The sequence below is a fragment of the Selaginella moellendorffii genome, unplaced genomic scaffold (assembly GCF_000143415.4).
Source record: "Selaginella moellendorffii unplaced genomic scaffold, v1.0 SELMOscaffold_34, whole genome shotgun sequence".
Classification (NCBI taxonomy): Eukaryota; Viridiplantae; Streptophyta; class Lycopodiopsida; order Selaginellales; family Selaginellaceae; genus Selaginella; species Selaginella moellendorffii.
This window is the reverse complement of record NW_003314295.1, coordinates 141,336-276,386: the sequence shown is the minus strand read 5'-3', so window position 1 is coordinate 276,386 and position 135,051 is coordinate 141,336. Positions and strand designations below refer to the sequence as shown.

Sequence of the window (135,051 nt, the reverse complement as noted above, 5' to 3'; positions counted from 1 at the left end):
AATTCCAAGAGGTGTGAAAATGTTAAGGTATCTCTAAAAGAAACAAGTGTTGTGCTTTTCTATTAAAAACTCTTGGAATCACCTGGAAAGTGGCTTAATGTCACCCTAAAAAGCTAGATCATCCTCACACAAAGATTTGCAAAAGCAAAGTGCAAGATGGGAAAAAAAATCTTAAGAATAATAATCACACTCAAACAAGGATGAAAGTTAGTGAAGAACAATAAGATTTCATGAAATTAGACATCAAATTAGATGATACAACACAAAAATAAGATATCACAAAGGGATTTACTATCCTGATGTAAGAAATTGCAAGAAAGGTAAGAACTTTATGTGTTAGAGAGGTATGCAACTTCGTTTATCATACGATACTAGAGAAAATGACTTGAATTTGGCTCAAAACTCCATGAAAATATTGAAGTGATGACTCAAAAGGAAGAGCAAAGCAAAGCACACACGATACAACAAACGACAGTGAAAATAAGATTTAGACACTCAAGAAATTGGCACTCAAAAATTGTTATAGTGTGGGGAAGAAAGAAACTAAAGTGTGATTAAAAAAAAATGATGGAAATGCACAAATTTGGATAATGGATAGCTCTATCCATGTCTTAAGACCACTTAGAAACAAGATTTTACAAAGATGGAGAATTCTCACTTTGCAAAGCTTCCATAGTGAATTGTGTTCGCACGCTAAAAGAAAAATGCATATATGTTATAGCTCTCAACGAATTGGCCTCCAACAAACCACTCTTTGGATAGCTATTAGAAAGATTTAGGAGCCCATCAAACAAATTGGTACAATCTCTTCCTAGGATTCAAGCTTAGATTGAAAAAATATAGATGTAGGAAGAGGAATAAAAACTGAAAGAAAAATCACTAAAACTCCATTTCTTCATTAGATCACAAGTGCTTATACTCGATGGAAGGAAAAGCCTGAGATCTACATACCCAAAAAAAGAGCCCCTCAAATGGGTCAAAGACGAAGGAGAAAACCCCACTAAAAACTGGCATTGCATGCCACAACTTCAAGAAGATGAAATCTCACTCCAACACTCAGAAATCTCTCTATAGGGGTAGTCCTACCACTCCTAGCCTACCCTCTCCAAGATTGCCACTCCAAATCCCATAGATCCTTTCCATCAATCAAGAAATGCTCCAGAAAGAAAGAAGATATGTGTTATACTGGGTTTACCATGTTAAGGTATGACATCTTGATCCTCCTCCTCTCTATGGCTCTGTTCATGTCCTAAGCTCTCTCTCTCTTCATACTTTAGCTTAAGACACAAAATGCAAAACCTTTGATATTTGTGGTTTTTATATGAATATTTTGAGAATTAAAATATTCCCTCTCCCTCTCTCAAGATGCCCATAGCTGCAATAAGGGAGTAGGAGTGGGAGTAGGAAGAGGAGTAGGAGTATGAATAAAAGTGGGAGTGGGAATTTTCTCTAGTTGCAATAAGGCAATTTAGTGGCAAAAGATAAAAAGAGTACTAGGTGGTGGTGTAGTTATAAGAACACGCATGGGGTTAGCAAGTGCCCTAAGTTAGGATGAGGATTTATGGAGGTTATACATGAGACTAGTTAAAGGCATAATTAAGTGATTAAAGTAGAATGAAAAATTTAATTGCTTATAGTGTTAAGTGAACCCCTTGATGGTACTCAAGAAAGAAGGATGAAAGGATCATTGATTTATTTATATAAAGACCCTCCATTATTCACCTAATTCCTCATTTTTTAGAAGAATCTTAATATTCAGATTGTAAGCTCCTAAATTTGGACTTTTCGAGAGGTCATCCAACCTAGTACTACTCAAACTCAAAAATGCTTAATCCTAAATATCTCAAAACCTTTGCACTCTTTTTTATAGGCCTTTTCCCTTTATATTTAAATCATTATGGATTATCTCTTTAATCATTCTTTTTGGTTGCTTATAATCCATCACGCTTTCCTACAAGTTCATGCTCTCGTGAACAGAAGATAAAAGTTGTAGGTCTCTTGAGAACCTTGCTCTTTTAACACCCTACCCCTCGGGTCGACCCCAGTCGAAGGCAAATTGAACCTACCAGATATCAATCTCAACATGTGGTATAATTCCCTTAGCCAACCAATAAAGTTGGACTCAAGACCTCTCTAATACTAAATATAAAATTTTGAATTTGGACTTTTCGAGAGGTCACCCAACCTAATACTACTCAAATGCAAAGATGCTTAACCTTAAATATCCCAAAACCCTTAACCAATGGGAAAAACGGGTGTACTCTTTTTTATAGGCCCTTTCCTTGTATATTTGAACCCTATGGATAGTATCTCAAGTCGTTCTCTTTAGTTACTTACATAAACCTTTTATTGCAACAACACTAATATTGATGCCAAAGCCTCCAGTTAGGAAATGGAGGATGTTAATCTAGAAAATGCTAACAATGTTGATATGTGTGACCAACCTCATCATATGCCCAATAGTGGACATCATAGCTATAATCAATAGAAAGTGGAGCTAAAGAACATGTAATGAGAAGTGGAAGAGATGATATTTCACAATATTGTACCAAATAAAGAGTATTATCAACACAACACTTTGTCAAAATCTTGTGGGACTTTTGCATGCACTTGCTCCAGCCACAACATTCTTAACTTGCTCCCTCCTAACATATTTGGCTCCACACAAAACAAGAAACTTTAGAAGCGAATGCTAAATTGTATTATTAATTTAGGCGGCCATTGATAAAGACAATATAATTGTTGGAAGGTATCATCATAATCATTAGCATACATAAATGCACATTTGAAAAAATTCAAGAGAAAGCTCCAATTTGCATGAGTGGTTACACTTAAACTATTGTCCCATTGCAATGCTATCCCTTAAAAACACATGGGAAACTCACATAAATGGCAAGCATCATTTTAAGAATGATAAGTGGTAATCACTATATAGTGATTAAACCAATGGTATATATCATCCCTAAGATTCCCATGAAAAAACTCTATTCAATATGAAGATTTGTAACAAAAACAAGAGGAGCTATATCACAAGCTATGAATACTACCATCAACTGAGTTTGATTATTCAACTGTGTGTCCATCTTGTATCCCTTTCTAGAGACTCACTTATTGATTACTTTATACTCGTTCTTTAAGCAATTAGTTAGGAGTTCCACTCCTGCTCTTAACTTTTTGAGTTAGAGCTTTTAGTCCAAACATGTTACACTCGTTGAAATTCCACTTTGGCCACTATCATGTGGCATTCTTTCGGCCCCACTTTAGAGCTTAGGGATTTATGTCTTACAAGCACTAATTCATCCAATGTTTACTTTCTGAACTCATTTTTATAACAAAAGGTTTTTTATTATTCTCTTCATATTGATTATTATAGGCTTAAGTTTATCTTCTATTGCTCAACCTATTGCCACACACTGTCAACTATAGTTCAATTTTGCTATAGAGCCAATTTTTATTTTTATGACAACAACTATACACATGCATATACATAGCATGAGGCTGACTTAACTGTAGGTGTAGGAGATCTCAAGCTTGAAATTCAAATTGGTGCTAAGTCAAGCTTTTGACTTCATCCTTGGTATAAATTAGTTGCAATGCAATAATACCAAGTGTGATTTTAAAGCTTCTCCCTTTTATCTCATACTTCTTTATATTTCTTTCATTCTAATGGTCCAACCCGACCATAGCCACAAAATTCATTCGATTTTGTGGTAGCTTTCCCAAGCATTAACACTTTTTTTGCCCACTAGACTTCTACAAACACTTAGTGTGAGTTTCTCCTCTTCAACAGCATCAACATTCTCCATCCAGGAGCAGCCAGCACAACTAGACACCATACTCCAAGTCTTATATCAATATCTCTTGTGGTCTCGAATTCTCTCGACACCACAAGCTTTAGATCATCATGCCTAACTTCAGCTTAACTTTCTATGGAATCCAAGGCCTTCTCTAGGATTTCTTTTGCCCTCCAAAGGGGAGCTCCTTCACAACAACACTTAAGAAAAGCTTGACTTACCTTCTTCACTAGCAGTGAATTTTCTCCTCTCTTTGAGCTTTTAACTTTCTTTTTATTTCTTCTTTGTTTTCACTTGTTTCTCATGTCCTTCTAGGCCATATCCTCTTGCCAACACAAGCTCAAGCTTAGATTCTAGCCTCAAGGTGGCCTTAACTCCACTTGTCTAGGAGCTTGTTCATCTTCCGGCCTTTCCTCTTGGTTCCCAGGTTCTTGTCTCTATCACTTTTGGGAACACATTCTCCTCTTCATTCCCATTCATTTATATTCACAAATCATTACTCTATTCACTTTTATAATTATTGCATTCCATCATCACAAATACCGACTCTCTGTTTTTCATTATTTCCACACCATATATACATGGTACTTAGGATCTTCCAACATCACTCTATTGAGAAGACTTTCAACAATATAATGCAACAAAAATCAAATTTTTTGGACGTTAGAGACAAAATATACAATTTAAACCATCACAGTATGAGACTTGCAGTAAATCTAGAGACATTCTAGCTCTTTTCTTCAATCAATTGGGCCTACATAGAACAAGCATCCAGCCACTCATCAGTGGAGCAAACAAATTTTCTCACTCCACATGCTTCCAGCAGCATTTGGCCATTTCATCTTACACTCTACATCAAATCCCAATATTAGCTACTACTTCCAATTGCGACATCAGATCACACATAGTCCTCTTCTGTATCATCCACCATAATATGGCCTCCATTCCATCCATTCCATCATTTCTTGGGCCACAATTTTTATCTTTTTCCGCACATACCCTCACTATGCAAGGCATTCACTCTATAGCTTTCTCAAGAGAGGCACAAAGAATGTTTATCACACATTATGGAATGAGGCCATAGCTTTGGCCAAGAGGCTCTTCATCATTGGGGATCTAGAGGATAGAGCCTTTGAACTTATCAATACAAGAAATTATCAAAAGGGCAAAATTGTGCAGCAATATTGGGCTGTTCTATGACGGGCTGCCACATATATCTCTAATGACATTGAAAAGGTAGAAAGGATGGCGAAGCAAGCTTTTTATTGAGGCTTTCGTGAGGATTTGCAGCCTTATCTGATCACTGCAAAAACGAGATCTATGGACAAATTGCTTTCTGCGGCAGCAAAAGCATTAAAAAAGTGGAAACCCAAAGCAATTACAACACGTGTTGCTCAGCCATAGATACAAGAGAGTGATGACTCAGGAGAGCCAGAGGACTACTACTATGATGCCAAAAGAGGTGAGATTTTCTCGAGAGGTAGCTGGTCTCAAAAAAACAGATATACCAATGGTTCCATGGTAGGTAGTGGTGTCAAGCAGTTGGCACCTACTGATGGGGAAAGGGACAAGGGACCTAGCAAAAGGATTGGTTGTTACACTTCTGGGAAAGAGGGCCACATTCAACATGATTGTACCTACATTGCTGACCTAGAGAAGTGATACAATGACCTGAACTGGTAAGTTGAGGCCCTTAAAGCAAAGTCTTCGGAAGAGAATTTAAATTAGAGCTTGCGCTTGTGCAAGGGTCAGACGCAAATAATGGATACTTTACCCTTCTTTCTACATATAAGCTTTTGAATTTGGACTTTTTGGGACCCAGTATTATTTAAACCTAAGGACATTTAATTAACTAATTGGAAAAGGGGTTGCACTTTTATTCATGGGCTCTTTCCCTTTATATTTAAACCCTATAGACCGTCTCTCAAGCCGTTCTCTTTAGTTATTTACAATCCATCATGCTTCTTTGCAAATTCACGCCTTCGTGAATGGAAGTTGAGAGCTGCATCTCTCCCGAGAGCCTTGCTCTCTTAACACCCTACCCCTCGAGTCTAGCCCAGCCAGAAGCAAACTAAACTTGCCAAATGTTAATCTCAAATGTGATTCCCCTAAACTAACCAACAGAATCAGACTCGAGACTTCTCTGATACCAAATGTAAGCTCTTGAATTTGGATTTCCCGGGAGGTCACCCAACCCAGTACTATTCAAACCCTAGAACGCTTAACCCAAATATCCTAAGACCCATTGAAAAAGGGGATGCACTTTTATTCATGAGCCCTTTCCCTCTATATTTGAACCCTATGGACTGTCTCTTAAGTTGTTCTCTTTGATTGCTTACACTACAATCACAAAATTTTGTTGTGGTCATGATATGGTGGACCAAAAGAAAATCAATTTGTTATCTCTATGGTTGAACTCAGATTTCTCTGAGAGAGTGGTGGCCATGGTGGACACAAGCTATGATGAGACAATAGTGCTAGAAAAGTGGGTAACAGAGGCCTCCAAGGTGGTATGCCCTTGTCATCACATACTTATACACATGATCAATGATGAGCTATATACACCTTGAGGTCTAGTCAACCTTGATTTGAAGGTTGGGAACACAACAGTGAGGATGACATGTATAGTCACGTGTGCAAATGCAGCACTATTGGGACTTGATTGGATGGATGCTATAGGTGCAAAGATTGAAATAAGGGAGAGGCAACTCACTTTCTCCAATGGTCACAGACCTGTGAAGTTGGGGGGTCTGCTTAAACCTGAATCTTCACACAAAGCCTTTTGTTGCACTTCCGAGTTTAAAACATTTGCTCCAATCAAGCAAGGGATGTATCTGTGGAAGGAGCCATGCAAAGGTAACATGGCATCCAGATTGATGTTGCCTCACAAGCTGTGGTTGCTCTTTGCAGAGGCAATTGCAAACAAAGTATTTTTGGTTGATCGAAAGGTGGTGCTACTAAAAGCGGACGCAGACATTACGATTCCTCCTATGTCACAGGTTGTGATTTAATTTGTTTTGTTCCATGCTGCATGTATTCATGCCCAGTACATGTAGGCATTTGTCCCAACACAATTCTTTATTTGTTGCTGCAAGGGAACGTTCATCACTTGTGGTCCTCATATCAGGCACTCTAGAGAGGCATGTCAGTAGCTAATGGAATAATTAGTTCTGCATATAAGGACAAGCCTGACATCCTTATGGCAAACTTGACAACCTCCACGGTGAACGTCAAGTCGGGTGATCCTATAGCCGAGGCAGCATGCGAAGATATCTCAGACATTGTGTGCTATACAGCTGTTTATGGTCTGGATGCTCTTGGATTGCGAGAACCATTCAAAAATTATGTTGGGGGAGTGAGCTGTATGTCTTCAGAAAAGCTGCCACTAGATGAGGAGGCTCTAAAATTCCTTGGGAGGATAAAAGGAGAACTAAAAGTTGGAGATATGCTCTCAGGTACGGATCTCGTTTCTGAATTTGATGAGTTGCTGTGGCAGTATCAGGAGATTTTTAGTACTGGAACTCTTGACCAAAACTGATATGCTTCATCATGAGATCCATACTTCCTCAAGCAAGCCTATCAAGCAGCATGCATACCGTGAAACTCCCAAACAGTGGAAGATTGTTTCCGAGGAGATTAAGAAAATGTTAGATGCTGACGTAATTGAGCCTTCATCATCACCCTGGGCATCGCCAGTGGTTCTCGTCGAGAAGAAGGATGGCACAACCAGATTCTGCATTGATTATCGCAAGTTGAACTCCATTTCTAAGCGTGATGTTTATCCACTACCACAAATAGATGATACACTCGACCAGCTTGCTGGTGCACAGGTAGATGTCTGAGAGAGAGGTATGCTGGTACTTATGTGTTGTAACGCAGGTGTTTTCCTCAATTGATCTAGCCTCTGGATTCTGGCAAGTGCCTATGAGAGAAGAGGATAAGGAAAAGACAGCTTTTACATGCCGGGATGGTTTGTACCAGTTCAAAAGCATGCCTTTTGGGCTATGTAACACGAGTGCTACTTTTCAAAGACTTATTGACCGTGTCCTCGGTACGCTCAGATGGGAATCGTCACTTGTCTATATAGACGACGTTAATGTCTATTCTCGGGGAGTATGTAGCCACATCACAGACCTCAGAAAGGTATTTTATAGATTGAAAGCAGCAGGTCTGAAGATTAAGCCAAAAAAATGTCACTTCTTCATGCGCGAAATTAAGTTTCTTGGACATGTGGTATCTGGCAAAGGAATTGCTCCGGATCCTGAGAAAATATCAGCAGTGAAGGAGTTTCCTATTCCTGAGGGAAAGAAGTAGGTACACGAGTTCTCCTTCGTGTGTTTGGAACTCTAATGTCTCGATGCAGATTAAAGCCTTTCTTGGTCTGGCTGGCTATTATCGAAGATTTATCAACAAATCGCAGAAAGGGCCTTGCCACTGACAAAGCTTCTAAAGCAGTCGGAGCGGATGGCTTGGGGTGCCAAGCAGCAGAACGCCTTTGAAGAACTAAAGCGGGAGCTGTGCAAGTAGCCTATATTATCTTATCCTGATTGCAGGTATTGTGGTTGCCTGGTAATGTATTGATCCATCTTGTGCAGCTTTTGCAGTGCGATGCGTCAAGACTTGCCATATCAGCAATATTGGCACAGATTGGCAATGCGGAACATCCCATTGCTTATTATAGCAGAAAGCTGAGCAAAATTACTCCATTTCGGAAAAGGAATGTCTTGCTGTAGTACAGGGACTCAAACACTTCCGTGCTTATGTCCATGGCACCCGAGTCAAAATCGAAACTGATCACCAAGCGCTCAAGGCTCTTCAAGGCTCAGGATCACTCTCAGGTCGTCTCCAGCGATGGTCGATTTACTTAATGGGATATGACTATGAAATTGTTTACAAAAGAGGCTCACGGGTTATCCAGAGCCTTTCACAGCTAGACTGTCTCACAAACTTGTTGAATTTCCTTGCTATAGTGGCAATATTTATCATTCCTGTTCTGGGTTGTAGTTCCATCCGCGTGAGCATCCCCATTTGGACTTGATTATTTAAGTGTGTGGGTTGGTTGAGGTAGTTATCCCTGCTTTGGACTTCAGATGGATCGCGAAGAATACAAACTGCGCTTGGCCTTTGCTGACTCAGGAGAGATTGTTCCTGGCATTGACAAGTCAGTGAGGAGAAAACTCAATCGAGGAAGAGATAAGTTTGGTGTGCTAGATGGCAAGCTAATGTACATCGCTTCAAGAGAGCTGAATCAATACCTGTTGGTAGTTCAGCGGGATGAGGTCGATGAGCTCGTGCTAGATACCATGCTTCCTCTTTATCGGGACATTTATCACGGAACAGGATCCTAGATGATTTACAGCAGCATTACTGGTGGATTGGTATGAGGAATGATGTTGATCGGGTGATAGCCTCATGTACGGCTTGCAAGATCTCTAATGCTCCTATGCGGTCATCTATAACCTCAGAATTACAGCCGTTGCCAATTGGAGGGCCTTTGCAAGGGTGGGACTTGATTTTGTTGGACCTTTCAACTTCCCCTCCAGACATGGCAACAAATATATTGTTGTTTGCATGGACTACTTCTCTAAGTAGGTTGAGGCACGAGCAGTAAAAGACAAATCTACTCAGACTGCCGTGGAGTTTATCTACGAGGATGTTATCTTAAGACATGGAGTCCCAGAGGAGATCCTTACTGACAGGGGAAAAGAGTTTTGCAGTGAGGCATTCTCCCTACTGTGCTGCAGAATGGGTGCGAAGCACACCCTGACAGGACGATTCAAACCTTCAACTAATGGCATGGTAGAGCGCTTAAACAAGACACTAGAAAAGATGGTCTCAGTAAATATTTTGCTCAAGAAAGGGGAGTGGGACAATGTTTTGCCGGAAGTACTCTTTGCTTACAGAACAACAAGACACGAGTCCACAGGTTTTTCACCTTTTGAGCGAGATCTCACCGCAACCAATGATGGTATTGAATCCCAGAACTACATTGGAGAAAGCTCGAATCACAGGCCGATCTTGGAAGAAAGAGCAAGAGCAAACATTGAACAGGCACAAGCTCGTTATTCAAGGAACTACAAGAAAAAGAATCAATGATCATCCCTTTGGTGTTGGAGATTCTGTCATGGCCAAAGTTGTGGTGCAAGGCATCCTAGGAAGGAAGTGTTCTTCACGGTACGATGGGCCCTATTGGTAATAGATCAGCCAACTCAAGCTAAGATGACAATTTTGGCTCAGCAAACAGAGAGTGCAATGCCATGGACAGTGTTAGCCACAGAATTACGATTCTCTAATTTGATATTCGACAGCAATGTTAGAAGTCCTAGAGAGCGCTCAATCAGACCCATGTTTTTTCAAGTCTCTCCTTCGAAAAAGAGGAAATGACTACACAATGTTATGCATGTGACATTAGTCTAGGAGTTGAGGACACACAAGTAAACGCCGTTCGAATCGTTAGCAAAGCCTTACTGTCGAACCCTAACCCTAACTTTTTCTATTTTTTGGTTGTATCGCGAATAGTTCACGTGGCAAACAGGCTGACGTGGTGGGACATCTTGAGGGAGGGGTTTTGCGAGGTTGGGGAGAAAGGAGATTGATACCTCAGAGGTGGGGAGCAGACTCTGAGCGTGTGGCGTGTTTGGTAGACATTACGACTAGAAAGGTGTGTTTTCTTTGAGGCTTTGTTGAATGAAAATGGGTCCCACTATAACGTTTACTTAAGCAAACCAAAAATTTAAATAGCAATGGACTTGTTAAAACTGATTAAAAAAAATTTCAAAATAACTTAATTTTTAAAGGAAAAAAAAAGACAGGTTTGAATTTAGGGCTAGAATGGAGCGATGGCTGGTCAAAAATATATTTCAACTTTTTCTTTTAGGGTTCTTGGGTTAGGGTTTTAGCAGCAAATGGCAGTGGAGAGATTGACGAGTTGTTCAGGTGGATAGTTCTTGTACCTGTATCAATCAGGATGCACATCAGTTTTGTCTCGGAGAAAAGACCAGCAAATACACTAACCTTCCAGTCTTCCATAGCTCGTACAAACCTGTCCCTTGAATAACCAGCGTTCGATAGATTTTGAGGCCGTCCGCTCGAAAGGAATGATTTTCAAAAAACTCGCGGAAGCTTTCCATGTCCCGTTCCATATCAACGTTTCGAAGGTTAGGCATCATATGAGCAACCACCTGAAATACATAATCAGCGAAAGAAGTTCGTGTAGGAAATGCCATCGGACCTTAAAGCCAGCGTCCTTGGCAAGGCAAAAGCAGTCGGCAACAGCAGCAACAGTATGGCCCCGGTTAGTATCTCGAGCGACATCTTCGTACGTGCTCTGCACCCCAATCTCAAGCCGCGTACAGCCATAAGACAACATCTGGCGCAAGTGAGGAGACAGACAGTAGTCGGGACGCCTGCAACAGCGAGAAAAACGAAATTAAGAAACCAGGTGATTGAAAGAAACCACGCAAGGCTTACGTCTCAATGGTCAGTCCAATGCACTTGATGGCAGCATGCTCTGAGTATCTCACGGCTTCCTCCACATCTCGAGAGGTGTGACCAGACAGAGCGTCATGGAGATTTTGGATAAAATAGTCGCGGTATTCTGCTGGCAAAGACATGAAAGTACCTCCCATAAGGATACATTCAACCTGTGGCGATCACCTTTGCTCAGTGACAGAGAAGAGAATCCATAAACTTGATCACCTTATCCACGCTATGGCTGTATATAAGGATTGTACCTGAATTTTTTTTTGCTAGCAAAAAAAGAAATGAAAAAGACTATAGAATTTACCTTGCTCGAATTGCTCTCATGCTCGTTGGTTCATACCAGGACTGTGTGCTATATTCGAAGTCCGAATCTGGGCCTCCCGGGCAGCAGACACAGATAGGCGATGTGTGGGTTCCGATGCGGCTTGGACATGACGGCAACCACGGCAATCCCAGAGGCAGTGCGCACAGGCTTGGCCTTGAGCCTGGGCAGGACGAGATCGCGCTCATTCTCTGGCAACGCCGCGATCGTCTCCACGAGCTTTGGCGCTCGGGCAAGGCCGTAGCGGCGGCAAGCAGCGGATTTAAGCGCATTGAGATCGACGTCCTCACCGCTGCGGCGTCCTTCCACCATAGCCCCTACAATCTCCGCAATTGCCCGTACCCTGGCCTCGTCCTCGCTCAGCCGCTGCTGGACAACGCCTCCCCGTCCCGGTGTCAATTTCCTCGAGTGTTGTCTCTGGTACCTCCCTGGACTCGGGTCTATCGCATACAACGTGATATCCCCATGCCTCTTGTAACGTCGGGCGTCGAGAAGGGAAACCTGCGAGAGCTGGCGTTGATGAGGATGGAGGACTTGGGCTTGAAATGTAGAGATGTCAGGACAAGAGAAGCTGGGATTCAGGTTTGCTCACATGCTTACGAGTAAGTAACATTCAACTAATAATTCTGATTCTTTTGCAGGATATACACAATCAAATCAAGCCTGAAGAAGTAGAGCTAGTAAGGCGTGACTACTGTGCTAACAAAGGCTGGGAGACGTTTCTGGCCTATGAAGACACTAGACAGGTATTTTGCCTAAAGCTTTCTCAAAGTCTTTCTCATGCATATCATGCTTATCTTGCTTGAGAGTGATCATCTAGGATATACTGGTGGGTTTACTGCGCATGAGAAAATGCGGTCCCAACGCTACATGCCCCGATCTGCTGGACAGATGTTCGATAGTTCGCGAGCTGCACGTTTATGGAACTGTGGTGCCGGTTCATGGCCGTGACGCCGACAAGCTACAACACCATGTCTATTTGTTTTCATCTTTATCCTATTGTCTCAAGCTACTTCCAATTTGTACAGGGTATGGAACTCTTTTGATGGAAGAAGCCGAGAGGATAGCTCGCAAGGAGCATCGATCCGTGAAACTGGCAGTGATATCCGGAGTGGGAACTAGACACTACTACAGGAAACTAGGCTATGAGCTAGAAGGTCCCTACATGACGAAAAGATTGTAAGTTTACAAGATGAGAATCTCAATCGCTTTTTGATTTGCAAACGCGAATGTTTAGCATATAGCGCAGCGAGATCTTATGACAGCACATATTGTATTTAAAAGCTGCTAGTAATGAGATCAAACTCTACCACAAGTTGTACTTAAAAAACTGCTAGTAAACCGAAGTGTTTTACATTATTAGCACGGGACCTCCTTCCACCGAGCAAAACTATCTTGAATGCTGCTCAAAGATCGCAAATCAAAGTTGACTCCAAACTAGTTGAATTATATTGAATAAAATAACTCCAGTAAACATAAAATTTCTTCAGTAATCAAAAGTTACTACAATTTGTAAAGACCTTTGATCAGGTCACATTGAATAGCCGAACGATTCCAGTCGAATTCGAGGAAACAACCACCATTTTTTTTTCCAATCCTATTGGTGGTGTTCAAACACCATTGTTGAAACAACTAGTGTACGCAGCATATTCACCCCTGTCAACGCTTCTATTTCGAAATTTCGCTCAAAAACCCGGGAAGAAAACTTTGCATCCACGCCAAAGCGTGTGCGGCGGCGTCGAGAAGAGCACTCCTACTTTGTCTAGAACAGGTTTTTATTGGCGAGGACTCTCCATAGAAGAGGGTCACGAAATCACAGCATCACGTGCGCTTTCTAGTTAAGCGTCTGGACCGTCGGATCAAATCCCAGAAGCGTCTAAATGAGAAGCTTGTTGGTAGAAGTTTCCGGCCATGGTCCAAAGAGGCCAAGTGTCCAAGTTATATAAAGCCCTAGCTCCCAAACTATTTTCCATTCTCCTCATTTCTTCCGGCTCGATCGATCCAGGGATGTAGCGCCAGGATCTGGGATCTGGATCTCGATCGAATCGACTTCTAGTGGTAGCTCGTCGAATCGGGGGTGGAATTTTGTAGGTCGCCTCGCCCCGGAATTCCAGATATTGCCGAAAACATTGCATTGGATCGTCGCGAAAGAGGGGACAAGGGGGGAGCGATGGCGCTTCCGACCGACGTGGAGCTGATGAGAGCGGCGAGCTCGCGATCGTGGACGGAAAATGTCTTCTCGCGCAGCTCGGTCAGGGAGGTGGACGATGAGGAGGCCCTGAAGTGGGCCGCGCTGGAGAAGCTTCCCACATACGATCGCCTCCGGACGGCCATAATCAAGAACGTGGGCGAGCATGGGAGCACTCGCCACGAGCACATTGATGTCAAGTCCTTGGGCCTCACGGAGAGGAGGAATCTTGTGGAGAAGCTCTTGGCAACAACGGACACGGAGAACGAGATGTTCATCCGCAAGCTCCGGGAAAGGATCGACAGGTAGTAGAAATGTTTTGATTCGAGTTTCTTCTCACTCTTGGAACAATTGTCTCAGAGTCGGGATAGACCTTCCCAAAATCGAGGTGAGGTACGAAGGACTTCAAATCGAAGCTGCTGTACGTGTCGGCAAGCGAGCTCTACCGACGCTGTTTAACTTTGTCATCAACATGTCCTAGGTTCGTATTATTAACGAAAAAATCTTTTCATCGCTCTCTGGCTCTTACTTTTATGTTGTGATTTGTTTTTCCAGCAAATCTTGGGAAAGCTACACTTGCTCCCTTCTAAGAAACACGTCCTCACGATTTTGCACAACGTTAGTGGTACCGTGAAGCCTTCCAGGTAATGAAATTGCTGCAGCTTTCGGCAAAAATCTTGTACTCATACTTCTCTACAGGATGACACTTCTGCTGGGCCCTCCTAACGCAGGGAAAACTACGCTGCTTCTGGCGCTTTCTGGAAAGTTGGACCAAAGCCTTAAGGCAAGGAAGTCCTCTAGCTTTTAGGAGATGGTTCTCATCTTAGATTTTACTTTACAGGTTTCTGGGAGAGTCACCTACAATGGCCACACATTGACTGAATTTGTGCCTCAAAGGACTTCTGCTTACATAAGCCAACACGACTTGCATAGCGGGGAGTTGACAGTGAGGGAGACGTTTGATTTTGCTTCTAGGTGTCAAGGAGTGGGAAGCAGATATGGTAAGCAACGTCCTGGGTTGGCGTGCAAGTGGAATTGACTTTCCTATAACTTGTGTCAGAGATGATAACGGAGCTTTCAAGACGGGAGAAAAACGCCAAGATCAAACCGGATCCCGATGTTGATGCGTTCATGAAGGTAATAAGCACTTTTTGGTTGGCAGCGCTCTTACGAGCTTCTTACAGGCGTCGGCTATAGAGGGTCAGGAGACCTCCATTGTAACGGACTATGTGCTGAAGGTAAGCGTGTTTTGGATCGTGATCAAAGAGGATTCGCGGTTCTCATGCATTTTTTCGCTTCCAGATTTTGGGTTTGGACGTTTGTTCTGATATACTTGTCGGAGACGCCATGCGCAGGGGTATTTCTGGAGGACAAAAGAAGCGTGTCACTACAGGTAAGACTTGCAAGCCTGGAAGCTTTTTGGTCACGATTTGTTTATGACAAATGTTTATTTTGCAGGAGAGATGCTCGTTGGGCCTGCAAAGTCTCTTTTCATGGACGAGATTTCAACCGGTCTTGACAGCTCGACCACATTTCAGATAGTGAAGAGCTTAAGGCAGTTTGTCCATGTGCTCGATGCTACCATGGTCATCTCCTTGCTCCAGCCTGCTCCCGAGACGTTTGAGCTTTTCGACGACTTGATTCTTCTATCGGAGGGGCAGATTGTGTATCAGGGGCCCCGGGAACTCGTGTTGGATTTCTTCGAGACGCAGGGATTTAAATGTCCTCCGAGGAAAGGTGTCGCGGACTTTTTGCAAGAAGTCACGTCAAGGAAAGACCAGGAACAGTATTGGGCTGACAAGAGGATGCCATACAGATTTATACCTGTCCAGGAGTTCGCGGATGCCTTTCAAAAGTTCCATGTCGGTCAGAACATTGCTGAAGAATTGGCGCGGCCTTTCGACAAGAGTAAAAGCCATCCGGCAGCTCTTGTCACTCAGAAGTACGCTCTTAGTAACTGGGAGCTTTTCAAGGCTCTCTTGGCGCGGGAGATACTTTTGATGAAGAGGAACTCATTCGTCTATGTGTTCAAAAGTTGTCAGGTATGCTATCAAAGACTAAAATCTATACATCTGATACTAAAATTTCCAATGCAGCTGATTGTTATAGCCGTAATCACGATGACTGTGTTTCTCCGGACCGAAATGCATCACAGAACTGTTGGCGATGGCAGTCTCTACATGGGAGCCTTATTCTTCGGCCTGATCATCGTCATGTTTAATGGATTTGCGGAGTTGTCAATGACCATTGCGCGACTTCCAGTATTTTACAAGCAGCGGGACCAGATGCTATTTCCTGCGTGGGCATTTTCTCTTCCTAACTTGATCACTCGAATTCCAGTGTCCCTGCTCGAATCAGCACTTTGGGTGTGCATGACGTACTACGTGGTTGGATTTGCTCCTAGTGCCGCCAGGTCTGTTACATTGATGTTAAGTGAGAAAAGTGTTGATATTTTATGTTTGTGTTTCAGGTTCTTCCAGCAGTTCCTCCTCATGTTCTTAATTCATCAAATGTCGGGAGGTCTTTTCCGATTCATTGCTTCACTTTCTCGGACTATGGTTGTAGCAAACACCTTCGGCTCTTTCACGCTGCTGATAGTTCTTGTCCTCGGTGGTTTTCTTCTTTCTAGAGGTAATCCATTGACTATACTCAGGTAGCACAACTTATAATGGTCTTTAATTTCCAGAGGACGTTGAACCTTGGTGGATTTGGGGATATTGGTCGTCGCCCATGATGTACGCACAGAATGCGCTTGCCGTGAACGAGTTCAGTGCATCAAGATGGCAGATTCTCGAAAATGCCAATCAGACCACCACCATTGGCAACCAAGTTCTAGAGTCTCGAGGCCTGTTCCCCAATAAAAACTGGTATTGGCTTGGAACTGGTGCTCAGTTGGCTTATGCCATTTTCTTCAACGTTGTTTTCACTTTGGCACTCGCTTACTTCAGCGGTACGTAGAAATCTATTTCTTTTCTCCATGTAGGTACTCATTTTTTCTATTTAAACAGCTCCTGGAAACCCGCAGGCCGTAGTGTCTGAGGAAATACTAGAAGAGCAAAACGTGAACCGCACCGGCGAAGTCTCAGAAAGATCAGTGCGTGCAAAATCAAAGCGATCGGGCAGATCTTCTAATGCAGGTAATGGCGCCATCACAAATTTCATTATATGGTCTAACATCGAATGCCAGGAGATTTGGAGCTTACGTCTGGTCGAATGGGTGCCGATTCTAAAAGGGGAATGATACTCCCGTTTCAACCTTTAGCAATGTCATTCAATCATGTTAACTACTACGTTGACATGCCCGCGGTATGCTTTTACGCATTTCCTTTGTAGGATATTGAGTTCTAATGCACTTGGAACAGGAAATGAAGCAACAAGGCGTGACAGAAAATAGATTACAGTTGCTGCACGACGTAAGCAGTAGCTTCAGGCCTGGAGTTCTCACGGCTCTTGTCGGTGTAAGCGGTGCTGGAAAGACAACTCTCATGGATGTTTTAGCCGGGCGTAAAACTGGTGGCTACATTGAAGGCGACATTCGCATCTCCGGCTATCCCAAAAACCAGGCTACTTTTGCTAGGATTTCGGGTTATTGCGAACAAACTGACATTCATTCACCCAACGTTACAGTGTACGAGTCACTTGTTTATTCTGCTTGGCTCCGACTATCGGATGACATTGATAAGGGGACGAAAAAGGTAAGGAGAGAGATGTTTTTCGTAGTCAAGTTTGCTAAGATGAGTTTTGGAACAGATGTTTGTGGAAGAAGTTATGGAGCTTGTAGAGCTTAACCCTCTCCGGGATGCGATGGTTGGTCTCCCTGGAGTTGATGGACTTTCGACCGAGCAGCGGAAACGACTGACAATTGCCGTGGAGCTCGTTGCAAATCCTTCAATTATTTTCATGGACGAGCCAACTTCCGGACTGGATGCACGAGCGGCAGCAATTGTCATGAGAACGGTCCGGAACACTGTCGACACCGGTCGCACTGTCGTCTGCACCATTCATCAGCCTAGCATTGACATTTTTGAGGCCTTCGATGAGGTACGCGATTATTACCTTGCAAACTCTCTTGAAAACCTGCCTGCTTTCTCCAGCTTCTGTTGATGAAACGCGGAGGGCGCGTTATCTACGCAGGTTCCTTGGGAAAGAACTCGCACAAACTTGTTGAATACTTCCAGGTAAGTCGCTTGCTTTGTTCTTGCAGACTTGAGATGATTTATATGGATTAATTTCCCCAGGGTATTAGCGGTGTTCCTAACATAAGAGAAGGATACAATCCAGCTACATGGATGTTAGAGGTTACCGCTGCAGACGTGGAGAATCGTCTGGGAGTAGATTTTGCGGACATCTATAAAACTTCTTCAGTCTACCAGTAAGCACACTTGACCATTATCTCTTTCTTGGCTAAACCACTGGTGTGTCTAGGCACAATGAAGCTATTATTACTCAGCTGAGCACTCCGGTTCCCGGCACGGAGGACATATGGTTTCCAACGCAATACCCTCTGTCGTTCCTCGGACAGGTCATGGGATGCTTGTGGAAACAACATCAGTCATACTGGAAAAATCCATACTACGTTCTGGTTCGCATGTTCTTCACCTTGGTTGTCGCGATAATATTTGGCACAATGTTTTGGGACATCGGCTCCAAAAGGTAAACGCTGTGTAGTTCAATCGAGCGTTGGTTCTGACTCCTGCCTTTCTCTCGTGAGCAGATCACGAGAACAAGACCTCTTTAATCTGATGGGATCTATATACGCTGCTGTGCTCTTCATTGGGTTCAGCAATTCATCAGGAGTGCAGCCAGTCGTTGCTATCGAGCGAACGGTCTACTATCGAGAAAGAGCCGCTGGAATGTACTCTCCCCTTCCATATGCTTTTGCTCAGGTAAAGCATACATCCGACTCTTCAGATTTCGTTTGACTCATCAAGGAAAACTCCGTGCGTCCAGGTCCTGATCGAGATTCCCTACGTGTTCGTGCAAGCCTTCGCGTATGGACTCATTGTGTACGCGACGATGCAGCTGGAATGGACAGCAGCCAAGTTCTTGTGGTTCCTCTTCTTCTTGTACATGACGTTCCTCTACTACACGCTCTACGGCATGGTGACGGTGGCGCTGACACCCAACGACCAGATTGCAACCATCGTATCCTCGGCATTCTACGGAATCTGGAACCTGTTCTCTGGCTTCATCATCCCTCGACCCGTAAGTTCATGAATTCCACACATTTCTTTTGCGATTCCCTAACACTTTGGTTTGTCTCTCAGGCGATTCCAGTGTGGTGGAGGTGGTACTACTGGGCCTCGCCACCGGCGTGGTCTCTCTACGGCCTCCTCACGTCTCAGCTCGGAGATGTCACCACGCCGTTGTTCCGGGCCGACGGCGAAGAGACGACCGTGGAGCGCTTCTTGAGGTCCTACTTTGGGTTCAGGCACGACTTCTTGGGCGTCGTGGCCGGAGTTCACGTCGGCCTCGTCGTCGTCTTCGCGGTGTGCTTCGCCATCTGCATCAAAGTTTTCAACTTCCAGAACCGATGATCGATCGACTGGTTTTCATGGAAGAAATTCTAAAGAACGAAGAAACTCGGTGCTGCCCCCATAACGATAGCTCCAGGGGCATCACAACATTTTTTACAATGAAGAGAATGTACAGTTTTCTTTGTATTATATTACCAGCCAAAAGGCTGGGGTTTTTTTTTTTTCGAATGTGTACTTTTAGAATATTCCGCCTCACGCGGGAGAATATGCCACGAAATTAGGGCTGGCAGGGGGAATCGAAACGAGAAGGGGTTGATGGTTTGGGGTCTCGCGGTTTTGGGAGCTCGGGCAGCATGCAGTTGCTCCTCTTGCTTCAAGCTCAATATAATCACATAATTAGTATATTTTAATTAATAAACTTTTTATCTACTATATATAGTTTCATACTTTTTTAAAAGAAAAAATAAATAGATAAACAGATATTAATAATTAATTAATTATATTATTATAATTATTAGCTGACTTAAAATATTTTAACTCCACTTTTTAACCCAATTTTGGAATAAATAAAACACTTAATCTAAACAACCTTGTTCAAAGATAATTATTTATCTGCAAGTGGTATGAAAAGTAAAAATAATGTTTGTTTTCAATATATATAAATTGCTACACATTACATATAGTAACGTTTTGTTTACTTAATAGTAGTGTTATTCTTACTTATTAATCTAATTGATCAAATAAAGTTTATAGTTATAAGCATATTTGTAGTTTACAAACACAAGATTAATCTTGTTGCATCTCAACCATTAGATAATAGAATAAAAAAGAATATATTAGAAAGGGTTTAAGAAAGTTTATAAATTATAAATACAAGATTAATCTAAATGAATAGCAAGTGTTAGATAGTAGAATATCTTAGAATATTTAAATATATTCTAGATATATTCACTATTATCTCAGTCCCCTTACAAGTTTGCTTAAGAAAAAATGTTTGTTCTTAATATATATTATCACAAGATAACTTTAGTTAAGTAAAATCATCCTTTTATATTCCTGTTACTTCTTGGTGCAGTTTTTGAACTGGCTCCATTACCTTTAGAAGCCAGTATTGATCAAGATCCTCAGAATTCTCTAGCTCAAGTCTATATCACCAGCTTGTAACTTGGGAGCTCGAAGGAAGTTGCTGACAGTTTTGTTGTTCCATAGTTGACGACATCGTAAGCATCTTTGAATTCCTACAATGGTTTCACATAGCATGGTTTCAGCCAGCAAAAATTACTGATGCTAACCTTGATATTGTCATTGTCTATTAGTATAAAATTCAGCCTGCCGTTGGAATCTAGCCAGAATATCTACGTAAGTAGTAGAATTCGTGATTGGCATGAATTTCTTGCCCCATGGTTGAATTGGCTCAAGAACCAGTTATGTTCATAACATCACCCACAACATAGGCATAGCCTTTTTGTAAGCCATAAATTTTTCCTTTCCAATTTGCCAGCTTACCTCGTCTATCCGACCAACACTACCTTGGCTTGTGCTAAGTTCCCTCGCTAAGGTTCCCGCATATTGTACCAGCTCCTGCTTGGTCCTATTTGGTTTCAGCTACTCACTGCACGAGCAACAGAGCGTTAGCCATCCATCCACGGATTCCCAAATCTCTCCCAATCCCCCTCCCCAGGTTAGATTGGACTTAAGGTTCGGCTACACTCCCCGCAGGCACAAGCAGCCAAGCACACCAAGCCTCCAGGTTCCTAACACCCCTTGTTACAACAAGACTTGATCATGAGACCCTCTAAATCCCAAGCCTTGGGTGTAACACTTGTTTTGGGACATCGGGGCAAAACACCGTGGCCTAACGGCCTGGTATGGGTACCTCTACCACCCCACTTCCATCCCGAAGGGAAGGCCCAAGCCCCTAGGAAGGGCGAGGATCAATGAGCCACAAGGTACTCAAGTGGGGCACCACTCCACATGAGCCGGGAGCACCACAGTCGGTTTCCCTTTCGGGAGTGGGAGCTGCTCTTGAGCACTTCCCTGAGTGACCCCTCTGGCACCACCCAAGCCCATACTCACTCCCACCCAAGGCCCCTCGGCCCCAGTCTCAACCTCAAGTCAGTTTGGAAGCACCACTGGAGAGTTCCTTCAAGACTGGTTTCTAGACCTCACTATCCCTACTATACTTTTGGAACCCCCTGCAGCCCCCCCCCTGGGAGATGCACGCTTTGGGCTTTCACCCCTTGACCCGTATTAGTATTCGGACTCGGTCTCAGACTTGATCTCGGACTCGATCTCGGACCCGACTTTGGACTCGGTCTCGGACTCGATCTCGGACTCGATCTCGGACCCGATCTCGGACTTGACTTTGGACTCGACCTCAGACTCGGTCTTGGACCCGATTTGGATCTCGGACTCTATCTTGAACTCGGTCTCAAACTCGGTCTCCGATTCGGCCTCGGGCTCGATCCCGGACTCTATCTCGAACTCGGTCTCAGAGTCGGTCTTGGACTTGATCTTCGACTCGGTCCCATCCGATGAACTCTTTGTCATTTCGGTCATGCTTTCGGGGATCCTTTAGCCTACGACATCTTGGGGAGTCGGTTCCTTACAACTCTACCACTCATAGAAGAAGTTCAATGCCTACATCGAACGTCTCTTTTTTTTTTTTATCCTATGACTTGTTGACCATGTCTCCGGGGGCATTCCCCCATTTAGCGGTGTGCCTAAGTTAGCCTCCCCGGCCAAGAGCCCATGACAACGGAATATAGGTGTCCCTATACCCCTCAACTCACCACGCCTTATGAAGAGGTGTGAAAACTCCTCTTCCCTGGAAATCTATTGTTAGTAAGAAAATAAAAGAGAAAAGGGCCCGATCTCCAAGGGTAGAGAAGAAGCACGAGTAAAAGAATGCTGTGTATTGATAAGAGAAACGATGGAATGGAGATAGGGATCCACAATTTGGATTCCCCCCTTTGAAAGGCTAGTGGTTCTAATTGCTAACATATACTATATACTGTGCATGATTTAATCTATGGCTCCGATGCAGCCTTGGGTTCAAAGTCGGAGTCCCCTGAACCTTGTTTTTGGTTGGGACACTCTGCTCCCCTGACAGAACTAGACACCGTCCTCAGTGCGAACATAGTGAGTCTCCATCGCTTGTTGCTGCTGTTGCTCCAGTCGATAGAGGCGACGTTTTTGCTATGGGAGTGTAAGCTCGTGGTTGGGGACACTGTCTGGTGGATCTGTCCCATCTTCCTGGAGGTCGGCTACCTCAGCCAGGAGGGCAGTATGATCATCCTTGAGCTTCCAGTAGTGGGTGTTGAGCTCTTCATATTTAAATTTGTAGGTGAATTCGTGAGCTGCTGATGGGGTTGATGGCTGCTTGGAGACGATCTTCCTGATGTCCCGGAGGTCAGTGCAGATTTGCTTCATCTCCTCGAGCTGAGTGTCCAGTCGGTGGTTTAAAGGCTCGTAAAACTCCTTCTTGACTGCTCCCTAGGTGTATATGAAGGAATCTTGCTTGAGAAGATGCTGTGCGATGTCGGATGGTGTTGGGAATTGGTTCGCTTGCTCGCGGTACATGCGTTGATCGAGGGCTTCAAACAACTTACGGGTGCAGTAGCTTGGGTCGCGGAGTTTATCCTCGTATTCCTTCCTGATCTCATCGTAATCACGGCGTACCTGACTCTGTGGCTGAGGCATGGCTGCTGCTCCTGCTCCTACTTCGTGATCCTGGTGTATCTCGCTAGGGTTCGCTGTGTTCTTGCCGGGAGTTGAAGTTGCTGGAGGCTTAATCTGCTTCGTTGGATGTGGGTGACGTGGTTGGGCCGGATTCTTTGAGGTGGGTGGAGAGGAGCTTTTTGGTTTGATGCTGGACGAACGGCCTAGATGTGGCGCTGAAATTAATGTATCCATTGGCAAATTTTTCTCTTAGAATTTTGTTGAAGGGGCAGAAGTTTTGTTAATGCTGGTCGTGGCATTTGCTGGAGTAGGCATGGTTCCGTGTTCTGCAAGTGATTGGCGAAGGTAGTCAATGTTTTCTTTTGTGGAACGTGTTGAGGAGGTTGGGGCGGTGAGAATGTTGTTCTCAGCTGGTGGAGAAACTGAGTTCTGGGTGAGCAGCTGATGTTTTGCTTTGGCGATGTTGATGTGTTTGTGAGAAGTTGTCGGTTTTGGGGCTGATTTGAGTGGATTTGGGCTCTGGGGTGAGTGTGGAAACTGGTGTGAGTTGTCTTTATTGTCGCTGATGACGAGGTGCTGTCGGATCAGCTGTTTTGGAGCTGGATTCGTTGGTGTTTTGTGTGTGAGGCGGCGGCGAAGTGGAGTTGAATTGTTGGAGTGTTTGTTGCTGGAGCTGGTGTTGTTGGAGTGAGTTGAGCCTGATTGTTGAGATGCTGGTTTTGGTTTCTTGCTAGGAGTTGCTCCTTCTGATTCTGAGTGTTCTTCAGAACTGTCGCTTTGTTCTGTGGAGTTTGTTTGGGTTGTCCATGGTAGCTTGTTGGGAAGAGCTTGGTGTAGAGCGATGAGCAGTGGGAAGATTACTGTCCGCATGGTCTTCTTGTTGAGTGTGGTGAGGACGGCGCGGTCGAGAAGCTTGAGAAGGAGTTCGTGGAGATGATGAGCCACGTTCACACATTTGCCGTCGAGTAGAGCTCCGTAGACTTCTGCTGTGCGCTTGCTGATGGTGCGATCTGTTGGGCGAAGTTCGTAGTAGAGAAGGAGGGCTTTGAGGCGATCCATATGCTGCTCCTCGATGTCCTCCCATGTGAGCTCACCGGTAATTTCTCGATTGGCCTTGATGATTTGCTCTGGAACTTCTCCTGAAAATTTGAGCAGTCCCTTGTTGGAGATTTTGAAAACAGAGGTGATTCTTGCTAGGCTGAGGGTGATCTCGTTGGTGCCGTCAGTTATGGTGCTGTTCTTGGTGTTGAAGGAGGCGGCCAGTTTCCTCGCTAGTTTTTGATCAGGGTGTGTTGAAAAGGCCTTGTGGAGGAGCTCGAATCCGTGGTCCTTGAGCCAGGTGGTTGTGTCGTTGCTAGGAAGCCTAGGAATATGGTGTATGACGTATCTGAGGCGCCGGGGTGGATGAGCTGGCATCTTTCTCTTCATTTTCTGTGATCGAAGTGCTCGCCCCATTAGGGTTCTTGAGACCCGTAACTGTTGGTTGGCTGATCGTGCGGTGCTCGATTGCTGGTGATGAACGGTAGAGATTTGTTGACGGAATTGATGTGGTTTGATTTGGCTTGATTGCAAATCAATGGTGGATATTGTTGATGAAGTTAACTCAAGTTCAACTGTTGATATTTGCTCAGGTGGCATTGATCCAACGGTGGCTTGGGACTTATATATTTTTGCTTCTGTTTGTTGCTGAAGTTGGTGGATGAGTTCGTGTTGAGTCGAGTTGAGTTGTGTCGAACTGATTTGAGTTAAACTTTGTCTGCCGGGGTGATTGTCGATTGTTGGTGTTGGGGTGTTTGTCGGTTTGGGTTGGAAATTTGCTGATGTGCTGATGCTGAACATGTCGACGTGATATGGTCGAAGCTTGTTGAGGTTGACGATCTCAGTGAAGTCTTCAGCGAGTGTGCTGACTTTGGCGGTGCCATTGGGGTATAGTTCAATGATTTTGAAAGGTCCTTGCTAGTTGGTGTGGAGTTTCGGCCAAGTTTGCCAATGGGTCCTCGGTACCAGAGAACATGATCGTCGACGCTGTATTTGGGAATGTTATGCCGGGATGCTTGTCGGTTGTGCTGAGCTTTTCTCTGTTTTTGGATGGCGTGAAGTGTCCAGAGGGCATTGAGTCAGAGTTCGTCGAGATGTTCGAGTTGCTGAAGCCTTTCTCAAACTGCATGTCGGGTGTCGAGATTATACTTGACGGTGACTCGCATGCTTGGGACGATGAATTCGATTGGCGTGATGGCTTCTGTTCCGAAGGCGAGTTTGAATGGCGTCATGTTGGTGGTGACTTTATACGCAGTTCGATAGGCCCAAAGTACGTCAAGAAGTTTGTCGTCCCAGTCTTTGCTGGAATCGTTGATGACTTTTTTGAGGATGGTCTTCAGTGTTTTGTTTGTTGCTTCTGCTTGACCGTTGCCTTGAGGATAGTATGGTGTTGACGTTTTGTGTTGGATTTTGAACTTGGTGGCGAGATATTCGATTGTTTCGTTGATGAAGTGGGTGCCTCTGTCAGTGATGAGTTTGAGTGGTGTGCCGAAACGAGTGATGATATTTTCATAGATGAAGGTTGCTGTTGCTTTCGCTGTGGCATGTCGGAGAGGTATTGCTTCGGCCCAGTTGGTAGTGTAATCTGTGGCGATGATGATGTACTGATTTCGTCGACGGGTGCTGACTTGGGGTCTGACAAAGTCGAGTCCCCATTTCTGAAATGGTGCCATTGGGAATGTTGGGTTGAGTTGTTGAGTCTAAGTTTTTGGTGGTAATCGGTGTCTTTGACATGTGTCGCAGCGTTTGCAGAATTCTTCAATGTCGTGCCAGAGTGTTGGCCACCAGAGGCCGGCTTGAAGAATCTTCCGAGTGGTGGTGTCAGCGGCAAAGTGTCTGCTGGAAGGTCCATCATGAGCTTCCTTGATGATTTGAGTTGTGTTTGGCTGCTTGATGCATCGGCGAAGAATGTTGTCAATTCCGAGTTTGTAGAGAGTGCCTCCAATGATTGAGTATCGTCAGGTTTTAGCAACAAAAGTCTTCTTTTGGTCGGACGTAGTGTACTGATCTGGAACTTTTGCTGAGTTGAGGTAACTGAAGACGTCATCGAGCCAGGTTGCTGGTATTGAAACTCGGAATAGGTTTGAGTCGGGTAAGTTGTCGGTAAGTATTTCGGGTTTGTCGCCGGTGGTGATCCGGCTGAGATAGTCTGCTTGCTCATGATTTTTGCCGGGTTTGTGGACAATCTCGAAGTTGTATTCTTGTAGTAAAAGGAACCATCTTGATATTTGACCAGATAGTATCGGCTTGTTGATGAGGTAAAGGAGTGCCTTGTGGTCGACAAAAAGGACGACTTTGGTTGACAGTATGTAGTGTCGGAACTTCTGAAGTGAGTAGATCATACCAAGAGCTTCTTTCTCGGTGGTGGTGTAATTTCGTTCAGCTGGGTTGAGTAGTCAGCTGGCGTAGTAGATCGGTTGATCTCGGTTGTCGTGTTGAGTTTGGCTGAGAATTGCACCAGTGGCGACGTCGGAAGTGTCAACATGAATGTGGAACTCTTGTGTCCAGTCGGGTTTGGCAAGGATTGGTGCTGTTGTTAGTTTGAGTCGGAGATTGTCGAATGCTTGTTGCTGTTCGGACGTCCATGTCCATTGGGCATCTTGTTTCAGTCCATCGGTGAGTGGTTTGGCGATGTGAGCATACTTGTGGATGAATCGTCGGTGATATCCGACTTTGCCGAGGAAGCACCGAAGTTCTTTCTGATTCTTCGGCGGTTCGAGTTTGGAGATGACGTCAACTTTGTCCTTGTCGATGAGAATGCCGTCTTTGCAGATGTGGCCGAGAAGTACTCCAGATTTGACATAGAAAGCGCATTTGTCGGGGTTGAGTGCTATGTTGTTCTCCTCGCACTTGTTGAGGCATTTCTCCAGGCATTCAAGATGTCGATCTTCCGAGCTGAAAATGCTGAAGTCGTCCATGAAGACTCTCATGAAGTCAGTGAGGTAGTCTCGGAAAGTGTTGGTGACAAGCCTTTGGAAGGTGAATGGGGCGTTGCAGAGTCCAAAAGGCATTTGTCGATAGGCATAGGCTCCCCATGGACTGATGAATGCTGTCTTGTGCTGATCTTCTTCGGCGATGTGAATTTGGTTGTAGCCGGAGAAACCATCGAGGAAGGAATACATTTCATGTCCGGCGACTGCGTCAAGAACTTCGTCGGTAAATGGTATCGGGAAGACATCTTTTTCGGTGGCGCCGTTGAGCTGTTTATAGTTGACGCAGATTCGAAGTTTGCCATTTTTCTTTGGCACAACCACCAGTGGTGAAAGCCATATCGGATTCTGAATTGGGTAGATGTACTCGACTTGGAGAAGCTTGTCGAGTTCTTTCTTTACTTGTTCCATCAGATTCGGATTCATCCAGTAGGCTGCTTGTCTTCTTGGTTTTGAGTCTGGAAGAAGGGTGATGGTGTGAAGGCTGAGTTTTGGTGAAACTCCCTTAAGGTCTCGATAACTCCAAGCGAACAAGTGTTTCTTCTTTCGGAGAAGATTGATGCCTTTGTCTCGAAAACTTGCCGAGATGTCAGTGGCGAGTACAATGTAGTGTTCGTTGCCGTCGTCGGCAAGGCTGACTTTTTCGAGTTTTTGGTCGGCTGGAATGGATGGAATGTAGGCAACTTTGTTGTGCTTGTCGACTGTGAATGCCAGTGGCGCTTCGAGTTTTGTATCTCGAGTGACTGGATTTTTCAGTGCTGATGTAATCGGGGGTCGTTCTCGTTGGAAGTCTGCGATGATTCGAAACAGGTCGATCTCGGCCAAAGGTTCAAGATCGGGGTAGGCTTTGAGAATTTGTTGTTCTTGATAGTCGTCGAGGCCATCTTTGAGATTATATTCTTCCAAGTCAATAGGTCGGTTGTGGCTGGACAGTGATTTAGTCGCTTTTGTCGACACAGTTGTCGGTCTGTCTGGTCCGCGAAGGATAAGATTGTCATTGGGCCAATCTTGATAAACTTGGGCAGTTTGGAGCCAAGGTCGACCGAGGAGAATCTGTCGGTCTGCTCCAGTAGTTTGAGGACGACATAGTTGACTGGTATTACAATGCCTTGAATGGTGGTGTTGACTTTTTGGATGATGCCTTTGGGTTGAACAGATCGGTGGTCGGCCATTCGGACATTGAAAGGTGCTGGGTGCACTGGGCCGATGTTGAGTTGTTGAACAAGACTTTCTTCAATAATATTAATGCTGGAGCCACCGTCAATTATGGCTCCTCGAACAAGGTGTTTGTCAAGTCGTAGGTCAATTGTCGGAACATCATTGTCACAATCGCCTGGTTGAATCTCGGTGCGAAATGTGTCAACAGCTGTCTGTGTCGAGTTGAGTGTGGACGAGTCTGTCAAAGTGTTGGTCGGTGCAGATGTCAGATCAATGAGCTGATTGGTGAGGTAGGGTGCAATCTTCAGCAGTTGGCCGACGGTGATCTGAATGTTTTGGTTGAGGATAGTCTCGGCTACTGCTTGGATTTTGTTGAAGTTTGCCGAATTGTGTTCTGGTGTCGGTGTCGATGTTGGACGATTTGTCTGTCGGTTTTCTGGTATTGAGTCTTGGCATTGTTGTCGAGCTGGTGATGGTTGAGCTTCATTGTCGGAGTTTAAAATCACTAATTCGGGTGGTTGTAGAGAGAGTTGCCGTTGTATCTTGGCGGCTAACTTTTGCTTCTTTTTCCATTCCTGGAGTTTTGTTGGGCTCTCAGGGCCTTTCTCTTCACTATCTCCAGAATCTCTATCCGGTTGTTGTTGTTTTTCTGCTCGAATTTGTGCTCGGGTTTGTACTGCCATGACTTGAGGATCTGAGTCATTATTGTCGGCATAAGGTAGTTTGTCGGTCTCGACCATCCTTGTTGTTGGTGGTTGCTGCTGGTTCTGATCTTGTTGTCGAGGAGGCGGTGGACCAAGTCTCGGCAGACAGCCTTGGTGTTGAAGTCGAGGTTGCCATGGTCGGTTTTTGTAGTTGCCTTGGTAGGCCTAGTCTTGATAACCTTGGCCTTGGTATCTTCGGTTCTGGTATCTTGGGTATTGTTGGTATCCTTGGTTGTAATTGTCTCGGTTTGCTGGGTAGTTCCGGTTCGGCGGGTGTTGTCGATCGTTGTAGTTGTTGTTGTAGTCGTTGTTGTAATTGTTGTAGTTGTTGTAGCGAGGTTGATCATTCCATTGTCGACTCTGGTGTTGGAAGTTGTTTCTCGGTGGTCTCCAGTTTGTCAGAGGTGGTGGCTGGTAATTGTCAAAGTATTGATTTGGATATGGTTGTCAAAACTGCTGTCGGGGATAGTTCGAAACTTGTTGAACTTCTGGAGAATTTCAAAATCTGCAAGTCTTGGCGTCATGACCTTCTTTGGTACAGATCTGGCATTTGGAGATTTGGAGCTTGCAGTCACTTGTTGGATGTCCTTCGTTCTTGCACTTAGTACACCAAATTCCAGATCGAAATTCTTTGATGTCGACCTTGGCTTTTCCCTTGAGCTTGTCGATTGTTTTTTTGAGTTTCCGAAGTTTTGACTTGGTGCTCTCTCCGAGTTCATCGTCGGAGTCGTCATCGGAACTACTGTCAGAATCTGAGTTATCCATGTCGTCTACTTGTGCTGTCATTCGTCGAGCTTGAACATCTTGAAGGGCTCTTGCGAGTTCGAGGTAAGTGGCAACGTTAATGTGTGTTGCCGCTTCTCGGAGGGATCGTCAGAGTCCATGCATGTACCATTAGTAAAGTAATGTTTCGGTGGCACTGTTGCCACATTTGCTAGCATGTCGAGTGAAGGTTTGAGTGTAGTCGTCGATGGATTGACCGGACTTGTGCTTGAGTTTTTGGATCTTGTGAAGTCGTTGGCTTTGAGTGAGGGAAGACTTGAATTGGTCTACAAGCTTGAGTGTGAGGTCGTCAAAACTTGTATTTTGAGGAAGCGTTTGAGCCCATTCGTTGGCTCTCTTTCGAAGGGTACATCGGAAGTAGTATGGAAGTTCGGTCGTCTGGCCGTTGAGTCGGATTGCTTCTCGGAACTGTTCAACATGTTTCTCGGCATCTTCTGACTTCAGACCATGAAATAGTGGATAGGAGACGTGTCTTCCGACAGGTATGTTGGCAACGGCAGTAGTGACTGCCATTTGCTGTTGGTAGTAATGTCGGTATTGTCGAGGTTGTTTTGTCAGGTTGTCACTATGGAGTCCTAAGGTGATTTGTAGCAAGGGGTTGTCGGGGTTGACGGCAAAGTTGGTGTAAGAGGAAGGTGGTGAATTGTTGTTGTTGTTTAGTGAACTCTTCTTTCTTTTTTCTTCTGTGTTGGGACTGTTTTCGGGTGTGTCGTCGATGTCGTCGTCGGTGTCGGGTTGCTTGCCGGTGTTGATTTTCGGAAGATGGTGTTTGAACTTGTTGTCAATGTACATGTCAGAGTTATGTTGTGTTGGTTGTGGTTGTTCTTCTAAATTGTCAAAGAGTTCTTCAAACGTATAGTTGTGTGGTGATTGTGGTTGCTGTGGAAGATTGTTGTCGTCAACAATTGGTTCGTCAAACATTGTTGTTGGATGATTGTAGGTGTTCGGCAGCTTGGTGTGAGTTTTTGATGTTGAGTGCTTGACTATTGGACGATTCGGGTTGTTCATCTTTACTGCTGTTGACTGGGTATATTGGAGTGCAACTGTAATTGGTGAAGTCGAGTTGTTGTCTCGTCGGCGCGTTGAAGTTGAAAGCATGTTCGAAAGGTCTTGCTGATAGCGGGCTTCGGTAGATGTTGGAAGCAAATGTGGGATATATTGGTGTTGTGAAGATCGGTCGGTATGGCGAAAATGGTGCTTGTTTGGTGAAGTCTGTGAAGTTGGGCAGGAAACTTGGTCATTTGTCGTCACTGTAGATGGGGTTGGTGAATGTACCTTTGAAGTGGTTGTATACTGCTTGAAAAATGTTTTGTTGCTCGGGCGTAGTCTGTGTCGACTGCTCGAATGTTTGGTCGGGCTCGGGCACTTCGGTAGGTGCCATCGAGGGTGTTGATTCAGGCTCGGGCACTTTGGTGTGTGCCGTCGAGGGTGCTGCCGGTGGTGTGTCCGGTGGTGTTGTGTAGTCGTCGTATTCTTCGCGGATGTTCGATACTGGTTCGTCGGAGTTAGCTCGTGGTAATAATTCGTGTCGGATGTAATTCTCTCTCTTGGAGGGTCTAATAACTTGATTCAACTTCTCTTGGTCTTTCTTTCTCTTTGTTTCTAAATTTTTCAAATCTCTATCTAAATGTCGGATAAGCCGTTGTCGGTCTTCTTCCGACTTGCTGGATGTTCTTCATGGTTTTGGATACATGCATTCTTCTACTGGTTGTTAGTGTCAGATTCGTGTCTGCAGTCAATCATGCAGTTCGGGCAGAACTTCGGGAAGACTGTTGGCGGGCCAATTGTCGATAAAGTCGTTGTAAGGTTGTTCTTTCTTTCCAGTGCAAATATCGACGGTGGTGTGTGTTGGGTTGCGTTGTGTTCAGACAAGTTGTGTTAGGTCGAGTGTGCTGGTGCAGTATGCAAACTGGTCTTCCACTTGCTGGTGCCGAGATGGAGTTCAATGAAGAGTTTCGGATATTCGGGTTTGTCTGAAATGATTTCTTCGATAATGTCATCAAGTTGTTCGAGTCCGGATTGGGCGATGTGTTATGATCCGGCGCAAAAAGACAAAGATCTAGTTGCCCTAGACTATGCTACGCCACCTCTTGAGGTTCCTCACCACCCAACCACCCCCGAGCTACCTCAAAAGCTCCACTGCGCCGCCGCTCCACTGTGAGCCCTAGGGTAGGTTAAGTCCCTTACCCTAACATGCCTTAATATACCCTTGAGCCTCCCTTTGACCGACGTTGACCACGTAGTCAAAGCTGGCGCCTAACAATTCTTCCCCCCCAACAAAGTCCTTGTCCCAAGGACGAGTTGTACCGGTGATCACCCTTTCTGGGGAATCCTGCTCAAGCTCCTGGTCCATCTTCCACAGCCGTATACATCAAGGAGGCATTGGGCCCGTCACTCCGAGATAGTACACCTTTCAACTGGCTGACATAAAATACCAGATGAATTTTCACCCCAGCTGGCAGCCGCACCCGATAAGCCGCTTTACCAATGCGCTCCAGCACTTCATATGGACCAGCATATCGATAGGAGAGTTTATCACTCTTCCCTATCCGTAAAGGCACCAAGGTGTTCCGCCGCTCACTTGATGGAAAGATCACTCGCACGAAGACGAGATCACCCACCTTATATTCCCGGAATTGGCGATGCTCATTAGCAAACTTCTCCGCTCTATCCTGAGCTGCTTGCAAATTCCGTTTGCATACCACCAGAATCTCATCAAGTTCTGTGGCCAGATCAGCTGCCTCGGAATCAAGCTTTTCTTGAACGTCCTTACTCAAATGCAATCCCAACTCCACCGCTGTTCGAGGATGCCTTCCAAACATCGCAAAGTAAGGACTTAGCTTGGTTCCACTGTGTTGGCTATTGTTGTAAGCAAATTGCACCAACGGAAGATATAGATCCCACTGTCCTTGCCTTTGACCAATGCTACAGCGTAGCATATCCTCCACCACCTGATTCACACGCTCAGTTTGCCCATCCGTCTGAGGATGATCTCCACTCGAGAGTTTCAAAGTCACTTGCATAGCCTTTGCAAAGCTTTTTCAAAATCCACTGGTGAACTTTGAATCTCGATCACTAATGATGTCCTCCGGCAAACCAAAATCAGGAAAAACCTTCTCCAAATAAACCGCAGCCAAGTCTGAGGCAGTGACAGTCTTCCGAAGAGCCAACAACCGCACATACTTCGTCAACCGATCTACTATAACCCATACTTGCTCCTTTTGCCTCTGTGTTCGTGGCAAACAAGTGATGAAGTCCATAGAGATACTACACCAACGGCTCTGAGGAATAGGTAAAGGTTGCAAAAGTCCCCCCGGCTTCTCCCGTGGCACCTTAACCCGCTGACAAAGCTCGCATGATTTACAATACTTGAGGATATCAGCCTTCATATTCCTCCAATAAAAGTTGCGCTTAATCAACTCATACGTCTTCTTCCCCCCAAAATGACCGGCCTCTGGACGATCATGATAGTGGAATAAAACTTGAGTAATTAACGCATCCACCCGTGGCAAATAGACACGGCCATTGTAGTAGAGAATCCCATCCACCAATGAGAAAGGAGCTTCCATCTGGTCTCGCAAAGAGGCCACCTCAGCATCCTGAGCCTGAGCATGCTCAACCAACTGCCCAAACTCGCTGACCACCTTACTCAAATGATGACAAAATCGTGTTCGTAACGTCGTCACATGACGAACACGAGATAAAGCATCCGCCACCACATTTGATTTTCCCGGACGATGCTCAATAGGAAACTCCCCAAACTCCATGAGTTTGACCATCCAATGAGCTTGCCTAGTGTTCAACTCCTTCTGTGTGAAAAGATACACAAGTGGTTTGTGATCTGTCAACACCACGAACACTGCACCATAAAGATAGTGCCGCCACGTCCGCAAAGCATGAACAATAGAGAGTAACTCTTGCTCATATGTGGAATAGTGTTGCTCTGCGGAATTCAAAGTTTGACTTTCATATGCAATAGGCTGTCCCTCTTGCATGAGAACTCCTCCCAATGCATAACCACTCGCATCGCATGTCACCTCATAAGGTTTCGATGGATCAGCAATGCGAAGCACTGGAGCCTCGATCAACAAACGTTTCAGCACCACAAAACTCTCCTCTTGTGGCTTCTTCCACTCGAATGGCACATTCTTGCGTAACAACCGCGTCAACGGAATAGCCACCTCTGCAAACTTATGCTGGAAACGTCGGTAGTAACTAGCCATACCAAGAAAACTGCGCAACTCGGCCACTGTAGTCGGTGTAGGCCAGTTTTCCACCATAGCCACCTTCCTTGGATCCGTCTTGACACCCTTAGATGTCACAATATGGCCTAGATATTCCACCTCCGACTTTGCAAATTCACATTTGCTCTTCTTCGCATAAAGTTTGCTGTCTCGAAGTAACAAAAGAACCTTGCGCAAATGCACCCTATGCTCCTCCATATTCTTGCTAAAAACAAGAATATCGTCCAAGAAAATCTCCACAAACTCATGAAGATAACGCCCAAATACCTCTGTCATCAACCGAGTAAATGTGGCCGGTGCATTCGTCAAACCAAACGGCATAACAATAAACTCAAAATGTCCGAAGCTTGTGTTGAATGCCGTCTTGGAGATAGATGCATCATCCATTGCAATCTGATGATATCCACTCCTCAGATCAATCTTGGTAAACACTCGTGCTTCACCAAGCTTGTCTAGGATATCATCCATACGTGGCATCGGCATCTTGTCCTTCACTGCCTTCTTGTTTAAAGCACGGTAGTCAATACACATCCGCATTGAACCGTCCTTCTTCTTCACAAGCAAGACCGGAGCACCAAACGAAGACTTACTTGGCTGAATAAATCCAAACTCAAGTAACTCCTTGACTTGTCGTTGAACTTCTTGCTCCTCCGCATAACTTAACCGAAATGGACGCCGGTAAATTGGCCGCGTCCCCGGCTCCAATGTAATCCCATGCTCCACACCTCGTAATGGAGGCAATCCATGAGGAAGTTCAGATGGAAAAACATCAGAAAACTCATCAAGTACATCCCGTACTGCTGCTTCTCCCCCACACGTGCCTTGGTCCCCCAAGTCACGAACAAACAACAAGTAACTTGAAAGTGCTTTTCCATTACGACAAGCCCGCTTCAAAGATGTAGTAGAGAGCATAACAACTGGTGGTTGAACGCCCTCGCCAAACCACACATCTTTAACGCCACCATACTCCAGCGAGATACGCTTAATGCTCCACTTTATCTCTGGATCCACCTTCACCAACCATGGCATCCCAAGAATGAGATCCACACGATGGATATCCGCGAGATAAAAAGTCTCCACAAGTGTGGTTTTGCCAACCAACACTTCCAGCCCCTCGACACAAGCATCAAAATGCTGAGCAGAGGTAGCTGCACCTTCCACTATGTATGGAAGAACTCCACGTGTGTTCAGGTGATGCTCCGCAACAAACTTTGCCGAAACAAAGTTGTCATCGCTCCCACTATCCAGTAAAATCCACACTGGATCGCCACGGAACACACCCTCCAGCATTAAAGCTGATTCACGTGTATCCTCAAGCTCCATCTTATTCCACACACAGTTGAGCTGACGAGCAACGATCGAAAGTCGCTTCCTCCGACCGGAATGGTCATTCTCCTCCTCCTCACGCTGCAAAGTTTGCAACTTTTTAGTATCGGACTTACCGTGAGAAGAAGATTGGCCATTCTTCTTGTCCTGCTGCTTGTTCTTCAACTGCGGACAATCAGCCTTATAGTGTCCAAGTTCGCCGCAATGATGACAACCCTATCTATAATTCTTCACAAAGAACTTCTGCTTCTTGGACCCCTTTGCATCCGAGGTAGTCACCACCGACTTCAACTTGTGATGCTTGTTCCCATCCTTGTGTCCACGGCGATCATCACGATGATTCTCGACAGAAGGACTCCGCGAACGCTTGCGAGACTTGTGCTTGTCATTATCAAGTCGACGAGCCGCATCAAAGAGCTCCTCCAAACTCTTTGTAGGCTGAGAATGACGCAAGTGTTGCCGCATGCTCTCACTATGTAGGCCATCAATGAAGTAGGATTTGTTCTGATCTGGATCCTTCGTTAGAACATGACTAATCAAGCGAGTAAGCTTCTCAATATAATCCCCGAGCGTCATTTTCCCTTGCTGGAAATGGCGAAGTTCTGTACGAGCATTCTCCACGTCGTAATGAGGGGCAAAACGTAAACGGAAAGCAGCCTCAAACTCATCCATGGTAGATACTGGTGATTTCTTATCCGCAACACGGGACTCCTCAAGCCAATTCCACCATCGAAGACCCGCATCACGTAAAACCATCGGAATAGCCACTAAAGCCTCTGCATCTGGAGTTCCTCTAGCAGCCAAGAACTTCTTCACATTGGCTAGCCAAGCGAGACACTCGTCCACACCACCATCACCGGAAAAGGTTGGAATCTTGAGTCGATCTACCAAAGAAGGCTTACTTGGAGCGCTACCCCGTCCAGCCTCAAGTGCCTCAACACGCCCACGCATGGTATCCATCATGCCATGCATCTCGTCTTGCATCTCTTGCTGATTTTTATTAAGGGCTCGCAGCTCATGAACCACATCTTGAATGGTCCAAATCTCCACAGCTTCGTCGGCACCATCGTCGGCACCACCGTCGGCACCACCATCGATGATAGGATTCCAGCGTTCAGCTTGGTCGGCCATCGCAACCAATTCTCTGATACCAATGTTATGATCCGGCGCAAAAAGACAAAGATCTAGTTGCCCTAGACTATGCTACGCCACCTCTTGAGGTTCCTCACCACCCAACCACCCCCGAGCTACCTCAAAAGCTCCACTGCGCCGCCGCTCCATTGTGAGCCCTAGGGTAGGTTAAGTCCCTTACCCTAACATGCCTTAATATACCCTTGAGCCTCCCTTTGACCGACGTTGACCACGTAGTCAAAGCTGGTGCCTAACACGATGGTGTGATTGGCGAGAGTTGTTGCAGCAAACGTGTTGATTTCGAACCGAGTTCAGACTGTTGTTTCAATGCTGAGCTGCTGACTTTGTCGGAGGGGTTGAAAAATCGGTGGTGTGTTGTGAAGTTGTCCCTCGACAAGTTGTCCGATACCGGGTAACAGAGTGATGGGTTCGTCGTTGGTGTAGGTTTTGAGGATGTGCTTTGGTATTTGGAGTGGGCGCAAGAATTGGAATTGTGTCTGAATGCTAGGATTGCTGGGTCGACGACTGCACGGAAGATGTGTTCGTTTCGGTAGTGGTGTCGGTTTGTGTTGAGTGCGTTGGTTGATGTCTCGAGCGTGGAGTGGGTGGTCTTGTGCTCGGAGATGGAGTTCGCCAATGAAGCTGCTAAGGGCATCCGCTGATGAAGGTGCTGCTAGATTGGAGTTTCTTGTCAAAGAGGGTCGTTGGTGTTCTCTGTCGGTGATTGGACTTGGAGATCTTGAGAGAGAGCTTTTAGATTCTTCAAAGATTTCCTATGGAAAGTGTCTGTTTTTACTGTGTTGGGCAGCAACCGCTTGGACGCCGTTGATCCATGTTGGTGGTGGCATTTGCTTGCTGAATTTGGGCGAATTGCGTGGCGAATTGGGTAGCGAATTGGGTGGGGAATTGGGTTGTGAATTTTGGCAAGTTGGGTAGATTATGCTTTATTTCGTTAAAGTGGAACTTTTCATTATCCCACTTATGGTGTGTGGCCACATGCCATTTTTATAACAATAATAAAAAATTGAAGTTTTAGCTTTATAATTTATAAATTAAAAACTTTTCATATGATTTTGTGTTATAATATTGTGAAATATAAAAAATAAATTAAAAAACTGATAGAAATATTAATAAATATTAATTAAGTACTAGGAAATGGCATGTGGACACATGCTAATTAATGTCCCACTTTACTGAATAAGTTTCACTTTAACGAAATAAAGCATGATTGCTTGATCGTTCTTGGTATCTGCGCACAGGGAATGGAGAAAGAACAGAAGAATTTGTGAACATGAAGGGGAATTCAAAAGCCGTGGTTGCCAAATGAAAAGGTGTGAAAACTCCTCTTCTCTAGAAATCTATTGTTAGTAAGAAAACAAAAGAGAAAAGGGCCCGATCTCCAAGGGCAGAGAAAAAGCACGAGTAAAAGAATGCTGTGTATTGATAAGAGAAACGATGGAATGGAGATAGGGATCCACAATTCGGATTCCCCCCTTTGAAAGGCTAGCGGTTCTAACTGCTAGCATATACTATATGCTATGCATGATTTAATCTATGGCTCCAATGCAGCCCTGGGTTCAAAGTTGGAGTCCCCTGAACCTTGTTTTTGGTTGAGACACCCTAGTATGGGGTCGGGACTTGAACCTAGCCTTGCTTTACTAGGGGGTTGGGACTCGAACCCAACCTTCATAGAATATGTCTACGGATTCGACATCCCCGCGGGGAGTCGGGCGTAGTGCCCTACGTCTGGTCGACCTAGCTAACCCATGCTAATTAGCTTACCTTCAGCGCGCCTTCGAGTCCTAACATATGTCATTGCTCAACTTCACAAATTGATATTTTAATTGAACTTTGCATAAGTACATAGAGTTCTGCCTTGCAAAAATTCCTCCACTAGATCTCCCACGTTCGCTAGGTTCTCCTCCGGTTCCCATGTTGCTTCGCAGTGTGGAAATCCTTTCCACTTCACATGGAACTCTCTCATCTCGCGTCCTTGTCACTTGCTCTTGCGCGCATTGAGGATGGCATCGACTTCGTATTCCTCTTCCCCTTGGATAACCTCAGGTAAAGGTTTTACTTAGTCCTTGTGAAGTGGATCCTCAAAGTATAGCTTGAGTAAGTTCACATGGAATATTGGGTGTATCTTCCCCATCTCTCGAGGAAGTCGGAGACGGTAATCCACTTTACCAATTCGTGCTTCAATCTCGTAAGGCCCCGCGAACCTGCTTAAGGAACTCAAGATCAATTCATTTACAGGAATACATGCATTTTTACTTTTGGGTCAACTTCCAGCTGATCCCACTTGGTAGCCTGAGGTTCTTGGTGTTCAGCCACACCTTCTCCCCAGCTTGGAACTCTACATCCCAGCGCTTTTGGTTCATGTACTTGGTTTGCCTTTGTTGAGCTCGTTCCAAGGAATTCCTCACTAGATTCCAAATGCTGAGTCTTTCCGCCGTGAATGCCTCCACTGCGGGTAACTCCTCATGATACTCGGCCACGCCGAGTTCCATAGGACCTTCAATAGCTCGCCCATTGATGACTTCCCATGGACTCACCCCGATACTCGAATGTAGTGAGATGTTATAACACATTTCTGCAAGTCCCAAATGACTTACCCAATCGGTCTAGTCTCCCGAGCATACAGTTTGTGTGCCCTTAGTTTCTCAAACACCTTTGCCAAGTGTTCGGCATGCTCCTCTAGTGTCTCGCTATAGATCAGGATGTCGTCGATATAAACAACCACAAAGTGATCTAGATAGGGTACAAAGATATGGTTCATCAATGCCGAAAATGTTGCTGGCACATTGCACAGCCCAAAGGGCATCACCAAAAACTCAAAGCTCCCATACCTCGTTCGACAAGTTGTCTTCTCGACATCTTACTCTGCTACCCTGATCTGGTAGTATCCCGACCTCAAGTCAATCCTCGAGAAGTATTTTGCCTTTCCCAACCTATCGAACAGGTCCTCAATCCTTGGCAAAGGGTACTTGTTCTTCTTTGTATACTTGTTGAGCAACTGGTAGTTTATGCACATGCGCATAGATCTATCTTTCTTTTTCACAAATAACACTGATGCCTCATATGGCGACTTGCTTAATCTAACATACCCTTTGTCCACCAACTCCTCTAGTTAGCACTTGAGCTCCTCGAATTCTTTTTCGTTTAAACGATAAGGGGGACGAACCACCGCCTCAGCACCTTCAACTAGCTCAATCTTATGTTCTATCGGTCGTGTGAGGGGCAACCCCACTGGTAGCTCCTCCGGCATGGTATCTTGGAATTGGTCCAACACCTGCTGGATCACTAAAGGTACTTCTTCCGTTCATATATTTTTGTCACTCTTCACCGAGAGTAAGCACAAAAATGCTGCCTTAGTTCTTTTAGTGAGTTGTCCTCTCGTGAACACCAGGTTTAAGCAAGACTCTTTGGCCTTGCTTTGCCCTACCTTTAGATCTTAGGCCTCCACCTTAGATCTTCTTCCTTGGGCATTCGCCAGTACCACAAGGTTTCTACCTTGTCCATGCAGGGCTACCACGAACCGATTGAAGCAATCCATTCCAAAGATCACATCAAATCCCCCCATGTCCAACACGGTGAAATCCATGTTTACTTTCCATGTCCCTACTTCGACTCTCGCTTGTTGAAGAACCTCATCGGTGCTTTGGTTACCTTGAACAAACTCTATAGTCCTTGGTTCGCTTAGCCGCTACACCATTAGTCCGGCTTGCCAGATTATGTTTGCAACCACAAAATTATCTGAAGCACCCATGTCAATAAGGATTTTAACAAAGCTACCTCCGAGCTTCCCTCGGAGGCTAGTAGATGTTGTGAACGACTCTCTACCAAAGTTGCTTGTGTAATGAGTAACTTTGAGTTAGGGACTAGATCACATACCTTAGTTTGGACTTCACCCGACTTGATGGCCATATTGGCTCTGGCCTTCTTCGGGTAGGGACATTCCCTCGAAAAGTGTCCCGCTTCACCGCAGTTGTAGCATACGTTGTTTCCCACGCTGCTATACGACTTGACCTTTTTATCCGTGGGTTTGTCTCTTTTTGCTTGACTCCCCCACGTATTTGCTCGCTGGCTGCCAGATTTGCCTTTTTGGAAAGGACTCATTCTTAGAGAAACTCTTCTTGAATTTCCCTCTGCTATACGTCCCCTTGGATTGGCCCCTTTGCTAAGCGTGGACCACGACCCCATCGTGTTCCCCTTTCGTAAGTTATCGTTGAAATGCACCTTGATCGCCGCATCCAACATTTCCTTGTAGTTGGTTGGGTTCCAACGCATCACCTCACCGCGAGCCCAGGTTTGCAAACCTGATATGAAGGCATGGAACTCATCCATATCCCCCATGTCCGTGACAAGTATCTGTAAGCCACAAATTTTTCTTTTCCAATTTGCCAGCTTACCTCGTCTATTTGACCAACACTGCCTTGGCTTGTGCTAAGTTCCCTCGCCAAGGTTCCCGCCTATTGTACCAGCTCCTACTTGGTCCTACATGGTTTCAGCTACTCGCTGCACGAGCAACGAAGTGTTAGCCATCCATCTACGGATTCCCAAATCTCTCCCAATCCCCCTCCCCGGGTTAGACTGGACTTAAGGTTCGGCTACACTCCCCACAGCACAAGCAGCCAAGCACACCAAGCCTCCAGGTTCCTAACACCCCTTGGTACAACAAGACTTGATTATGGGACCCTCTAAATCCCAAGCCTTGGGTGCAACACTTGCTTCGGGACATCAGGGCGAAACACCGTGGCCTAACGGCTCGATATAGGTACCTCTACCACCCCACTTCCATCCCGAAGGGAAGGCCCAAGCCCCTAGGAAGGGCGAGGACCAATGAGCCACAAGGTACTCAAGTGGGGCACCACTCCACATGAGTCAGGAGCACCGCTGTCAGTTTCCCTTTCGGGAGTGGGAGCTGCTCTTGAGCACTTCCCTGGGTGGCCCCTCCGGCATCACCCAAGCCCATGCTCACTCCCACCCAAGGCCCCTCGGCCCCAGTCTCAACCTCAAGTCGGTTTGGAAGCCCTACTGGAGAGTTTTCAAAAATCAGTCCACCACCACGAATATCTCATCAAACTCCTTGCTTGGGGGGAGTCCCGTGATGAAGTCCATCGTAAGACATTTCCATTGACGATCTGGAATTGGGATGCTTTGCAACAAGCCCCCACTAGCCTTAGTCACGGCTTTGACCTGCTGACATGTTAGACATGTCTTTACATAGTCTTGGACATCCTTAGCCATATCTGGCCAATAGTACTTCCTTTTGAGTAAGCCCATCGTCTTGGGCACTCCACCGTGTCCCGCAAAAGGTCCGTCATGACACTCTTCTAAGGCTACCTTCCTTAGTTCCCCTTCTGGAACATACACCCTTGTTTGCTTGTAATAGATGAGTCCGTTGCGTTCCACATAGCCCATTTTCTTTTCCGTTGGTAGCTCACCTCTCTGGTGAGCTTCTCGTGCCTCTAGATTCCTTAGCAACACTTCTTGTGCTAGACCATCATTCTCATATGCTGTCCGCACATCGTCCCAAAAGGTTGCTGTCGCGCTGGATATCGCCAACCTCAAGCTCGCTTTTCGACTTAGCACATCCATCACGATGTTGCTTTTCCCAGGCTTGTACAGAATCTCGCAATCAAACTCGGCCAAGGCATTGGCCCACCGACCCTGTTTCCCTCTCAGGTCGGGCTGTGACAAGAAGTGTTTCGTTGCCACATTGTCCGTGTAAACCTTGAAGTGTCTCCCAAGGTAGTGTCGCCCTCCTTGAGTGCCTTGACCACTGCAAACAATTCCTTCTCGTGGGCAGGCCACTTCCTTTGAGCCTTGTCCAACTTCTTCGAGAAGAACACTACTGGATGGTTGTCTTGCTTCAAAACTGCGCCCAACGCAAAGTCCGAAGCATCCGTTTCTACCTCAAAGTCCTTACCAAAGTCTGGTAATGCCAACACGGGAGCCTTCCTCAACTTCCCTTTGAGGTGGACGAATGCCACCTCGCATTCCGCTGTCCATACCATCTTCCCTTTTCCTGTTTGGTCCGTTAAGGGTAGGGCTACTCTTGAATAGTGTCTGATAAACTTTCGGTAGTAGTTGCATAGCCCCAAGAACGCCCTCAACTCATGTACATTCGATGGTCGCTCCCATTCCTGGATCGCTTGGACCTTCTCCGGGTCCACCTTGAGCCCATCCTGGCGCACCACATTCCCGAGAAACTTTACCTCTTGTTGAGCAAAATCACATTTGCTCTCTTTAGCATACAGTTTGTGTTCCCTTAGTTTTTCAAACACCTTTGCCATGTGTTCGGCATGCTCCTCTAGCATCTCGCTATAGATCAGGATGTCGTCAATATAGAAGACTACGAAGTGATCCAAATAGGGTACAAAGATATGGTTCATCAATGCCGAAAACGTTACTAGCGCATTGCACAGCCCAAAGGGCATCACCAGAAACTCAAAGCTCCCATACCTCGTTTGACAGGTTGTCATCTTCCTTGGCTACCCTGATTTAGTAGTATCCTGACCTTAGGTCAATCCTCGAGAAGTATTTTGCCTTTCCCAACCTATCGAATAGGTCCTCAATCCTTGGCAAAGGGTACTTGTTCTTCTTTGTATACTTGTTGAGCAACTGGTAATCTATGCACATGCGCATAGATTCATCTTTCTTTTTCACAAATAACACTGGCGCCTCATACGGCGACTTGCTTAACCTAACATACCCTTTGTCCACCAACTCCTCTAGTTGGCACTTGAGCTCCTTGAGTTCTTTTTCGTTCAAACGATAGGGGGGATGAACCACCGCCTCAGCACCCTCGACCAACTCAATCTTATGTTCTATCGGTCGTGCAGGGGGCAACCCCGCCGATAGCTCCTCCGGCATGGTATCCTGGAATTGGTCCAACACCCGCTGGATCACTAAAGGTACTTCTTCCGTTCCTGTCTTTTTGTCACTCTTCACCGAGAGTAAACACAAAAAGGCTGCCTTAGTTCCTTTAGTGAGTTGTCCTCTCGTGGACACTAGGTTTAAGCAGGACTCTTTGGCCTTGCTTTGCCCTACCTTTAGATCCTAGATCTTCTTCCTTGGGCATTCGCTAGTACCACAAGGTTCCTACCTTGTCCATGCAGAGCTACCACGAACCGATTGAAGCAATCCATTCCAAAAATCACATCAAATCCTGCCATGTCCAACACGGTGAAATCCATGTCTACTTTTCATGTCCCTACTTCGACTCTCACTTGTCGAAGAACCTCATTGGTGCTTTGGCTACCTTGAACAAACTCTATAGTCCTTGGTTCGCATAGCCGCTGCATCGTTAGTCCGGCTTGCCGAACTATGTCTGCAGCCACAAAATTATCTGAAACACCCGTGTCAATAAGGATTTTAACAAAGCTGCCTCCGAGCTTCCCTCGGAGGGCTAGTAGATGTCGCGAATGACTCTCTACCAAAGTTGCTCGTGTAATGAGTAACTTTGAGTTAGGGACTAGATCACATACCTCAGTTTGGACTACACCCAACTTGATGGCCATATTGGCTCTGGCCTTCTTCGGGTGGAGACATTCCCTCGAAAAGTGTCCTGCTTCACTGCAGTTGTAGCATATGTTATTTCCCACACTGCTATATGACTTGACCTTTTTATCTGTGGGTTTGTCTCTTTTCGCTTGACTCCCCCACGTACTCGCTCGCTGGCCACCGGATTTGCCTTTCCGGAACCCCGAGGACTCATTCTTAGATAAACTCTTCTTGAATTTCCCTCTGCTATACGTTCCTCTTGGTTTGGCCCCTTTGCTAAACGTGGATCCCGACCCTGTCGTGTTCCTCTTTCGTAGGTTATCGTTGAAATGCACCTTAATGGCCGCATCCAACGCTTCCTTGTAGTTGGTTGGGTTCCACCGCATCATCTCACCGCAAGCCCAGGTTTGCAAACCTGATATGAAGGCATGTGGACTCGATCTTAGACCTGATCTCGAACTCGACTTCAGATTTGACCTTGGACTCGGTCTCAGACCCGATTTGGATATCGGACTTTGTCTCGAACTCGGTCTCGAACTCGGTTTCGGATTCGGCCTCGGGCTCGATCCCAGACTCTATCTTGAACTCAATCTCAAAGTCGGTCTTGGACTCGATCTTCGACTCGGTCCCATCCGATGAACTCTTTGTTATTTTGGTCATGCTTTCGGGGATCCTTTAGCCTACGACATCTCGGGGAGTCAGTTCCTTACATTTTCCTTTGGCCTTTCTTGTCCACACTAATTTATACTTCAATTCGAATCACATCACTCCAATCCACAAGTTCAAACACTTAGCAAATGCATGGTCAAGCTTCATAGTTGAAAGGAGAAGGAAGGAAGAGAATTGGAAGAGTTTCACATGTGTTTTGCTCATGTCTCTAAGCAGTTCTACCACTAAGCAGTTCTGTATTCAATTTTCTTGCTCACTGGTAAATAGTGGGGTAGTTGTGCGCTGTGTGGTTTGCTTAGGAGACCTCTGTTGCGGAGGGAAATATCCTGCCATCTCCAAGGAAGAACTTGTCCTTGAAGAAGAACATAAGGAAAAACATGTCTTGGTGTCTTCTCAGTAGAAGGGCGTGGTTTCAATTGCCATTTTCTTTGCTTGCCCCGTGGTTCTTTGCCTGGGATGTGTCCCTGGCTGGCACACATTTGTCCCTTGGAAGACACAAATATCCCTTTTGCCAATGTAGCTATTAAACGAGCTGGGGGAACTACACAGTAGCATCTCGCCTGCAAATGACAAGAGTAGAATGGTTAGCATTTTTCTCCAAATAGATTTTACTCACAGTCTTCCTTCCACCGTTCACGATCAGCATTCAGACGCATGCAATCTTCAAAGATCAACTCCACCAGACGCAAAAGGAAAAAGTTGTAAGCACCTCCCACAAGATATCATATACTTACATAAACTAGGTAGAGGATCATGTCGCAGAGCTGAGGTGGAAAATCTCTGTGCTTGCTTATAACTTGCTCGTCCTGGGGTGTCGGACCCAAAAACTGTCCCTTCCAAGCTCTCTGTGTTCTCACCGAGAAACGGGTCATGCCAGATTCCTTCCACTGTGGATTCTCGCACAGTATCACAAAGTTGCTGCTGAATTCCTTGCCAAAGACAGTGGCAGCGGCGTGGAGGAGCCGATCCCGTTCCTTGCTGGATTCCGCTGCTAGAGACTGGGCGTGCTCCACAATCGACTTCTTGGTCGTGAAGCAAAGTTCCAGGAGCATGGCATGGTTGCTCTGTCCTTTCATTGTCAGCATCCAGCCATACAGAAGCTGACCAACCAACACGCTTGCATCCACTGTGATAAAACCAGAATTGCGGTGGGATGACGAGTGCACGGAAACCCAGTGGTTGAGACGCTCGCAAATGCTTGCGTCCCATGATTCGTGTTCTCCAGCAGCCATGAGCTCCTGGACAAAAAAAAAACAAGCGAGACTTTTCGATTAGAAACAGCACCATCGTTTTAGTTTGGACGACTTGCCTCCAATATCTGCCGGACACCAAAGCTGACGTCCACAGACTTCCACTCTATCCGTGGGAGTTCATGGAAAAGATCGTTGCACCACTTGATCCACTTCAAACTAAGCGGCACGAAGCTACTAGCGTAAGTGTGTAGAAGCAAGAGCATGAGCTTGTCATGCTGCCCGGCACCGCCGGCTATGGCTTGAGCTTTCAAAGCGTCAAGCCACTCGAAGGGCTGCTTGATGCTTTGGTGCTGAAGCAGCAGCCAGGTGAAAAAGAGGCTACTCATTGGGTCGCTCACGTAGAAGCGGCGTCTATAAGGCAGATGTGGGGGTGGAGGGAATCCGTTTTGCGATGCTCACAACATCTGAAAAGAGAGAAAAAAGAGAGTTAATCTTGAAAGCTAGCACAGGAGAAAGGGAAGAAATGCATGCTTATGCCATTACTTCACTGGCTTGGAAAGTCGATTGATCGAGCTGCAAGGGAGAGTTAGAATCTGAAAAGGAAAAACTAGAAACGAGAAAAGCTCACCTCGGCAAGCCCGGTTACAGTGCAAAGAAGGGTGGAGAAGAGCAATCGCGATTCTGGGCGCGATTGCTGCCGCCAAGAACAATCTTGTCGCTGGCGCATGAAGTAGTCAGTGGCAATGGAGCAAGAAGGTGTCTGGCACAGGAGCGCTAAGAACACGAGCAATGGCCACACTTGAGCTCAGACAGAGTACAAGAGACTGTTCCGTCGGGCATGACATCGAAAAACCACGCCCCCGCCGGGCGATCTATCTCGAGCCCAAACCAATCGAACGCTGCCCTCACAAGCCCCACCAATCTGGTGCCAATGCTGCTGCGGAACCAGTCGGCCACACGATCGCCCACGCGCGGATTCCATCCCACTCCCGGGATCCTATCCTCGGGAATCATCATTTTACTAATAGAGAACCTACGAAACTCCTTTTATACGTCCCTTTTCCCCTTTTCCTTTTAGGGCCGCCCTAAATTTCAGGTTTGATGGCTGCATCTTGCCATTGCTGGATCCTTCAGAGCCTCCGCCGTCTTAGAAATACAGGAGTGTCCATTGCTTTATGTGCTGTTCACAAGGAGCATGCGAGGCCTAAAGGCTATATTCGAGCTTTTTTGTGGACCAAGATGAAAGGGACTTCCAAAATTCCAATCTCACTTCGCACTCTGACATCCATAGCTGTACTATTTATAAAATATTCTTTACTTGTTTATTTAGCGACAAATTCAAGTGTTAAGCAAACATATGACAATGATACTCACACACGCACCCATCTTTTGCTTCTTCAGAATGTAAGAGCCTAAAGCATCAGTGGAATGGTTGATTTATCTTGTGTATTTTTCCCGCTTTTCTGCAGAGGAAGCAGTTTGTCTAGGCTTGTGTCTCATCTATTCTAAAGTTAGAGCTTCATGATGCGTATTCAGTGAGTGTTTGCATGATGTCAAACTTTCTTTGTGGCTACTGCCTATCATTTTGTGCATTCGAGGTCAAGCCAGGACGGGCTTGATCAGGCTTGGACAACTTCAACTCAAAGTGCAGCTAAGATTGTTTAGTTCTCCTTGGCTTGCGAGTAAAGTTACACAAATTTTTTGATATATCCCAACACGCTCAGCCTGGAGTGGCAGGTGACCATGCAAAGTAGCGAGAGATGTCATTTGGTGACGATTGCGAGAGATGTGATTTAGTGAGGATCAGAGAATAAGTACATCGTGATTTTTCTATCTAGAAGTCAGATATTGACAAAGCTGATATTAGGTAGTTACGAGAAAGATTTGTGATGTTTTACTAATATAAATGTATGATTAAAAAATGAAAACACGGCAATCCAAAGTTTCCAATCAAAATTTATAGCTTCATTTTCAAAAATATATTAATGAACTAGCAAGGAATCCAGCTCTGCTGGCCTAGACGAAAATAAGTTTTTAATGATGTCTTACTAAGATAGAAACATTGTTCAAAAACAATCTTGTAAATCTTTTTAAAGTACATACATAACATATGAAATAAATTAATACATACTATATGTTGATTTTCATGATCTGCTTAACATTTTCATTTGTTAAAATATTAGACGAGAAGAATAATAATGAATTTTTTATAAGAGAAATTTAATAATAAATCTAATCTTTAAACTTTCCAAATAAACTAAATTTCTGACTTTTAAAATTAACTCATGTGAGGGCCAAGTGTACGGTTACAATGCCGTATACTAATATTAGCGTAGTGGGATTTTGGTAGCCGTCGGATTGGTTTCAATCTAGACCACTCGCTCCTGTATATAAGCTAGGGTTTTTGGGCTAATTGATATGCACATTTCTGTATTCCCTTTCCATATTCCAGGCGCTCACATTGGTGGAGATGAAGGGCACCTTTGATTGTCCCTGAGGAATGCTTGGATTTGGGATTTTAGTTTAGATCTAGCTTTTGCATTGTCTAGATCTAGCTTTTTCCATTTCCTTTCTTTTGTTCTTTCTTTTGGTTTAGATTTAGCTTTTTGCATTGTCTAGATCTACCATTTCCTTCTAGCTTTTTGTCATCTCTCTTCTTTTGCTCTTTCTTTTTTGTTCATCTTCATGGCAGATCAACAATCTCCTCCTTTGACTCTAGAGCAGCAGTTGGTACAATTGCTTGATGCTATGCGCTTGCAATTGAACAACCAAACTCAGTTGATGGCGGCGTTCACGGCACGTGGTACAACTCCTCCTGCTCTTGGTGCTAATCCTCGCGTTCGGCCGGAGTTCTTTCGCGGGAATCCTGGGGATGATGTGTACCATTGGTTCGATCACTTCACGGTGATTGCCACATATCATTCTTGGGATGATGCTCGACGTTTGCGTGAGTTTCCCACATGTCTCCAAGGGACGGCGTTGCAGTGGTACAATGGTTTGAGCGCAGCCACTCGTGGGGATTGGAGTGTTCTCCCGGACGTCTTCAAACGCGCCTTCGGACATGCCGATGATTGTGATGATGCTTTCCAACAATTGTATCGTCTTCGCCAAGGGCCATCTGAGTTGGTGATGCAATTTGGCGTTCGTTTCCGAAGTCTTTTGTTTCGTGCGGAGCCAAATATGTCGGAGCGGATCAAGCTAGGAATGTTGTGGCCAGCACTTCGTCAAGATCTTGTCGGACTTGTGCATGCACTTGCTCCTACCACCCTTGACGATGCTCTTCGCTTGGTACAACGTTATGAGACGTCGCCTCTTCCACTTCTCGCTGCACGTCCTTCCGCTCCACTTCCTATGGGTGATGTTCCTGTTCCAATGGAGGTTGATGCAGCTGCTGCTCGAGTCCAAGGACAAGCGCGAGGACGTGGTCGTGGCCGTGATGTTCGCTGCTGGGCGTGTGATGAAGTTGGTCATACTTATCGGCGTTGCTGTTGTTTTCCGGATTGGCGACCTCCATTTCCTGGGTGGAGACCTTGGCGTCAGCAACGTCCCATGGGTGCTGCTGCAGTGGAAGGTCTGGACACCGAGATGCATCTGGGAAACGAGGAGTCGCGCGAGTAATGGAGGGACCTTGCGCGAATAAATCAGTGACCCCTCCATCTTTCTTTCGGGAGTATCATCAAGGGGTTCACTCGGCACCGGTTCATCCCGTGTTTACTTTCCAAGCTCGTTTTTATAACAAGCGGTCTCCTATTATTCTCTCCGTGTTGGTTGATACAGGTTCGAGTTTATCTTCTATTGCTCGACCTGTTACCACACATTGTCGTCTACACTTGCGTCGTGCGGCGGAACCAGTTTTCATTCTTTATGGCAACAGCCGTACACATGCATGTGCACGGGATGAGGTGGACCTGGTTGTGCGTGTGGGCGATCTCGAGCTTGAGTTGCAGTCGTTGCGGGTGGTGCCGAGTCAAGCTTTTGACCTCATTCTTGGTATGGATTGGTTGTAGCACAATTATGCCAAGTATGACTTTGAGGCTTCTCCCCCTTGTCTCATACTTCCTTATGTTTCATCCATTCCTCTCACTTCCATACCTCTTCGTCCCTCTACTTCTACCTCTGCTTCCATTACTTTTGTTCCCCCACTCTTTCCTTTTGTGTTTCCATCTTGTTCTGCTTTTCCCTTTTCCGATCCCTTCGACGATCTTTGTGTTGCAGCAGTTGACCGGCTCATGAAGGAGTATTCTGATCTCTTTGAATTTGACCTATCATCTGGGGCCAAGATTGCCACACGTCATCTGATTCCAACTGGGGATGCTCGTCCAATCAAGGTTCCTGTTCGTCATCGGTCACCTAAGGAGATCAAGATTTTACGAGCCAACGTCAAGGAAATGCTGGAGAAGGGTGTTATTCGGAAGTCGCGGAGTCCTTGGGCATGTGAACCTCATCTTGTGACAAAGCTTGATGGGAGTATTCGTTTCTGCATCGACTATCGTCCGTTAAACGAAGTGACGATCCCAGATGTGTATCCTCTTCCTCACACTGCTGATCTCTTAGATCGTCTAGGGCGAAGTCGTTGGTTCACCAAGCTAGATCTTGCTTCTGGGTATTGGCAAGTACCGATGGCCGAAGAAGATATTCCTAAGACTGCTTTTTGTACACCATTTGGTTTGTATGAGTTCTTGGTGATGCCGTTTGGTTTGAACAATGCTCCAGCAACTTTCCAGCGGATGATGGACGAGGTTCTTTGCGATATGCCGGAAGTGACTGCTGACTTCATTGATGATGTCTTGATCCACTCGGAGGGGACGTGGGAGGAGCACGTTCATGATGTTTGTAAAGTGTTGGATCGGCTACGTGATGTTGGTTTAAAGCTGAAGCGGTCAAAATGCGTGTTTGGGTCCAAGGACACAACTTATCTTGGGTACCGTATTTCTCGTGAGGGTTTGCAAGTTGATCCTGACAAACTTGTGGCTGTTCTAAAGTTCCCTACTCTGAAGTGTGTGAATGATGTGCAGCGCTTCTTGGGTAAGGTGCAGTATCTCGGTCGTTTTATGGATCATCTTTCCGATCGCACTACACCATTGTGAGCGTTGCTGAAGTCATCAACGTCATCTTTCATCTGGTCTCCGGATTGTGAGCGGGCGTTCGTGGATCTCAAGGAGCTCTTGACGACTCCTCCGGTTTTGGCATATCCTGACTACACTCGACCTTTTATTTTGCGCGTAGATGCTTCTGACATTGGTCTTGGAGGTGTATTGATGCAAGAGAGCTCGAGTGTGCCTGGTCAGCGCCACCCCATTGCATACATAAGCCGTACATCACAACCAGCGGAGATGAACTACTCCACGACGGAGAAGGAGTGTTTAGCAGCAGTCTGGGGTTTCGAGAAACTTCATGCATATCTACATGGTTCTCGGACATTACTTGAAGGTGACCATGCTGCTGTTACTTCATTATTGAAGCGGAAGAACCTGGTTGGTCGTACGGCTCGATGGGCTTTGAAACTTCAGATATATGATTTCGATGTTGTTCATCGCCTAGGGAGTTCTATGGCTGATGCTGATGCCCTTTCTCGAGCTCCTCTTCCTTCTCCACTCACTTCTCATGTTTCTGACGAACCTGTTGTTCCAGCATCTGTGGATTTTCTAAATGAGGATTCTGTGCCGTCGACGGTTGCTGTCCTTGACGTTCAGTGTCCACAAGGCGCAGAGCAAGATCTACCTTCTCTTAATGAGGTTCGCGAGGCTTAAAAGATTGAGCCATGGATTCAAAGGCTTTGAGATGGGTTTGAGAATCCTGCATCACTTGCTGATGACTTGCCTTTCTGGCATTTACATTCTCAATATCGCCTTGAAGATGGCCTTCTTTATTTTGTGGGGACGGATCCTGATGATCATTTACGGCTTGTGGTGCCTTCGGTGTTTATTCTGCGGTTTCTCCATGCCTACCATGATTCTCCTGTCCTAGGTGGGCATATGGGACACCGTCGTGTTACCGAGAAGCTGCACAGGTCTTTCTATTGGCCAGAGATGCGACGTGATATTATCCGGTATGTGCGTAGCTGCGTTTGGTGCCAAGCTCGTAATACTTCCCCTCGTGCTGCGGAAGGACGGTTGGAGTCAATTGCGGTTTCCCGTCCATTTGAGTTAGTGGCATTTGATCTTATGGGACCTTTTCCACGGTCGACTGCTGGCAATGAGTATGTTATTATTGTTTTTGACTACTTGACTCGTTGGGTGGAAGTTGGTGCTCTTGCTAGTGCCTCTGCAACTGCTGTTGGATACTTCCTCCTCAATCGAGTGGTGTTCCAGCATTCTTGTCCAGAGCGGATTCTTTCGGATAATGGTCCCGCATTTATGGCTGAGGCATTTCATGTTTTGACGTCTCGGTTGGGGATACGCCACACTTTCACAAGTGCTTATCATCCACAATCAGACGGTCTAGTGGAACGGCTTGTTCGGACATTCAAAGGGATGATTGCGAAGTATGTGAACTTTCAGCATTCGGATTGGGATGGTTATTTGCCGTCTCTTCGGTATGCATATGTTACAAGGGTGTAGAGTTCTGTTGGTGTTTCACCATATAAACTCCTATATGGTCATGATCCAATATTACCAACGGAGCTGGGTTTACCTTCGCGATTGCCACGAGCTGCCGATGCTAGATCATGGGATCAGTATTTGACAAGCATTCTTCCACTTGTCCGAGCAGAGTCTGCCGAACACTTAGGCCGTGTACAAGTGGGACAACAACAGCGCTATAACTCCCATCATCGTCCACATGCGGAGTACAAAGTGGATGATTTGGTGTTAGTCCGTTTTCCCCATCTTACGGTACGTGGTTTATTTAAGGGGCTTCTTGCGCAATGGAAAGGACCGTATCGAGTGTTGCGGCAAGTTGGACCACAAGTTTATGAGGTTCGGCATGATGTTCAGCAGGCCGATCCTCCAGAGATTGTGCATGTGCAGCGGCTGAAACACTTCGTACAAAGGGATCAGGAGGAGTTAATACCACCTACAGATCCACCGATGCCTCCTCCTGACGTTCCTCCGGATCCCGGCCCATCTTCAAGAGAACTCTGATGGTCTTCCATTATCCCGAGAGGAGGGGATGATGTGAGGGCCAAGTGTACGGTTACGATGCCGTATACTAATATTAGCGTAGTAGGATTTTGGTAGCCGTCGGATTGGTTTCAATCTGGACCACTTGCTCCTGTATATAAGCTAGGGTTTTTGGGCTAATTGATATGCACATTTCTGTATTCCCTTTCCATATTCCAGGCGCTCACACTCAGAGATATTTATATCACTTTTTAGTATAAATAAATCAATATATACAAAGATTAAATATACATCTTAACAAATTCCCATGTATATTTTAAAGATTAAAGATGTGCTTATTCATAAAAGTCTGGATAATTATATTAGCTTCTTATAAGATTATTATGTACTTGAATTCAATTAGTTTAACTTCACATAAAATATTTTGAAGTAATATTTGTTTTCAAAATTTTTATCATTTAACTTTAGCATTGCATTACAGAGATTTTCTCCTAGTAAATAGACTAATGACATTAGCTCTCTTGTGTCAAGGCTTTTTCTTTCTATTTACCAATCTCAAGTGGCAATCAGAGAAGCCAGCAATTCCATTTTTAAAATAAATAGGTAATCCATGAGTTGCACTCCATTGCTTTCATGAATAATATTGGCAAAGATCATTACATGTCTAGGGTGGAAGCTAAGGTAGATGTTGAGCTATGCCCAAGTAGAAAAAGAGGATGCATGACATTAAAGATGCAACAGTAGATCCTATGAAGTTTTTGAAACTTTAGATTTGTTTAAACATAGAACAAAAGGATTCACCTATCTATACAAAATAGAAGCATTTACAAAGAACATAAGCCTCCATGCAATTGGAGTTATGTAAATGTTGCATGGAGGCATTTGTATGGCAGCTACACATGGTTGTCAACATACTCAAATATAGATCAAACTTCAAATTCTATGTATTTTTGCTCTCGACCAATGTGGGACTATACTTGATGCTAATCACATATGCTTTCAACAATCTTTAGTGTAAAAAGGATCTCTTCCTTGTAAGGATCTCTTGCCTAATTAGTAAAGATATATCGTCAAGTTCTCTATAAAGTTTAAACACTACATTGCCATAAATAATAATCATCTATATCACAAGTTCCTCTAGGTAAACAAAGGTTATATAAGTTAATAGGATTGTAATTTTGATTTTGCATCTGGATGAAGAGTTCTTCGACTTTTCCAAATGAACTATGTAATCATTCATTAGAATGTTGAAAATTTCCTAGTTCAGAATGTAAAAAGCCTTTTATATCTAGTTCTTAACATCTTTTATATTCAAGCTTTTCCTATAAATATCAATCAAAAGATTGTAATAGCCATGATTTATCTGAAAAGTCATGCTTTACATCACCCACCATACATTGATAAGAAAAATAATTATAAAAAAGAAAGATTCATAAAATTTGCAATGGAAGAACACTACAACCTATGTAACAAGAGACCAAACTATGTGACTTCTAGGTAGGTGTCCAAATAGCTAAGGCATCTTATTTCACTATAGAACTTGTGCTAGAAAACCAGTTGCTATGATGAGCTTAATCTTGGTAAAGTTCTATTCTCTCTCAAGCCAAATATCTTATATCTATACAAGAAAGATCAAAGTTCAAGAGAAGAGAAGAAAAAAAAGAGAAAAAAGAGAAAAAGAAAACAAGGTGTTTATATATAAGTGGATGTCTGGATTTGGAACCACCACATGCCAATCAAACTGAATTGGAAAAGGGGCAATTGCTTGATGAAAGAGCCCTTAATGGCTATTTTATCCCCATTTATCCCCCAAAGTTCCAAGGATCCACGGTGACAGTATATCCAAATTTCATCCCATGATCACATGCGCTACACTCACCCCCCCTTCAAAGATGTCAATGTCCTCATTGACTATTGACTAACAACCCCTACTGAGGCAAGGGGAACCAGGACCTCCACTGAATTTACTAATCTTTCCATTGTGTAGACTAGTTATTCCATGTGAAACAACCGAACTGGAAAAGGGGCAATTGCTTGATGAAAGAGCCATTAATGGCTATTTTATCCCCATTTATCCCCCAAAGTTCCAAGGATCCATGGTGACTGTAGCGCACGTGGTTTTTACCCTTTATTCTATAGTGATTTACCATAGGATAACACCACGAAGTAGAACTTAAACCCTCTTTGTGCCACGTGACAGATGCTATGTGTTACATGCCACATGTCCATAGGACAATGGTGTGGAACCCGAGGTTCAGGGCCTTGGGCCACTGAATGAAGGAATGGTGTCAAACTCCCAAGCATGGAGCTAAGGAGTGACAGAACCGAACTACGGAGCAACTCCCGAGTATACAGCCCAAGGAGCGAAATGACAGGAGCTCGGAGCAACTTGGAACAGTCCTAGAGCAACTAGCATCCCAATGCCAGGACTAGCACGCAAAACGGAGCTAAACAGAGTCTGGTGCTATTTCGGCATACCGATGGCTTAACGTGAGGATATGGGTACTCCACCAGCTAGCATGGTGTGGAGCTTGGGCTTAGACCCAAGCCAGACGTAGAACAAGGATAGGCACGCAAGTGGGAGCTAGACTATGCCTCAGGTTGGTCAGCCATGCCCGACCTACCCACTATCCCTACTATACATTTGGAGCCCCCTATAGCCCCCCCCCCCCTTGAGGAACACACGCTTTGGGCTTTCACCCCAAGCTTCCCTTAGTATCAGAAGTTAGTCTCTGGGACAAGCTTGAAACTTATTAAATATGAGATGGCGCTAGATTATGAATTTGGATATGGGACGAACACCATTGTGTTCAGGCCGATCTCTACATCCCGTAAATATGCCAAATGAGCAAATCTAGACACTTTCTATAATTAGCATTTGGGACCAAATTGAGACTAACACAAAGGATAGCGAGGGTGTTTGGCAGACACGGTAAGCTATCATCTAGTGATATTGAGGGACTAAGCTCAATATCGCAGGGGTTCCCAACACTAGCAAGTGCAAGTCAACAAATGAGTTTCTCTAACCAGGTCAAGTATGTTTGACTAAATAGACACTTAGGAATTCCTTCCTTATGCTCATCTGGTCAAGTGCACATGTGAAGACCAGTTTCTCAACTAGCTTAGGTGGAGACTGATAATAGGTTTAGCAATACCGACCTCTTGCCGTTATGGCAGTAAGGAAAGAATATCCGAAAAGACTAGCCGACAGGTAACTTTTGATACCCGAAGTCACATTCGTGACACTCTCCCCCCCTAAGGAAGATCGAGGTCTTCGTTGATGCATACTCGAGTCTAGACCACCGCCAAGGAAACAACTCCAGAAAAAAGTTCACGGTGATCACACTATATGAGAAATGCATCGACTTAAATGAGTTAGGAGGCAACCTCTTTATCTAACACGGATGCGTTACCAACTTAGACACCTTCCGGCCATCGCCGACAAGGAAATGACCAATAGAGTTAGCCACCCTTGCTGCTCTGGGAATCACCCAACTTACAAAAGTGTGATACGCCCCTGCCCGCAGGGACATAGAGAGAGAAGCCAGAGGCCCCAACCCTCATGAACAAAGAAACCAAACCCATCGGTAAGGTTTAGATAGACTATTGTAAACAGGTAGTTAAAGTTGTTTACACGGTCATGCCCTTTTAACGAAATAAGGAATATCGACAGAGAGGCAGGTTATATGACCAATCGACAGTAGCTACCCCATGACTAAAGATTTCACCATGCACATGAAGTGCCAAAGCCAGTCTGCCTATACTGGCCCAAACTCAAAGGTCAATAGATGGACAATATCAAAGTCATAGACAATGATATCTTAGAAACTTAATTATCAGTGAATAAATCTTATATTAGAACACAAAAGTATTCCAAGTAAGTTATCATCCGATAAACTAGCATTATAAGATAGGAACCACCAAGATCATCATAATTGGTAGGCATAAGAATCACCATCCAACAAAATTCAATAGCAAGTATATCATCAAGGAAACTCAATGATGAAACTTAACTATCGAAGATTGTAGATAGTATGCCAAACAACTTACAAAAGATAACTCAAAGAACACAAAGTATCATCGACTGGCAAGCAAAATGCTCGCGAATGTATCACCCAAAGGAAATAACATCCTAATCTATCAAAACTAACACAAGTAATGATCAACAGAACAGAATAAATGTTGCAAGACCAACAAACATAGCATTCATGCCAACCATTGCACTAATTAATCTGAATAAATCCCAGTCAACAATACAATGGAACTAGAGTTGCTCAAGCAACCATCGGCAACATACTTTTGATGTTTCAAACACAGGAGACCAATCCAGAGCAAACCACAAAGAATATGTGGTATTGCGAAAAGCCATAAGCCATCAAGGAGAACAACTAACCATCACGAAAGATCATCAATCATCCCATCAATAAAGAGATGCATAATCATTGTCGAAGAAAAAATCTACCATCCTAAAGAACAGCAAATCAGTCTATATCAACAACAATCAAGCAAAACTTTTTGATAAGGATAATCAACTATCCTAGATGATAGTCAATTATTACTAATGATTGCTAGAGGCAAAAGCCAACTTCAACATCGAAGCTAATAAGCCAATATGCTTTCCCCAACAACTTCTAACAAATAGAACATTGAGCATAAAAACTCAAGGAACCAAAAGCTCGAAGAAGCCTATAGCCAAGTCTTGCCTAATAATGATCATAAACTTTGCATGAACTAATTTCAATGCTAAAGAAGAAATCATAGTGCAACCCACAATATCTTCCTTAACACATCCATAAGCCGAACTTCATAATGCCAAAACTAATAAAGAGTATATCTACATTAATTCAAAAGCTTAGTATAACAAAGCTATGCTCAACAAGTGATCACTGAACAATCCTCCATGAATCCATTTATACACTCACCCCCCCTTCAAAGATGTCAATGGTCTTATTGACTATTGACTAACACCCTTAAGGTTCCAAGGTTCTATGGTGACAATATATCCAAATTTCATCCCATGATCACATGCGTTACACTCACCCCCCCTTCAATTGACTAACACCCCTAAGGTTCCAAGGATCCACGGTGACAATATATTCAAATTTCATCCCATGATCACATGCGCTACACTCACCCCCCCTTCAAAGATGTCAATGTCCTCATTAACTATTGACTAACAACCCATGAACCAAGACCTCCATTTCCACATTGAATTTACCAATCCTTCCATTGTGTAGACCAGCTATTCCATGTGAAACAACTAATCATCCACCCGTACTGTTATTTTCATTGACTATTGACTAACAACCCTTACTGAGGCAAGGGGAACCAAGACATCCATTTCCACACTGAATCTACCAATCTTTTCATTGTGTAGACTAGTTATTCCATGTGAAGCAACTAGTCATCCACTGTTATTCTCATTGACTATTGACTAACAACCCCTACTGAGGCAAGGGGAACCAAGACATCCATTTCCACACTAAATCTACCAATCTTTTCATTGTGTAGACTAGTTATTCCATGTGAAGCAACTAGTCATCCACTGTTATTCTCATTGACTATTGACTAACAACCCCTACTGAGGCAAGGGGAACCAAGACATCCATTTCCACACTGAATCTACCAATCTTTTCATTGTGTAGACTAGTTATTCCATGTGAAGCAACTAGTCATCCACCCGTACCGCAGTCCCACAGTAGATACCTTTATCTATGGATACTCCACACAAGAGGAAGGACATACGCATAAATATGTACGATTTTAAATTTAGGAGTAGGAATATACCTTGCTCAAAGGTATATTATATTTTTTAAATAGCCACTAATTAATGGGAATCGAACCCGTGCCATTTTCTCTGATACCAACTGTAGCGCAACCTATCTCTTTCCCCTTAAACCAACTGGAAAAGAGGTAATTGCTTGATGAGAGAGCCCTTAGTGGCTATTTTATCCCTATTTATCTCCCAAGGTTCCAAGGATCCACGGTGACAATATATCCAAATCTCATCCCATAATCACATGTGCTACAAGAGCTCTTCCAGGTTGTCATCTATAGCAGTAGGGAGGGATGGGAAGAATGTCTTACTTCGCCGAGAAGACTAATAGCTGCTCTTTGCAACATCTATAAAAAAAAAAAAGTGAAGTCAAGAATGAATAAAAGAATGTTCCAAATCAAAGTCCTTACTCTCATGAAAGGCTTCACGATGGCCTCTTCGGGGGTTGTGAGGAGCAAGTACTGGAATCTCTTGTGCTGGAATCTCCTATATAGTTTCCTCTAGTTCAACAGTATTTGGATTTGGCATCTCCTAAATGGTTTCCTAAGTGTGGACTCTTGGGTTTAGTTGTTGAACCTCAACAATGTTGTTATCACAGTTAGAAAGAGCCTCTGGAAAATAAGAATATAATTCAAGGTTAATATTTCCTAGCTAAGTGCTAAGTTTCAAGTGAACCTAGATGATATTCAAGGTAGAGATCCAGCTTGAAGTTTGATGTTGGCATCTACTCCACGAGTTCAAGGTACCACGGGCATAGCTCCCTCTCATGTGTACAAGGACAGTAGAACTCTAGCTCATACATCCTAAGCTTCTTGCCTCTAGTTAGGAGCTTCTGCAAAACATCGACTGTGTATACCAGTGTGCTGGGGCAATATTTTAAATATCTACAAAGTAAAACAAAAATATAAATACCAATATATAAATGAGAATTGAGAAAATACTTGTAAACTATGTGCCTCGCAAGAAATAGTTGTCTTGGTTGGTTCTTGAACTCAGTTGAACTTGTCCCACCATGTGGAAGCCAACCATTCCCTAGCTCTGCAAGACAAGCATAAATATATTCTTCGAAAGTGATACCTGTGTGGGTGTTAGAAAGAAAATTCTTGTCCCAAACTTGTAACATCTCCTCACTAGCGGCAATACTCTGAGAAATGTATGCCTTCTCCTTCATCATCTTCTCTATCCTTATCTCGCAGCATTTTTTATTGTTTTGCAGTTAAGTGTTGAGGGGCTGGGTAGTTTTTGAGCTGAGCTCAAGTCAATGAAAGTCAATATAGTCCACCAAATATAAAAGTTGATGTTTAAATGATTGGTTCAGGACGAACCAACAATTCTATTCAAAACTTAAGACATATTTTCACTCCAAGAAAAAGCTAAATACTATAAGTCTAATAAGAAAATAAATATCATAAGTCAAAGAAGAAACTCTATATTATCACTAAAAAATTCGACTAAAAAAAAGCCTAAACTTAGTCTTCCTTGGCATCCACATCCACAAAAGGAGGAGTTCGTATAGTATTATGCTCTCTAACTGTGGGCTCTTGTTGTATATGAGCTTGTGCCATTACTTCTGCATAACATGGCAAATTATAGCCCATGTTATCGATCCACCTAATATACATAACCATGATGGAAGTACTATAATGAGAAATTTATACTTTATTATCACCTGTTATGAAATGTCCCAAGAACACCTTCAAATGTACACTCCTCTAGTGCAAAAACTACATGCCCAATCTCTTTAGCCATTAGCATCATCAAACCAAAACCTGTTGTAGTATCAAGCATAATCCCCTTAGGAGGACAAAACAACTCTAGGAGGATTTGCATGGCCTTTGGTGAACGGTGTCGATAGCTAGGGAACTCTATATGATGGTTCTCGTTGATGACATTCGGGATGATACTTGTTGAGCTATCATATCTTGGCAATGCCAAACCTACACGCTCATTAGCTCATGTAATACTGTGATGGCAAAAATAGCGGTAGAGAGCATGGTAGTTCCATGCTAAAACCTACAATGAAAAGATGCAATCAATTTAAGATATGAAAAATAAGGAAATGCAAACCTTTTGGATTTGACCACCTGCTCCTTTTATCTTGACTGGGATGTTTGAGAGTAGGCAGCCTAATGCAAACTCAACCAATCTAGAGTCATCATTCTCCGCCATCATTGCAAGAAGACCTCCCCAAAATAAAGAATGAGGAAGAATGACTAGCATAATGCCCTCGTATCACAACACCTTAGATGGCACATCCACCACTTGAGAAATATGGTCCAGTCGAAGGATGTTCCAAGATGGAGTGTCGCTTTGTAAAGGTGGTAACCCATTAGAGAGGTCGAAGAATGCGAGGTTGATGCTGAAAGTATTGTTCATTCCCAATCCTCGCATCCATCGATGGAACATAGAAGACTCTCAGCTCACATTGTTGGAAAGCTGAAAGTAGTCCCTAATAACTATTTCCACATTGCCAACACTTCCCTAGGAGAAAGAGGGTGAACCTGAATAGTGTTCAAAACCGGAAAATATTAAAGTTAATACATATTTTTTTTCATACCTATTTATGTGAAGCTGATGAAGATATCTTTTGGAGGTCATCCTCTATAGCAGTGGGGAGGGATGGAAAGAATGCATTTGTATGTTGACGTATAGAGTGCTGGCTGGTTTCTCTTACATCTACAACCAAATTACAATAAGCAAGGTCATTGGAAATCAAGTTCTTACTCTCTTGGACGTCCTCACTATGGAGCTGCCTTCGTACATTTCGAGCAGTCAAGGCTGGACGAGCAGTGGCAATAGGATTTAGGGAATGAGCAGTTGCTGTAGGATGAAATGGGGCAGGAGAGTTTTCAACCAGGTTCTCCACTTATTTATCTTCGGTCTGCTCAATATGAATCTCATCCTTGTCTTGAGGCATCTCCACTCCCTCCAAAAGTGCCTCTACAATAATGTAGAAACATAAGTTACTATTAGGAAATTTTACTCATCAAACTTGGATGACACTCGAGGTAAAGATAAAGCTCAAAAGGTGACGATGGCATTTGCCTCCACAACTCCAAGTACCATAGACAAAGTTCTCGCTCCCGTGCAACGGAACAATGGAACTCTGGCTCATACATGCCAAGTTTCTTCCCACCAATTAAGAGCTTGAGAAAAAAACTTGTTATGTACACTAGAGCACTTGGGCAATGATTTAAATACCTACAAAAGAGCCATGATTAAATAAACAAGTCAATTTCTTGCAATATACCTATATGCCATATGGCACAAGAAAAATGGTTAGCCCAGCTGGTTCTTGAAATCCATAGAGCTTGAGCTGCCATCAGGAAGCCATCCATCCCCAAGCTCTTGAAGGGAAGCTCAGACATATTTTGGAAGTGTTATGCCGATGTAGGCACTAGTAAGGAATTTCGTATTCCATACTTGAAGTAGCTCTTTAGCAGCTGCAATACTCTGAGTGATATAGAGCTTTTCTTTCATCACATTCTCAAATTTGCTCTCCAACCTCTTATCATTGTTACGATGCTAAATGTTGAGGAGCTCCAGGCAAGAGGTTTGTTTGTTGAAGGAGAGCTTGCTTTTTGCGATGTTATATATCAATTCTTTACCATTTCCTACAAGGACAAGGATTTCAAAGTGGAATGAGAAAGATAAAAGGGACTAACTTACTGCCATGAGAGCATATCTCTGCAATGCAATCCAGCCAATCTTTATCACGTCGAATGTTTGCAATCGCAAATAGCTTCTTCACCTTTGATTTCTTTGAGTTCAAAATGTGCTGCTCAATTTGTTGCAGTTCAAGGTTCTTTTGCACCTCATCTGTCACTTGCGTAATCTTCAAATATGAGTTTTGTTTTGCCTTGACAATTGGATAAAAGGAAAACTTGTGAGTAGAAAACACAAGTTCATGCAAGAAAAAGATACCTTTGCCCAAACCACAACCAAAAAATCCATAGGCACCTGATACCAAGTAAGCAACTCTTGGCCTTTACGTGCTACAAGCTTTGCTTGAACTGCTTCCATAACCTCAAGCACATACCTTGGTCTATGATATTGAGCACCTTCGATATGTTGGCATGCTTTCTCTCGAGGAAATTCAGATTTTGTATAGTCGTGGAAAGCAAACTAATTAAGCTTGTAACATAGTTGGTGAAAACAAAGGTTACTAGTAAATGATTCTTACATGTTGATCTTGTGACATGCCAAGTTGATCCTCATAGCTTGGTTTCGATCTTGTGGCTCCACAAGTGTCACTGGAACACAAAGATGTCACTCGTCATTGTCTTGGAACTTCTCTTGGATACACCTCCAAAACGTTAGTTTCCATTAATAATGAAGAACATCTTGCCTACAAAGGCTTATGTCTCTTTGTGGCATGCCATCAAAGTATCAAACTCCTAAGATTTCCTTTGCCATATTTGATCCCAAGTCTGCTCGATCTCGTGAGTAACCATGTCTATGTGATTTGTTCTGGGGAATGATGACGACACAATAAATGATCCAGTAGTGTGCCCAAATCCAACTTCTGTGAAAGAGGTATAAATAGTTATGTTGAGGTCATAGGCTGAATACACCTAGTGACTCTGCTTAAAACGGCAAAGTGGAATCTGAAGATGTTGGGATCCTTTCCAAGCCATTTCACCTAACACTCTGCTGATAGTTCGTTCTTGAGCCTGGACAATAGTCTCGCATACTCGCTCATTCAAGATCGTGTTGGCCTCTAGCAGGCATAGTCTAGCTCCCGTTTGTGTGTTTGTCCTTGTTCTGTGTCCAGCTTGGGTTTAAGCCCAAGTTCTATACCATGCTAGTTGGTGGAGTACCCATATCCTTGCGTTAGGCCACCGGTATACTAAAATAGCGTTAAATTTTGCTTGGCTATGTTTTGCGTGTTAGTCTTGGCTTTGGGATGCTGGATGCTCTAGAATTATTCCAAGTTTCTTCATGCTCCTATCCCTTCTCTCCTTGGGCTATACGCTCGGGAGTCACTCCATACTCCAGTTCCTTTGCTCCTTGGTTCCATGCTTGGGAGTTTAGCTCCATTCCTTCGTTCAGTGGCCTAAGGCCTTGAAACTCAAGTTCCATTCTACTGTCCTTTGGACACATGGGATATGACACGTGGCATATGGAGGGTTTAGGTTCCGCTTCGTGATTATTCTATGGTAAATCACCATAGGATAAAGGGTAAAAACCACATGCGCTACATAAAAGAAGTTTAATGCCCACATCGAATGTCTCTTTTCAATCCTATGACTTGTTGACCATATCTCCGGAGGCATCTTATCATGAATGTGACTTTGGGCATTGAAAGTTACCTATCAGCCAGTCCTTTTGGATATTCTTTCCTTATTGCCACGACGACTGTTAAACCCTTTATCAATCCCTCTTGTGCTAGTGGAGTTAACTGGGCATTTCGAGTGTACTTAGACTGAACAAGCATAAAGACAAAATTCCTATGTATTATTAGCTAAGTATATTTACCCTGGTAAGGAGTTCCCGTTTCGTTGTGTCTTGCACTAGATAATGATAAGAACCATCGTGTATTGAGACTAATCCCTCAATATTGCTACATGATATTTTACTATGTTTGCCAAACACCCTCACTATTATGACCTTTGTGTTGGTCTCATTTCGGTCCTAATTGCTATTTATGAAAAGTGTTTAAATTTGTTAATTTGGCATATCTACAGAATGTAGAGATTGTTTTTAACACAATGGTATTTATCCCGTGTCCAAATTCACAATCTAACACTATTCCAAATATTTAGTAGGGAATAGTGGGATAGTGGGTAGGTTGGGTATGGCTGACCATCTTGAGGCATAGTCTAGCTCCTGCTTATATGCCTATCCTTATTCTGCGTTTAACTTGGGTCTAAGCCTAAGTTCTACACTATGCTAGCTAGTGGAGTACCTATATCCTTATGTTGAGCCACTAGTATGCTAAAATTGCACTAGACTTCATTTGGCGTTGTTTTGCATGCTAATTCTAGCATTAGGATGCTAGACTCTAGGACTATTCCAAGTCACTCCATGCTCCTGTCCCTTCACTCCTTAGGCTGAATGCTCAAGAGTCACTCCGTACTAGAGTTCCTTTGCTTCTTGGCTTCAAGTTTGGGAGTTTATCTCTATACCTTCATTCAATGGCTCAAGGCCCTAAAACTTGAGTTACACTCCACTAGGCAAATGGGATGTGACATGTGGCACATAAAGGGTTTAGGTTCCAGTTCATGGTTATCTTATAGTAAATCACCATAGGATAAAAAGGGTTGCACTACACATCCCCCCATTTATTAATATGCCTAAGTCAACCTCCCTGGTTAAGAGCCTATAACAACATGATATAGGTGTCCTTATACCCCTCACCTCACCACACCATAGTATAGGGTTGGGACTTGAACCCAGCCTTGCTTTACTAGAGAGTTGGGGCTTGAATTCAACTTCCGTTAAATATGTCTACAGATTTGACATCCCTTCGAAGAGTTGGGCATAACTCTCTACACTTGGTCGACCTAGCTAAACCCATATTAATTAGATTACCTTTGGCATGCCTTCCAATCCTAATATATAACATTGTTCAATTTCCCAAATGGATACTTTAGTTGAAATTTGCATAAATACATAGAGTTTTACCTTGTAAACATTCGTCCATTAAATCTCACACATTCACCAGGTTCTCCTTTGGTTCCCATGTTGCTTCACAAAGTGGAAATTCTTTCCGCTTTATATGGAACACCTTCACATTGTGTCTTTGTCATTTGTTCTTGTGCACATTGAGGATGGCCTCAATCTTGTATTCTTCCTCCCCTTGGATAACCTTGAGTAAGGTCTTATTTGGTCCTTACAAGTGAGTTCTCAAAGTACAACTTGAGCAAGTTCACGTGGAACACAAGGTGCATCTTCCCTATCTCTCGAGGAAGTTAAAAGCAGTAAGCCACTTTACCAATTCGAGCCTCAATTTCATAGGGCCCCATGAACCTACTTAAGGAACTCAAGATTAGCTCATTTCCAAGAATACATGCACTTTACCTTTGGGTCAACTTTCAACTAATCCCACTTGGTAACCTTAGGTTTTTATTGTTAGCCACACCTTTTCCCCAAGTTAGAACTCCACATCTTGATGCTTTTGATTTGCATATTTGGTTTGCCTTTATTAAGCCTGTTCTAAGGAATCCTTCACTACATTCCAAATGTTGAGTCTTTTCATTGTGAATGCTTTCACTGCAGGTAACTCTCCATGATACTCGGTTATACCAAGTTCTATAGGACTTTCAATAGCTCGCCTATTGATGACTTCCCATGGACTCACCCCAACACTTGAATGTAGTGAATTGTTATAGCATATTTTTATAAATCCCAAATGACTTACCCAACCAGTTTAGTCTCCAAAGATATAGCATTGCAAATAATCCTTCAGTTGTCTATTCACCCTTCTCGTTTATCCATCTATCAAGAAGTGTTATTGCCATCAAACTTGACTCATTACTCAATACTTGTCTGTGGGTGATAGGTTGTGCTGAATTTTAACTTGGTACGATACTGCTCTAGGAGAGTTCTCTAGAACTTATTGGTGAAGATCTTATCTCGATCTGAGATAATCTCTTCCGACCTTCCCTACACTCGAACCATTTATTTGAAAAACAGTTTTGCTACACCTTCTGCATTCACTTTTGTTGTGGTAGGTGTGAAATGTGCCATTTTTTAAACCGGTTGACTACAACAAATATTGCATCAAGCTCCTCATTTGTGGGGAGTCCCATGATAAAGTCCATTATAAGACATTTCCATGGATGATCTAGAATTGAGAGGCTTTGTAACAAACCCCCACTAGCCTTAATCACAACTTTGACCTAGACATGTCTTTACATAATATTAGATGTCTTTAGCCATATCTAGCTAATGATATTTCCTCTTGAGTAAGCCTATTTTCTTAGGCATTCTACCGTGTTCCATAAAAGGTCTATATAAGAAACTAAATTTTCCATTCTACTTTAATCACTTAACCACATCTTTGACCATTTAGAGGAGTTTCACTCATAATCTCTATAAATTCTATTTAGGACTTGGAGACATGTTAGCCCCGTGAATGGCATCTATACCACTTAGCCTTTGTACTTAGTCCAAGTGCTCCAAGTGTCCAATCCCATAACTGACACCCAAAAGTACCACCTAAATTATAGTCCTGTCTCTCAAAGATTGGGCCATTTGACCATGAGTGGTCATTTCTTAATCGCACCTTAACACCCTTAGAATGCCCGGAGACATGGGAATACCCTTCCCTAATGTCCCTTTTTCCATCCCCATCAAGTTCGTCTTCATCCATGGCCACGCTTGCCGACACTACCATTGGGTCAAGGCCCAAAGGCTTGACCACTAAGTCCCACTATCCTCTAGGACTTGCTCACCATATGACCATATCCTTGGTCACTACACCAAAGGATTACTTCTTTTTCTTTCCACAATTTGGGACTTTGGAATGACATTTTGAAATATTGTGGCCCTATACAAGCCTTGTGGGTACTCTCCCTACCTTCCTCCTTTGAGTGCCCTAACCATATGGCTAGAGCAAAGTTCCAATAAGCCACACTAGATATCCAAGTAGGATTGGGAACATCAATCATTCGATCTCCTAGAGGAGTGTGAGACACAAAATCCCTAGGCCCCAAAGCGGAGCCGGAAGGGTGCCACGTGGTAGTGGCCGAAGCGAGAGCCAAACAAGCGTAACACGTTTGGACCAAAAGCTCCGACTTGAAAAGTCAAGAGCGGGAGTGGAACTCCCAACGAAGTGCTCGAGGAACGAGCACGAAGCGAGCAAAAAGCGAGGCTCCAAAAAGGGACCCAAAAGGACCAACACATGACACGTGGAAGTGTCCGAGATGGACTCGAGTTGGAGTCCGAAGTGGAGTCCGAGATGGACCCGAGTTGGAGTCCGAAGTGGAGTCCAAGATGGACCCGAGAAGGAGTCCGAGATGGAGTCCGAGATGGACCCGAGATGGAGTCCGAGATGGACCCGAGATGGAGTCCGAGATGGACCCAAGATGGAGTCCGAGATGGACCCGAGATGGAGTCTGAGAAGGAGTCCGAGATGGACCGAGACAGAGTCCGATATGGAGTCCGAGATGGACCCAAGATGGGGTCCGAGATGGAGTCCGAGATGGACCGAGACGGAGTCCGATATGGAGTCCGAGATGGACCCGAGATGGGGTCCGAGATGGAGTCCGAGATGGACCCGAGATGGAGTCCGAGATGGAGTCCGAGATGGAACTGAGACCGAGACCGAGACCGAGGCCGAGACCGAGGCCGAGACCGAGGCCGAGACCGAGACCGAGACCGAGTCCGAGTCCGAAACCGGGACCGAGACCGAGTCCGAGTCCGAGTTCGAGCCCGAGTCCAAGTCCGAATACTAATACAGGCAGTTGGGTGAAAGCCCAAAGCGATCGTCCCCCAGGGGGGGGGGGGGCTGCGGGGGGTTCCAAAAGTATAGTAGGGAGAGTGTGGGGGTTGGAGCCCAGTGGAGCCAGTTTGGCCAAGAAAGGCCAGTTTGGCCCAGGAAGGCCAGACCCAGTGTTGGGTGATGAGCTGACCACTGGGAAGTCCAAGACTAGAGTGAACACGGACCGACAAGCGGGGTAGCTTGGTGAAGTGTTCAAGAGCCGGCTCTAGTTCCCCCGGGAGATCGACTGGCCGATGCTCCCAGTCCAAGTGTGGGTGGCACTACCTACTTGGATACCTGGTGTGGCTCAACAGAACCCGCTCTAAGCCCATGGCTAGAGCACCCAAGGGCAGAAGGCGAGGAGAGTACCCAGGTGGCTCGCGTAAGGCCACGGTGTTCCGAAATGTTGTCCCAAAGGCCCAGACTGTGGAAAGGAAGAGGAGCAGTCCTCTGGGGTAGTGACCAAGGACACAGTCGTGTGGTGAGGAAGTTCCAGAGGACCGTGGGACTTAGTGGTCGGGCCTGTGGGTCTCGATCCAGTGGCAGTGTTGGCAAACACGGCCAGGGGCAGAAAGGGACTTAGTGGGGACTGACAGAGGGATATTGGGGAAGGCTATTCCCCTTGTCGGTGGGCATCCTAAGGATGCTAAGGAGTGGATCTGAGATGACCACTCACGGATAGTTTGCTTTGTCTTGGAGAGCCAAGACGGTGATGCAAGTGGTATTGGACTACCAGTGTGGCAAAGGTGATTGGGCATGGCCTTAGCGTAACGGGCTGCTATGTCGGTGGTACCTTTGAGTGTCGGTCATGGGATCGGACACGTGGAGCACTTGGACCGAGTGCAAATGTTGAGTGGCATGGATGCCATTCTCGGGGCTAGCAAGTCCCAAGTCCTGGATTGGACTTATGGAGGTTGTGAATGAGACTCCTCCAAGTGGTCAGAGGTGTGGTTAAGTGACTAAAGTAGAATGGAAAATTTAGTCGCTAACAGGGAGCTAAAGCCAACTCTTGAACACTTCACCAAACTACCCCACTTGTTTGTTTGTATTCACTCTAGCATTAGACTCCTCAGTGGTTATATCATCACCCAACACATGGGTATAGCTTTCCTGTGTCACACTAGCCTTTCCTGGCCAAACTGGCTCCACTGGAGTCCTCCCCTTACTATACGTTTGGAGCTCATTAAACCCCTTAGGGTCTGGGAGAGAATCACTTTGGGCTTTCACCCTCAGACTTGGACTCGGATTCGGACTCAGCCTCAGACTTGGGCTTGGACTCAAACTCAAACTCAAACTCAATCTCGGTCTCTTTCTCAGCTTCGACCTCGGACCCCATCTTAGGTCCATCTCGAACTTGACTTCAGACTCCATCTTGGATCCATTTCAGACTCCATTTTGGGTCCATCTCAGACTCCATCTTGGGTCCATCTCAGACTCCATCTTGGGTTCATCTCGGACTCTATATTGGATCTATCTCGAATTTCATTTCAGGTCCATATCGGGTCCATCTTGGATCCATATTGGACTCTATCTTGGACTCTATTTTAGGTCCATCTTGGGTCTATATTAGACTCTATCTTGGACTCCATATCGAGTCCATATCGGACTCCATCTCGAACTCCATCTCAGCGGATTCTACCTCGAACTCCATCTTGGATTCCTTCTCGAACTCCTTTTCAGACTCGTTCTTGACACTTCTATATGTCACAACACTTGCCATATGTCAGTCCTTCTTGTGTCCCTTTTTAGAGACTCATTCACCAATTGCTTTATGCTCATTCCTCAAGCACTTTTTTCGGAGTTCTACTCCCACACTTGACTTTCCAAGTTGAAACCTTTGGTCCAAATATGTTACGCTTATTGGACTTCCACTTCAACCACTACCATGTGGCACCTTTTCTGCTCCACTTTGGGGATTAGGGATTTGTGTCTCATAACACTTTTCTAAACCTACTTTCCTTAATTCCCCTCATCTATTTATAATATATAAGTCCATTGCATTCCACATAACCTGTTTTCTCTTCCATAGGTGGCTCACCTCTCTAGTGAGCATCTCGTGCCTCTTGGTTCCTTAGCAACACTTCTTGTGCTAGACCATCACATCATACACTATTTGCATATCATTCCAAAATGTTGTTGTCGCGCTAAATATTGCCAACTTCAAGTTTGTTTTTCGACTTAGAGCATTTGCCACGATATTGCTTTTCCCAGATTTATAAAAAATCTAGCAATTAAACTTGGCCAAAACATTGTTTCCCATGCTACTAGCAGACTTAACATTCTTATCAATGGGTTTGTTCCTTTTCATTTGACTCCCCCACATACTTGCTCATTAGCCACTGGATTTGCCTTTTTAAAACCTTAACGACTCATTCTTAGAAAAATTCTTCTTGAATTTCCCCCTGTTATATATCCCCCTTGGTTTATCTCCTTTGCTAAATGTGAACCCCAACCCTATTGTATTCCCCTTTTGTAGGTTATCATTAAAATGCACATTAATAACTATATCTAATACTTCCTTATATTGGTTGAGTTCTAATGCATCACCTTGTTTCAAGCCCAAGTTTGTAAGCCTGATATAAAAGCATGGAACGCAGCCATGTCACCCATATCCGTGACAAAGATCCTCTTCACCATAAATGCATTCACATACACTTGAATGGTTTCTGTTTTCTTCAGCCTACTCAACTCATCCCTTAAGTGCAAAGTAGCATTCTAAGGTATATAAGTTGTGCAGATCCTCACCTTTATCATTTCCTAAGTGGCCACCAATCCTTTATTGGCCTCTGTTATTCTCCATCAATACTTAGCATTATTTGCTAAATATGGTTTTGCCTATAAGACTTTCTCTGAGTTTGGTAACTGCAATGCTCGAAAGTAATTCTCTATATTATAAAATTAATCCTCTACCACCTTATAATCATTCACTTCCTTAAAGACCAATGATGGCTTTGGTTTGTATTTGGGAACTGCTTGAGGAACTCATTCTATTTCAATTTGTTTGACTATGTTTGGTTCTGCTTCAGTCCCTATTAAAAGGTCCATGCCTTCTGCACTACCAGCATCTGCAATCTTTTGCCTTTTCTTTTGCTTCTTGTCACACTTGAGTTTGCATATGAGGGTCTCTAGCAGGGCATTGATTTGTGTCAATTGCCCTTCTAGAATGTTCAATCAAGCCTTGAATGACTGAACCTCACCACCAGACTCTTGTTTAGAAATTTTCTCACTTGAGTCTTCCTCATATAAGGATTCCTCATCCATAGCTTCTTATTCAATTGGAGGCTCTAGCTCCGAGGGAGGTTCTATCTCCGTTTTGGTTCTTTTATACCTTGCTTTAGCCATCTCCCAACAATCCACCTTTATCTTTAGCTAGAACTAAGGAAAAAGATTTAATACCAAATTGTAAACCATAAATTTTTCCTTTCCAATTTGTTAGTTTACCTTGTTTATTTGACCACCACTACCTTAGCCTTAGTTGAGTTCCCTTTCCAAAGTTCCCATCTATTGTATCAGTTCCTACTTGGATCTATTTAGTTTCAACCATTCATTGCACCAGCAATGGAGTGTTAACCATCCATCCAGAAATTCCCAAATTCTCTCATAATCCCCCCTTTCCGGGTTAAATTGGATTTAAGATTCAACTACACTTTTTGCAGACACAAATAGCTAAGCACACCAAGCCACCAAGTTCTTACATCCTTTGGTATAACAAGACTTGATCATGGGACCCTCTAAATCTCAAGCCTCTAAATTCTTACATCCCTTAGTACAACAATATTTGATTATGGGACTCTCTAAATCCCAAGCTCTGGGTGCATCTTTTACTTCAGAACCCTAGGGGGGAAATACTATAGCCTAACGGCCTAGTATGGGTACCCTTACTCCCCCACTTCCATCCCAAAGGGAAGGCCCAAGCCTTTGGGAAGGGGTGAGGACCAATGAGCCATATAGTACTCAAGTGGGGCACCACTTTATATGAGCTAGAACCACTGGAGTTGGTTTCCCTTCTGGGAGTGGGAGTTACTTTTAAACACTTCCTTAAGTGGCTTCTCTAACACCACCTGAATTCATGCTCACTCCCATCTAAAACCCCTAAACCCCAGTCTTAATCTCAAGTCAATTTGGAAACACCATTGAAGAATTCTTTCAAAACTAGTTCCTAAACCCCACTATCCTTACTATACTTTTGGAACCCTTTGTAACCCCCTTTATAGGATGATCGTTTTGGGCTTTCACCCCACAACCTGTATTAGTATTTAGACTCAGTTTCGGACTCAATTTTGGACTTGATCTCGGACCTGACTTCAGACTCAGTCTCAAACTCAACCTCGGACTTGGTTTTAAACCCAATCTCATATCTCAAACTTGGTATCGAATTCGGTCTTGGAGTCAATCTCAAACTTAATATTGGACTCGGTCTCGAACTCAGTTTTAGAGTCGGTCTTAGACTCAATCTTGGACTCGGTTTCATCTAATAAACTTTTTATCATTTTGGTCATGGTTTTGGGAATTTTTTATGACACTTTGGGGAGTTGGTTCTTTACACAAATGGTTTGGTAGAACGGTTTGTTCAGACATTCAAAAGGATAATTGCAAAAAACATGAACTTACATTATTCATATTAAGATAGTTATTTGCCATCTTTTTGATATACATGGTATAGAGTGCTATTAGTGCATCACCATATAAACTCCTATCATCATGATCTGATATTAACAATATAATTGAGTTTACCTTCACAATTGCTATGAGTTATGAATGTTAAGTCTTAAGATTAATATTTCATAAACATTCTTCCATTTGTTTGAGCAAAGTCTGCCAAACACTTCATAATTGTGTGCATTAGAATTTTAGCATAAAGAATTCCATATATGAATCCAACCCATATACAAATGGGATAAATGGGATAATGACAATGCTACAATTGTCCAATTTTGATATAAATAAAAATTTGAATATCAATTGAATTGTTAAAACTCAAAAGTTATTCATTCTTTAATGCCAAAAGAAAGAAATAATTAGCACAAACTATAGTTTTCTTTTTCTCAAAAATATATTTCAACTTTTTCTTTAGGGTTCTTGGGTTAGGGTTTTAGCGGCAAATGGCAGTGGAGCGCAGGAAATCGACACCGGGACGGGGAGGCGTCGTCCAGCAGCGGCTGAGCGAGGACGAGGCCAGGGTACGGGCAATTGCGGAGATTGTAGGGGCTATGGTGGAAGGATGCCGCAGCGGTGAGGACGTCGATCTCAATGCGCTCAAATCCGCTGCTTGCCGCCGCTACGGCCTTGCCCGAGCGCCAAAGCTCGTGGAGATGATCGCGGCGTTGCCAGAGAATGAGCGCGATCTCGTCCTGCCCAGGCTCAAGGCCAAGCCTGTGCGCACTGCCTCTGGGATTGCCGTGGTTGCGGTCATGTCCAAGCCTCATCGGTGCCCACACATCGCCACGACTGGGAATATCTGTGTCTACTGCCCGGGAGGCCCAGATTCGGACTTCGAATATAGCACACAGTCCTACACTGGGTATGAACCAACGAGCATGCGAGCAATTCGAGCAAGGTAAATTCTATAGTCTTTTTCATTTCTTTTTTTGCTAGCAAAAAAAAATTCAGGTACAATCCTTATATACAGGCTCGAGGTCGAGTGGATCAACTCAGGCGTCTGGGCCATAGCGTGGATAAGGTGATCAAGTTTATGAATTTTCTTCTCTGTCACTGAGCAAAGTGATCGCCACAGGTTGAATATATCCTTATGGGAGGTACTTTCATGTCTTTGCCAGCAGACTACCGCGACTATTTTATCCGAAATCTCCATGACGCTCTGTCTGGTCACACCTCTCGAGATGTGGAGGAAGCCGTGAGATACTCAGAGCATGCTGCCATCAAGTGCATTGGACTGACCATTGAGACGTAAGGCTTGCGGTGTTTTTTTCCACACCTGGTCGTTTTTCTCGCTGTTGCAGGCGTCCCGACTACTGTCTGTCTCCTCACTTGCGCCAGATGTTGTCTTATGGCTGTACGCGGCTTGAGATTGGGGTGCAGAGCACGTACGAAGATGTCGCTCGAGATACTAACCGGGGCCATACGGTTGGTGCTGTTGCTGACTGCTTTTGCCTTGCCAAGGACGCTGGCTTTAAGGTCCGATGGCATTTCCTACACGAACTTCTTTCGCTGATTATGTATTTCAGGTGGTTGCTCATATGATGCCTAACCTTCCAAACGTCGATATGGAACGGGACATGGAAAGCTTCCGCGAGTTTTTTGAAAATCCTTCCTTTCGAGCGGACGGCCTCAAAATCTATCCAACGCTGGTTATTCGAGGGACAGGTTTGTACGAGCTATGGAAGACTGGAAGGTTAGTGTATTTGCTGGTCTTTTCTCCGAGACAAAACTGATGTGCATCCTGATTGCTACAGGTACAAGAACTATCCACCTGAACAACTCGTCAATCTGGTTGCCCGAGTGTTGTCTCTGGTACCTCCCTGGACTCGGGTCTATCGCATACAACGTGATATCCCCATGCCTCTTGTAACGTCCGGCGTCGAGAAGGGAAACCTGCGAGAGCTGGCGTTGATGAGGATGGAGGACTTGGGCTTGAAATGTAGAGATGTCAGGACAAGAGAAGCTGGGATTCAGGTTTGCTCACATGCTCACGAGTAAGTAACATTCAAACAATAATTCTGATTCTTTTGCAGGATATACACAATCAAATCAAGCCTGAAGAAGTAGAGCTAGTAAGGCGTGACTACTGTGCTAACAAAGGCTGGGAGACGTTTCTGGCCTATGAAGACACTAGACAGGTATTTTGCCTAAAGCTTTCTCAAAGTCTTTCTCATGCATATCATGCTTATCTTGCTTGAGAGTGATCATCTAGGATATACTGGTGGGTTTACTGCGCCTGAGAAAATGCGGTCCCAACGCTACATGCCCCGAGCTGCTGGGAAGATGTTCGATAGTTCGCGAGCTGCACGTTTATGGAACTGCGGTGCCTGTTCACGGCCGTGACGCCGACAAGCTACAACACCAGGTCTATTTGTTTTCATCTTTATCCTATTGTCTCAAGCTACTTCCAATTTGTACAGGGTTATGGAACTCTTTTGATGGAAGAAGCCGAGAGGATAGCTCGCAAGGAGCATCGATCCGTGAAACTGGCAGTGATATCCGGAGTGGGAACTAGACACTACTACAGGAAACTAGGCTATGAGCTAGAAGGTCCCTACATGACGAAAAGATTGTAAGTTTACAAGATGAGAATCTCAATCGCTTTTTGATTTGCAAACGCGAATGTTTAGCATATAGCGCAGCGAGATCTTATGACAGCACATATTGTATTTAAAAGCTGCTAGTAATGAGATCAAACTCTACAACAAGTTGTACTTAAAAAACTGCTAGTAAACCGAAGTGTTTTACATTAGCACGGGACCTCCTTCCACCGAGCAAAACTATCTTGAATGCTGCTCAAAGATCGCAAATCAAAGTTGACTCCAAACTAGTTGAATTATATTGAATAAAATAACTCCAGTAAACATAAAATTTCTTCAGTAATCAAAAGTTACTACAATTTGTAAAGACCTTTGATCAGGTCACATTGAATAGCCGAACGATTCCGGTCGAATTCGAGGAAACAACCACCATTTTTTTTTCCAATCCTATTGGTGGTGTTCAAACACCATTGCTGAAACAACTAGTGTACGCAGCATATTCACCCCTGTCAACGCTTCTATTTCGAAATTTCGCTCAAAAACCCGGGAAGAAAACTTTGCATCCACGCCAAAGCGTGTGCGGCGGCGTCGAGAAGAGCACTCCTACTTAGAACAGTTTTTTTTCTAATGGCGAGGACTCTCCATATGTTCCATAGGAGAGGGTCACGAAAGCGTCTGGACCGTCGGATCAAATCCCAGCCCAGAAGCGTATAAATGAGAAGCTTCCATGGAGTAGCATGGGCTTGTTTGTGGAAGTTTTCGGCCATGGTCCAAAGAGGCCAATTATATAAAGCCCTAGCTCCCAAACTATTTTCCATTCTCCTCATTTCTTCCGGCTCGATCGATCCAGGGATGTAGCGCCAGGATCTGGGATCTGGATCTCGCTCGAATCGACTTCTAGTGGTAGCTCGTCGAATCGGGGGTGGAATTTTGTAGGTCGCATCGCCCCGGAATTCCAGATATTGCCGAAAACATTGCATTGGATCATCGCGAAAGAGGGGAAAAGGGGGGAGCGATGGCGGCTCCGACCGACGTGGAGCTGATGAGAGCGGCGAGCTCGCGATCGTGGACGGAAAATGTCTTCTCGCGCAGCTCGGTCAGGGAGGTGGACGATGAGGAGGCCCTGAAGTGGGCCGCGCTGGAGAAGCTTCCCACATACGATCGCCTCCGGACGGCCATAATCAAGAACGTGGGCGAGCATGGGAGCACTCGCCACGAGCACATTGATGTCAAGTCCTTGGGCCTCACGGAGAGGAGGAATCTTGTGGAGAAGCTCTTGGCAACAACGGACACGGAGAACGAGATGTTCATCCGCAAGCTCCGGGAAAGGATCGACAGGTAGTAGAAATGTTTTGACTCGAGTTTCTTCTCACTCTTGGAACAATTGTCTCAGAGTCGGGATAGACCTTCCCAAAATCGAGGTGAGGTACGAAGGACTTCAAATCGAAGCTGCTGTACGTGTCGGCAAGCGAGCTCTACCGACGCTGTTTAACTTTGTCATCAACATGTCCCAGGTTCGTATTATTAACGAAAAAATCTTTTCATCGCTCTCTGGCTCTTACTTTTATGTTGTGATTTGTTTTTCCAGCAAATCTTGGGAAAGCTACACTTGCTCCCTTCTAAGAAACACGTCCTCACGATTTTGCGCAACGTTAGTGGTATCGTGAAGCCTTCCAGGTAATGAAATTGCTGCATCTTTCGGCGAAAATCTTGTACTCATACTTCTCTACAGGATGACACTTCTGCTGGGCCCTCCTAACGCAGGGAAAACTACGCTGCTTCTTGCGCTTTCTGGAAAGTTGGACCAAAGCCTCAAGGTAAGGAAGTCCTCCAGCTTTTAGGAGATGGTTCTCATCTTCGATTTCACTTTACAGGTTTCTGGGAGAGTCACCTACAATGGCCACACATTGACTGAATTTGTGCCTCAAAGGACTTCTGCTTACATAAGCCAACACGACTTGCATAGCGGGGAGTTGACAGTGAGGGAGACGTTTGATTTTGCTTCTAGGTGTCAAGGCGTGGGAAGCAGATATCGTAAGCAAAGTCCTGGGTTGGCGTGCAAGTGGAATTGACTTTCTTATAACTTGTGTTAGAGATGATAACGGAGCTTTCAAGACGGGAGAAAAATGCCAAGATCAAACCGGATCCTGATGTTGATGCGTTCATGAAGGTAATAAGCACTTTTTGGTTGGCAGCGTTCTTACGAGCTTCTTACAGGCGTCGGCTATAGAGGGTCAGGAGACCTCCATTGTGACGGACTATGTGCTGAAGGTAAGCGTGTTTTGGATCGTGATCAAAGAGGATTCGCGGTTCTCATGCATTTTTTCGCTTCCAGATTTTGGGTTTGGACGTATGTTCTGATATACTTGTCGGAGACGCCATGCGCAGGGGTATTTCTGGAGGACAAAAGAAGCGTGTCACTACAGGTGCCTGGAAGCTTTTTGGTCACGATTTGTTTATGACAAATGTTTATTTTGCAGGAGAGATGCTCGTTGGGCCTGCAAAGTCTCTTTTCATGGACGAGATTTCAACCGGTCTCGACAGCTCGACCACATTTCAGATAGTGAAGAGCTTAAGGCAGTTTGTCCATGTGCTCGATGCTACCATGGTCATCTCCTTGCTCCAGCCTGCTCCCGAGACGTTTGAGCTTTTCGACGACTTGATTCTTCTATCGGAGGGGCAGATTGTGTATCAGGGGCCCCGGGAACTCGTGTTGGATTTCTTCGAGACGCAGGGATTTAAATGTCCTCCGAGGAAAGGTGTCGCGGACTTTTTGCAAGAAGTCACGTCAAGGAAAGACCAGGAACAGTATTGGGCTGACAAGAGGATGCCATACAGATTTATACCTGTCCAGGAGTTCGCGGATGCCTTTCAAAAGTTCCATGTCGGTCAGAACATTGCTGAAGAATTGGCGCGGCCTTTTGACAAGAGTAAAAGCCATCCGGCAGCTCTTGTCACTCAGAAGTACGCTCTTAGTAACTGGGAGCTTTTCAAGGCTCTCTTGGCGCGGGAGATACTTTTGATGAAGAGGAACTCATTCGTCTACGTGTTCAAAAGTTGTCAGGTATGCTATCAAAGACTAAAATCTATATATCTGATACTAAAATTTCCAATGCAGCTGATTGTTATAGCCGTAATCACGATGACTGTGTTTCTCCGGACCGAAATGCATCACAGAACTGTTGGCGATGGCAGTCTCTACATGGGAGCCTTGTTCTTCGGCCTGATCATGGTCATGTTTAATGGATTTGCGGAGTTGTCGATGACCATTGCGCGCCTTCCAGTATTTTACAAGCAGCGGGACCAGATGCTATTTCCTGCGTGGGCATTTTCTCTTCCTAACGTGATCACTCGAATTCCAGTGTCCCTGCTCGAATCAGCAATTTGGGTGTGCATGACGTACTACGTGGTTGGATTTGCTCCTAGTGCCGCCAGGTTTGTTACATTGATGTTTAATGAGAAATAGTGTTGATATTTTATGTTTGAGTGTTTCAGGTTCTTCCAGCAGTTCCTCCTCATGTTCCTAATTCATCAAATGTCGGGAGGTCTTTTCCGATTCATTGCTTCACTTTCTCGGACTATGGTTGTAGCAAACACCTTCGGCTCTTTCACGCTGCTGATAGTTCTTGTCCTCGGTGGTTTTCTTCTTTCTAGAGGTAATCCATTGACTATACTCAGGTAGCACAACTTATAATGGTCTTTAATTTCCAGAGGACGTTGAACCTTGGTGGATTTGGGGATATTGGTCGTCGCCCATGATGTACGCACAGAATGCGCTTGCCGTGAACGAGTTCAGTGCATCAAGATGGCAGATTCTCGAAAATGCCAATCAGACCACCACCGTTGGCAACCAAGTTCTAGAGTCTCGAGGCCTGCTCCCCAATAAAAACTGGTATTGGCTTGGAACTGGTGCTCAGTTGGCTTATGCCATTCTCTTCAACGTTGTTTTCACTTTGGCACTCGCTTACTTCAGCGGTACGTAGGAATCTATTTCTTTTCTCCATGTAGGTACTCATTTTTTATATTCAAACAGCTCCTGGGAAACCGCAGGCCGTAGTGTCTGAGGAAATACTAGAAGAGCAGAACATGAATCGTACCGGCGAAGTCTCAGAAAGATCAGTGCATGCAAAATCAAAGCGATCCGGCAGATCTTCTAATGCAGGTAATGGCGCCATCACAAATTTCATTATATGGTCTAACATCGAATGCCAGGAGATTTGGAGCTTACGTCTGGTCGAATGGGTGCCGATTCTAAAAGGGGAATGATACTCCCGTTTCAACCTTTAGCAATGTCATTCAATCATGTTAACTACTACGTTGACATGCCCGCGGTATGCTTTTACGCATTTCCTTTGTAGGATATTGAGTTCTAATGTACTTGTAACAGGAAATGAAGCAACAAGGCGTGACAGAAAATAGATTACAGTTGCTGCACGACGTAAGCAGTAGCTTCAGGCCTGGAGTTCTCACGGCTCTTGTCGGTGTAAGCGGTGCTGGAAAGACAACTCTCATGGATGTTTTAGCCGGGCGTAAAACTGGTGGCTACATTGAAGGCGACATTCGCATCTCCGGCTATCCCAAAAACCAGGCTACTTTTGCTAGGATTTCGGGTTATTGCGAACAAACTGACATTCATTCACCCAACGTTACAGTGTACGAGTCACTGGTTTATTCTGCTTGGCTCCGACTATCGGATGACATTGATAAGGGGACGAAAAAGGTAAGGAGAGAGATGTTTTTCGTAGTCAAGTTTTCTAAGGTGAGTTTTGGAACAGATGTTTGTGGAAGAAGTTATGGAGCTTGTAGAGCTTAACCCTCTCCGGGATGCGTTGGTTGGTCTCCCTGGAGTTGATGGACTTTCGACCGAGCAGCGGAAACGACTGACAATTGCCGTGGAGCTCGTTGCAAATCCTTCAATTATTTTCATGGACGAGCCAACTTCCGGACTGGATGCACGAGCGGCAGCAATTGTCATGAGAACGGTCCGGAACACTGTCGACACCGGTCGCACTGTCGTCTGCACCATTCATCAGCCTAGCATTGACATTTTTGAGGCCTTCGATGAGGTACGCGATTATTACCTTGCAAACTCTCTTGAAAACCTGCCTGCTTTCTCCAGCTTCTGTTGATGAAACGCGGAGGGCGCGTTATCTACGCAGGTTCCTTGGGAAAGAACTCGCACAAACTTGTTGAATACTTCCAGGTAAGTCGCTTGCTTTGTTCTTGCAGACTTGAGATGATTTATATGGATTAATTTCCCCAGGGTATTAGCGGTGTTCCTAACATAAGAGAAGGATACAATCCAGCTACATGGATGTTAGAGGTTACCGCTGCAGACGTGGAGAGTCGTCTGGGAGTAGATTTTGCGGACATCTATAAAACTTCTCCAGTCTACCAGTAAGCACACTTGACCCTTATCTCTTTCTTGGCTAAACCACTGGTGTGTCTAGGCACAATGAAGCTATTATTACTCAGCTGAGCACTCCGGTTCCCGGCACGGAGGACATATGGTTTCCAACGCAATACCCTCTGTCGTTCCTCGGACAGGTCATGGGATGCTTGTGGAAACAACATCAGTCATACTGGAAAAATCCATACTACGTTCTGGTTCGCATGTTCTTCACCTTGGTTGTCGCGATAATATTTGGCACAATGTTTTGGGACATCGGCTCCAAAAGGTAAACGTTGCCTAGTTCAATCGAGCGTTGGTTCTGACTCCTGCCTTTCTCTCGTGAGCAGATCACGAGAACAAGACCTCTTTAATCTGATGGGATCTATATACGCTGCTGTGCTCTTCATTGGGTTCAGCAATTCATCAGGAGTGCAGCCGGTCGTTGCTATTGAGCGAACGGTCTACTATCGAGAAAGAGCCGCTGGAATGTACTCTCCCCTTCCATATGCTTTTGCTCAGGTAAGGCATACATCCGACTCTTCAGATTTCGTTTGACTCATCAAGGAAAACTCTGTGCGTCCAGGTCCTGATCGAGATTCCCTACGTGTTCGTGCAAGCCTTCTCGTATGGACTCGTTGTGTACGCGACGATGCAGCTGGAATGGACAGCAGCCAAGTTCTTGTGGTTCCTCTTCTTCTTGTACATGACGTTCCTCTACTTCACGCTCTACGGCATGGTGACGGTGGCGCTGACACCGAACGACCAGATTGCAGCCATCGTATCCTCGGCATTCTACGCAATCTGGAACCTGTTCTCTGGCTTCATCATCCCTCGACCCGTAAGTTCATGAATTCCACACATTTCTTTTCCGATTTCTTAACACTTTGGTTTGTTTCTTGGTGTCTCTCAGGCAATTCCAGTGTGGTGGAGGTGGTACTACTGGGCCTCGCCACCGGCGTGGTCTCTCTACGGCCTCTTCACGTCTCAGCTTGGAGATGTCACCACGCCGTTGTTCCGGGCCGACGGCGAAGAGACGACCGTGGAGCGCTTCTTGAGGTCCAACTTTGGGTTCAGGCACGACTTCTTGGGCGTCGTGGCCGGAGTTCACGTCGGCCTCGTCGTCGTCTTCGCGGTGTGCTTCGCCATCTGCATCAAAGTTTTCAACTTCCAGAACCGATGATCGATCGACTGGTTTTCGTGGAAGAAATTCTAAAGAACGAAGAAACTCGGTGCTGCCCCCATAACGTTAGCACAACAGTTTTTACAATGAAGAGAATGTACAGTTTTCTTTGTATTATATAACCAGCCAAAAGGCTGGGTTTTTTTTTTTTTTTTAATGTGTACTTTTAGAATATTCGGTCTCACGCGGGAGAATATGCCACGAAATTGAGGAGCGAGGAGGAGGGGTTGAAACCCTCTGGGTATTCTCGTGTTCTTGATGGTTTGGGGACTTCTCGCGGAGGCGGTGGCTGCCAGGGCGCCCTAGCGCGTGAAGGATCGATTTTGGGAGCTCGGGCGGCATGGCATGGCGTCAGTTGCTGGAGAAGGTATGGCGCTCTCTTTCCTCTCTCCCATTATGGCTGCGCCCGCGCTGATTGCCCGCGGATTTCGACCACAGGGAGGCTCCTCCGCCAAGCAGATGGTGTCGGCGGCATCCTTGTATGGGCTGGGACGCGCGATTGTGTTGAAGCAGCTGGATGCAGGCATTTTTCTATCCGATTTCCCTCGTCCTCTTCCCGTTGCTAATGACGCTTGAATTTCGGATGGCGCAGGGATCGTGTTGAATCGCCTCAAGAGACGCTGCATGTCGAGCTACACAAGCAATTTCTCGAGAAGGCTGGAGGAGCTGGAGAGAGAAGGAGGCCCCGATGCTCGGAGAAACAAGTGAAGTTTCTAAGAGATCTTAACAAGGTGGATCCCGAGGGAGTGATTTGGTGGTTCGAGAGTAGACCACTTCCGCAGCACAGCGCCGGTGCTTTGGCCGAGTATCTCAAAGCTCTCGTCAAGGTCGATAGGCTCGATGACAGTGCCTTGTTGAAAACGCTGCAAAGAGGTAAACGCTGTGACTCTTTCTTTATCGGATCTGATCCTCCTTTTTTCTTTTAAACCGTGTAGGAGCAACTGCATCGCTAGGAAGTTTTCAAGCTGAGGCGCGACCGATCATGTCTTCGGCATTTCCGGCAGTAGGAGCAGCCACGAAAGACGGAATTTTGGGCTCTCCCAGTGCGCCAATCCACATGGTCACGTCCGAAGGAGGTTTTAGAGTTCAAGTGTGGCGGACTGTTCGAACCTTGGCTCTGGGCTTTCTCCTTCTCTCTGGCGTTGGGGCCATTATAAGGGCCTCAGCAAAGGTAAGCATCGTAGAGCATGGCTTGCAATGCAGCGACTGGAAAGACGATGCTGGCTCGGGCAACTGCTGGTGAAGCAGGGGTACCGTTTTTCTATTGCAGCGGGAGCGAGTTCGAGGAAGTGTTCGTCGGATGTGGTGCTCGGCGAGTGCGGGACTTATTCGCAAGCACTCGCCATGCATAATCTTCATGGACGAAATTGATGCAATAGGTGGGAGCTGAAATCCCAAGGACCAACAGTACATGCTGGTGGAGCTGAACGGTTTCAAGCAAAACGAAGGCATCATAGTGATCGCGGCTACGAACTTCCCCGAATCTCTCGACAAGGCGCTTATCCGTCCTGGTCAGTTCGATCGGCATGTGGTGGTTCCAAATCCAGACATCCAGTTAGAGAACATCCATTTATGTATAAACACCTTGCTTTTCTTTTTTTGTTTTTTCTCATTTTTTTATCTCTTATTTTTCTTCTCTTGAACTTTGATCTTTCTTGTATAGATAGCAACAGGTTTTCTGGCACAAGTTTTATAGTGAAAGAAGATGCCTTAGCTATTTGAACACCTACCTAGAGGTCACATTAACGTTCTTGTTACATAAATGTATAAGTTTAGTCTCTTGTTATATGGGTTGTAGTGTTCTTCTTTTAAGAAACTTCTTTTTTATAATTCTTTTTTATAACTATTTTTCTTATCAAATCTGTTGTGGGTTATGTAAAGCACTCACAACACATAAACTCGTCTCGTGTCCAAATTCACAATTTAATGCCATTTCATATTTAGTAAGTTTCAAGCCTGTCCCAGATACTAACTCCTGATACTGAGGGAGGCTTAAAGTGAAAGCCCAAAGCGTGTATTCTTTAGGGGGGGTGGCTGGGTTATAAGGGGGTTCCAAATGTATATTAGGGATAGTGAGTCAGTCGAGCATGGCCAACCAACCTAAGGCTCCCGCTTGCGTGTCTGTCTTTGTTCTGCATCTGGCATGTATCATATGGCATAAAGAGGGTTTAGGCTCCACTTTTTGGTGTTCTCCTATGGTAAATCACCATAGGATAAAGGGTCAAAACCACATGCATTACATTTTCCCTATAGTTTTAAAAGTATTTTTCATTTATAAATTCTTGCAAGTTGACTATATGATTGTGGCTTTTACTTCTGGCTGCTACACACATCATCAAATTTGTAAATGACTAGACAAGCATGCATAGCATATAGTGGTAATCACTACAATACTAAAAAGAAGAAGACGAAAAGGTAATTTTAATGGGGTAATTTATTTTGTTTATAAGCATGAATTAACATTATGAGCACCACTCATTAGATTGAGTTTTCATTTTATATCTCAATTTTATTTGTAGAACAAGTATATAGATATACTACTTAATAAAGCAATGTGTTTTAGGTATTTTTAGAAATGATAAGTAGGCTCTAAATATAGAAATACACCCCTTTTTTATACAAAGGTGAACAAGCCACACTATTGAGGAGTAAGGTTGTTTATTCACATTAGTTGAGAGCAAAAATACATAAAATTGGGAGTTTGATCCATATTTGAGTATATTGACAGTCATATGTAGCTTCTATGCAAATGCCTCCATGCAGCATTTACATAAACTCCAATTGTTTATGTTCTTTGTAAGTGCTTCTATTTTGTATAGATAGGTGAATTCTTTTGTTCTCTATTTAAACAAATTTAAAGTTTCAAAAACTTCATAGGATCTACTTTTGCATCCTTAATGTCATGCATCCTCTTTTTCTACTTGGGCATAGCTCAACATGTACTCCATAGCTTCCACCCTAGACATGTAATGATCTTTGCTAATATTGTTCTTGAAAGCAATGGAGTGCAACTCATTACCCTCTTTATCTTAGAGATGGAATTGCTGGCTTCTATAATTGCCACTTGAGATTGGTAGATAGAAAGAAAAGGCTTTGACACAAGAGAGCTAATGTCATTAGTCTATTTGCTAGGAGAAAATTTCTGTAATGTAGCTATATAATTTAATTATATTTTCCCACACAATTGCAAAACTAAATTTTCAAGTTCCCAACTGTAGTGTGGCAATAGAGAGGTTGCACTAGATCTATTCTCTGCAATGAAGTGCTAAGGATTAGTTAGATAAGAATTTAGAATAAGCTAATATCTTGTGTTAGGGTGGGGTTCCATGTGTGCCTCACCTGGAAATTTCTCCACCCCAGAAAAAAAACTCCCCCCTTCTAAAAGCTTATAACCCTGTTTTACTAATATAAATGTATGATTAAAAAATGAAAACACGGCAAGCCAAAGTTTCCAGTTCAATTTTATACCATAATTTTTCAAAAATATATTAATTAACTAGCAAGGAATCCAGCTCTCATGGCCTATGAAAATAAATTTTTAATGATGTCTTACTAAGATAGAAACATTGTTCAAAAACAATCTTGTAAATCTTTTTAAAGTACATGCATACCATATGAAATAAATTACATGTTGATTTTCATGATCTGCTCAACATTTTAATTTGTTAAAATAAAAATTAATAATGAAGTTTTTATAAGAGAAATTTATTAATAAATCTAATATTTAAACTGTCAAAATAAACTATACTTCTGACTTTAAAATTAACTCAGAGATATTTATATCACTTTTTGGTAAAAATAAATCAATATATACAAAATATTATATATACAGCTTAACAAAATCCCATATATACTTTAAAAATTAAAGATGTGTATATTCATAAAATTCTGGATAATTATATTAGTTTCTTATAAGGATTATTATCTAGTTATTATAAACATTTTAAAGATTTAATTCAATTAGTTTAACTTCACATAAAATATTTTAAAGTAATATCTGTTTTCAAACATTTTGTTATTTAACTTATAGCATTCTTCCCAATCTTATAATACATAGTCTGTTTAAAAGGTTTTTTGCCCAATGGAAGGGATTATCAAGTATTATAACAAGTTGAGTTATAAGTTTATAATATTCAACATGACATTCAGGAAACCAATCTTTCATAAATTATATATATGTAACAATTAAAGCACTTGGATTATCAAGTATTATAACAAGTTGAGTTATAAGTTAATAAGATTCAACATGACATTCAGGAAACCAATCTTTCAGAAATTATATATATGTAACAATTAAAGCACTTTACAAAAGGATCATGAATAAATTATATTATCTATGGATGCACTAGTGCCTTCTCTTTATATTCTTCTAGTATTGACTATCCTTCTGAAAGGAGTTATATTATTGTATATTATCATGAATGTAGTGAAACTTTAATAAATACTGGATTGGATTCAATTTGGACCACTTTCTACTCAAATACAATAGAAATTTATATGTAGTTTAAGTGTTTAAAAACTTCACTTGGACCAATGGAAAAATGCTTGTTAAATACTAATCCCAAAACCTCACATTATCAACTTGTGGCAATTGTAAATATAAAATAACTATATTAGCAATATAAAATTATGAGTATACCTATAATATATATACAAGCTAGAAAGATAATAAATAAGCATCCCAATTTAAATATTGAAATTTTATATATTTTGCAATCATCCCTTTGAAGGTCATAATGATTTATTCCATGAAACCATCATTTTATTAATTATTAACACACAATGATGTAGTGTCTCCTTAGTTGAGATATTAAGATGTAAAATGCTTCAACCATATGTGTGGGATCATTATTTGATCCACTCTCTTTGGAACACCATTTGACAAAAAATATCTAACAACAAATACAAATGCAACTTCTACTAATGGGTTAAATAGTTGGATTAGCAGTAGTCAACCACAAAAAAGCCTTATTAAGTAAAACACTATTAGCACAAATAAATGGGAAATTATAATTGATTCTAACTATCAAATTTTAAAACAATTATAAGTCTATCAAGATCAACTTATATGTCTTTGTGAGAAATGCAATACCCAAGATAAATCTTGGGATCCAAACAAGAAATTAGACTACTTTAGTTTCAAATCAATTTGACACAATTAATTTAACACCTTTTGGATATTATAGACATATATACTCCTATTATGTCCCTTTTGAGTGGATCAAAATATCAATAATAATGTTAGTAGTTATTTTTAGCATATTGTAGAGAAACTTATCTATTATCCACTGGAAAGTTGCAAAATTATTATTCAAATGAAAAAATCATGTAATAAAATTTTGATTTAGCACTATCCGTAACAATTTAAACTCAAGTTTATGATCACACAACTAAATTTGTTTTATGCTATACATATGCATATGGTTGTTGTTATAGAGAGTGAAAACTAGCTTCACCATATGATGCAAATGTAGACAATAAGATATGGTAACAGACAGAGCAATGAAAGATAAATTTAAATTCGTATAAGGAAATACAAAAAAGGATAGACCTTTTATTATAAAGAAAACTTAGAAAGTGGTTAAATAGGTATTAAATGAACCTCTTGATGAAAGAGAGCAATAAAAAAGAAATGGAACATTTACAAGAATAAAAGAAATCTAAACAATGCAAAAGTTAAATAAAAAAAATATAAATCTAATTACTCCTAACATTGCCCTTCATCTCCTATGTATAATATGTATATTTATATTACTCCAAAACCCTAGGTTATATAGAAGAAAATGTGGATCAAAATGCTATTATATTTTTAATTTTTTAAAATTGAGGCAAAATTAATTAATTAGAGAAAATTATTTAATTTGAGGTAAATTAAATAATTAAGTCAACTTATTAATTAATAAAACATGATAAATTCAACATAATCAAATGGATTGTCTACAAGTACATGAATTGTGGCCAAGTTCATTACATGGGTCATAAATTGGCTCAAACTAATTAATTTAATATTAAATTAAATAATAAAATTAACATATTAATATATTATATTTTCTACATTAATTTATTTTTTGAAATCCCCCCAATTTGAAACTGTGAGTGCTTGGAATATGGAAAGGGAATACAGAAATGTACATATTAATTAGCCCAAAAACCCTAGCTTATATACAAGAGCGAGTGGTCCAGATTGAAACCAATCCGACGGCTACCAAAATCCCACTATGCTAATATTAGTATACGACATCGTAACCGTACACTTGGCCCTCACATCATCCCCTCCTCTCGGGATAATGGAAGACCATCAGGGTTCTCTTGAAAATGGGCCGGGATCTGGAGGAACATTAGGAGGAGGTATCGGTGGATTTGTAGGTGGTATTAACTCCTCTTGATCCCTTTGTACGAAGCATTTCAGCCGTTGCACATGCACAATCTCTGGAGGATCGGCTTGCTGAACGTCATGCCGAACCTCATAAACTTGTGGTCCAACTTGCCGCAACACCCGATATGGTCCTTTCCATTGCGCAAAAAGCCCCTTAAATAAACCACATACCGTAAGATGGGGAAAACGGGCTAACACCAAATCATCCACTTTGTACTCCACAAGTGAATGATGATGGGAGTTGTAGCACCGTTGTTGTCCCACTTGTACGCGGCCTAAGTGTTCGGCAGACTCTGCTCGGACAAGTGGAAGAATGCTCGTCAAATACTAATCCCATGATCTAACATTGGCAGCTCGTGGCAATCGCGAAGGTAAACCCAGCTCCGTTGGTAATATTGGATCATGACCATATAGGAGTTTATATGGTAAAGCACTAACAGAACTCTGCACCCCTGTAACATATGCATACCGAAGAGACAGCAAATAACCATCCCAATCCGAATGTTGAAAGTTCACATACTTCACAATCATCCCTTTGAATGTCCGAACAAGCCGTTCCACTAGACCGTTTGATTGTGGATGATAAGCACTTGTGAAAGTGTGGCATATCCCCAATCGAGACGTCAAAACATGAAATGCCTCAGCCATAAATGTGGGACTATTATCCGAAAGAATCCGCTCTGGACAAAAATGCTGGAACACCACTCGATTGAGGAGGAAGTATCCAACAGCAGTTGTAGAGGCACTAGCAAGAGCACCAACTTCCACCCAACGAGTCAAGTACTCAGAAGCAATAATAACATACTCATTGCCAATAGTCGACCGTGGAAAAGGTCCCATAAGATCAAACGCCACTAACTCAAACGGACGGGAAACCGCAATTGACTCCAACCGTCCTTCCGCAGCACGAGGGGGAGTATTACGAGCTTGGCACCAAACACAGCTACGCACATACCGGATAATATCACGTCGCATCTCCGGCCAATAGAAAGACCTGCGCAGCTTCTCGGTGATACGACGGTGTCCCATATGCCCACCTAGAACAGGAGAATCATGGTAGGCATGGAGAAACCGCGGAATAAACACCGAAGGCACCACCAACCGTAAATGATCATTAGAATCCATCCCCACAAAATAAAGAAGGCTATCTTCAAGACGATATTGAGAATGTAAATGCCGGAAAGGCAAGTCATCAGCAAGTGATGCAGGATTCTCAAACCCATCCCGAAGCCTTCGAATCCACAGCTCAATCTTTTGAGCCTCGCGAACCTCATCAAGAGAAGGTAGATCTTGCTTTGCGCCCTGTGGACACTAAACGTCAAGGACAGCAACCGCCGATGGCACAAAATCCTCATTTAGAAAATCCACAGATGCTGGAACAACAGGTTCATCAGAAACATGATAAGTGAGTGGAGAAGGAAGAGGAGCTCGAGAAAGGGCATCAGCATCAGCCATAGAACTCCCTGGGCGATGAACAACATCGAAATCATATATTTGAAGTTTCAAAGCCCATCGAGCCGTACGACCAACCAGGTTCTTCCGCTTCAATAATGAAGTAATAGCAGCATGGTCACCTTCAAGTAATGTCCGAGAACCATGTAGATATGCATGAAGTTTCTCGAAACCCCAGACTGCTGCTAAACACTCCTTCTCCGTCGTGGAGTACTTCATCTCCGCTGGTTGTAATGTACGGCTTATGTATGCAATGGGATGGCACTGACTAGGCACACTCGAGCTCTCTTGCATCAACACACTTCCAAGACAAATGTCAGGAGCATCCACGCGCAAAATAAAAGGTCGAGTGTAGTCAGGATATGCCAAAACTGGAGGAGTCGTCAATAGCTCTTTGAGATCCACGAATGCCTCTCACAATCCAGAGACCAGATGAAAGATGACGTTGATGACTTCAGCAACGCTCGCAATGGTGTAGTGTAATCGGAAAGATGATCCACAAAACGACCGAGATACTGCACCTTACCCAAAAAGCGTTGCACATCATTCATACACTTCGGAGTAAGGAACTTTAGAATAGCCACAAGTTTGTCAGGATCAACTTGCAAACCCTCACGAGAAATACGGTACCCAAGATAAGTTGTGTCCTTGGACCCAAACACGCACTTTGACCTCTTCAGCTTTAAACCAACGTCGCGTAGCTGATCCAACACTTTATAAACATCACGAACGTGCTCCTCCCACGTCCCCTCCGAGTGGATCAAGACATCATCAATGAAGTTAGCAGTCACCTCCGGCATATCGCAAAGGACCTCATCCATCATCCGCTGGAAAGTTGCTGGAGCATTGTTCAAACCAAACGGCATCACCAAAAACTCGTACAAACCAAATGGTGTACGAAAAACAGTCTTAGGAATATCTTCGTCGGCCATCGGTACTTGCCAATACCCAAAAGCAAGATCTAGCTTGGTGAACCAATGACTTCGCCCCAGACGATCCAAGAGATCAGCAGTGTGAGGAAGAGGATACACATCTGGGATCGTCACTTCGTTTAACGGACGATAGTCGATGCAGAAACGAATACTCCCATCAAGCTTCGTCACAAGATGAGGTTCACATGCCCAAGGACTTCACGACTTCCAAATAACACCCTTCTCTAGCATTTCCTTGACGTTTGCTCGTAAAATCTTGATCTCCTTAGGTGACCGACGACGAACAGAAACCTTGATTGAACGAGCATCCCCGGTTGGAATCGGATGACGTGTGGCAATCTTGGGCCCAGACGATAGGTCAAATTCAAAGAGATCAAAATACTCCTTCATGAGCCGGTCAACTGCTGCAACACAAAGATCGTCGGAGGGATCGGAAAAGGGAAAAGCAGAACAAGATGGAAACACAGAAGGAAAGAGTGGGGGAGCAAAAGTAATGAAAGTAGAGGTAGAAGTAGAGGGACGAAGAGGTATGAAAGTGAGAGGAATGGATGAAACATAAGGAAGTATGAGACAAGGGGGAGAAGTCTCAAAGTCACACTTGGCATGATTGCGCTGCAACCAATCCATACCAAGAATGAGGTCAAAAGCTTGACTTGGCACCACCTGCAACGATTGCAACTCAAGCTCGAGATCGCCCACATGCACAACCAGGTGCACCTCATCCCGTGCACATGCATGTGTACGACCGTTGCCATAAAGAATGAAAACTGGTTTCGCCGCACGACGCAAGTTTAGACGACAACGTGTGGCAACAGGTCAAGTAATAGAAGATAAACTCAAACCTGTATCAACCAACATAGAGAGAATAATAGGAGACCTCTTGTTATAAAAACGAGCTTGGAAAGTAAATACTGGATGAACTGGTGCCGAGTGAACCCCTTGATGATACTCCCGAAAGAAAGATGGAGGGGTCACTGATTTATTCGTGCAAGGTCCCTCCGTTACTCGCGCGACTCCTCGTTTCCCGGATGCATCTCGGTGTCCAGACCTTCCACTGCAACAGCACCCACGAGACGTTGTTGACGCCAAGGTCTCCACCCAGGAAATGGAGGTCGCCAATCCGGAAAACGATGGCAACACCGATAAGTATGACCAACTTCATCACACGCCCAGCAGCAAGCATCATGGCCATGACCACGTCCTCACGCTTGTCCTTGGACTCGAGCAGCAGCAGCATCAACCTCCATTGGAACAGGACCATCACCCATAGGAAGTGGAGCGAAAGGACGTGCAGCGAGAAGTGGAAGAGGCGACGTCTCATAACGTTGTGCCAAGCGAAAAGCATCGTCAAGGGTGGTAGGAGCAAGTGCATGCACAAGGCCGACAAGATCTTGACGAAGTGCTGGCCACAACATTCCTAGCTTGATCCGCTCCGACATATTTGGCTCTGCACGAAGCAAAAGACTTCGGAAACGAACGCCAAATTGCATCACCGACTCAGATGGCCCTTGGCGAAGACGATGCAATTGCTAGAAAGCATCATCACAATCATCGGCACGTCCAAAGGCGTGTTTGAAGACGTCCGGGAGAACACTCCAATCCCCACGAGTGGCTACACTCAAACCATTGTACCACTGCAATGCCGTCCCTTGGAGACACGTGGGAAACTCACGCAACCATCAAGTATCATCCCAAGAATGATATGTGGCAATCACCGTGAAGTGATTGAACCAATGGTACACATCATCCCCAGGATTCCCGCGAAAGAACTCTGGCCGAACGCGAAGATTGGCACCAAGAGCAAGAGGAGTTGTACCATGTGCCGTGAACGCCGCCATCAACTGAGTTTGGTTGTTCAATTGCAAGCGCATAGCATCAAGCAATTGTACCAACTGCTGCTCTAGAGTCAAAGGAGGAGATTAATTATCTGCCATGAAGATGAACGAAAAAGAAAGAGCAAAAGAAGAGAAATGACAAAAAGCTAGAAGGAAATGGTAGATCTAGACAACGCAAAAAGCTAGATTTAAACCAAAACCCTGAAAAGAAAGAACAAAAAAAAGGAAATAGAAAAAGCTAGATCTAGACGATGCAAAAGCTAGATCTAAACCAAAATCTTAAATCCAAACACTCCTCAGAGACAATCAAAGGTGCCCCTCAACTCCACCAATGTGAATGTTTGGAATATAGAAAGGGAATACAGAAATGTACATATTAATTAGCCCAAAAACTCTAGCTTATATACAAGAGTGAGTGGTCCAGATTGAAACCAATCCGACGGCTACCAGAATCCCACTACGCTAATATTAGTATACGGCATCGTAACCGTACACTTGGCCCTCACAAAACCATGATAGACACAAAATTGCCAAGGGTAGAAAAAGAAAAAGAAACCCAAGAAATAGTATGTATATTACTATATAATACATATGCTTTTGTTTTGTAATATTTGTGTTTGTTGGAAAACCACTGCCAAAGGTGTTCAGGCTGTTCTTTGTCCCTATCCCACTGGTCGATTCTGTGGGGTTCATGGACAAGGTAAACACCTCAACACCTCGATTCAGAGCTAAAAGGCAATGAACGTCACGTGGCAAAGGCACATGCACTTTACTATGAATATGTTATGACGACCATTTTTGCCACAGCATTGCAGCAAAGCAAAATATTGTCATCCATGTTTGTCCTCTGCCTCCTCTTCCAAAATAGGAAGTGTATGATGCATTCGTGTTGTGAAAGTCTGTCAGCAAATTCTGTGAGCATGCATTTCCATAATAGAGAAACCATGTCTCTCCTTCTTGTGGCATCCATGCTATGCCTGTGTTTGGTTGTTTCTCATGGGATGTCGATAAACCCTACAGGGTCACCTGGTAGACTAACTCAGCAAGGGGCCAGTGTGCTCATGAATAAAGTCTTGAATTTCTTACGAAATGTTCCTTATCGGGACGCTTACTATGCTGGCCAAATACTTGTAGATCAGATTATCAATGTCGAGGGAAGAAGTGTCTGGGTTGAGGCTTGGTTGTTGAACGAAGCGTCGTGTTCATCTGACCCACAGTGGTTAAACTTGGTACCATGGGAGCGGCTGAATAAGTATGCTGTGGATCTCCTGCCACACTTGTGGGAACGAGCCATCAGAGGTGGATTTGCTAGCATTGTAGGTACCGAACACATCTTGCAGATTCGGTGTCAGGAATCTGGTGATACCAGTACTGGTGACCGTGCTGCTGCACAGCCAGGAGCGCTTGCACCTGAACTTGCCGGACCTAATGTGCAAGGGGACTGCGATCCCAAATTCAATACCCTGTTCAGCAAGGTTGATTATACGGACAAGTACGAGGATGGGACGTACATATACACCAATCACTATCTCAGGTCAGCAAATGCATGGTACACGCTGGTCATGCAGAGCGATTGCAACCTTGTCCTCTATGATAGCCAGAATGTGGCTAGATGGGCAAGTGATTCTTGGGGCAAAGGCAGCAACTGTTATGCCGTCCTTCACAAAAATGGTGTCTTAGCTGTGTACAAGCGAGAGAATGCAAATCCAGCATGGGAGTCAGAAATTGCTGACGATGCTACAGCAAGCTATGCAGCATCCCTTCAGGACGATGGCAACTTCGTGATCTACAAGTACACGCCTTTTGATGGAATGACTCATGTAAAAGCAATTTGGGCTTCCATTAATCACAGGAAACAAAATCTCTAAATGGAGTTTATAAATCCAATCTACTGTCTGCCCGCCAGCTGTGCGCAAAACATTACTAACACATTAATGTAAAACATAACTACGAATGGAATTTAAAAAAAAAACTATATTCAAATAACCTAATAAAATGAAAAAGTTTATTTAGTTATTTGAATTTTTTTTTAAATTTTAGAGAGAGTGTGATTAACTATAGTTTTCTTTTTCTCAAAAATATATTTCAACTTTTTCTTTAGGGTTCTTGGGTTAGGGTTTTAGCGGCAAATGGCAGTGGAGCGCAGGAAATCGACACCGGGACGGGGAGGCGTCGTCCAGCAGCGGCTGAGCGAGGACGAGGCCAGGGTACGGGCAATTGCGGAGATTGTAGGGGCTATGGTGGAAGGATGCCGCAGCGGTGAGGACGTCGATCTCAATGCGCTCAAATCCGCTGCTTGCCGCCGCTACGGCCTTGCCCGAGCGCCAAAGCTCGTGGAGATGATCGCGGCGTTGCCAGAGAATGAGCGCGATCTCGTCCTGCCCAGGCTCAAGGCCAAGCCTGTGCGCACTGCCTCTGGGATTGCCGTGGTTGCGGTCATGTCCAAGCCTCATCGGTGCCCACACATCGCCACGACTGGGAATATCTGTGTCTACTGCCCGGGAGGCCCAGATTCGGACTTCGAATATAGCACACAGTCCTACACTGGGTATGAACCAACGAGCATGCGAGCAATTCGAGCAAGGTAAATTCTATAGTCTTTTTCATTTCTTTTTTTGCTAGCAAAAAAAAATTCAGGTACAATCCTTATATACAGGCTCGAGGTCGAGTGGATCAACTCAGGCGTCTGGGCCATAGCGTGGATAAGGTGATCAAGTTTATGAATTTTCTTCTCTGTCACTGAGCAAAGTGATCGCCACAGGTTGAATATATCCTTATGGGAGGTACTTTCATGTCTTTGCCAGCAGACTACCGCGACTATTTTATCCGAAATCTCCATGACGCTCTGTCTGGTCACACCTCTCGAGATGTGGAGGAAGCCGTGAGATACTCAGAGCATGCTGCCATCAAGTGCATTGGACTGACCATTGAGACGTAAGGCTTGCGGTGTTTTTTTCCACACCTGGTCGTTTTTCTCGCTGTTGCAGGCGTCCCGACTACTGTCTGTCTCCTCACTTGCGCCAGATGTTGTCTTATGGCTGTACGCGGCTTGAGATTGGGGTGCAGAGCACGTACGAAGATGTCGCTCGAGATACTAACCGGGGCCATACGGTTGGTGCTGTTGCTGACTGCTTTTGCCTTGCCAAGGACGCTGGCTTTAAGGTCCGATGGCATTTCCTACACGAACTTCTTTCGCTGATTATGTATTTCAGGTGGTTGCTCATATGATGCCTAACCTTCCAAACGTCGATATGGAACGGGACATGGAAAGCTTCCGCGAGTTTTTTGAAAATCCTTCCTTTCGAGCGGACGGCCTCAAAATCTATCCAACGCTGGTTATTCGAGGGACAGGTTTGTACGAGCTATGGAAGACTGGAAGGTTAGTGTATTTGCTGGTCTTTTCTCCGAGACAAAACTGATGTGCATCCTGATTGCTACAGGTACAAGAACTATCCACCTGAACAACTCGTCAATCTGGTTGCCCGAGTGTTGTCTCTGGTACCTCCCTGGACTCGGGTCTATCGCATACAACGTGATATCCCCATGCCTCTTGTAACGTCCGGCGTCGAGAAGGGAAACCTGCGAGAGCTGGCGTTGATGAGGATGGAGGACTTGGGCTTGAAATGTAGAGATGTCAGGACAAGAGAAGCTGGGATTCAGGTTTGCTCACATGCTCACGAGTAAGTAACATTCAAACAATAATTCTGATTCTTTTGCAGGATATACACAATCAAATCAAGCCTGAAGAAGTAGAGCTAGTAAGGCGTGACTACTGTGCTAACAAAGGCTGGGAGACGTTTCTGGCCTATGAAGACACTAGACAGGTATTTTGCCTAAAGCTTTCTCAAAGTCTTTCTCATGCATATCATGCTTATCTTGCTTGAGAGTGATCATCTAGGATATACTGGTGGGTTTACTGCGCCTGAGAAAATGCGGTCCCAACGCTACATGCCCCGAGCTGCTGGGACGATGTTCGATAGTTCGCGAGCTGCACGTTTATGGAACTGCGGTGCCTGTTCACGGCCGTGACGCCGACAAGCTACAACACCAGGTTTATTTGTTTTCATCTTTATCCTATTGTCTCAAGCTACTTCCAATTTGTACAGGGTTATGGAACTCTTTTAATGGAAGAAGCCGAGAGGATAGCTCGAAAGGAGCATCGATCCGTGAAACTGGCAGTGATATCGGGAGTGGGAACTAGACACTACTACAGGAAACTAGGCTATGAGCTAGAAGGTCCCTACATGACGAAAAGATTGTAAGGTTACAAGATGAGAATCTCAATCGCTTTCTTTGAAATCGTTTTGATTGCAAACGCGAGTGTTTAGCATATAGCGAAGACGAATAAAATCAGTGAGATCTTATGACAGCACATATTGTATTTAAAAGCTGCTAGTAATGAGATCAAACTCTACAACAAGTTGTACTTAAAAAACTGCTAGTAATCCTAGGTGGTGGTACTATCTTGAATGCTGCTCAAAGATCGCAAATCAAAGTTGACTCCAATTATTGCAAACTAGTTATCTGTGAGATTGAATCCATTTATTATATTGAATAAAATAACTCCAAGATTTCTCTAGTAATCAAAAGCTACTACAATTAGCAACTTTCTAAACACCTTTGATCAGGTCACATTGAATAGCCGAACGATTTCGGTCGCAACCACCATTCTTTTTTCCAATCTTTTTGGTGGTGTCAATCTTCCAGGTCAAACACCATCGCTGAAAGAACTGGTGTACGCGGCATATTCACCCCTTGTCCCTGCGGTCAACGCTTCTGTTTCGAAATTTCGCGCAAAAACCCGGGAAGAAAACTTTGCATCCACGCCAAAGCGTGTGCGGCGGCGTCGAGAAGAGCACTCCTACTTAGAACAGTTTTTTTTCTAATGGCGAGGACTCTCCATATGTTCCATAGGAGAGGTCTACAGCATCACGTGTGCTATCTAGTCAAGCGTTTGGACCGTCAGATCCCATCCCAGCCCTTGGATCATTAGAAGCGTCGAAATGTGAAGCTTCCATGGAGCAGCATGGGGTTGTGTGTAGAAGTTTTTGGGTCATGGTCCAAAGAAGTTATCATATCTTCAAATATATAAAGCCCTAGCTCCCAAACTCTTTTCCGTTCCTCGATCGATCCAGGGATGTAGCGCCAGGATCTGGGATCTGGATCTCGATCGACTCGACTTCTAGTGGTAGCTCGTCGAATCGGGGGTGGAATTTTGTAGGTCGCCTCGCCCCGGAATTCCAGATATTGCTGAAAAGATTGCATTGGATCATCGCGAAAGAGGGGAAAAGGGGGGAGCGATGGCGGCTCCGACCGACGTGGAGCTGATGAGAGCGGCGAGCTCGCGATCGTGGACGGAAAATGTCTTCTCGCGCAGCTCGGTCAGGGAGGTGGACGATGAGGAGGCCCTGAAATGGGCCGCGCTGGAGAAGCTTCCCACATACGATCGCCTCCGGACGGCCATAATCAAGAATGTGGGCGAGCATGGGAGCACTCGCCACGAGCACATTGATGTCAAGTCCTTGGGCCTCACGGAGAGGAGGAATCTTGTGGAGAAGCTCTTGGCAACAACGGACACGGAGAACGAGATGTTCATCCGTAAGCTCCGGGAAAGGATCGACAGGTAGTAGAAATGTTTTGATTCGAGTTTCTTCTCACTCTTGGAACAATTGTGTCAGAGTCGGGATAGACCTTCCCAAAATCGAGGTGAGGTACGAAGGACTTCAAATCGAAGCTGATGTACGTGTCGGCAAGCGAGCTCTACCGACGCTGCTTAACTTTGTCATCAACATGTCCGAGGTTCGTACTATTAACGAAAAAATCTTTTCATCGCTCTCTGGCTCTTACTTTTTTGTTGTGATTTGTTTTTCCAGCAAATCTTGGGAAAGCTACACTTGCTCCCTTCTAAGAAACACGTCCTCACGATTTTGCGCAACGTTAGTGGTATCGTGAAGCCTTCCAGGTAACGAAATTGCTGCAGCTTTCGGCGAAAAATCTTGTGCTCATACTTCTCTACAGGATGACACTTCTGCTAGGCCCTCCTAACGCAGGGAAAACTACGCTGCTTCTGGCGCTTTCTGGAAAGTTGGACCAAAGCCTTAAGGCAAGGAAGTCCTCTAGCTTTTAGGAGATGGTTCTCATCTTAGATTTTACTTTACAGGTTTCTGGGAGAGTCACCTACAATGGCCACACATTGACTGAATTTGTGCCTCAAAGGACTTCTGCTTACATAAGCCAACACGACTTGCATAGCGGGGAGTTGACAGTGAGGGAGACGTTTGATTTTGCTTCTAGGTGTCAAGGCGTGGGAAGCAGATATGGTAAGCAACGTCCTGGGTTGGCGTGCAAGTGGAATTGACTTTCTTATAACTTGTGTCAGAGATGATAACGGAGCTTTCAAGACGGGAGAAAAATGCCAAGATCAAACCGGATCCTGATGTTGATGCGTTCATGAAGGTAATAAGCACTTTTTGGTTGGCAGCGTTCTTACGAGTTTCTTACAGGCGTCGGCTATAGAGGGTCAGGAGACCTCCATTGTAACGGACTATGTGCTGAAGGTAAGCGTGTTTTGGATCGTGATCAAAGAGAATTCGCGGTTCTCATGCATTTTTTCGCTTCCAGATTTTGGGTTTGGACGTTTGTTCTGATATACTTGTCGGAGACGCCATGCGCAGGGGTATTTCTGGAGGACAAAAGAAGCGTGTCACTACAGGTAAGACTTGGAAGCTTTTTGGTCACGATTTGTTTATGACAAATGTTTAATTTGCAGGAGAGATGCTCGTTGGGCCTGCAAAGTCTCTTTTCATGGACGAGATTTCAACCGGTCTTGACAGCTCGACCACATTTCAGATAGTGAAGAGCTTAAGGCAGTTTGTCCATGTGCTCGATGCTACCATGGTCATCTCCTTGCTCCAGCCTGCTCCCGAGACGTTTGAGCTTTTCGACGACTTGATTCTTCTATCGGAGGGGCAGATTGTATATCAGGGGCCCCGGGAACTCGTGTTGGATTTCTTCGAGACGAAGGGATTTAAATGTCCTCCGAGGAAAGGTGTCGCGGACTTTTTGCAAGAAGTTACGTCAAGGAAAGACCAGGAACAGTATTGGGCTGACAAGAGGATGCCATACAGATTTATACCTGTCCAGGAGTTCGCGGATGCCTTTCAAAAGTTCCATGTCGGTCAGAACATTGCTGAAGAATTGGCGCGGCCTTTTGACAAGAGTAAAAGCCATCCGGCAGCTCTTGTCACTCAGAAGTACGCTCTTAGTAACTGGGAGCTTTTCAAGGCTCTCTTGGCGCGGGAGATACTTTTGATGAAGAGGAACTCATTCGTCTACGTGTTCAAAGGTTCTCAGGTATGTTATCGAAGACTAAAATCCATATATCTGATACTAAAATTTCCAATGCAGCTGATTCTTCTGGCCTTTATCACGATGACTGTGTTTCTCCGGACCGAAATGCATCACAGAACTGTTGGCGATGGCGGTCTCTACATGGGAGCCTTGTTCTTCGGCCTGATCATCGTCATGTTTAATGGATTTGCGGAGTTGGCGATGACCATTGCGCGCCTTCCAGTATTTTACAAGCAGCGGGACCAGATGCTATTTCCTGCGTGGGCATTTTCTCTTCCTACCTTGATCACTCGAATTCCAGTGTCCCTGCTCGAATCAGCACTTTGGGTGTGCATGACGTACTACGTGGTTGGATTTGCTCCTAGTGCCGCCAGGTTTGTTACATTGATGTCAAGTGAGAAATAGTGTTGATATTTTATGTTTGAGCGTTTCAGATTCTTCCAGCAGTTCCTCCTCATGTTCTTAATTCATCAAATGTCGGGAGGTCTTTTCCGATTCATTGCTTCACTTTCTCGGACTATGGTTGTAGCGAACACCTTCGGCTCTTTCGCGCTGCTGATAGTTCTTGTCCTCGGTGGTTTTCTTCTTTCTAGAGGTAATCCATTGACTATACTCAGGTAGCACAACTTATAATGGTCTTTAATTTCCAGAGGACATTGAACCTTGGTGGATTTGGGGATATTGGTCGTCGCCCATGATGTACGCACAGAATGCGCTTGCCGTGAACGAGTTCAGTGCATCAAGATGGCAGATTCTCGAAAATGCCAATCAGACCACCACCGTTGGCAACCAAGTTCTAGAGTCTCGAGGCCTGTTCCCCAATAAAAACTGGTATTGGCTTGGAACTGGTGCTCAGTTGGCTTATGCCATTTTCTTCAACGTTTTTTTCACTTTGGCACTCGCTTACTTCAGCGGTACGTAGAAATCTATTTCTTTTCTCCATGTAGGTACTCATTTTTTCTATTTAAACAGCTCCTGGAAACCCGCAGGCCGTAGTGTCTGAGGAAATACTAGAAGAGCAAAACGTGAACCGCACCGGCGAAGTCTCAGAAAGATCAGTGCGTGCAAAATCAAAGCGATCGGGCAGATCTTCTAATGCAGGTAATGGCGCCATCACAAATTTCATTATATGGTCTAACATCGAATGCCAGGAGATTTGGAGCTTACGTCTGGTCGAATGGGTGCCGATTCTAAAAGGGGAATGATACTCCCGTTTCAACCTTTAGCAATGTCATTCAATCATGTTAACTACTACGTTGACATGCCCGCGGTATGCTTTTACGCATTTCCTTTGTAGGATATTGAGTTCTAATGCACTTGTAACAGGAAATGAAGCAACAAGGCGTGACAGAAAATAGATTACAGTTGCTGCATGACGTAAGCAGTAGCTTCAGGCCTGGAGTTCTCACGGCTCTTGTCGGTGTAAGCGGTGCTGGAAAGACAACTCTCATGGATGTTTTAGCCGGGCGTAAAACTGGTGGCTACATTGAAGGCGACATTCGCATCTCCGGCTATCCCAAAAACCAGGCTACTTTTGCTAGGATTTCGGGTTATTGCGAACAAACTGACATTCATTCACCCAACGTTACAGTGTACGAGTCACTGGTTTATTCTGCTTGGCTCCGACTATCGGATGACATTGATAAGGGGACGAAAAAGGTAAGGAGAGAGATGTTTTTCGTAGTCAAATTTGCTAAGGTGAGTTTTGGAACAGATGTTTGTGGAAGAAGTTATGGAGCTTGTAGAGCTTAACCCTCTCCGGGATGCGTTGGTTGGTCTCCCTGGAGTTGATGGACTTTCGACCGAGCAGCGGAAACGACTGACAATTGCCGTGGAGCTCGTTGCAAATCCTTCAATCATTTTCATGGACGAGCCAACTTCCGGACTGGATGCACGAGCGGCAGCAATTGTCATGAGAACGGTCCGGAACACTGTCGACACCGGTCGCACTGTCGTCTGCACCATTCATCAGCCTAGCATTGACATTTTTGAGGCCTTCGATGAGGTACGCGATTATTACCTTGCAAACTCTCTTGAAAACCTGCCTGCTTTCTCCAGCTTCTGTTGATGAAACGCGGAGGGCGCGTTATCTACGCAGGTTCCTTGGGAAAGAACTCGCACAAACTTGTTGAATACTTCCAGGTAAGTCGCTTGCTTTGTTCTTGCAGACTTGAGATGATTTATATGGATTAATTTCCCCAGGGTATTAGCGGTGTTCCTAACATAAGAGAAGGATACAATCCAGCTACATGGATGTTAGAGGTTACCGCTGCAGACGTGGAGAATCGTCTGGGAGTAGATTTTGCGGACATCTATAAAACTTCTTCAGTCTACCAGTAAGCACACTTGACCATTATCTCTTTCTTGGCTAAACCACTGGTGTGTCTAGGCACAATGAAGCTATTATTACTCAGCTGAGCACTCCGGTTCCCGGCACGGAAGACATATGGTTTCCAACGCAATACCCTCTGTCGTTCCTCGGACAGGTCATGGGATGCTTGTGGAAACAACATCAGTCATACTGGAAAAATCCATACTACGTTCTGGTTCGCATGTTCTTCACCTTGGTTGTCGCGATAATGTTTGGCACAATGTTTTGGGACATCGGCTCCAAAAGGTAAACGCTGTGTAGTTCAATCGAGCGTTGGTTCTGACTCCTGCCTTTCTCTCGTGAGCAGATCAAGAGAACAAGACCTCTTTAATCTGATGGGATCTATATACGCTGCTGTGCTCTTCCTTGGGGTCAGCAATGCATCAGGAGTACAGCCAGTCGTTGCTGTCGAGCGAACGGTCTACTATCGAGAAAGAGCCGCTGGAATGTACTCTCCCCTTCCATATGCTTTTGCTCAGGTAAGGCATACATCCGACTCTTCAGATTTCGTTTGACTCATCAAGGAAAACTCCGTGCGTCCAGGTCCTGATCGAGATTCCCTACGTGTTCGTGCAAGCCTTCACGTATGGACTCATTGTGTACGCGACGATGCAGCTGGAATGGACAGCAGCCAAGTTCCTGTGGTTCATCTTCTTCTTGTACATGACGTTCCTCTACTTCACGCTCTACGGCATGGTGACGGTGGCGCTGACACCCAACGACCAGATTGCAGCCATCGTATCCTCGGCATTCTACGCAATCTGGAACCTGTTCTCTGGCTTCATCATCCCTCGACCCGTAAGTTCATGAATTCCACACATTTCTTTTCCGATTTCTTAACACTTTGGTTTGTTTCTTGGTGTCTCTCAGGCGATTCCAGTGTGGTGGAGGTGGTACTACTGGGCCTCGCCACCGGCGTGGTCTCTCTACGGCCTCCTCACGTCTCAGCTTGGAGATGTCACCACGCCGTTGTTCCGGGCCGACGGCGAAGAGACGACCGTGGAGCGCTTCTTGAGGTCCTACTTTGGGTTCAGGCACGACTTCTTGGGCGTCGTGGCCGGAGTTCACGTCGGCCTCGTCGTCGTCTTCGCGGTGTGCTTCGCCATCTGCATCAAAGTTTTCAACTTCCAGAACCGATGATCGATCGACTGGTTTTCGTGGAAGAAATTCTAAAGAACGAAGAAACTCGGTGCTGCCCCCATAACGTTAGCACAACATTTTTTACAATGAAGAGAATGTACAGTTTTCTTTGTATTATATAACCAGCCAAAAGGCTGGGGTTTTTTTTTTTCGAATGTGTACTTTTAGAATATTCCGCCTCACGCGGGAGAATATGCCACGAAATTAGGGCTGGCAGGGGGAATCGAAACGCGGAGGAGCGAGAAGAAGGGGTTGAAACCCTCTGGGCATTCTCGTGTTCTTGATGGTTTGGGGACTTCTCCAGGAGGCGGTGGCTGCCAGGGCGCCCTAGCGCGTGAAGGATCGATTTTGGGAGCTCGGGCGGCATGGCATGGCGTCAGTTGCTGGAGAAGGTATGGCGCTCTCTTTCCTCTCTCCCATTAGGGCTGCGCCCGCGCTGATTGCCCGCGGATTTCGACAACAGGGAGGCTCCTCCGCCAAGCAGATGGTGTCGGCGACATCCTTGTATGGGCTGGGACGCGCGATTGTGTTGAAGCAGCTGGATGCAGGCATTTTTCTATCCGATTTCCCTCGTCCTCTTCCCGTTGCTAATGATGCTTGAATTTCGGATGGCGCAGGGATCGTGTTGAATCGCCTCAAGAGACGCTGCATGTCCAGCTACACAAGCAATTTCTCGAGAAGGCTGGAGCAGCTGGAGAGAGAAGGAGGGCCCGATGCTCAGGAGAAACAAGTGAAGTTTCTAAGAGATCTTAACAAGGTGGATCCCGAGGGAGTGATTTGGTGGTTCGAGAGTAGACCACTTCCGCAGCACAGCGCCGGTGCTTTGGCCGAGTATCTCAAAGCTCTCGTCAAGGTCGATAGGCTCGATGACAGTGCCTTGTTGAAAACGCTGCAAAGAGGTAAACGCTGTAACTCTTTCTTTATCGGATCTGATCCTCTTTTATTTTGTTTTAACCGTGTAGGAGCAACTGCATCGCTAGGAAGTTTTCAAGCTGAGGCGCGACCGATCATGTCTTCGGCGTTTCCGGCAGTAGGAACAGCCACGAAAGACGGAATTTTGGGCTCTCCCAGTGCGCCAATCCACATGGTCACGTCCGAAGGAGGTTTTAGAGTTCAAGTGTGGCGAACTGTTCGAACCTTGGCTCTGGGCTTTCTACTTCTCTCTGGCGTTGGGGCCATTATCGAGGACAAGGGCCTCAGCAAAGGTAAGCATCGTAGAGCATGGCTTGCAATGCATGGATGCGTTTGTTTTAAGGTCTTGCCTACGTGTTGAACTGGCATCCTTGTCTGTATAGGAAAGGAGGTCTTACTCACGCCCCTGGTTCCTGGCAGGGCTGGGTCTCAATGAGGAGGTACAGCCAAGCTTGGAGTCTAACACCAAGTTCAGTGACGTGAAAGGAGTCGACGAAGCCAAAGCGGAGTTGGAGGAGATTGTTCACTATCTTCGGGATCCAAAGGTCATTGCTTTATCTATTTTTCTTTCGTGTTTCTCCGGTTTGTAACTCCAGTCTCGGTTGCTTCTTTGCAGAAATTTACCCGTTTAGGTGGCAAGCTACCGAAAGGCGTCCTTCTGGTTGGGCCTCCTGGGACAGGAAAGACGATGCTGGCTCGGGCAATTGCTGGTGAAGCAGGGGTACCGTTTTTCTATTGCAGCGGGAGCGAGTTCGAGGAAATGTTCGTCGGAGTTGGTGCTCGGCGAGTGCGGGACTTATTCGCAGCTGCGAAGAAGCGCTCGCCATGCATAATCTTTATGGACGAAATTGATGCAATAGGTGGGAGCCGAAATCCCAAGGACCAACAGTACATGAAGATGACACTGAACCAGCTGTTGGTGGAGCTGGACGGTTTCAAGCAAAACGAAGGCATCATAGTGATCGCGGCTACGAACTTCCCCGAATCTCTCGACAAGGCGCTTGTCCGTCCTGGTCGGTTCGATCGGCATGTGGTGGTTCCAAATCCAGACGTGGAAGGCCGCAGGCAAATTCTAGATTCTCACATGACCAAGGTAGAATTCAATCCTTGCTGATTCTCTTGTTAAATCTTGTTCTTTCCAGGTTCCTAAAAACGAGGATGTGGATTTGTCGATCATAGCGAGAGGCACTCCTGGCTTCTCCGGTGCGGATCTCGCGAACTTGGTGAACGTAGCAGCTCTTAAAGCAGCCATGGATGGTCAGAAGAATGTGGGGATGGAGGACCTCGAGTACGCCAAGGACAAGATCATGATGGGAAGTGAAAGGAAGTCGGCCGTGATCTCAGAAGAATCCCGGCAGCTCACAGCTTACCACGAAGGCGGTCATGCGCTAGTGGCGATCCACACGGACGGCGCTCTCCCCGTCCACAAAGCCACTATCGTCCCGCGGGGAATGGCACTGGGAATGGTCGCGCAGCTGCCAGACAAGGACGAGACGAGCTTCTCGCGGAAGCAGATGCTGGCAAGGCTGGACGTTTGCATGGGGGGAAGGGTGGCGGAGGAGCTCATCTTCGGGGAGAACGAGGTCACGTCGGGGGCGGCCTCGGACATAAAGTCGGCGACTCGGCTGGCCCGCGAGATGGTCACCAAGTACGGCATGAGCAAGGAGGTGGGGGTCGTGTCCCACAACTACGAAGACGACGGCAAGAACATGAGCACGGAGACGAGGCTGCTGGTCGAGAACGAGGTCCGGGAGCTGCTCCAACGGGCCTACGACAATGCAAAGACGATCCTTACCACGCACCAGCGCGAGCTTCACGCGCTAGCGAAGGCCCTCCTGGAACGCGAGACGCTAACGGGGTTGCAGATCAAGGCACTGCTCGCTCAAGTGAGCTCCCAGGGAGCTCCGCTGCCGAGTCCACTGCCAACTCCACCCGCGCTCGTCCCCACTCCTCCACAGTCGGCAGCAGCGGCGGCAGCAGCAGCAGCGGCTGCTGCGGCGGCGGCGGCAGCGGCAGCGAAGGCCAAGACTGTACCGGCCGGGACTTGACAAAGCACTGCTACAACCAAGAACGAAAGAGAAAAGCCGGGAGGAAAGACAAGAGGTTTGCGATTCAAAAGCTTTCTTTGTTTTTTCTTTCTTTGTAAATCTTTTTGATGGGCTTTTTGATGGATGGATCTCAGCTAGCAAAACATGTGGGGAAGGATGAAATGAATGTAACTGGTGCACCAAGCAAACCACAGTTCTGTGGTCAGTTTTTCTAAATTTTTCTCTCCCGAAGTGTTAATTCTTTGTTTACTATTTTTTTCGATCGTTTTTAACTACAAGTGCTGCTGTTCTTGGCATGTCCCCCCATTTTTCTTTTTCCTCGCTTTTGTTGTAGTTGGTGGGCGGACGGTGCGTTCACAGCTTTGGTGTGTCGTCTTCCATTTTCAGACATCCAGGTCGAATTTTGTGAATTTGGACTGGTGAGCTGAAATTTCTCTCTAATCCTTGTCGCCAAGCTCAGGTGTGATTTGGGAGATCAATTGGTCAGGAACTTTTGGTGAGGCATGGGTCAGCTCCAAGGTATGCTTTTTGGCTATTTTCTCTCGCATAGAAATGGAGCTTTTGCCTTGCAGCGAAGGAGCTGCAAGTGCAAGGCATCATAGATCGGGTCTTTGACCACTTCACGGCACACAATGGCAACGATTTCATCTCCTTCCAGGAGCTCTACACCGCCATTCTGCTCGTGTACAAGTAAGTCAATTCATCTCTATCGGTATCAAAATCCACTCACAATACACACGCAGCGATATAAACAAGCATTTTCCGGGTCCCCATTACGACCCGCCAGCCAGGGAAGAGGTGCAAGAGATGCTCGATGTGAGTGATTCGAACTCTTCTCTTAATCGCTAAAAAGCACACTGTTACAGCTATACGACACGAATCGAAACGGCGTTCTGGACCGCAAGGAGTTCATGGGCTTTGTGGAGAAGTTCACAGGGAACCTGGCGATGCGTCTAAGTAAGAACATCCTCATCTTCTCCATCGCGGCGCCGTGCCTTGCACTCCTCACAAAGTCGGCCACCGAGCGAGTCCCCGGAGTCGGCCCAGTGGTGAAGAAAATCCCCAGCGCGCTCTACGCATCGCTCATCACCACCGCGGTGGCAGTGGTGAGCAAAGTCAACGACAGCGCGTAGAGAAAAAAGCTCGAGTGCTTCTTCTATGCAAAGATAATAAATACCAAGAAGAAAGATCTATATGACCGGGCAACCCGGGACGACGATCCCGGGATACGTGGGACACCTCGCGAGCGGGCAGTGACTATCGTTCCCCCACCACGTAACGCTGGTGCCGTTCATCTGGAGCGCGAAGTAGAGCAAGACGCCCATGAACGCGACGCCGGCGTCCAGCGCGGCCGATAGAACGTAGTTGTATCGCTGCCACCACCTCCTGCGATACGTGTAGACGAAATAGTTGAAGAAGAGGCCGACGCTGGTCCAGGAGATGTAGTTCACGGCCGAGGCCGGGGGCATCATCGAGGTGGCGCCCAAGATCACGGGGAGGTTGATGTAGCTCAGCCACCGTGCGCGAGGGAAGGCCTTGGTGAGCAGCCACAGGACGACCGGAGCTAGAGCTCCCACCAGGAAGAACCAGGAGAGCTCCGAGTAGTTTCCTAGGCTGCCGAAGATCCGCTTGGGGCCGATGAGCCCCCAGATGACCGAGGCGCTGTAGAAGACGCTGTCGTTCGGGCACGTCCAGGGGCTGTCCGCCGGGAGCTTGTCCGTGTCGCAGATGTTTTCGACGCTGGTGAGCATCCACCATGCCGTGGCAACGTTCACGACTGCCGCTACGATGGTGCCGAGGACCTTGGTGAGAAAAAGAGGACAATGTTTACAGTTGGAGAACTTGAAATGCGTTTTCTATGATATCATACCTGGACAGCAAACATTGATCTCGGCGGGACTTTCATGTAATGGCCAAGCTTGAAGTCTTGCAGGAACGAGATGGCCTGGGTCATGCTGATATAACCGTAAGTCTTGAAGCACACGTTGGCAATTGGCTTGCCCGGTAGCATATATCCAATTATGTACTCGGTGATCACGTTCAAGCCTGGAGTCTGCGAAGCTGGTGAGGAAAGAAATAAAAAAACTCGAAAAAAACTTACAATGTTGGTTGTAGCGGTGATAATACCAATTGGTAAGGTGAAGACGATCGCGAGCGCGCAAGCCAGGAGAACCCCCCACCACGGAAGTTGCAATTGGTGCTTAAAACCGACGCAAGTACCGACGGCAACGGCGATTGATAAGAACATAAGAACAACAAACCATTTGTATGGTATTGTTGGATACTTTTTCATCAGCCGCGTATGAATGTCGGGTTTCTCGTTTAGAACAGATCTGCTTCTCTGCCAAATCTCTCTGGAAAGAAATAGTAAGATAACCAAAAAAGGAAAATAAAGAAAAAAAAATGCTTCGTGACTTACTTTCCATGAAAGCAAATAATATGGGTGATCACAGAAGCGACGCTGGCAAAACCAAGGCCATAAGCCATCGCGAAAAAGGTGCTCAAATGAACCTCCCCTTGCTCTTTGTAGGCAGCCATGTCAATCTCGAAGTTTTCATTGACAATCTTGTGGACGTTGTAAGGCGTTCCATTCCCCTGGAAGAGCTTGCTACTGAAGATTGGAAACTTCTTAGCATCGTAGACGTTTGTCCAGTAAAACGCTGGAATCACGATATAAACCATAATAATAAAACCAGCCAGCACGTTTGCAATTGGAACCCATGGTGTTATTAGCGGGCTCTGTAGAAACGATTGAAATGTGGACCAATCCAAGGCAAACGAGCCAAGTCCAAGACCATTTAAGCCAGAGCCAAGCTGCTGTGCCAATACTGAACGTGGAAAGGCCCAGCATACCCATGACACTGAGGTGAGTGCCGTGAACATATAACCGGGGATAATATAGTAAGCAAAGCTGACTGCCAGAACAATAAGAAAAAACTTAAGCCGCGATAAGCCCTTCTTGCTCTCCTTCTCGTGTAGAGTCCTTTTGCAACAGCACGGAAGAAATCAGAACGATAAAAGAAAAACTCTGAAAAACGTACTCGAAGAGTGAGACTTGAACGAGATTTGCAGGCCACCACATATTTGCGGGCTCAACCAAATGCTTTCGAAGCAGTCCCGCCCATCCATACCCAAGCACCTAAGTAAACGAATACACGGTTGATGTTAGACGGAACTAGAAAACAAACTTCGAGCTTACCTGAGTCGTAATAACGAGCAGGAGAGCTGCATGGAAGTAAATTTTCCTCTTGTAAAACGCTTTGATAATGTCAACAATGGAGACTCCATAAGAGGTTCCATTGCCAAATGCAAAGCCCGAGTTTGCGAAGACAGTGATAAGAACGTGTTCCTTCTTGTTAAATGGCCCCGGGTTCAGAGTGAAGTGAAAGTTTGTGAGAGGCAGCCGATAAACTGTCTTTGGAAGCGTTGCAGCCATAAGGCGACCAATCGCAACAGCCAAGATCTGGCCAGAGAGCGCTGAAACTGTCAGTGGCTCTTTTCTGTAGTAGAAGAACTGGTTGACGAAGGAAAGCACTATACAAAAGAAAAGGCCGATTGTCCACATTCTAAAAGTCCAAACCGGAACCGCTGGATCATCACTTGTGCTTACTGTCATTGCCACCTGATCGATTGGAGATTGCTCGTCATCCCCAGTATCACGTTCATCCATTGGCAAGTCACCAAGAGCTACTAACTCCACACCAGCACCGGCCATGTTGTGAGATCTAAAGAATCCTGCAGTTCTTTTTTATCCGAATTAGGCACAAAAGAACCTTTTTTGGCAGTCGTTTTAAACTTTAAAGAATAGCAAAACTAGCACATATAAGAATACCAACACAAACACAAGAATAACCTGGCCATGCACAAAACAAGAGATCAGGGGACAGGAAACATCAAAAGGAGATCTACGACTTACGTACCAGGAAACTTCTCTTTGCAGAGATAGCGCCAGTTTCAATTGTGTAATTCTTCCTGTGTGAAATGAAGTGATAAATGAGATAAATGAGCTGGATTTTTATTTACCTGCTGGATGACAAGCCATACTGTCGACAAGCCTTGAATATATTCTCTACACGTTCGGCAGCGATCAAAGCCGACGGATCGTTCTTATTTATCTGTAAATGACGAATTCTAAACTTAGTCAAGCAAGAAGAAACTATGTAGTGAACCTTTGACGCCAGAATACTCGCGAAGTCATAAAATGCTCCACAGACGTCAGCCATGTTATTCGTTGTCACTATTATTTTCGCGGTTGTCCCTGAAACAGAAGAGTAAAATCGATTTCTGGTGATAAGACAGCACGCAAGACTAACCACGCCGTATCTTCACAACCCCTCTAAAAACTTGAGGATTATTGTAGCACACTGCCGCAGTAGCTATAGCCATGACCTGCCAAAAACTCAGACCTGTTATCAAGTGGAAGACAGAAAGCAATTTACCTGTGGCACAGCGCAAAACCGAAACACTGAAGGATTTTTAAGCTTGGACATGTAGAAAAGACACTCTGGCGCGTGTCTAAGGCAGTCGGTAATCATGTCGTTTAGGCATTCAACAGCTTCCTTCTCGTTGCTCTCGTCTCTAAAGTCCTGCTCAGAGGCCACAACCATCTTCTTTATAGAACCGTATGCATTGCCGTGTACATACCGAAAGGAGAGAAGTCGGAGCATACTTTCCCCAGATTTCACGGGGCCAAAACATACGAGGGGCTGGAAGCTCGTTGATGTCTTCCAGGTAATCTCTTATTATGTTGACTTTCTGCAAGCCAGCAAAGTTAGACTCGCAACTAAATAAACCACGTTTACCTGCAAGAATCGGCCCATTGAAATTGCAGGGTACTCGGGAACTAATGATTGGTCATTATCAGGTTCTATAAGTCTCTGATCCAGGTCTTCAAGTCGTGAAGAGTTGAAAAGATGTGACAAGCCAACTCCAACTAAACCCGCCACATAATAGCAGTACTTGTCATAATCCGATACTGTAACGACCTGCCGTAACAAAATCTTAGCTTGAGACAAGAGGAAAGATGAAACTACCTCTTTCCGAATAAACTCAGCCATCCCATATCCCATCCTTTTCGTAATATCGCTGATAACATACTGGTATCTGCAAGTGGATCTTGGTAAAAAAACCAACGAAGAGGAGAGAGAAAAAAAAAAAAGGAATCCCATTACTCCTTGGACAGCTGAAGAAACGCAAGAGACAGGTGATTGAAGTTCTTCATGAGCTCCCTGCAATGCTTTTCTCCACCTAAACGCAATAAGAGAGTGAGAGTTGACAACAATATAAAAATTCCACTTACAAACGAATCGCCAAGTTGGATCCTCCAAGTGTTTGTAGAATTCCTCCAGCACAGTAGTCTTCGTTTCCACGGGAATGCTCATATCATCCTCTAGAAAAGGACGCCGCAAATCAGAAATAAACAGAATATCCAAGCATCACTCACCAACAGTATCCAGCGCACGTAACACCACATAGAAGATACACACCTGGAAGAAAGGGGGAAAAAAACGGAATAAAGTCAATCGCCTCGAGCAATGCAAGGAGATCTCAGCGAAGCATTGCTTCCCCCTCTCATCAATCCACTCACCGCATCGCGAATCTCCTGATTCAGGTGCTGGACGACAACCGCGAAGCTCCGGGAGACGAGCAGCAAGATCCGGTAGCAGTAGGCCATGTGTGGATCCTCCGGCAATGCATGAGCAGCGCGCGCAGCTGCGATCTTCATCTGCAAGAGCGCCGGCAGCTCGCCGGGATGCCGGATCAGCGCCTCCACCATCCCCATGGCTCCGCGATCTAAGCCCTAAAACAAAAATCTTGGAAGGTAGAAATTAAATGGGGGTATATAAGATCTTTACAAGGCATGAAAGAATGGAAGCTGGAAGAAGCTGGAAGAAGCTCAAAGAACCATCGATGGAGGCTGGAAGAACCATCGATGGAAGCTGGAAGAGCCATCCATGGGAGCTGGAAGAACCATCCATGGGAGCTGGAAGAACCATCGTCTCCTTCACGATGCGCTGAGAGGACAATCGCTACTGCGAGCTCCTTTGGCAGCCGGGCACGACGCTAGCGGGCAGTTATCCACGTCCTGCCCCCACCAAGCGAGCTCAATTCGATCTTCCCTCGTCGCAAAGTAGAGGAAGATCCCCATGAACGCCAGCCCGGCGTCCATAGCCGCGGAGAGGACGTAGTTATACCGCGTCCACCACTGCTTCCGGTGCTTGAAGATTAAGTAGTTGAAGATGAATCCCACCACGAACCAGCTCGTGTAGTTCACGGACGTCGCCGGCGGCATGTTTCCAGTGGCGCCGATGAGGATGGGCATGTTGACGTAGCGGATCCAGCGCTGGCGAGGGAAGGCCTTGGCGGCCAGCCAGACGAGCAGCGGCGCCACCGCCCCGACCAGGAAGAACCAGTTGATCGCCTGGTAGTGGCCGAGGGAGCCGAAGATCCGATTGGGACCGATGAGGCCCCAGATGACCGAGGCGCTGAAGAAGACGCGGTCGCTCGGGCACGTCCAGGGGCTGCCTTGCGGGAGCTTGTCGGTGTGGCAGATGTTGTCCACGGACGTGAGGAGCCACCAGGCGGTGCCTAAGTTGACGAGCGCCGCCACCACGGTCCCGATGATCTGGTAGCAACGCAAGAGTGGAAGTTAAATGGCCTCGTTCGTTTCTCTAGAGAGCAAAGTTACCTGGACCGTGAACATCGAGCGAGGAGGGATCTTCATGTAGTGCCCGAGCTTGAAGTCCGCCAGGAAGGTGATCGCTTGGAGCATGCTTATGTAGCCGTAAGTCTTGAAGCAAACGTTGGCGACGGGGCGTCCGGGGTACATGTAGCCGATGATGAACTCCGTGATCACGTTGAGGCCAGGAGTCTGGAACGTTTTCCTGGTTAGAAAATCCTCGAAAACTTGCATGCTTTTACCTGGTTTGTCGTTGCCGTGATCACCCCGATCGGCAGCGTGAAGACGAACGCAAGGCCGCAGGCCAGGAGGACTCCCCACCACGGCAGCTGAACTTGGTCTTTGAAAACCACGCAAGTGATGATGGATCCGAAGATGGAGAGCGCCAACAGCGCCAGAAACCACCACTGCGGACACGGCTTGTACTTGCGCATCAATCTCGTATGGACGTCGAGTTTCTCAGCGTGAAAAGCAGCCACGGCCCGACTCCACATCTCCCTGCGAAGAGATGACAAAAATTCCGGTGAGTTTCATTCCATCAATCCAGAAAACTTACTTCCCATGGAAGAGCACCACATGAGACACCGTCGCGGTGAGCGCGGCAAATCCCACACCGTAAGTGAAGACGAAGAAAGTGCTGAGGTTGAGCTTGCTGTAGCTGTTATACGCCTGGACGTCGAGCTCAAACCTCTCGTTCACCACCCGGGAGATGTTATACCGCGATCCATCGTCGGCAAACAGCTGACTGGAGAAGATCGGGAACGTCTTCGCACTGTAGACGTTGCTAAAGTACGCTGCGGGGGTGATGACATACATGACGATGAGGAACCCGACCATGACGTTGGCGATGGCAAACCACGGAGTCGCCAGCGGGCTGGAGAGATACGAGGCCACCGTCGACCAGTCGAAACCGACGGCTCCAATCCCCATGCCGCTCATTCCAGACCCGAGCTGGTGTGCCAAGACCGACTTCGGCCAGGCCCAGCACACCCACGAGATGGACGTCAGCGTCTTGAAGAGGTAACCGGGTAGCGAGTAGTAGAGGAAGCTGCAAGCCAGGGTGATAAGGAAGAACTGCAACCTGGTAACGTCGCCTTTCCGCCGGCTGTCCTTCTCGTGGAGCGTACTAGTGCCAGCAAAATCGACTGTTTCAGCGACCGCAAGAGAACAAAGAACACGACGGCGCACTTACTTGAAGATGGAGACTTGGACCAGATTGGAGGGCCACCACATCTCGGCGGGATCCACCAGGTAGCGTCGAAAGATCCCGGCCCAGCCATATCCAGTGATCTAAGAAGATCAAAGCATCAAAGCACTCAAAGGTCAACCAAGGCTCGGAAAAGAACGAAGAACAACGAAGAGAAAGAGATCTGGATCTAGAGTCTGGGACTGTGAGAAGACTTTCGATCCAAGGAGGAGCTTGCCTGAGTGGTGAGAGTGATGAGGAGCGCGACGACGAAGCTGAGCTCTCGGCCATAGAAGGCCTTGACAATGTTGACAATGCCAATGGCGTAGGCGCCGCCGGCTCCAGCGTTGGCGAAGATGGTGATGAGGACGTGCTCCTTGACGTTGAAGGGGCCGGGATTGAGCGAGAAGGAGCGGCCGAGGAGGCGGAGCTGGGCGGAGGGGAGCGCCGCCGCCATGAGGCGGCCCAGCGGCAACGCGGCGATCTGGGCGGAGATGACACCCACCGTCAGCGGCTCGGTGCGGTAGGAGAAGAACTGGTTGATGAATGCGAGCAGCGCGCACGAGAGGAGGCCCAGCGTCCACATCCGGAACGTGTAAACCGGCAGGGACGCGTCGTCCGTGGTTGGAACCGTGAGCGCGACCTCCTCGATCGGGGATTGCTCCTCCTCCGACAGTTTGTCTCCGTTCTTGCGATCATCGTCTCGCGCTGCTGCTGGATCATCGTCGCGAGGAATGTCGCTGCCCGGACCAGCGGCGGCCATGCTGAGATCTGTGAGGAGCAACTCAACTGTCACGGAAGGAGGATGGAGTCACGGAACAAGGGTGGAAGTCACGGACTTACCTTTTTCGAGCGCTAATTAGGTCAACGCATTTCTCTCTCATTTGATCTATCTAGGACTAGACGTTGCGCGCTGCTCTTGAAAGATCCTCCGGAGACGCAAGGCTTTCTCGTAGAGCTTGACGTCCAATCCATCCACATTGCGCGCGACTCTGGCCCGGAGCATCATCCCGCTCTGGGCGATCGAAATCACGGTCGAGAGCGTTAAAGAAGGCTAGAAAACCTCGGCTAGAAAACCTGGAGCAAGAGCTCTCCGATGAACTGGTAGAGCGAGCCCGGGCGGAGGTGGATGTCGCGCAGCAGCGTCGTGTCCACCGCGAGGCTGGCGCCCTCGTGGCGAATGTGGGCGACGCCAGACTCCACATCGAAGCTTTCGAGCCTGTCACGAACCAACGATCAGCCTCGAGAGATGCGAAGAAAAGAAAGAAAGACAACGCGGGCCTTACGTTCCCATGACGCGCAACGATTTCATGTGGCGGCAAAAGGGCGATCCTGGCTCCAGCAGCTCCGGCAGCTGCACGATCGTCCCGGCCTCCATAAGAGCTCTTGATCGGAAGAACCCTAAATATTGACGATTTTGTGTATGGGAATCCCATTTTCGCTAAGCTCTTGCCTTGCACAAGTTGGAAACCAACACGTATGCCGAAGAATCATCGGGGTTTAGCTCGGGAAGCACCCTCATCCCTTGCTTCATGTCCTCCTGGAGCTTGCAAGCCCCCAGCAAACTGTTCCACAGGTTCTGGTCCTCGCAAAAGGGCATGTTTCGGATCAGGTCCTCGGCGCTCTTGAGCTGCCCCGTCCTTGCAAACACATCGATCAAGCAGCCATAGTGCTCCACGCTCGCACGGATCCCATAGTCGAGCAGCATAGACACGAAGTAGCTCCTGCATTGCTCCACAAGGCCTGCATGGGTGCAAGCCACGAGAACTCCTCCGAAAACAACATCGTCCGGCCACAAATCCCCCATTACCATCCCTCCGAAAACCTCTAGAGCCTCGAAGCAGTGTCCATTAAGGGCGTATGCTGCCACCATTGTGGTCCACGAAACAAGCGATCTGCTTGGCATTCTATCGAAAAGCATTCTCGCCTCTAGAAGCTGGCCCTTTTTCCCGTAAGCCTCCACCATAATCGTCCACGAGAATGCATTTGATTCCGGCATGGAGTTAAAGATCGCTCTGGCTTGCTCCAGTTCCCAATGCTCGGCATACGCTGCAAGCATGGCAGTCCACGAAACAACGTTGCGTTCCGGCATGGTGTCAAAGAAGCGCCTTGCCTCATCAAGATGGCCATGTCTGGAATACGCATCCAGCATGGCAGTCCACAAAACAATGTTAGGAAGCCACCTTACGGAGTCAAACAATGCCCGAGCTTCCTCCAGATGCCCGGCTTGGGCATATGCAGTCACAAGGCTCGTCCACGAAATAATGTCTGGATCTGGAAGAATATCAAAACAAACCTTGGCTTGTTTCAGATCCTTGCATTGCCCATAGCCGACGATCATTGAGTTCAAAGCCACTGCGTCCCTCTCCGGTGTTTGCTCAAGAAACACCCTCGCTTGGTCCAGCTTTCCGTTGTGAGCACAAGCTGTGATCACCGCATTCCAAGATATTAGGTTTCGCATCGGCATTCGATCAAAGAGATCGACCGCCTCGTCTACACGCCCGTTGTGGGCATAGCCGGAGATCATAGCGTTCCATGACACCACATCTGTGAATGGAGCCGTGGTAAAGAGAGCGATGGCCTCGTCGAGATTCCCACTCTGAGCTTCCAGTGTAATCATTGCATTCCAGGAGATGACATTTGGAAAGGGTATCCGATGAAAGAACCGCTTGGCATCTTCAATATACCCATTTTGGGCATACGCTGCCACCATGATGTTCCATGAGAACGTATTAGGCTCTTCGATATTCTCAAAGGCACGCCTGGCCTCCTCAATGCTGCCACACTTTCCATACATCTCCACGACTATGTTCGCGAGGTAGCGATCCTGGCGGTGCGAGGAGTCGAGGATGAGACGATGAACTCGCCTGGCTTGTGCCAAGTCACGAGCGGCAGCGCAGGATCTCAAGAGCTGGGCGTAAAAATACACATCCGGTTCATGACTATTGGTATTTGAGATCCAAGTTTTGCCATTTTCTATTGCTCGCATCTGAGATCAATCACCGCACTACATCCTGGGAGGCAAAACTTGTCCTCAAAAAAATGCCCACTCTAGGCATATCCTCGGCTTATCAAGCCCATACCAGTGACTTGGAATCCAGACTTGGTACTTATTGTACGAACAAGAGACTATTTCTCTCCCATTTTAGTAAGCGTTTTTGCGAGCTCGAGGAGTAAGAACTAGTAGTATAGTAGCTCCTGTAAACTATGCGGCGCTGCTATAAACTAGCTCCATCCTGGACCCCTTTCTAGCCTCATAATTCTCTTTTGACTAGCATCCGACGGCTGGCATGCAATGCCGGACCACCATCCGACGGCTGGCATCTGGACCACCATCCGACGGCTGGAATGCGACCATTTTCTCTAAAGATATAGATGATAAATGGTTTCATAATTTATAAAAGAGAGGGAGAGAAAAGAAACTAGATTGATAGGGAGAGGACGTCTGCCCAAATTCGTAAAATATATTCGTGCACAGAGAGTAAAAATTGATCGAATCTAGCTCTCCTGTCTTTTAGCTCAGTGGTACTTTCTGGAGAGACCTGAAAGAAAAAAACCTCTCTAGGCTTTTGTGTAGAGATGGATCCTGCTTTTGTTCTTTTCAATCCAGCTCCAGCTTGCTTGGAGTGGGAGGTAATCCACCGCTCGGCCTTTGCTTCGGGGAGGATGATCCCCCGGAGCTCCCGAGTTTGAGATCGAGCCATGACAATGCCGGGGAAGATGGAGCTGCTCCCCGCGATGAGATTGATGGCGAGGGTGTCGAAGGCCGATGAGGAAGTGGCGGGAGTGGGAAGATGGAGGAGCTCGGCACGGAGAAATTGGTGCGAGCTTTGGCGCCGCGGAGCTTGCGAGCGGCGGCGTCGTAGGCGCGGGCGGCGTCCTCGGGCGTGTCGAACGTCCCGAGCCAGTGGCGGCATCGCCCAATTCGGTCGCGGATCTCCGCGGACCATCGCCCCCACGGCCTCTTCCTCACTCCACGAAACGCCCTGGGCGAGCTGGAAATGGAGGAGGAGCTCGCGCCGGCGGGGGCGCTGGAGCTCTTCTCCGGTGGAGGAGACGATGAAGAGCTTGACGCGATCGCGAGCGGCGCAATCTCGAGCAGCGGCGGGACCTGCATTCTCCGATCACAGCTCAATGCCTGTGATGATCCATCGCCATTGCCAGCATTCAAAGCACTCACAGAGGAAGAAGAAGAAGCTCCTCCAAAGAGCGCCCTTTGCCCAACAACAGCAGCAATTCCATCCAAATCCTTGACGCTGGCTGTGCTCAAGCTCGGCCACTGCGCCATCATCGCCAGCTCCATAGCCTGCGACGCCACATCTTCCTCCTTGCAGAGCGGTGGCGAGGAGGGGCGATCGAGAGAGGCAAGAGCTGGCATCATATCGAAAAACATCGATCGAGGAACACAAAAACACACCCTTAAGATAAAACTACAAATGGGCAACTATCAGAATATGCTCTACCTGACGGAATGTTTTCTGGCGCCAAACGATTATTTTACTTACCCGGGATAAGTTCAGTTAATCGCTGGCAAAACATGCCAAGCAAGAAATCCAAATCTCAATCCCCGGAGAGCCGTACCTCTCGTCCACATTGTCCGGTTTATGACCGGTCTTACCTAGCTAGCCAGTGAGAAGGTAAAGTTACCTCTCACGTGGTAAATATCATGTCCAAGTTACCGGTGCCCGTGGATATTTAATCGCCTAGTTAGTAGCTCTCTAGTCAGGCCGGCCACTAGCGACGATCCACGGTGACAAGAAAGCCAGGTGATTCCACGTGTACGGCAGGCAAGGGAAATGATAAGCGCACGGGCTTTATTAAAAAGGTTTAAGCTGCTAACATGAGCGTTTGCCTGACTCCCTCGTCAAACGGCGTCAAGCAAATGCCCAGCGTTGACCGAAGCTTTTCCACGTCCATGGAGATATCCGCGGGGCTGGCCACTCCTCGATCGACCTGGAAGAGAAAGAGGGACAAGATCAAGCAAGAAATTCTATGGAAGCCTTTACCGAGCTAGCCGGAACTTGATTGATCAAAGAAGGGTGGTAGCCTTTCACTCGAGCCACGACTTGAGCCATCTCCGCGCGAGAGAGTCTCTCGGGGCCTCCGAGATTGAGCACTAGTTGCATTGCTCCTCCACTTTGCTCTGTGATAAGTTTGGAATCCAACAAGGAGATCATTAGAAGGAAGCTTTTGGAGGAAACTCGCTTTCTTTCTTACCGGACAGGGTAATGAGAAGCGCCACCACCTTGACGACGTCTCCGATGAAGATCGGGCACCGGTACTCGTCGTGGAAGAAATCCACCGGCCTTCTCGCAGAGAGGGCCATGTCCATCCACTGGAAACGAGAGAAAGAGCGTGAGAGACTAAGGCGCGTACGTCGTACGTACCTGGACTGGGAGAGGCTTCTGTACGTGGACGACTGGCTGCGGCCCGTAGATTATACTGCTCCGGAGGATGGCATAATTCCTCCAAGTCGATCGAATCAGAAACTCGGCCTCCACCTTGGACAGGCCGTAGACGTTCACTGGCTTTGTCTCGTCGGTCTCAACGTAAAACTGCTTGATCCCCTCGTACACTGGAGCAAGAACACAAAAGTTTTGGAACACACAAGTTTTGGAAAAACTTTGGAGGCCTTTTACCTTGATCCGTGGAGAAGTGAACGAGCAGTGGCGGAGCCCCAGTTTGTAGAGACGCTAGATAGCGAAGTAGCGCGCGAGGGACATTGACCGCCATGGCCTTTTGTGGATTCTCTTCGCAGTCCCGCGGCACGGACATGGCTGCACAGTTTACAACGACTCTCGGCTGAAAGGGCGAGAGAAGGATATCAATATATCGATCGATTGATTGATCCAAAGAAGCGAACTTACATGAACCGAGAGGGCCAGATCTTGGAGCCCTTGTCCCGTCGTGAGATCCACGCGGTATCCAACGCCCAGTTGCTCCGAAAGTGGTGGAGGATGAGAGTTGTACGTGTAAGCGATGTTCTCCGGAGAGTATCTGGCCGCCAGAGCCTTGAGAAGATGGAGCCCCACATAGCCGGAGCCACCGACGACTAGCACCGCCATTCACTCGAGATCACTGATTAAAAATTCCAGCTTTTGATAACCAGGCCTTCCAGATCTGGAGAACCAGATTTCCTTAGTTTACCTTAGTTTACGATGATTATCATGCAATCTAGCTCGTGCAAGCATGCGTCTCTCGACGAGCATCCTGGTACTATAAAGTGAGAAGAAAAAAAAAAAACACTCCACCAATGCAAAGGAATTCAATTTTACCTCGTCCTGGCAGTGAAAATCGAAGTGAAAGCTTTTCAAGCGAAGCGAATCCATGCACGGGACATACGAAACGCCTTTCTCCATGACCTGGAAAGAAGAAGAAAAATTCTACAGTGATTTTTATTTTCTACAGAGAAGCTTTTACCTCTTGGAAACTCCCTAGCGATGAGCTAGCACGCACAATTGGCGTGGTTCCAAAACCATACGTACTTATTCACAGGCGCGCCCCCTGGCGTTTGCCCTTCGTCAAAGCCAATAAAACAAGGAAGAGAGAACTTACTTCCTCTAGGTTAGTCACATTGCTCCGAAGGAATGTAGCTCCTCTCAAGCAAGATCTCCAAGCGAAGAACACGAAACCCCCAGCGGCGCCATCGCTGGCCGAGAAATGGGGCAACGTACAAGACAAACCCTGGCAGCAAATCTGCACATTCACTTGGTTCTATGGTGTAGTGGTTAGCACTCTGGACTTTGAATCCAGCGACCTGGGTTCGAATCCCGGTAGGACCTTTTCTTTCCAGCGGCCAGGGCAAGAAATTTACGATGCCAAGTTCACACAAGACAATGTAGTGATCACTGGTTTTACTTTTCGTTTCTTCAGTAGCACGAATTTACGCTTCCGAGTTCACACAAGACGGTGGAGTGATCTCTCGTTTTACTTTTTACTTTTTCGTTTCTTCGGTAGCACTGCTCAAGTAGGCCTCAAGTAGAAAAGCAAAAAAGAGAATCTGAGTCACTGAGCTCGTGCGCTCTTTAGCGTTTATTTCGACGGTTGGATCGTCGAATCTTCTCCCAACGAAAAGAGGCCCAACCTGCGAATGTATAAACGCCAGCAGCAGGCACGGGTACGCCGCGCTGGACGGCTGCGATTGCGCCATAATAAAACCGCTCCATCTCGTGGACATTCTGCCTCCACGCCGGCCGCGATCGAACGCTGCCAAATCGCCTGGCCATTCCATGCCGAAGAAGGCGATGGTGAGCACAGTGGCGCTGGCCATGGCGGCCCTGGCCGCCGAGCTCCTCCTCCTCGCAATCATCGGGCCCCTCCGGATCGACAAGACGTGCGCTCTGGGACGTCGCAGCCAGATCGATCCGATTGTCTCGAATCGATCGCTCCACTGCGCCAAAGGCCTCGTGTTTGTCTACGATCTCCCAGAGAAATTCAATGTGGAGCTCGTCCGGAGCTGCGACAGCCTCAATCCATGGAAATCGATGTGCTCTGCGCTCTCCAATTCGGGCCTCGGTCCCCCACTGGGGAAGATCTCTTCATCCTCTTCATCCTCCTGGTGGCCCTGGAGCAAGGCATGGCAATTTCTCTTCAGGGATCCCGATCGCTGGCCGGCCAGGAGATCGTGGCACGCCACCGATCAGTTTAGCGGCGAGATCATCTTCCACCGGCGAATGCTGGATCACAGATGCCGGACCCTCGATCCAGACGGCGCCTCCGCGTTCTTCGTGCCCTTCTACGCCGGCCTCGACATCTCCAGGAACCTTTGGGCGAGCGGCAAGAGCTCCAGCGATGTGGATTCGCTGGGCGAGCAGCTCCTCCACTGGCTCCAGCGGCAGCACCCGCATTTCAATCGTAGCGGCGGCGCCGATCACTTCCTGGTGGCCGGGCGGATCAGCTGGGACTTCCGGAGGATGCCCAGCGCCGCGGGCGAGTGGGGCAGCAGCCTCTTCCACCAGATCGAGATGAGAAGCGTCAAGCGCCTGGTGATCGAGCGCAATCCCTGGGACGATTCCGAGCTGGGCGTCCCATACCCAACGAGCTTTCATCCCAGCTCTGACGAGGATCTCGCCCAGTGGGTAGAATTCGTCCAGGGCAGCCCGAGGCCACACCTGGTCGCATTCGCGGGCTCGCCCAGGCCGGGTTACCGCTCGGACTTTAGACAGGTCCTTCTCGGGCAGTGCCGCGCGGCGCCGCGCGGTATTTCTCGGTGCCTTGACTGTACCGCAGATACCGCCGGCTGCACCTCGGACCCCCTGCGCGTCACCAAGCTGTTCTTGAGCTCGGTGTTTTGCCTCCAGCCGCGCGGCGACAGCTTCACGCGCAAGTCTCTCTTCGATTCGCTCATCTCCGGCTGCATTCCAGTTCTCTTCTGGAATCAGAGCGCGTACTGGCAGTACGAATTGTATCTCCCCCGCGATCCGGAGGAGTACTCGGTGTTCATCCCGCACCAGAGCGTCAAGAACGGGACCAATGTCTTGGACGTGCTCCAGGGGATTTCTCGCGAGAGGATCGGGAGGATGCAGCGGGCGGTACTGCGGATCCTCCCCGGGCTGGTGTATGCGTCGTCTTCGTCCGGGCGTCACTGGGCGGACGCGTTCGAGGTCGCCGTTGATGGAGTTTTGGGCAGGATCAAGGAGGAATAGTTAGAAGGCGCGATCGTAGCCACTGGATCGTGGGGAGATCCAAGGGCGACCTGGAATTCCAGTGTCGCATGTAGAGAATTTGAATGCAAAGGTTTGGGTGTAAGAACGGCTTGCAGGGGGGTGATCACGATTGATTTCATGGGTCGTGACAGGGAGAGAAAAGGATGTGTTTGGTTGAGTTTGATTTCTATTGTTTTTAAGATTATTTTACTTGATCACAGTACAGACTATGTATGTGGAACCATGTGTAGTCTAGAAATCTTCTCTTGATTATGGTTTTGTTGGCAGCCAGCTCTTGGGAGGGTTGTAGACAACAACAACGACTCATGAGGGGAAATGTACTTGGAAACAGGAGAGACACACCGACATCTCAAGAAACCTTGAAAAAAATATTAAAGTGTAGATTTTAGGTGTGGGTGAATAATTCAACAAACTTTGACTTTTATAACCTATTATATTTTTTCATTTGATTCCAATAAGATTAAAAAAACATGGTCTCAGATTATAATATTATTCAGTTGAGAGTTTGAAAGGAACATACAAGAAAAGGACATTTCTATCTCATATGCTAGAATACTAAAGATGAAATATAAGTTTTATTAATGATATTCTACTTTGTCTCATATACTACTTGGTGTAAAATTCTATTAGCCTCACCAAAATAAATTAAATATTAGATAAATATGATAGTGGGTATATTAATTTCTGCTTATATAAGAAGAGATAGATAGTCCATAATTGAAATAAAACTCAAAGCAATGATATAAGTATTAATTAAGTATGGAATCTTGATGAATTAATTGAAACTTTATATGCAACTTTTAAATGCTCAAACTAATTGTAAGATACAAATCCTAATGCCCCAAAATAGAGCCAAAAGTGGGCCATATGGCAATGGCTGAAACAAAAGTTTATAAATATAACTCATTTGGACCAAAAGCTCCAACACAAAAAGTTATAAGAAGGAGTGGAACTCCCAAAGAAGTGCTTAAAGAATGGGTATGAAGTGATCAATAAACAAGTCTCTAAAAAAGAATACAATAAATATTAACATATTGTAAGTGTCGCGAATGTGATTTCGGGTATCGAAAGTTACCTGTCGGCCAGTCCTTATGGACACTCTTACCTTACTGCCAAGATGGCAGGAGGTCAGTATTGCTAGACCCTTTATTAGTCCCTCTTGTTCAAGTGTTAGTAAACTGGGCTTAGCATTTGTACTTGGCCGGATGAGCATAAGGAAGGAATTCCTAAGTGTCTATTTAGCTGAGCATACTCGGCCCGGCTTGTTAGTTCTCTTTTGCTTTGTCTTGCATTGGCTTGACAAGAACCCTCGCATATTGAGATTGGTCCCTCAATATTGCTCCATGATAGTGTAAGCGACTAAATTTTCCATTCTACTTTAGTCACTTAACCACACCTCTGACCACTTGGAGGAGTCTCATTCACAACCTCCATAAGTCCAATCCAGGACTTGGGACTTGCTAGCCCCGAGAATGGCATCCATGCCATTTAACATTTGCACTTGGTCCAAGTGCTCCACGTGTCTGATCCCATGACCGACACTCAAAGGTACCACCAACATAGCATCCCGTTACGCTAAGGCCATGCCCAATCACCTTTGCCACACTGGTAGTCCAATACCACTCGCATCACCGTCTTGGCTCTCCAAGACTAGGCAAACCATCCGTGAGTGGTCATCTCAGATCCCACTCCTTAGCATCCGTAGGATGCCCACCGACAAGGGGAATAGCCTTCCTCAATATCCCTCTGTCAGTTCCCACTAAGTCCCTTTCTGCCCCTGGCCGTGTTTGCCAACACTGCCACTGGATCGAGACCCACAGGCCCGACCACTAAGTCCCACGGTCCTCTAGGACTTCCTCACCACACGACTGTGTCCTTGGTCACTACCCCAGAGGACTGCTCCTCTTCCTTTCCACAGTCTGGGCCTTTGGGACAACATTTCGGAACACCGTGGCCTTACGCGAGCCACCTGGGTACTCTCCTCGCCTTCTGCCCTTGGGTGCTCTAGCCATGGGCTTAGAGCGAGGTTCCGTTGAGCCACGCCTGGTATCCAAGTAGGTAGCGCCACCCACACTTGGACTGGGAGCATCGGCCAGTCAATCTCCCGGGGGAACTAGAGCCGGCTCTTGAACACTTCACCAAGCTACCCCGCTTGTCGGTCCGTGTTCACTCTAGTCTTGGACTTCCCAGTGGGCAGCTCATCACCTAACACTGGGTCCGGCCTTCCTGGGCCAAACTGGCCTTTTCTGGCCAAACTGGCTCCACTGCAGTCCTCCCCCCTACTATACTTTTGGAGCTCACCAAACCCCCCAGGGTCTGGGAGACGAACGCTTTGGGCTTTCACCCTCTCAGGCTCCGGACTCGGACTCGGACTCAGACTCGGACTCGGACTCGGACTCGGATTCGGACTCGGACTCGGGCTCGGGCTCGGTCTCGGCCTCAGGCTCGGTCTCGGCCTCGGCCTCGGTCTCGGTCTCGGTCCCGATCTCGGTCTCGATCTCGGTCTCGGTCCCGGTCTCGGTCTCGACTTCGGACTCCATCTCGGACTCCATCTCGGACTCCATCTCGGGTCCATCTCGGGTCCATCTCGGACTCCATCTCGGACTCCATCTCGGGTCCATCTCGGACTCCATCTCGGACTCCATTTCGGGTCCATCTCGGGTCCACCTCGGACTCCATCTCGGACTCCATCTCGGACTCCATCTCGGGTCCATCTCGGACTCCACTTCGGACTCCAACTCGGGTCCCTCTCGGGTCCACCTCGGACTCCACTTCGGACTCCATCTCGGGTCCATCTCGGACTCCACTTCGGACTCCAACTCGGGTCCATCTTGGACTCCAACTCGGGTCCATCTTGGACTCCAACTCGGGTCCATCTCGGACTCCACTTCGGACTCCAACTCGAGTCCATCTCGGACACTCCCACGTGTCATGTGTTGGTCCTTTTGGGTCCCTTTTTGGAGCCTCGCCTTTTGCTCGCTTCGTGCTCGTTCCTCGAGCACTTCGTTGGGAGTTCCACTCCCGCTCTTGACTTTTCAAGTCGGAGCTTTTGGTCCAAATGTGTTACGCTCGTTTGGCTCTCGCTTCGGCCACTACCATGTGGCGCCCTTCCGGCTCCACTTTGGGGCCTAGGGATTTTGTGTCTCACAACTCCACCACCCATAGACGAAGTTCGATGTCCTCATCGAACGGTAAACCACTTTATAAAGTAACACCCGCATGTGTTACCACTTCCATCCTTGGCACCTAGCCAATATTTGTCAATGGTTTGACATTGAAGGCTCACCATGCCTTCTCCATACTTGTCAATGGTTTGACATTGAAGGCTCACCATGCCTTTTGCATATTCCTCAATGGTTTAACACCAAAGGCTCACCATGCCTTGCCTATCCCCTAAGGAGGGTAGTCTCCCCAACTTAGAGATTGATTGGACCACATGTAGTGGTTCTCGCTAAACCTCTTAGAGACCTTTCTCTAAGTCAATCCCACTACTCCTTCTCAAGTAGTCTCAATTTCCATCTATTGAACGTTTGCACCTTGGAACTTTTACTCTTTTGACTTTTGGAAGTCAATTTCCTAGGTGTCTCCAACACCTTGCATTGCATAGATTGTGCAACTCCACTTCCCCATCCTAGGAAGTTCATTACTTGAGGGCACCATCATCCTCTCTTCTATTTCGTGCCACCTTGGGCACTAAGTTCCAATTATCATACTTTGTGCTAGGGCTGTCCATGGCCCTATCATTTGGCTACCTTACCGCTCCCTCACTTGGAGCTTTTACTTCGCCAAATTGGAGCACTTAGGAATCCATCCTTGGAAGTCCACTTCCTTTCCCACAAGCTGTTAGCACCGAATACATTAGTGTTCCTTGGCTAATTTTGCCATTTGAATCCCTTCCATTAAATTCCATGGCCCAAACTTGGCCACTAGTCCTTTGCTCCTATCCTTGATTGTTGCACCCAGCAACATCGGATCGCTACCTCCATTTTTGAGGTATCCTTTCGGTTCCATAGCAAAGACTCTTCTTTGCCTAGTCCGGAGGATGTTCACCCCTCGTACGTCTCTTTAGCATCTTCTGCTATGGGCTCTATCCATGGCCCAACTTCGTGACCCTCCCATGGGTCTTTTATAGAGACTACTTTCCTCGGACTCACTATGCCATCGGACGGACATAGTTTATTTCCCTTAGGTGCTCTTCCCACTTGGTCATCACGACCAAGCCACACCATCTTAAACAGTTCAATTTCAACATTTTGAACCAGGAACTTCATTCCTTGGCCAACCAAGGACCTTGTCCTTATCTGGCCATAAGATCACCTAGTGATCTCACCTTGGCACCTTAACAGAGTTGCCAAGAGGTACTTGGTCTTCTAGACCTCCAAGTTGTTGACTATAACCCCGGGGGCATCCCCCACACTTGGCGGTGCACCCAAGCTAGCCCTTACGGCCAAGGGTTCATAGCAACTGAGATTAGGTGTCCCCATCTCACTCACCACGACCTTGGTGCCACTTGCACCAAAGCGTTCAAGTTAGATATGCCGAGCTTTCACTCTAAGCAATCTAACCGTGCATCACGACTCCGAGGCATCACTCGTTTGGCGGTGTGCCCAAACCAGTCTCCCCACTGAGAGTCCATGACCACCGAAATATGAGTGTCCTCATATTCCAAACCATCACCACGCCCTAGTGATTTGGGACTCGAACCCAAGCACTAGAGGGTCGGGACTCGAACCCAACCTCCGTATATGCATCTACGGACGGCATCACACAAGATGCCTGGCGTGACTCCCCACGCCGGTGCACCAACCTATTTTTAAAGCACGCTATAGATCACAGCTTAGGAACTTAGTTCCTCCACACTGCCAAGTCCTCTCACTTGACATGTCTGTGATCATGCATGGACTCCTCCATGCTCGGCCCCATGGCCCACCCTTTTTGAAGTTATCACCTTCAACTAGGGTATTTGTTCCCCCGACGTGCCAATCTCGCTTGGCAAGTTCTCCGACCACTGTAACATGGTTCCTGCATAAGCGTGAAAGTCCTTGACCATCGACTTTCGTTCAAAGCCCTCTCTTTGAACACTCGGGAACTACTTCCCTAACCTTGATAGCCTTGCCTCATGGCAAGCTTCAAGACCACGCTTCTACTGCGCCACTCTGATTTCGCGCGTTCCATGAACCATTTACACTTGGCCTTTCTAGGTACTAAGCTACCTAGAATCGTCTTTGGGAACCTTGAAGGAACTCTGTCCCTCAGCTTGCTAAGGCCTCCCTTTTGCAAGCCTTCCAAATGCCACATAGTCTAATATGGACAATTCCATAACTTAGACTCTCCATGGCATCACGGTTGCTAGCGGCAACACCCTCGAGCCCCCACTTGATTCTCCACTCCCAGCTGGCATAACCAACCTTGGTTATGCCCTTCGATTTCTATGGTTCAGTTCCATCCCAATACTACTTGCCTTTGGCTTCACACCTTTCCTTCGGTCATTCTCCTCCAGATCAGGAGGATAGCTTTGCACTTTCTATCATGCCTTAGCAAGTATTCTTAGGGATGAACCTACCCAATAGCCCAGGGAGTGGTTCCTCAATCCGGGTATGCTCACCTTATAATCCCACACACTGGGATTACATTGTTGCTTATGGGCCTTTACATGCCCATCACTAGCCTTGCCAAAATTTCATTTTTGGCTTTGTCCAACTTGGGTAGACAGTCCTCTCCTGTCTCCGCAACCTTGGACATTTGGATAGCACCTTCTATCCATCATTCGCTAGGGACTTAGTCCCTTGGGCTTTATCCATTGCCCTCGCGACATCACACACCACCTTCTGGTGTTCTAGAGTGTTCGGGTGTCCCAATGATGGCTTTCTTGACAATGAGTATTTCCTTTTATGACATTGACTTACTATATCGCAACATAAGCAACTTATCCCCCGCAAGGGTATATCCGACTTCCCTATGCTAGAAGTCTTGGGTAGCTAACTTCTACCCGTTTAACCAGTTATTTTGCACCTCTTGCTTAGTTGCCTCATAGTTGTCAAGTCCTACAACTCATTGTTTGGTGCTTTCACACCTCCATCATTATCTGGGTCACCGCACTCCAACTGCATGCTCTGCAGCTTAGGCTATGCCATTCCCATTTCCGTTGGGATTCTTTTGGCAAGGGGTTCTCATGAACCCACTAACATAGCCTCAAGGTATCACACCTTGGCACATTTGGTGTCTCCACACCATCGGCTCCACGAGCCTACCTCTATGACATTTCCCCTTCGTGTCTAAGTCTTTGCCAAGACCAACACCGCTCTTTCTCATGCCAACCATCCGTTAGCATTGCACCATAGAGGTCACACATAACTTTATGTCAAAGTTGTTTTCTTCTGGGAACACTTTTCCCATAACTTTAGCATGACACATTTTGCCATCGATGAGATACCCTCTGTTCTCATCCTTGGATCCTATGATCCCCCCCCCATCCTTTGTGGGGTACAACACACCATAGTCCAAATGCTTCCATCAGTCCTTTTAGGACCATCCATTGACTCTATTTGAGTCATCCAGCAGTTTTGGACTTGGTTAATCCACAGACCCGTAAGGTCCTACTTGTGAGGCACTAGCTCACTGGAATACACTTCTTGCATTCCTGTCCTACTCAAAAGGACTATTTTCACAAGTGTTACTCCGACACTTGATTTTGTTCTCTGGGGGCAACTTTTGCCCCTTAGGACTACTTGTCCATGCGATGAGAATACCACTCATCTCTAAGTACACCCCCCAACTCCTTGGGTTGTTCCAGCATTTATTAAAGGTAGCCCCGGCTACCATTTCAAGGACTTGAGTCCTCTTCCGCATTTGACCTCCCACGGTCATTACCTCTGGTCTCACATTCATGAGCACCAACCTCAACTATATGAGGATAATCTTGTGACTCCTTTATTGTTTTGGAGTCTCTATCTTTCCCGTGATCCCAACTTTAGTTTTTTACCACAACAACCTTAGCCAATTTGCTGAGACAAATGCTCATCCGGATCACATCCTCAACTCAATGAGGAAAACCTTGCACTATTCCCAAGATCCCAAAGTCGTTCCATTATTGGCCCTTTTCTATCCACCACCTCGTCTACAAGTTCACACATGAACTGTAATGGAGAGCCATGTCTTCCCGACTTGCTACTCCTCAAGGATAGGCCCACTCCTCGGACCTTCCGATGCCAACACTAGTGGTGATATACTTGAGCACCAATAAAAGTCGGACTAAGGAACAGCTCCGATACAAAATTGTAAGCGACTAAATTTTCCATTCTACTTTAGTCACTTAACCACACCTCTGACCACTTGGAGGAGTCTCATTCACAACCTCCATAAGTCCAATCCAGGACTTGGGACTTGCTAGCCCCGAGAATGGCATCCATGCCACTTAACATTTGCACTTGGTCCAAGTGCTCCACGTGTCCGATCCCATGACCGACACTCAAAGGTACCACCGACATAACAGCCCGTTACACTAAGGCCATGCCCAATCACCTTTGCCACACTGGTAGTCCAATACCACTTGCATCACCGTCTTGGCTCTCCAAGACTAGGCAAACCATCCGTGAGTGGTCATCTCAGATCCACTCCTTAGCATCCTTAGGATGCCCACCGACAAGGGGAATAGCCTTCCTCAATATCCCTCTGTCAGTTCCCACTAAGTCCCTTTCTGCCCCTGGCCGTGTTTGCCAACACTGCCACTGGATCGAGACCCACAGGCTCGACCACTAAGTCCCACGGTCCTCTGGGACTTCCTCACCACACGACTGTGTCCTTGGTCACTACCCCAGAGGACTGCTCCTCTTCCTTTCCACAGTCTGGGCCTTTGGGATAACATTTCGGAACACCGTGGCCTTACGCGAGCCACCTGGGTACTCTCCTCACCTTCTGCCCTTGGGTGCTCTAGCCATGGGCTTAGAGCGAGGTTCCGTTGAGCCACGCCTGGTATCCAAGTAGGTAGTGCCACCCACACTTGGACTGGGAGCATCGGCCAGTCAATCTCCCGGGGGAACTAGAGCTGGCTCTTGAACACTTCACCAAGCTACCCCGCTTGTCGGTTCGTGTTCACTCTAGTCTTGGACTCCCCAGTGGGCAGCTCATCACCCAACACTGGGTCCGGCCTTCCTGGGCCAAACTGGCCTTTCCTGGCCAAACTGGCTCCACTGCAGTCCTCCCCCCTACTATACTTTTGGAGCTCACCAAACCCCCCAGGGTCTGGGAGACGAACGCTTTGGGCTTTCACCCTCTCAGGCTCCGGACTCGGACTCGGACTCGGACTCGGACTCGGACTCGAACTCGGATTCGGACTCGGACTCGGGCTCGGGCTCGGTCTCGGCCTCGGCCTCGGTCTCGGTCTCGGTCCCGATCTCGGTCTCGGTCTCGGTCTCGGTCCTGGTCTCGGTCTCGACTTCGGACTCCATCTCGGACTCCATCTCAGACTCCATCTCGGGTCCATCTCGGACTCCACTTCGGACTCCAACTCGGGTCCCTCTCGGGTCCACCTCGGACTCCACTTCGGACTCCATCTCGGGTCCATCTCGGACTCCACTTCGGACTCCAACTCGGGTCCATCTCGGACTCCACTTCGGACTCCAACTCGAGTCCATCTCGGACACTCCCACGTGTCATGTGTTGGTCCTTTTGGGTCCCTTTTTGGAGCCTCGCCTTTTGCTCGCTTCGTGCTCGTTCCTCGAGCACTTCGTTGGGAGTTCCACTCCCGCTCTTGACTTTTCAAGTCGGAGCTTTTGGTCCAAATGTGTTACGCTCGTTTGGCTCTCGCTTCGGCCACTACCATGTGGCGCCCTTCCGGCTCCACTTTGGGGCCTAGGGATTTTGTGTCTCACAGATAGCTTACCGTGTCTGCCAAACACCCTCGCTATCATGCCCTTTGTGTTAGTCTCATTTCGGTCCCAAATGCTATTTATGGAAAGTGTCCAGATTTGCTCATTTGGCATATCTACAGAATGTAGAGATCGGCCTGAACACAATGGTGTTCGTCCCGTGTCCAAATTCGCATTCTAGCGCCATTCCATATTTAGTAAGTTTCGAGCTTGTCCCAGAAACTAACTCCTGATACTAAGGGAGGCTTGGGGTGAAAGCCCAAAGCGTGTGTTCCTCAAGGGGGGGGGGGGGGGGGCTATGGGGGGTTCCAAATGTATAGTAGGGATAGTTGGTAGGTCGGGCATGGCCGACCAACCTGAGGCATAGTCTAGCTCCCGCTTGCGTGCCTGTCCTTGTTCTACGTCCGGCTTGGGTCTAAGCCCAAGTTCCATTCCATGCTAGTTGGTGGAGTACCCATGTCCTCGCGTTAGGCCACCGGTATGCTGAAATAGCGCCAGACTCCGTTTGGCTCCGTTTTGCGTGCTGATCCTGGCATTGGGATGCTGGTTACTCTAGGACTGTTCCAAGTGGCTCCGGGGTCCTGTCCCTTCGCTCCTTGGGCTGTATGCTCAGGAGTTGCTCCGTGGGTCGGTTCCATCACTCCTTGGCTCCACGCTTGGGAGTTTGGCACCGTTCCTTCGTTCAGTGGCCCAAGGCCCTGAACCTCGGGTTCCTATGGACATGTGGCATGGACACGTGGCATGTGACATGTGGCATCTGTCACGTGGCACAAAGAGGGTTTAGGTTCCGCTTCGTAGTGTTATCCTATGGTAAATCACCATAGGATAAAGGGTCAAAACCACGTGCGCTACATTTGGTATCAGAAGATACGTCTCAGTGAGTACTATTCAATGAGATTGGGCAATTAGTTTCGTTGCATACGCAGAGATGAAAACGATGATCCGAGTGGGTACACATTTGGGTGCAAAGGCTTCGCAATCGTTCCTTGGGTATGGATTGGTTACCTTTTTGTACCATGATAATGTGGGGCTCATAAGATGGATTGAGGTGTTCCGTTCACACGAGTTTGAGCTTGGGCTCGTGAGTGAGGCACATTAGCAACTTGAGGTTACACTTTGGGTTGGCAGGATTAATGTTAGCCTATTGGTGGTTCCATGAGTTGTTCCAGTGGTTCCATGAGTTGTTCCAGTGGTTCTATGAGTTGTTCCTTGTACCATGGGTTTATGTAAACTTTTCCTGGGTTTACTATGAGTGGCAAATAGGCTAGTCCGTAGCTATTTAGCACGGCACTAGTGGATCCTTCCTAGGCATGATTACAAGTGGATCAAACAAGACTGTAGGGATGAGTCTATTGGTTCAAGTAATCATTACTGTGCTCTCTTGTAAACTTTTCTTGGATTGGACTAAAGGCAGTGCGAAAGCAAGCTTGAGGTGTAGTCAAAGATAAAACCGAAAAGAGAGTTGTCGGGGACGAAGGATCAAACACGTAAATCATGTTCTCTTTTCAGATAGATGATTTGCAACGAAGTGTGACTCATTGTTTGTGTTCACATTATGCAATCAAGAGTCCCTACCTTGATGCATGTTGGAGATGATGGTCTTACAAATGGTGAGTTGTGGGATGGATAGCAATGAAGTGCTATACCATTTTGTCTAGGCTTGCTATTGGAAGACTTAGGTTGCAATGCTCAATTCTTTTCCGGGGAATCTTGCTATTACTCTTTGAGTAGCTTGGTGTTGGATTAGTTTTGAGTTTGGTCGGATAGAGAGTGGCATGAGCTTGTCCATGTTGTGAACAAAAAGTTAGTGGTGTTGGGTGTTATAAAACTCTATCGGTGGAGTGTGGCATTTATGTTGCATTTTGTCGAATTGAGTTGGCACTTGATGCTCACATAAACCTTTGAAGTAATGACATTGGTATTGCTCTTGGTATTTCTCGATTGATGATCAAGTCATTGTGATTTCTATATCATATCCATGTGATAGTGAGCAATGTGTTTACGAAGTTGCTTGGTTAAACGATGATCAACCCCAAAGTGGTTGATGGAGAAGCTAATCTACTTGCACGAAGTAGCATTGTAGTAGCTTTGACTGGATTCTTGATGGTGATCCATTATGCTAAGCTTAAATTGGTACTTTGTGTCCTTGAGAGTTTGCCCATTGAGGTGTTGGAAAAGGGTTATAACATTCACTTGCTATGGCTCGTTGGTTGATCCGTTAGCACTTGGAGTAGATTGCCGGATGGAGAAAGTGTGTAGTTGAAGCATTGACATCGCTAGCACTTGTGTTAGTGGAAGTGGCATTGTTATTTCGAGTGATGAGGAATTTTCCTTAAACCTTGATTTTCCATGTCATTTTTCTTGTTCGTGTATTAAGCTTCACATTGGATCTTGAAGGTGGTTGAAGAAGAGTGTTAGTGCAATGTGGATATCTGGAGATGTGGTCTTCGTGATCAAGCCTTGGATGTTCACTTTGCATTTTGCGGATGTCAATGTTGGATGTCAGAAGTATGGGCAAAAAGAGATGTTCGAGGCTTAAGCATGCTAATGGGTCTTGAGAATTTGTGTTGAGGTGAACTTATGTGAAGTTGTTAGTAGGAGGAAGTTGGTTGAGTCTTGAAAGTTTGTATTCCTAGACTGAGAGTCATTCTTTCTCTAGGATGGAAAATTTTCCACAAATTTTCTTAGGCTTTCCAATGGCTGATCTCTTGGTCACTTTGCCCGAAAACCTTTCCGTTTCGTAAGCCAGTACAAACTAGTGAAGGGGTTGGAGTTGACTTCGGTTAGCTTAAACCTTAGTAGGTAGTTGTATGATGTGACCCGAAAGAGATGCTGACTTTTGGGGCTAAGGCAATTGAGTTGGATAGAGTCTGGAGTTGGTGTAGAAAAGTGGCCGTTGCACTTTTCTAAAAAGGGTGACCCTTGAGCCTTTCTTTTGTAGCATTATGCTTGGTGGCAGGTTGCACCTTGCATTTTGTTAAGACTCTATGAGAGTAGTGAGCTCTCACTGATCTTGACTTGGTCTTGGTGGTCCTGCGCCTTGGCTAAGGATGATGATGTCCAACTTAGTTGTTTGAAGTTGAGATGTTGGTACCCATACTATAGCTTTGTCCAAGTGGAGGTTGTGTACCGATATGAGTCTATCTCATGGTCTTCACTTTAGTTTTGACTAAGTGTTGGTCATGTATAGCTAGCCTCTTCAAGGCATGCTCAGAGCTAGTGACTAAATGCATTGATGAGCTTATTGCGGTTGAGTTGGATTTGGGTGGTCATTTAGTTTGTGCTTGTCTATGAACATTTATCTCGTGCTTGGGGTATTATGTTCATGCTAGACAAGTATATGACTCAATGGCAAGAGTTTAGTGTTTGGGTCTTGTGAAGGCAAGTTGAAGAATGATTGTTTGTTGTTTTGCAATTAGTGATTACTTGTAGACTTCATCAAGGACTTTTGACACTTGCTTCACTCGATGAACATTTAGCAGTGGTGGGCTCACTTTACCAGATGGTGTTGCGAAGGATCGTGTCGTTAAACTTACATGGTTTTCCATGTTGGTATGTTGACTCTACCTCTGT

The 135,051-nt window shown here is 45.9% G+C and overlaps 16 protein-coding genes, 1 non-coding gene and 2 pseudogenes across 26 annotated transcripts; 10 read left to right on the top strand and 9 right to left on the bottom strand.

Moving 5' to 3' along the window:
• Positions 1–10,689: 10,689 nt before the first annotated feature.
• Positions 10,690–12,414, bottom strand: LOC9639402 (annotated as a pseudogene).
• Positions 12,415–12,450: 36 nt separating this feature from the next.
• LOC112348897 lies at positions 12,451–14,267 on the top strand (annotated as a pseudogene).
• A 68-nt stretch (positions 14,268–14,335) lies between these two features.
• On the top strand, positions 14,336–19,442 carry LOC9639083 (ABC transporter G family member 39). 2 transcript variants are annotated; one of them, XM_024682344.1, is made up of 20 exons: positions 14,336–14,430; positions 14,486–14,570; positions 14,628–14,787; positions 14,847–14,923; positions 14,971–15,024; positions 15,089–15,179; positions 15,245–15,828; positions 15,883–16,199; positions 16,257–16,417; positions 16,473–16,736; positions 16,795–16,923; positions 16,974–17,092; positions 17,149–17,481; positions 17,537–17,827; positions 17,881–17,964; positions 18,025–18,158; positions 18,212–18,439; positions 18,501–18,672; positions 18,737–18,991; positions 19,054–19,442. In XM_024682344.1, the coding sequence occupies exons 2-20, from the start codon at positions 14,487–14,489 to the stop codon at positions 19,321–19,323; spliced, it is 3,807 nt and encodes a 1,268-aa protein (XP_024538112.1). In that variant the 5' UTR covers positions 14,336–14,430; position 14,486; the 3' UTR covers positions 19,324–19,442. The 2 variants fall into 2 exon arrangements, with proteins under 2 accessions (XP_024538112.1, XP_024538113.1); XM_024682345.1 differs by having other exon boundaries at positions 14,343–14,430; positions 15,883–16,417; positions 19,054–19,323.
• A 25,151-nt stretch (positions 19,443–44,593) lies between these two features.
• Positions 44,594–46,620, bottom strand: LOC112348937. Of its 2 annotated transcripts, XM_024682356.1 has the most exons (6): positions 46,258–46,620; positions 46,173–46,202; positions 45,746–46,093; positions 45,171–45,674; positions 45,053–45,110; positions 44,594–44,996 (listed from the first exon to the last, which is right to left on the bottom strand). In XM_024682356.1, the coding sequence occupies exons 3-6, from the start codon at positions 46,013–46,015 to the stop codon at positions 44,830–44,832; spliced, it is 999 nt and encodes a 332-aa protein (XP_024538124.1). In that variant the 5' UTR covers positions 46,016–46,093; positions 46,173–46,202; positions 46,258–46,620; the 3' UTR covers positions 44,594–44,829. The 2 variants fall into 2 exon arrangements, with proteins under 2 accessions (XP_024538124.1, XP_024538125.1); XM_024682357.1 differs by having other exon boundaries at positions 44,939–44,996; positions 45,053–45,097; positions 45,746–46,202.
• A 26,368-nt stretch (positions 46,621–72,988) lies between these two features.
• On the top strand, positions 72,989–75,169 carry LOC9639399 (elongator complex protein 3). The gene is made up of 9 exons (XM_002977439.2): positions 72,989–73,450; positions 73,504–73,573; positions 73,628–73,800; positions 73,854–74,028; positions 74,079–74,245; positions 74,307–74,526; positions 74,586–74,690; positions 74,765–74,917; positions 74,973–75,169. The coding sequence occupies exons 1-9, from the start codon at positions 72,996–72,998 to the stop codon at positions 75,126–75,128; spliced, it is 1,674 nt and encodes a 557-aa protein (XP_002977485.1). The 5' UTR covers positions 72,989–72,995; the 3' UTR covers positions 75,129–75,169.
• A 707-nt stretch (positions 75,170–75,876) lies between these two features.
• Positions 75,877–81,772, top strand: LOC9639398 (ABC transporter G family member 39). 3 transcript variants are annotated; one of them, XM_024682348.1, is made up of 22 exons: positions 75,879–76,430; positions 76,486–76,606; positions 76,681–76,769; positions 76,825–76,909; positions 76,967–77,126; positions 77,186–77,262; positions 77,310–77,363; positions 77,428–77,518; positions 77,573–78,156; positions 78,211–78,527; positions 78,588–78,748; positions 78,804–79,067; positions 79,126–79,254; positions 79,305–79,423; positions 79,480–79,812; positions 79,868–80,158; positions 80,212–80,295; positions 80,356–80,489; positions 80,543–80,770; positions 80,832–81,003; positions 81,068–81,322; positions 81,395–81,772. In XM_024682348.1, exons 1-22 carry the CDS (start codon positions 76,108–76,110, stop codon positions 81,662–81,664), a joined length of 4,341 nt encoding a protein of 1,446 aa, XP_024538116.1. In that variant the 5' UTR covers positions 75,879–76,107; the 3' UTR covers positions 81,665–81,772. The 3 variants fall into 3 exon arrangements, with proteins under 3 accessions (XP_024538118.1, XP_024538117.1, XP_024538116.1); XM_024682350.1 differs by having other exon boundaries at positions 75,877–76,430; positions 77,428–78,156; positions 81,395–81,664; XM_024682349.1 differs by having other exon boundaries at positions 75,878–76,430; positions 77,573–78,527.
• A 117-nt stretch (positions 81,773–81,889) lies between these two features.
• On the top strand, positions 81,890–104,977 carry LOC112348938 (ATP-dependent zinc metalloprotease FTSH 5, mitochondrial-like). 2 transcript variants are annotated; one of them, XM_024682359.1, is made up of 6 exons: positions 81,890–82,031; positions 82,103–82,187; positions 82,257–82,537; positions 82,600–82,835; positions 82,913–83,075; positions 104,925–104,977. In XM_024682359.1, exons 1-5 carry the CDS (start codon positions 82,010–82,012, stop codon positions 83,033–83,035), a joined length of 747 nt encoding a protein of 248 aa, XP_024538127.1. In that variant the 5' UTR covers positions 81,890–82,009; the 3' UTR covers positions 83,036–83,075; positions 104,925–104,977. The 2 variants fall into 2 exon arrangements, with proteins under 2 accessions (XP_024538127.1, XP_024538126.1); XM_024682358.1 differs by lacking the exon at positions 104,925–104,977 and having other exon boundaries at positions 82,913–83,272.
• LOC9639396 (elongator complex protein 3) lies at positions 94,374–96,574 on the top strand. Its single transcript, XM_002977436.2, has 9 exons — positions 94,374–94,843; positions 94,897–94,966; positions 95,021–95,193; positions 95,247–95,421; positions 95,472–95,638; positions 95,700–95,919; positions 95,979–96,083; positions 96,158–96,310; positions 96,366–96,574. The coding sequence occupies exons 1-9, from the start codon at positions 94,389–94,391 to the stop codon at positions 96,519–96,521; spliced, it is 1,674 nt and encodes a 557-aa protein (XP_002977482.1). The 5' UTR covers positions 94,374–94,388; the 3' UTR covers positions 96,522–96,574.
• LOC9639395 (ABC transporter G family member 39) lies at positions 97,362–103,270 on the top strand. 2 transcript variants are annotated; one of them, XM_024682346.1, is made up of 22 exons: positions 97,362–97,882; positions 97,938–98,058; positions 98,133–98,221; positions 98,278–98,362; positions 98,420–98,579; positions 98,639–98,715; positions 98,763–98,816; positions 98,881–98,971; positions 99,029–99,612; positions 99,667–99,983; positions 100,044–100,204; positions 100,260–100,523; positions 100,582–100,710; positions 100,761–100,879; positions 100,936–101,268; positions 101,324–101,614; positions 101,668–101,751; positions 101,812–101,945; positions 101,999–102,226; positions 102,288–102,459; positions 102,524–102,778; positions 102,851–103,270. In XM_024682346.1, the coding sequence occupies exons 1-22, from the start codon at positions 97,560–97,562 to the stop codon at positions 103,118–103,120; spliced, it is 4,341 nt and encodes a 1,446-aa protein (XP_024538114.1). In that variant the 5' UTR covers positions 97,362–97,559; the 3' UTR covers positions 103,121–103,270. The 2 variants fall into 2 exon arrangements, with proteins under 2 accessions (XP_024538114.1, XP_024538115.1); XM_024682347.1 differs by having other exon boundaries at positions 99,029–99,983.
• On the top strand, positions 103,326–107,271 carry LOC9639082 (ATP-dependent zinc metalloprotease FTSH 5, mitochondrial). Its single transcript, XM_024682354.1, has 11 exons — positions 103,326–103,512; positions 103,584–103,668; positions 103,738–104,019; positions 104,083–104,325; positions 104,453–104,577; positions 104,649–105,125; positions 105,175–106,135; positions 106,215–106,599; positions 106,653–106,770; positions 106,824–106,896; positions 106,947–107,271. Exons 1-7 carry the CDS (start codon positions 103,486–103,488, stop codon positions 106,078–106,080), a joined length of 2,145 nt encoding a protein of 714 aa, XP_024538122.1. The 5' UTR covers positions 103,326–103,485; the 3' UTR covers positions 106,081–106,135; positions 106,215–106,599; positions 106,653–106,770; positions 106,824–106,896; positions 106,947–107,271.
• On the bottom strand, positions 107,213–109,820 carry LOC112348935 (oligopeptide transporter 2-like). Its single transcript, XM_024682353.1, has 6 exons — positions 109,280–109,820; positions 109,122–109,219; positions 108,500–109,063; positions 108,182–108,434; positions 107,951–108,133; positions 107,213–107,882 (listed from the first exon to the last, which is right to left on the bottom strand). The coding sequence occupies exons 1-6, from the start codon at positions 109,793–109,795 to the stop codon at positions 107,271–107,273; spliced, it is 2,226 nt and encodes a 741-aa protein (XP_024538121.1). The 5' UTR covers positions 109,796–109,820; the 3' UTR covers positions 107,213–107,270.
• A 4-nt stretch (positions 109,821–109,824) lies between these two features.
• Positions 109,825–111,899, bottom strand: LOC112348936 (squalene synthase 1-like). The gene is made up of 13 exons (XM_024682355.1): positions 111,668–111,899; positions 111,524–111,566; positions 111,380–111,469; positions 111,252–111,327; positions 111,114–111,183; positions 110,883–111,065; positions 110,725–110,835; positions 110,520–110,666; positions 110,394–110,469; positions 110,250–110,338; positions 110,104–110,195; positions 110,001–110,052; positions 109,825–109,933 (listed from the first exon to the last, which is right to left on the bottom strand). The coding sequence occupies exons 1-13, from the start codon at positions 111,860–111,862 to the stop codon at positions 109,871–109,873; spliced, it is 1,287 nt and encodes a 428-aa protein (XP_024538123.1). The 5' UTR covers positions 111,863–111,899; the 3' UTR covers positions 109,825–109,870.
• Positions 111,895–115,005, bottom strand: LOC9639081 (oligopeptide transporter 7). 2 transcript variants are annotated; one of them, XM_024682352.1, is made up of 7 exons: positions 114,789–115,005; positions 114,184–114,734; positions 113,952–114,049; positions 113,316–113,885; positions 113,002–113,257; positions 112,769–112,951; positions 111,895–112,705 (listed from the first exon to the last, which is right to left on the bottom strand). In XM_024682352.1, exons 2-7 carry the CDS (start codon positions 114,706–114,708, stop codon positions 112,085–112,087), a joined length of 2,253 nt encoding a protein of 750 aa, XP_024538120.1. In that variant the 5' UTR covers positions 114,709–114,734; positions 114,789–115,005; the 3' UTR covers positions 111,895–112,084. The 2 variants fall into 2 exon arrangements, with proteins under 2 accessions (XP_024538120.1, XP_024538119.1); XM_024682351.1 differs by having other exon boundaries at positions 114,184–114,716; positions 114,789–114,859.
• LOC112348939 lies at positions 114,757–115,339 on the bottom strand. The gene is made up of 3 exons (XM_024682361.1): positions 115,232–115,339; positions 115,023–115,164; positions 114,757–114,960 (listed from the first exon to the last, which is right to left on the bottom strand). The coding sequence occupies exons 1-3, from the start codon at positions 115,321–115,323 to the stop codon at positions 114,835–114,837; spliced, it is 360 nt and encodes a 119-aa protein (XP_024538129.1). The 5' UTR covers positions 115,324–115,339; the 3' UTR covers positions 114,757–114,834.
• A 47-nt stretch (positions 115,340–115,386) lies between these two features.
• Positions 115,387–116,934, bottom strand: LOC112348896 (pentatricopeptide repeat-containing protein At4g02750-like). The gene has a single exon (XM_024682248.1). It carries the CDS (start codon positions 116,932–116,934, stop codon positions 115,387–115,389), a length of 1,548 nt encoding a protein of 515 aa, XP_024538016.1.
• A 387-nt stretch (positions 116,935–117,321) lies between these two features.
• On the bottom strand, positions 117,322–118,330 carry LOC9639080 (ethylene-responsive transcription factor FZP). Its single transcript, XM_024682360.1, has 2 exons — positions 118,126–118,330; positions 117,322–118,056 (listed from the first exon to the last, which is right to left on the bottom strand). Exons 1-2 carry the CDS (start codon positions 118,324–118,326, stop codon positions 117,547–117,549), a joined length of 711 nt encoding a protein of 236 aa, XP_024538128.1. The 5' UTR covers positions 118,327–118,330; the 3' UTR covers positions 117,322–117,546.
• A 408-nt stretch (positions 118,331–118,738) lies between these two features.
• Positions 118,739–120,626, bottom strand: LOC9639394 (dTDP-4-dehydrorhamnose reductase). 3 transcript variants are annotated; one of them, XM_024682568.1, is made up of 10 exons: positions 120,501–120,626; positions 120,366–120,449; positions 120,221–120,307; positions 120,093–120,161; positions 119,813–120,023; positions 119,585–119,747; positions 119,333–119,520; positions 119,163–119,280; positions 118,952–119,088; positions 118,739–118,898 (listed from the first exon to the last, which is right to left on the bottom strand). In XM_024682568.1, exons 5-10 carry the CDS (start codon positions 120,008–120,010, stop codon positions 118,773–118,775), a joined length of 930 nt encoding a protein of 309 aa, XP_024538336.1. In that variant the 5' UTR covers positions 120,011–120,023; positions 120,093–120,161; positions 120,221–120,307; positions 120,366–120,449; positions 120,501–120,626; the 3' UTR covers positions 118,739–118,772. The 3 variants fall into 3 exon arrangements, with proteins under 3 accessions (XP_024538336.1, XP_002977315.1, XP_024538337.1); XM_002977269.2 differs by having other exon boundaries at positions 120,093–120,155; XM_024682569.1 differs by lacking the exon at positions 120,093–120,161 and having other exon boundaries at positions 119,813–120,065.
• Positions 120,627–120,655: 29 nt separating this feature from the next.
• On the top strand, positions 120,656–120,727 carry TRNAQ-UUG. The gene has a single exon. It is a non-coding gene; the product is annotated as a tRNA-Gln (tRNA).
• A 486-nt stretch (positions 120,728–121,213) lies between these two features.
• On the top strand, positions 121,214–122,590 carry LOC9639079 (xyloglucan galactosyltransferase XLT2). Its single transcript, XM_002977433.2, has one exon. It carries the CDS (start codon positions 121,214–121,216, stop codon positions 122,588–122,590), a length of 1,377 nt encoding a protein of 458 aa, XP_002977479.2.
• The last annotated feature ends 12,461 nt before the right edge of the window (positions 122,591–135,051 follow it).

What these genes read in the sequence shown, in the direction of transcription:
- LOC9639080 (XM_024682360.1), bottom strand. Translation starts at nt 118,326, where the DNA reads ATGATGCCAGCTCTTGCCTCTCTCGATCGCCCCTCCTCGCCACCGCTC. An exon ending in GAGCTTCTTCTTCTTCCTCT is followed by an intron (nt 118,057 to 118,125) that starts GTGAGTGCTTTG and finishes CGGAGAATGCAG; the next exon opens with GTCCCGCCGCTGCTCGAGAT.
- LOC9639398 (XM_024682349.1), top strand. Translation starts at nt 76,108, where the DNA reads ATGGCGGCTCCGACCGACGTGGAGCTGATGAGAGCGGCGAGCTCGCGA. An exon ending in CTCCGGGAAAGGATCGACAG is followed by an intron (nt 76,431 to 76,485) that starts GTAGTAGAAATG and finishes CAATTGTCTCAG; the next exon opens with AGTCGGGATAGACCTTCCCA. An exon ending in TTTTTGAGGCCTTCGATGAG is followed by an intron (nt 80,159 to 80,211) that starts GTACGCGATTAT and finishes TGCTTTCTCCAG; the next exon opens with CTTCTGTTGATGAAACGCGG.
- LOC112348896 (XM_024682248.1), bottom strand. Translation starts at nt 116,934, where the DNA reads ATGCGAGCAATAGAAAATGGCAAAACTTGGATCTCAAATACCAATAGT.
- LOC112348937 (XM_024682356.1), bottom strand. Translation starts at nt 46,015, where the DNA reads ATGAGTAGCCTCTTTTTCACCTGGCTGCTGCTTCAGCACCAAAGCATC. An exon ending in GTGTCCGGCAGATATTGGAG is followed by an intron (nt 45,675 to 45,745) that starts GCAAGTCGTCCA and finishes TTTTTTGTCCAG; the next exon opens with GAGCTCATGGCTGCTGGAGA. An exon ending in TGAACGGTGGAAGGAAGACT is followed by an intron (nt 44,997 to 45,052) that starts GTGAGTAAAATC and finishes TGTCATTTGCAG; the next exon opens with GCGAGATGCTACTGTGTAGT.
- LOC9639395 (XM_024682347.1), top strand. Translation starts at nt 97,560, where the DNA reads ATGGCGGCTCCGACCGACGTGGAGCTGATGAGAGCGGCGAGCTCGCGA. An exon ending in TGGTTTTCTTCTTTCTAGAG is followed by an intron (nt 100,205 to 100,259) that starts GTAATCCATTGA and finishes TTTAATTTCCAG; the next exon opens with AGGACATTGAACCTTGGTGG. An exon ending in AAAACTTCTTCAGTCTACCA is followed by an intron (nt 101,946 to 101,998) that starts GTAAGCACACTT and finishes TGGTGTGTCTAG; the next exon opens with GCACAATGAAGCTATTATTA.
- LOC112348939 (XM_024682361.1), bottom strand. Translation starts at nt 115,323, where the DNA reads ATGGAGGCCGGGACGATCGTGCAGCTGCCGGAGCTGCTGGAGCCAGGA. An exon ending in TCGTTGCGCGTCATGGGAAC is followed by an intron (nt 115,165 to 115,231) that starts GTAAGGCCCGCG and finishes GGTTCGTGACAG; the next exon opens with GCTCGAAAGCTTCGATGTGG. An exon ending in TCGGAGAGCTCTTGCTCCAG is followed by an intron (nt 114,961 to 115,022) that starts GTTTTCTAGCCG and finishes TCGATCGCCCAG; the next exon opens with AGCGGGATGATGCTCCGGGC.
- LOC9639399 (XM_002977439.2), top strand. Translation starts at nt 72,996, where the DNA reads ATGGCAGTGGAGCGCAGGAAATCGACACCGGGACGGGGAGGCGTCGTC. An exon ending in ATGCGAGCAATTCGAGCAAG is followed by an intron (nt 73,451 to 73,503) that starts GTAAATTCTATA and finishes AAAAAAATTCAG; the next exon opens with GTACAATCCTTATATACAGG. An exon ending in CCGACAAGCTACAACACCAG is followed by an intron (nt 74,918 to 74,972) that starts GTCTATTTGTTT and finishes CAATTTGTACAG; the next exon opens with GGTTATGGAACTCTTTTGAT.
- LOC112348938 (XM_024682359.1), top strand. Translation starts at nt 82,010, where the DNA reads ATGGCGTCAGTTGCTGGAGAAG. An exon ending in GGCGTCAGTTGCTGGAGAAG is followed by an intron (nt 82,032 to 82,102) that starts GTATGGCGCTCT and finishes TTTCGACCACAG; the next exon opens with GGAGGCTCCTCCGCCAAGCA. An exon ending in GTTGAAGCAGCTGGATGCAG is followed by an intron (nt 82,188 to 82,256) that starts GCATTTTTCTAT and finishes CGGATGGCGCAG; the next exon opens with GGATCGTGTTGAATCGCCTC.
- LOC112348935 (XM_024682353.1), bottom strand. Translation starts at nt 109,795, where the DNA reads ATGGCCGGTGCTGGTGTGGAGTTAGTAGCTCTTGGTGACTTGCCAATG. An exon ending in TGCTCGTTATTACGACTCAG is followed by an intron (nt 109,220 to 109,279) that starts GTAAGCTCGAAG and finishes TCGTTTACTTAG; the next exon opens with GTGCTTGGGTATGGATGGGC. An exon ending in TCACCGCTACAACCAACATT is followed by an intron (nt 108,134 to 108,181) that starts GTAAGTTTTTTT and finishes CCAGCTTCGCAG; the next exon opens with ACTCCAGGCTTGAACGTGAT.
- LOC9639082 (XM_024682354.1), top strand. Translation starts at nt 103,486, where the DNA reads ATGGCATGGCGTCAGTTGCTGGAGAAG. An exon ending in GTTGAAAACGCTGCAAAGAG is followed by an intron (nt 104,020 to 104,082) that starts GTAAACGCTGTA and finishes TTAACCGTGTAG; the next exon opens with GAGCAACTGCATCGCTAGGA. An exon ending in TAGATTCTCACATGACCAAG is followed by an intron (nt 105,126 to 105,174) that starts GTAGAATTCAAT and finishes TGTTCTTTCCAG; the next exon opens with GTTCCTAAAAACGAGGATGT.
- LOC9639083 (XM_024682345.1), top strand. Translation starts at nt 14,487, where the DNA reads ATGACACTTCTGCTGGGCCCTCCTAACGCAGGGAAAACTACGCTGCTT. An exon ending in AGTTGGACCAAAGCCTTAAG is followed by an intron (nt 14,571 to 14,627) that starts GCAAGGAAGTCC and finishes TTTACTTTACAG; the next exon opens with GTTTCTGGGAGAGTCACCTA. An exon ending in TTTTTGAGGCCTTCGATGAG is followed by an intron (nt 17,828 to 17,880) that starts GTACGCGATTAT and finishes TGCTTTCTCCAG; the next exon opens with CTTCTGTTGATGAAACGCGG.
- LOC9639394 (XM_024682568.1), bottom strand. Translation starts at nt 120,010, where the DNA reads ATGGCGGTGCTAGTCGTCGGTGGCTCCGGCTATGTGGGGCTCCATCTT. An exon ending in TCACTTCTCCACGGATCAAG is followed by an intron (nt 119,521 to 119,584) that starts GTAAAAGGCCTC and finishes TTCTTGCTCCAG; the next exon opens with TGTACGAGGGGATCAAGCAG. An exon ending in GCTTCTCATTACCCTGTCCG is followed by an intron (nt 119,089 to 119,162) that starts GTAAGAAAGAAA and finishes AACTTATCACAG; the next exon opens with AGCAAAGTGGAGGAGCAATG.
- LOC9639081 (XM_024682352.1), bottom strand. Translation starts at nt 114,708, where the DNA reads ATGGCCGCCGCTGGTCCGGGCAGCGACATTCCTCGCGACGATGATCCA. An exon ending in GTCCAAGTCTCCATCTTCAA is followed by an intron (nt 113,886 to 113,951) that starts GTAAGTGCGCCG and finishes TGCTGGCACTAG; the next exon opens with TACGCTCCACGAGAAGGACA. An exon ending in TCACGGCAACGACAAACCAG is followed by an intron (nt 112,952 to 113,001) that starts GTAAAAGCATGC and finishes AAAACGTTCCAG; the next exon opens with ACTCCTGGCCTCAACGTGAT.
- LOC9639396 (XM_002977436.2), top strand. Translation starts at nt 94,389, where the DNA reads ATGGCAGTGGAGCGCAGGAAATCGACACCGGGACGGGGAGGCGTCGTC. An exon ending in ATTGGACTGACCATTGAGAC is followed by an intron (nt 95,194 to 95,246) that starts GTAAGGCTTGCG and finishes TCGCTGTTGCAG; the next exon opens with GCGTCCCGACTACTGTCTGT. An exon ending in CAAGAGAAGCTGGGATTCAG is followed by an intron (nt 95,920 to 95,978) that starts GTTTGCTCACAT and finishes ATTCTTTTGCAG; the next exon opens with GATATACACAATCAAATCAA.
- LOC112348936 (XM_024682355.1), bottom strand. Translation starts at nt 111,862, where the DNA reads ATGGGGATGGTGGAGGCGCTGATCCGGCATCCCGGCGAGCTGCCGGCG. An exon ending in ACGTGCGCTGGATACTGTTG is followed by an intron (nt 111,470 to 111,523) that starts GTGAGTGATGCT and finishes GTCCTTTTCTAG; the next exon opens with AGGATGATATGAGCATTCCC. An exon ending in CTCCGACTTCTCTCCTTTCG is followed by an intron (nt 110,667 to 110,724) that starts GTATGTACACGG and finishes GCCTCTGAGCAG; the next exon opens with GACTTTAGAGACGAGAGCAA.
- LOC9639079 (XM_002977433.2), top strand. Translation starts at nt 121,214, where the DNA reads ATGGCGGCCCTGGCCGCCGAGCTCCTCCTCCTCGCAATCATCGGGCCC.